Source organism: Trachemys scripta, chromosome 9 (assembly GCF_013100865.1).
Source record: "Trachemys scripta elegans isolate TJP31775 chromosome 9, CAS_Tse_1.0, whole genome shotgun sequence".
Taxonomy (NCBI): Eukaryota; Metazoa; Chordata; order Testudines; family Emydidae; genus Trachemys; species Trachemys scripta.
In genome coordinates this window covers 49,000,402-49,125,635 of record NC_048306.1, presented here as the reverse complement: position 1 = coordinate 49,125,635, position 125,234 = coordinate 49,000,402, and the positions used below count along the sequence as shown (strand labels likewise).

The window sequence follows — 125,234 nt, the reverse complement described above, 5'->3', positions numbered from 1 at the left end:
AACTGGGTGAACACTGGCTCGCCTTGTATCTGGCAGAGCGTAACCATGGAGAGTTTTTTGACTCATATGGGCACCCCCTGAACAGCGTGTTGTTTCCTAAAAGCATTATGAAATTTTTAAACAAAAATGCCACAGACATGGTGTTTCACAATAGATAATTACAAGACCCCCGCTCCGTCGCATGCGGCTATCACTGCGTGTTTTTCTTACATCATCGTAGTAAGGGTTTATCTTTAGACCGGATTTTAAAATTGTATTCTAACAACTTAGTGCAAAACGACTGGATGGTGATGAATTTTGTAAAAAATAAATTTAAATTCTTGGGCATGCCTAGCCTTGCTCAAACCATGTTTCAACAAGCCCAGACATGTGTATCTTGCAATGATTTTCATAGCCATGTTACCCAATAAAGCATCCCAGGTGAGGGTTTTAAAGACAATTGATGTTTGGTGTTTTTTTTTAAAAAAACAAACAAAAACAATGACCAATTGAGAAAAAGTACACTTTTTTTTTAAATTATAGAAATGTTTTATTTAAAGCAAAACATTACCAGTTTAAAAAAAAAATTAGAATGTGAAAAACATTACAACTGAGCCATTCGGCTCTTTTAGCCAATTTTCGTTTTTTAGATAGCAAAAAAGGGGTCACGGTTTCTCGATCCACCCCGGTGTCAGTAGTCGAGGCCTTGAGGCATTCCAAAAGATCTCTGTTGGCCACATTGCCCATGACGGAAGATGGTACATTCAGTTCCGCCATGGCATTCATAAACACATCCCATCCTTTAGGTACATGTCTGCTAGGAACAGAGCGAGTCTGGGTGACGGCCCTGACTAAGTCGAGCATGTTAGAACTATTAACCACAGAGCCTTTGTACACAAAAGACCCTTTATCGTTCCATGAAGAGAGATTTTTATCCTGGCCCAGCTTATTTAGCAATACTATTGCATTTTTCTTATAACGCTTATTCACGTTGTCCAACACCTCCTGAGCAACAGAGTCTGAGTTCTTTGTTGTTTCTGGGGGTTTGGCAGTCACACTTTGTTCCTGTTCTGGTAGAAACAGATTTATTTTCCCTTTATCCGCATCACTCTGCTTCACGTACATTAGGTACCTTTGAAGCACGGCGCTGTAAAGTTTAGCCTTTTCGTATTCAGCCAAGTCAGTTCTTTGAAGAACAGACTTTGTCACAAGCAGAGTTCATCAGATCGTCTATGATAATCATATTTACTTTATTAGTAGGAAACAAACTGTCATCGTCAAAAGCATCAGGGAGCCCCTCCACAAAATTGATAAAGGGATATTTACAAGACAGTTCTTTATACAGAGGTTGCCAACAACTGTAACACCACATGATATTCTCAGGCATAACAGACAGTGTGTGTTTGGCATTATCCAACACGTTTTTTATAAAGTAACTTTTCCCGCAGTTGCTAGGCCTCGCGAGAATTGCAGAAAAGGGGTGTTTCTACCTCTTATCCATTTTTTCAAAAGCCGTAGGGCAAGGTTTTAAAACCTTCTCCTAGGACCCTCTTGTTGTAAACCACTTTGTGTCTTTTTAAGGGTTTTTGTCTCTATTTGCCACTGTTTTTTGTTTCTTATGATAGAGGGCTGCTGCACCTCTATCTTTGAGGTGTTTTCTTGCAGACCCGTGCAATAGTCCAGGACTAGATCTTTCAAACTGTCGAAGTTAATCTTTTCACAGTTTGCTACGTTTAGGGTAATACCTTTGACTTTCATACAGGGCTTTCCAACCGACAGCTTATAGGTTTTCGGGTCTGCCGACACAAACTCAGTGATGTGTTGATCTGGCGGGATCTCGCTCGTGAGGTCCCCTAAATAATCCCCCAGAGGGGGATTCCAGTCACCCTTCCTTTTCACAAATATCACCGAGTCAGTGTCGTGGTATAGGCAAACCATCAAGGAGGCCGTATAATTCTAAGCGGGCATAAGCGGTGGTGAAACAGGCTATGAAAACATTGGTATTGCCAGAGACAGAGTACCGTTCTTTTGCGTGCTTCCACAACATGCACACTGTTTCATCATCGATAAACTCGCAGGATGAAACCTCATAATTGGGGGAGAACAGGTACTGCAAGAGTTCGTCAGGGTCTCTCACGATGTTGGTATTGGGTAGGTTGGATCTTTGGCCGAATTTACCCCACAGAGAATTTAAAAACAGTTTAGCGATTTGGCGTTTAGCAGGGTTTGATCTGATCTTGTGTTGGTGTAAATGCACGCCTTCTTTCTGGTAGAAATCGCTAACGTACTTATTTTGTTTTTCCTCGTCTGTGCACCAACTGGGATACCCTGAAGCCTCTTGTTTCTGGTGGAGGTGTAATTTTATGTACTCTGAAAAGAGTTTATCAGATTTTTCATTAAAATGCCTGATTTCATAGATCTTAGCCACCGCGTACCCCTTCGCTATGGCCGTGTTCAATTCCACCATGCACCAAGTCCCCAGAATGGCCCGCTCCTCATCAATATGGGTGCATGTCTCCCGCTGCTCAGTTTCTGCACAGGTTCGGCATAGCGGGAACATAAGCTTGCCACCCACTCTGACAGGTAACAATGGGAAAAAGAGGTCTCGCGGGGGGTACACTTTAACTTTTGCAATTCCAAAATAATTTGCAAGGGGTCCAAATTTGTCAGACTATATCGGGGTGTCCGATAGGGTATTCTTTGGTTTTGTTTACGAAAGGGTACAGGCTGGTAAAATCATAATAGTGGATTTCTTCCCCGGGGTTAGGCTTGTAATATAGGCAGATAGCGTTTGTCCTCCCCGCAAAAAGAGCATCCGTAAGCATGAGAGGATGGGGTAACTGAGCTCTGTTTAAAAAGTCTGCAAGCTCCCTGTCTGTTTCTTTCATCACCTCCCACTCGTGCTCCCAAAGAGTCCTCACTACAAAACCAAGTCGTTTCAGATAGTCGGTCTTGAGCTGTGTCTTGTAATAAAGAAACCCAAAAGATGTCACCTGTTATTGTGAAAAAGCACAAAATCCTATGACGGGGACACAGCCGTGGAAAAAACACCCGTTAAACTCAAAGGCTGTGCATACCCCATCAACATCGGCATAACCGTCTAAAAAGTAGGGGCCTACCTGTAGTTCCCCACCCTGTAAAGCATGCCGTATTTGTATATTTTCTTTGTGAGAGATATACACAACAGCCACTGAATAGATGGGGTTGAATATCTCTTTTTCTGCCTGTGACAGTTGTCTGGAGGGAAAAGAGCTACCGTGTTAGGCTCCAAAAACAAACCTGTACATAACACTGGCATCTGTCTGCATGGCTATGTACTGGAATGGATCTATACACAGTTTTATCTTGGCGAATTTACCAGGTTCTTTCTCTACTACTTGCATCTGAAGAAGTGAGGTTCTTACCCACGAAAGCTTATGCCCCAATACTTCTGTTAGTCTTAAAGGTGCCACAGGACCCTCTGTTGCTCTCTCTACTACATCTCCCTTCTCCGTCATTTTCATAATCTCTTTTCTGTATAGGATACAGGCCTGTCTCAGAATTTTTACATCCTGCTGACAGTTATACGCGAACTCTATCTGCAAGTCAAACGCCTCAGAGCTGTGGTCCTGATACTAGTCAAGAAACTCTGCTTTTTCTCTGGGCATCATGCTTTCTACACCATAGTGTTCCATACAGGGCATAGGCCCCATGTAATTTTGATTTTCTAACATGTTAAAGTGTGGAAAATACCCTTTGCACCCTTCAAACCCCATCGCCTGCGGTAGCTTGCTAAGCTTCATGGGCAAGTTTAAAGAGTCTATAAAACAAATGCCCAGGGCCTTAACTTCCATGCACATTAGTTTACTACCCTAAGGCTTGGTCTACACTAAACCCCCAAATCGAACTAAGGTACGCAACTTCAGCTACGTGAATAACATAGCTGAAGTCGATGTACCTTAGTTCGAACTTACCGCGGTCCAGACCCGGCAGACAGGCTCCCCCGTTGACTCCGCGTACTCCTCGCGGCGAGCAGGATTACCGGAGTCGACGGGGAGCACTTCTGAGTTCGATTTATCGCGTCCAGACAAGACGCGATAAATCGAACCCAGAAGTTCGATTGCCTGCCGCCGAACCAGCGCGTAAGTATAGACAAGCCCTAAGTGATCAGTTCTAGGCCCATCTTTTCCTTGAGTAACTGTCTAACAATGAAGTACGCATCATAACCTTTAGAATTGTGTGCTAGGAACGTGTAGTCCTGAAACTCTTTGCCAATAAAGGTCTTAAACACAGAAAGACACTCATCACCCTTAAATTCCCAGGATTTTTCTGGCTTTAGGGACGGAGCAAAAATGTAATTGGGAGAGTGCAACCCGGTCTCCTGCATGCATTCAAAATCATAAAAAAATATACCTTTCTGAAGATTCGGGCTTTCTAAGGCTGTCCATAAAACAGAGGTGATCGTCTACATCACCAACGATCAAATCCTGACACTGCTTACACCGCCTCCCTTTACACCTATGCCACTTATCCACGTAAGACTGACACTTATCACACAAAGTTTGTTTTTTTGATGCACAGTCGATATGTCTGTCTAAACACCCTTTGGACCGACAATACAGTCTACAGCTAGGACACCGCTGCTGCACGCCCACGCTGTCTGAGCACGTAACGCTCAAGCAGAGGCGGCAACGATACCTGCAAGAGTGGTCGTGGCTGTAAACCGTATGGCAAAACTCACAATTTTTCGCTCTGAACAACTTTTTTACATACAGAACCCCATAGTAATGCTCATCATGCAACAGGATAAAATAAGTCTTGGGGTACACTGTGCCCCCCGTTTTAAAAAAGCCCCAGCCGCTTTTCGCTGTACACAGCACCACCTGTATGTTAACTCCTAAATGCAGTTCAAACTTTGCTACATCACTGAGCATAACCTTTTTTTGATCTACCACCCCAGTTTCTCATGTAACTTTCTCACCTCCGCTAACAATTCCGCATCCGTAGGTTTACGATCGGACATGACGGCTAAGAGCCCACCCGCAAAACACAAGTTGGTACCGGTGTAAGTCAGGTCTACTAAACACGGTCTCTTTTTATGAATAATTTGACTACTCAGGATAGAATTTAAAACTCTACGAGCGCCCCCACTCCTGTTTTTTACAACTGTCACAACAAGGCGCAATGTCCCATTGACATGCAACTCTCTATTGCTCTGTAGCAGCTTTGAGGTCTGATTTAAGAAATCCTTAGCAGACACCTCATCCTAGTTCTTTTGACCGAAAACAAAGAGTTAGTTAAATTACGGCTCTCTAAAAGTAACTGAACATAATCATCAGGGCCTACCCTACCATTAATATCATCAAACACTAACTGTATTCCCTGGTGTATGGCTTCAACTACCTGCTGAGCTGAATTTGTTTGCTCAAGATTGACAAAACGAAATTCCTCACAATACACCGACCCCCCAAATCTAGATAATTCACGTTGCCAGCTTCTCACTCTCTCCATATACACCTCTGCATTTTCGGGGTTACTTGGGGGTTCCTCTATGGGATCATTAGCAGCATCTTCTACATCAGATGCTATTTGAGAGTCAGACTCTGAGGCGCCTCCATGAGGGTCATTGGGAGTAGAACGGGACCCCTCTAGAGAGCCCTCTGGGGAATTTGCTAAACCAGAGTCTGATTCCGCCTCCCCATTTTCAGACAAGCTAGTTTGAGAGCCTCCAGTAGGGGGCATCTCTGTTTTTTTCCCCTCATTACCTCTTTAGCCCTTTTTAACATTTTTACAACGACCCAGGCCTGGAACTTTTTGGCAGCCATCTGTTTATCTCTCAAGCGCTGTCCCCGCTTTTGTTTACACATGAGCTGATGTGTACCCTGGAGGGTGCCCCTTTTACCCAGACCCCTTTTCACGACTAGTCATGCCTGCTCAGAGCCACCCTTTCCAGCCCTCATGTCTTTCAGCATGGTTCTGAACAAAGCATCACATTTTTCCCATTTCTTTCTAGACTCCCGTTCTTTTAGACTCCCCGAGGATACAGTATCCATCACTTTTCTGAGGGAAGCATCAAACTCTTCCCAAATACTAGAATATGGGGGAGCTGTGACGAGCTTATGGTTTGGGAGAATGGTTTGTCAGTTCTTGGTTTTTTATTCACAACCCCTAGAGCGCATGCTCCGGATTTGTGAATGTGGGCATTTTCACTCACAGTTTCTTCAGGGCTTGGTGTGATGGTGGCCGCTGAGGAACTAGAGTGCTGGTTGTGTGATTGCAATACCTCAGCATCACAGAAGCTTTTAGTCCTTGGTTTTTTAAATGCAGCCCTTAGAGCGCATGCTCCGGGTTTGTGCACATTCAGAACCCCTAGAGTGCGTGCTCTGGGTTTGTGAATGTGGGTGTTTTCGCTCACAGTTTCCTCGGGACTTGGTGTGGTGGTGGCCGCTGAGGAACTGGAGTTGTGGTGGCATGGTTGTTTTTTTTACCAGAGTCTTTTGTTTTGTCCTTGGGTTTGACATATATGAGGTTTGGACTGCCCGGATGCTTCAGCTGCACTCTTGTGCTGTTTTGCGTTGTTAAAGGTCTCAAAGAAGATTCCTGGTTCGTTGGCAGTTCTGGAGGAGATGTCTTTGTAGCTCTGACTAAAGCATTGTCAGAGAAGTTGCCCAGGCCTATAAGGGGGAAAAAACAACAACATTTTATAAAACTGAACTTTACCATCTCTCTCACCCACACCTATGTATTTACTTAAAATACAAAACCTCATAGAACAACCAAACCAATAAGCAAAATATATTTACAGGGCTTCATCCATCCATCAGTCACTGATGCTGGTGAATTTTCCTTTTCAGGTGTCTCTTTCCTTTTCAGCTTGTTTTCCCTCTGGTCGAAGGATCTCTCATGTTTTGACTGTACTGTGGAGCAAACAATAACATTATTATAAAACACATGAAACCGTCTTGTAAACTTAAATATAAATATATATTTTACACATACACATACACACATTTCATTAGGGTGTTTTTCTATTTAAAAAGTCATAGCTTTACAACAAAATAATCCATTTCAGGCTGTACAACAAACACAGGTTTTTAAATACATCTCATTTTGCAGAATAAAAACCAAAACTGCTCTTAAAATCCATTTTGCACAGAAACCCTTGTTAGTTTGAAACACACATACCACCAGTTTAAAACCCACAGTTTGCAACCAAATACTTTTCAATAAACCCACATGCATTTAAAAGCCACATGGTTGTTCTGTCCCCCAGCCATGTGTGTTTGGGGCCTTTGGTTTAGTTAGTAGCATTCCCCCCTCCCCAAGTGCCTCAAACCCCATTTTTAAAAACCCAACACATTATGCACAGTAAAAAAGCCTGTTAGTTTGAAAACAAACCAAGTACTTTAAAAAAAAAAAAAAAAAAACTATGCCTTGCACAGGCCCCCCTCTCTCTCTCTCTCTCACACACACACACAACAGCAGCTTTATAAAACACACCAAACCAACTTTGCAGCCATATACTTTTCAAAAACCACATGCATTTAAAAACCAGTTGCAAAAAAAAAAAAAAAAAAAAAGTTACCTTTCACTATGGGATAAAGTGTTGCAGGCACATACTTGTTCTGTTCCCCCTCATGTGTGTTTGGGCCTTCAGGTTCAAGAACAAGCAAAAATGTTAGTTAGTATTACCATCAAATCCCTATACAGCCTATGTAATACTGTTGAATTAAAAAAAAAAAAAGTATTAAGCACAACTATAGTTAAAATGGTTTTTACCTTGGCCTGGTGGTGAAATGCAATTTAAAGTTACTGGTTCCATGCTAAACAGATCACACTGCAATAAACATAGGCACCATTATTTATTAAGACAGCATGGGCAAAGAGTGGCATTATATAATATATAGTTTCAGAGTTAAAGACAGCAAGTCTTACCTCTTTTTGCAGTCCAGCAGCTATCCAAGAAAGTTTTCTGTTGAAAAGGACAAGCTCCAGCATACCTGAGGTTTTTATACCATCTTAGTCCATTGTTTCAAACAGACTTCAACACAGTTGCTAACAGGTTAATTTAATCACGCCTCTTATAGCATTCCCTTTTGTGATCTGGGGTAGTGAAACCATGTTGTCTCCACAACAGGACTTTTTTTTTTCCTTTAAGTTAAAATACATTTGTGGCTTTCTTACAGTATTAAACAGTACCCATTTCCAAGTGGGGGGCCCTTTGCAGATATCAATGAATGTCTTGGGGCTTGGTTGTTTTTTAAAACATGTTTCTTTCATTCTTAAAGTTGTGGGGGGGGTTGTTTCCTAGAAAGAATGACCCCATAGCATTCAAGCAACTCCTGGGCCATATTTAAACTGTTCAATAGTGTTCCACCAACTCCTGAGTCCTTTACACTGTCCAATAGTGCTCTACCAACCCCAGGGGTTATATTTAAACTGTCCAATAGCATCTGTGAATTCCTGAGGTTTAATTTCATTTCATATTAAGCAGAACTCACCATCCACCCCCACCCACCCCTTACTATGGGTGCACTCCCATCAAATGTAACCCTATAGCAACAAGGGTAAGTAATTGCAGTCACCCTGGCTATTCAGTGAGGGGTGTGTGTGGTTAAACCCATTCAGTTCAACAGACTAAGGATAGCTCAGTGGTTTAAGCATTAGCCTGCTAAGCACAGGGTTGTGAGCTCAATCCTTGAGAGGGCCACTCAGGGATCTAGGGCAAAATCACTATTTGGTCCTGCTAGTAAAGGCCGCTCTATGAGATAGGTATATCTCCATATTAACTCTATTGTACTCAGACACGTGTCTGAACTAGCCCGGTTTGTTTTATTGTAAGCACATTTCTAGGATTCCCCCCCAACCCCAACATACATTTCAGCTTTTTGCTATAAATAGGTCTCTTTTACACACACAAAAACACAAGAGCTAATTCTCACAATTTTTTTTTATTTAAAAAAAAAACATACAGCTCCTTGAAAACAAACCAAGATGCTTCATTAAAACTTTTTAGCTCACTTAAAGGCCTTCTAACAAAACACAGATAGTCACAAACCCCCCTTTTAAAAAAAAAAAATGTACAGCTACCAAGTTTTATATCGCATGTTTGTCCCCTCACCATTCTCTACCTTAATCCTTTTAGATTTCTTACAAATAGTCTTTTTCTTAAGCAGGGTTCTGTAACTTTTTGTGCGGACTAGATGGTCAATATAACACTGTAAGCAGGTATCTTCCGGTTTGGTCATATTCTTTAAAACACGGTCAGGGTCTCCACTGAATTGCACAGCATTTATCAAGGTCACCCCTTGCGCTAAATGTTCTTGGGTTAGGCACAGACATTGCATAGCATAACCTATAGCAATAACAGTATTTAATAAGCTTTCCAAACACAGCTCAGCACACAGGCCCCGGAGCTTGCAGTTTATATCCACTGAAGTCCAAGTCACAGTCATGGTGCCTTTGGCCTGGCGCATCTATGACACAGCCCTCACAATCTTCAAAAAGCTTTTCCCTAAGGCAGTGGTTAAGGATAGCATAAACAGCAACGCGTACAATAGTCCGCATGACTTTTTTACGCTCACGACGTGGCACTGGCTCAGTTAGTTCTAGGCCAAGCCGCTCCTAAACTCCTCAGAGCCATCATCCTCAAAGTCCTCTTCAACAACTTGTATCGGCGTTGAGCAAAAACATGGTGGGCCCGGTTCATCTTCGCTGCTTGATGCAATGCTGTCCAGGGCCTCTGAGTCCTCTAGAAAGGCATTGTCGAGCTGTTGAGAGATTTTCAGAAAAGAAACCGTGTAAGCACCCCCACTGCTTGTTTTTTTAATTTATGCAGCCCCCGGTTCCTAACCCATTACCCACCCCTCCTCGACCTCCGCTTCTTAATCATTCATTTACTTGAGCACCGTCTTTTCCGTTCGCCTTGTCCGCCGGTGACTCCCCCAAGCCGCAATCGCCTTCCACCTCTGAGGGGGTGGACAAAGAGAGACCGCCATGCTCATCGGGGTGTCTTACGAGGGTTTCAGGGTCGGGTTCCGGTGTATCCAGCAATGGCTGGGCCAAAGGGCTCCCCTCGGTCGCTCCCTCCTCCTCCTCGGAACTGTCACTGATGTAGCACTTTCTCCGCGGATGGTCAAAGACCCTCAGGACTAAAAAAAAGTCCGACGTTCTCACGGGGGTGGTGAAGGAGTCCATGTTTCCTCTCAGCAGCCTTTCCGCAATTTCGAAAACACGTGTCATTGGTAAGAGACTTATGGGGTAATGGTGCTGCACTCTGATTGGTGGAGGGCCTTGGGAGGAGTTCTTAGTGGGATCACACGACTCACTTCTGGAGGGGTCACCCCAACCCAGAAGTCACCCCGATTGGTCAAAATCTACTTTCGGGGAGGTCCTGTTGGGACGAAACCCCTCCTGGTTGGTAGAGGGTGGTGGTGGGAGTTCTTAGAGGGGGTCACATGACACACCTTGCTTCCGGTCAGGTGGCACCTTGACCCCGGAAGTAATACCCTCATGGGGCAGGACTTCCGGTGACAGGTGGGAGGAACCAAGGGGTCAAGGGTTGGGGTTAGGGTTTGATTGACAGTAGGCCCCTTATACTACTTACATGGTGTGACTGAAACCCTATCATTGGCAGATAACTCTGAAACTATAGAAAATGGTGGTGATCTTGAAGGTGGATAGTCTTCAGAATCCTGTATGTTGACTATGGATTCTCCTAAACAAAATAAGTCAATGCAGTTATTTATTATTACCATACTGCTCATTTAGTATTACTTATTGCATTCACTAACACTCAGTACTACTTTAATGGTAAAATTGTAAAAGGAAGATCTGCTTATATCAGCTATTTTTTTTTAAATCACAACTGCATCTAAAATGATATTACCATAGAGTAACAACTATATTTTTTGCTCAAACATGAGAATTCAAGAATAGTTGAGAAGGAAGAAGACAGGCAGTCCATAAGAAAGAAGTATGAAATAAAAAAGTTGACCAACCTGAAGATCCTGCATGTTCAGATATGTTGTTTTCATCATCTTCAACGCAGCTTCCTCCTGAGAAGGAACACTTCTTGTGATGTTTCATTCGGGCAACCAGGCCTTGCATTTCTTTGTTGCACTGTTTGCATTTTGCATGCATGCCTGTCTTACCCACAGGTAGAGGAACTTCATTAAAATATTCCCAAACTGGGTCTCTTTTACGGCCTGCTGCCATTATAGGTTTTCCCTTCTAGTGAGAGAATGGTATGGTAGATCTCAAATCAATGAAAACTACACTCAGAAAGACCTCAAGACTTCTGGAATATGCTGCTCAAACAGTTTCACTTTTGTTTCTACTGCCCGTCCCTCCCTTCTCACATTTATCTCCAGACTTCTTCTCCTTGTCCAGATCTATTCCGCCCCCAACAATTTTCTATTCATTGAACTTTTTGAAACTTTGCACTTTTAGAGAGAGGTAAGGGATTGACTCTGCGTACACAAATTTGCAGAGGGACAATAGTGTTGAGGTCTGTTATTTCTCACCTCTGTTTATTTATTTTAAAACATTTTTGCTGTTAACAAGCATGTTATCTCTGGAGACACAAATCCACAGTTCGAGAACCGCAAAACTAAGCATCTCTGATGGTATCTTCTAGACTGAGCACTGAGTCCCATTGGATAGATAGAAAGATTAACCTAAATAATCTATACAGAAGCCCTTGGAACCTCATTTACAAAACTTCTTAATCATTACATTAATCTATTATCTCATACTATAGAATTAGAAATTATAATCCCTATTCCATGATGAAATATCTTTGAGCTATAATGTATCTATCTTTAGATCAGATTTTTCCTCAAAAAGTATTTTATAAAAAAATCCAATTTTTTTGGATTTAAGATGAAAAAATCATTGATTTTTATCCACCGAGGTATAACGGTTTCAGCCAGTGTATAATGGATATTTATAGCAGAAAAGCCATGTTCCCTACTTTATTTATCATCTGACTAAGATACAGAGTGAGCAAAAGAGAACTAGCAGATGCTCAGTCCAGAGAAGATGAGCATAACAACTGGCAGAAAGAAGGGATGGAGGAAGGTTTGTTTACATGTTGATACATGTCCATTTATTAAAACGGTTCCCAGTCTCAGTGTCTTACCGTATCCATTACTGTTCATGGATACGAGTAACAACATTGACTCGCAGTACCACCTCCTTCTCTACATCAAAAGACCTTTCCCCTCCAGGCCAAATATCCCAAAGTTAGTAATGCCATAGAAGCACTGTCATCTGGGGAATTTATTTTCCCTAACAGTCTACCTATCAGAGCACAAGTGTGAGTTCTCCATCCCACAGAGGGACAATATTGTCGTAGTTATATTAGTCCCAGGATATTAGAGAGATAAATTAAGTGAGGTAATAGCTTTTATTGGACCAACTTCCGTTGGTGAAAGAGAGAAGCTTTCGAGATTACACAGAGCTCTTCTTCAGGTCATTGTAGGTGAAGGCAGTTAGTGAGTTACAGAGGCAGAATTCAATGGAGTTAGCCTTGGGAGTAGCTTTTGTACTCATGCTTAGTTTAAGTGTCCAAATACCATAGTAACGAGGAAAAGAAGAAGATTATATTGTATAAAATTAGAGTTGTAGTAAATTAAGCCACCTTGGCCTAAACCCATTTTATCTTAGTCACTCAACCTATATTTGGCAACACTAGATTTCCCGAGAAGCTCTAGTCAAAACAGCCCAGCCAGCAAATGAAACATTTCAAGGGCTAGAAAATGTCTGGATAAAGCAGGGGTTCTCAAACTGGGGCTTGGGACCCCTCAGGAGGTCACGAGGTTATTACATGGGAGGTCACGAGCTGTCAGCCTCCAACCCAAACCCTGCTTTGCCTCCAGTATTTATAATGGTGTTAAATATATTTTAAAAGTGTTTTAAATGTATAAAGGGGGTGCACTCAGAGGTTTCCTATGTGAAAGGGGTCACCAATACAAAAGTTTCAGAACCACTGGGATAAAGTGACTTTGAATGACCTATGCTATTACATTAAGCATGACTTAATGTCACAGACAACGTCCGCTTGTCTGACAGAGCAACTTTCCAAAGACAATTTGCCAAGAGAAGTAGCAACAATCTTGATAGAAGTCAACTCTATTTTGAGGCCTTAATTAAAATGGTGAATAAATACAAAAGCAAACTAGTTATCAGAGATAACTAGGTACAAGTATGGAAACGATGTCTAATTTCTTTAAACTGTAATCACAATTTGTTATAAAAATGCCCATTTTATTGCCGTTATATCAGCAATGCTCAAACATTTTTACACTTTGAAATGACCACATCATCCTACAACTCCCACATGGTTATGTGCAGTCACTCACAGCTGCAAGGACGTTGCCATTTTCAGGTCTCTGCTATTCAAAACCTATTATTGCTTGTAGAAGACAAAAGTTATCTAGAACAGCATTTCTCAAATGCAGCCACCATAGCCGCACGAGGCCACCAGGGGCTTTTCTTGCAGCCACAGTCTCCTGGGCTGTGAATGGGGGGGAGGAGGCAAAGTAGCAGCCCCTTCCTTCTTCCTGTTGCTCCTGGATGCATCGCCTTGGTGTTGGTTGCTGGGGCTGCCAGCAGGGTTGGGTCCTGACCCTTCTGGAGACACCTGGATCACAACGCGGGAGGACCAGGCAGCCGGTGAGTTCCCCACCTTCCCAGGGGGGATGGGGCTCAGGCTTTGGGCTTCAGCCCTGGGGTGGCGGGGTGGCAGGCTCCAGCCAAGGGGCTTCAGGCTCCATCCCCAGGCTCCAGCTGTGTGGCGGCAGGCCCCAGACTCCGGATACAGGGCTTCGGGCTCTGGCCACGGGGTTTCAGGCTCCAGCCCCACACTGCCACCCCCTATGCTCCATCCAGGGCTTAATTAATCCCTACTAAGTAAGGCTGCTGTGAAAAGTGATACTTGTATGTTTGTTAATATCACTTTTCACAGCAGACTTACTAGCTAGCAATAAATAAATTACAATGATTTGGACACGTATATGTGCATATTTATTTGTTTTTCCTAAAGATAATTAAGTATTTTAAGAAAAAGTGTGAGAGTGACCACCAGTAAGGGTTGGTGGCCGCACTCTGATGCCACCAAAAAATTTGTCCTGAGAACCTTTGGTCTAGAACCAGTGTGTCTGCACTAATGTTCTACAATTAATAAATGCTCTAAAACCAGCTTTACTTCCTTTACAAAATATTTAATGTTGCATCTGCCTTGAAATGAGCACTCCAAACACTGAAATGTGAACCAAAAAGTCATCTAGTTTCATTGTAGCTCTTGTGTGTGTCCCCTCCCGTATGTCCGCTCGCCAACCCGGCTCTGGGGCTCTGTGCCACAGACACAGGCCAGGCGGCGGCTTGCCTGCCAGTGCGGTACCTGAGCACCCTTCCCTGGGCCTGGGACTTTGCTGGGAGAGCAGGGCCAGGGCCGCCCCCCGAAGGTTACAGAGAAACGGGGCATCCCCTCAACCGGGAGCCTCTGTGCCGGCGCCGATTCGCTGGGTGCAGCCTGCACCTCCAGGCAGAAGCCACTGCTGGCCCAGTCCGGTGCTGCCTGGAGCTGAACCACATCAGCGGGGCCCAGCCCGCCGGTGCTTCCCCTGCATAGCCGCCCGATACTGGGGCTACAAGACGAGCATAGCCTCCTTACAGACCGAGTGAGACAGGTACCCAGAAATCACCTACTACAGGACAGGCCCAACAAGGAAAATAACAGAACACCACTGGCCATCACATACAGCCCCCCAGCTAAAACCTCTCCAGCACATTATCAACAACCTATCCTGGAAAATGATCCCTCACTCTCACAGACCTTGGGAGGCAGGCCAGTCCTTGCTTACATACAGCCCCCCAACCTGAAGCAAATATTCACCAGCAACTACACACCACAGAAACACTAACCCAGGAACCAATCCCTGTAACAGATCTTGTTGCCTACTGTCCCCAAATCCACTCTAGCGACACCATCAGAGGATCCAACCACATCAGCCACACCATCAGGGACTCATTCACCTGCACATCTAGTACTGTGATATATGCCATCATGTGCCAGCAATGCCCCTTTTCCATTTACATTGGCCAAACTGGACAGTCTCTGCGTAAAAGAATAAATGGACACAAATCGGACATCAGGAATGGTAACACACAAAAGCCAGTAGGTGAACACTTCAATCTCCCTGGACATTCTATAACAGATTTAAAAGTAGCCATACTTGAACAAAAAAACTTCAAAAACAGACTTCAAAGAGGTGAACAGCCCTCTGTGAAGAAAGAAGTGGTTCAGGACTATTTAGAAAAGCTGGACGAGCACAAGTCCATGGGGCCGGATGCGCTGCATCCGAGGTGCTAAAGGAGTTGGTGGATGTGATTACAGAGCCATTATCTTTGAAAACTCATGGCGATCCGGGGAGGTCCTGGATGACTGGAAAAAGGCTAAAGTAGTGTCCATCTTTAAAAAAGGGAAGGAGGAGGATCCGGGGAACTACAGGCCAGTCAGCCTCACCTCAGACCCTGGAAAAATCATGGAGCAGGTCCTCAAGGAATCAATTATGAAACATTTAGAGGAGAGGAAAGTGATCAGAAACAGTCAGCATGGATTCACCAAGGGCAAGTCATGCCTGACTAACCTAATTGCCTTCTATGAGGAGATAACTGGGTCTATGCATGAGGGGAAAGCAGTGGATGTGTTATTCCTTGACTTTAGCAAAGCTTTTGATACGGACTCCCACAGTATTCTTGCCAGTAAGTTAAAGAAGTATGGGCTGGATGAATGGAGTACAAGGTGGATAGAAAGCTGGCTAGATTGTCGGGCTCAACGGATAGTGATCAATGGCTCCATGTCTAGTTGGCAGCCGGTATCAAGAGAAGTGCCCCAAGGGTCGGTCCTGAGGCCGGTTTTGTTCAAAAATCTTCATTAATGATCTAGAGGATGGCGTGGACTGCACCCTCAGCAAGTTTGCAGATGACACTAAACTGGGAGTGGTAGATATGATGGAGGGTAGGGATAGGATACAGAGGAACCTAGACAAATTAGAGGATTGGGCCAAAAGAAATCTGATGAGGTTCAACAAGGACGAGTGCAGAGTTCTGCACTTAGAACGGAAGAATCCCATGCACTGCTACAGACTGGGGACCGAGTAGCTAGGCAACAGTTCTGCAGAAAAGGACCTAGGGGTTACAGTGGATGAGAAGCTGGATATGAGTCAACAGTGTGCCCTTGTTGCCAAGAAGGCTAACAGCATTTTGGGCTGTATAAGTAGGAGCATTGCCAGCAAATGGAGGGACGTGATTATTCCCCTCTATTCGACATTGGTGAGGCCTCATTTGGAGTACTGTGTCCAGTTTTGGGACCCACACTACAAGGAGGATGTGGAAAAATTGGAAAGAGTCCAGTGGAGGGCAACAAAAATGATTAGGGGGCTGGAGCACATGATTTATGAGGAGAGGCTGAGGGAACTGGGATTGTTTAGTCTCCAGAAGAGAAGAATGAGGGGGGATTCCTAAAAGGATGGATCTAGACTGTTCTCAGTGGTACCGGATGACAGAACAAGGAGTAATGGTCTCAAGTTGCAGTGGGGGAGGTTTAGGTTGGATATTATGAAAAACTTTTTCTCTAGGAGGGTGGTGAAGCATTGGAATGGGTTATCTAGGGAGGTGGTGGAATCTCCTTCCTTAGAGGTTAAGGTCAGGCTTGACAAACCCCTGGCTGGGATGATTTAGTTGGGGATTGGTCCTGCTTTGAGCAGGAGGTTGGACTAGATTACCTCCTGAGGTCCCTTCCAACTCTGGTATTCTGTGATTCTATACTATGAAACTGCAGAACTAAAATTCATTTGCAAATTTAACACCATTAATTTGGGCTTGAATAGGGACTGGGAGTGGCTGGCTCACTACAAAAGCAGCTTTCCCTCTCCTGGTATTGACACCTCCTCATCAATTATTGGGAGTGGACTACATTCACCCTGATTGAATTGGCCCTGTCAACACTGGTTCTCCTTCTCTACATGTGTCAGTATAATCATGCCTGCATCTGTAATTTTCACTCCATGCATCTGAAGAAATGGGTTTTTTACCCACGAAAGCTTATGCCCAAATAAATCTGTTAGTCTTTAAAGTGTCACCGGACTCCTCGTTGTTTTTGTGATACTGACTAACATGGCTACCCCCTGATACTTGACACAATGTTTTCCTTGTTTATGAAAAGATTATTAGAATTCATACATCCAAGAAAGTAAAAGAGGGGAAAGAAATTATGAGATTCAATTAGAGCTAAAACATTAGAATTAAAATACACAGATTTGGGGGATCACATTCAAGATTAATTACAAACCAAATTAATCACTAATAGAAACAGGAAAGTTTTAGGACCAGCCAGCCCTGCCCCCTGCCAGACCAGAGAAGCAAATTTTGATTTTTTTTTTTTAAATCACAAAGCTGGGCTGCTGCTTGAGCAGAATAGGTCCCAAATCTGGGAAAGTAGCTCTTTTGTAAGTTTTTGAGCTCTTCTTGGCTTCTCCATACAAGATAAACAGACGGCCATCTGGTTTTTAAGGTCATGTATCACATAGTATCTTTCTAGGCACATTTACAATGAAAGATTTAAAAGCACAAATCTATTAATAAAATATTCATGATCCTGAAAGAAGTCTGTTCCTACTCCTCCAAAATAGAATGGAACTCCTTCCCCTCTAAACTGCTTCTTCAGGGAAAATCTGAGTAAACTGACAGGCTTTGCCCTAAAGACCTTCAAATTCTGGCCCTTTCAGACCAAGGAGGAACTCAAGAACTAAGAGGCCACTACCTATACAAAAATACATACCAAGTTAGATCACCTAAGTTGGATTTCAGTTGAGGAAGATTCCCTTGAGTCCAGCTCTCTGATCCTAACCAGGACCCCAAAAATGAAGAGCCTTGAGTCAAATACACCACCTTGAACTGCCTCTGCAAACAAACTGGAAGCAAGGGTGCCCCATGGAAACAATGTAATATGCACCACAAGTAAGACACCAGTAATAAACAAGGAGCTGCATTCTCTATTAGAAAATACTCAAAAGTGTCAGCAAGTGTAGCCCCAATTAGTGTAACCCAGGCTAGAGGTGCTACAGATGACTGTGGCAAGATCCACATCTAAAAGAAGCCACCAATACCCTAGCCAAAGAGGAAGGTGATCTCATAATTACTTACCAACTGTTAACCCAAATCACCCCTTTTGATTATAGATTTATTTTCAGATATTTTCAACTTTACAGTGCCTGACTATATTTCACTAATGTAATGAACCAAAGAGGATAAAACTTTTCATTTGAGACAAGTTTCCTCAAATTAAACCATTTTAAAAGCAGCATCTATAATAGAGAAAAGTTAATTTGGGGGTGACAGCATAGTTCCTTAAATCTTCCATTCCTAGTGATACTACCTAGTAAGTGTATCATTTTAAGAATGATGAGCAAAAAAATCAGAAAGCTACAAATAAATATGTTTGTATAATACTGAATAGCAAAATGCTTATCAGTCACAGGGTGAGAGAATGTATTACTCCTAAAATCTTTTTCTAATGAATGCACTTGCCATAAAGTCAATTGTCCAGGGTAAGATCTGAAAGGAAATGAGTGTCAGCTGCGTACTTTGCATAGGGACGGCCTCACTGTTGGCCGGGTGCCCAGCTCTGAAGGCAGCACCACTACCAGCAGTAGTGCAGAAGTAAGGATGGAAGGATATGGTATTGCTACCTTTACTTCTGTGTTGCTGTTGGCAGCAGTGCTGCCTTCAGAGTTGGGTGGCCAGAGAGCGGTGGCTGCTGTATCCAGCTCCCCAACCCCGTACCTCCAACAGCGTCCTCTATTTGGGAACTTAAAATATGGTAACTTTAGGGGGTGAAATATTTTCAAAGGAGGGCCCAGCAAAAAAAGTTTGAGAACCCCTGCTCTGGAGCCTCTTATTAAGAGGGGAAACATTTATTCACTCTCCTTAAAGGTACCCACGACCTTTAACTTTCACATCAAGAGCCACAGAGTGGCAGAAAGAACTCTCTGTGCAGCACTGCACACACTGCAATGAAGTCTCAGCAATAAATATCAACTCATCTCCTGGTATGAAACTTGAACCAACATTTTTCTGGCTTTTAGTTGGGAGCACTCTCCCTGAGTCAAAGTCACCTGTGAGATTTCCTGTGTGTCAGAGTACACAAGAACACATATATACACCATTGAGTTACAAACTCTTTACAATCATTGGCCAGGGGCTCTCTCTTTTTAAAATGCCCACACTACAAATCAAACAGCAGAAATCAATCACAATCGGCCTCACTTTTTTGGCAGTTGAACTTAATGACATTTCTCCAATTCAACACTCTCAAAATTGCTACTTCAACTCCCCCACCAACATGCCCTGAATGCTGTTATAACAATAAACAAACATTTCCTTGTATGTTGTAGCAGAGTTTATTTTAATATTTTGTACAACTAGCATTGGTCTCCAGTAATAAGTTATAACAAGTTTACATAAGCAAGATGTTCCTCATCGCCCACCCTCCAAGGAAAGGAATGTTCAGCTTCCACCACTTCTAATTTATAGGGAAAGAGGGCATGACATTACCTGAAAAAGAAAAGTGAAACCTAATTCATGAACAAAATTCTCTGGAACAGTTCTTGGGATTAGCTATATATACTTGGATTCCATAAACAAGTGTAGAGACCATGCCTTCCAAGACTCATTTAAAGAGCACATTAATCTAACTTAAGTTTTTCTTTCATTTTAGGACAGTTTTTAAATTGATGCCATAATGTTCTGCTGTATTGATATATAGTTTACAATCTAGTACAAATAGTAAATGTTTGTAACAATTAGATTTTTCTAAAAGTTATTCACATGTACAGGTCTCACTTCATTCAACTGTTCCATGTTTCAGTTCAATGTTTTAAAAGGTCTTTCATTTCTTGATGTGCATTTTGTTTTCAAAAACAAACAAGAGAAACTGACCTCAACAGATATTCCCTTTAAGTAACAGACTACACATAACACAAATAAATATTTTAGAACCCTTCAAGTAGCAACAACAGAGTCTGTTCCAGAGCAGAACCCTATTATATATTATGTAAAAAGCATTCCAAACCTAGTTCTTCAACAGCATCCCAATTATTCCAGACAGCTCCCTGTACCATTTCCCCGGCTTAATCAGATAACAGAAAAAAATTAAATCAATAATTTAAGAATTTCCTCTCATGCCCATACACAGAGAACTCAAAGATATGTCTGAGATTACATGATTCAGATTCTCTAGCACAGACAAATTAAGGGTTTGTACAAATGTTTCCCTTCCCCTTCCCTCAAATAATAATCCTGAAAAAAGTTAAGATAGCTCTGTGTAGCTTGGAGAAACATTAAAAAAAAAAAAGAAATAAAATTTTAGTACCAAGGGTTGGCTTCAGGGCTTAGAGGTTAAGATGTTACTGCCAGGTTGGAGGCTAACTTTGCATTTTTCATTGTGGAAGCTGGCAGTTTCCTAGACCACTGTTGAGCTTTCAGCCTCTGTGGAAAGCAGCTGCTACAGCACCTACATCTACTTCCTTAGGACACAACTGATTGAGAAGGCTGTGATACCAGATTCCATGAGTACCGTAATGCTGACAAGTTTGTGAAAAATAGTTTTTAGAAAAATGAAATGGGTGAAAACCCCACACAGTAGACCTGATCCAGAATTCCTGTCAGAGGGAGGTGAGAGTTTTACTACTCTTGGTTGTAGGCGGACAGAGCCCATACCTGGATATTTGGGGGTTTGTTTGTCTTTTAAACATCCAATTTAAGTCAAATAAAAGGAAACCTTGAATCCTTATTAAAACATTTTAACAGAAAAATAAAATCTAGACCCAGGAAGTTCAACATTGTTTTTCATATTACTTTGAAAGCCTCATTTTACAATATTATAAACTTTATGACTTCTTAAAGATGAATTCGTTTTTCTGCATCAAGAGGAAGATCAACCCAGTAAATCAGTTTGCATTCCCTTGTTAATAGGTATCAGGATTTGTGGCATAATAAAACTCATGGGGGGGGCTTCTTTTTGTCACAGAAAACAAACAAAAATTGCTTTAGCCATGGAAACTTTCTCCACATCCAAATGAGCCTATGTAGCACCTTCTTCCACAAAAGCATCCTAAGATGCTTTATAACACTTGCATGCATGTTGTCTATCTCTCAACAGAAGTTGTTCTGATGCCATGTAGTGGTTTTTCCTTTAAGAAATTATATCCCAGTTTAGAAAGAAGCCGACCTTTTAACAGGATTTTTTTTTTACATGTTCTGTATATACAACCTTTAAAATACACTTAAAAATAGCTGCACAAATTTTATATCTCATTGTATAAGAGAAGTGCAGTCCAGGCAGACCATGCTTCTCAATATGTTAAAAAATATAAATAAAACCCAACCAGACTCTCTCCCCTCTGGTAGCCACACTGGCCCAGAAGGAACAGTTTTAAAATGGGAGTCTTTCACAAAACACGCTACCTACAAATTCGCAGGTTAATTTCCTCAAGCACGTCTATCAAATCTTTCCTTACGTATTTGAGGTCACACACAGCCATCTTAGCAATGAAATATGTTGCAACATGCATGTGTGAACTGCCCATTCAACCAACTCCAACCCTGAGGATTTTTCTGGTTTGATAGAAAAAGGAAATGTAACAATTCCTGCAGTATGGCTGGTTCTCCAGATCACAATTCTTTGTTTTCCTGGAGGTTTCTTGCACACGGACCCACACTTTATTTCAAGTTCATCTTTCCCTCTAACCAACGTGCAGATTTCTTCTCCAGATCTTCCACATCTTGATGTCCCAATGAAACAATCAATGTTATCCATCTAGAGGTTTTCCCAGGTAGACCAAAGTCACCTCTGTGTTCCCATACACAGCAGACACTGCTGGATATAGGCAGGCCTTTGGCAATCCTCTGAATGCAACGCCCAAGAACTCATAGCCCCGCTCAAAGGCTAATGTCTTGTCTTCCATGTCCAAGATGACTCTAATCCTCTCACCTATCTGCAAACGGAGATAGGAAGAAGAGTCAGGCAATATTCAAAGGGAAACCAATTAAAAAGGAAATAAAACAAATATAGCACCTAGACAGTAGAACAGGAGACCTTAAGAGAAGGGCATTTTTCTGTTTCTCAATAAAAATGAATTAATTTTTCTGTAGGAGGGTCAGTTTCACTGATGCTCACAAGATTCTGTATAGCTGTACAGAAAATTTCAAGTTAACCATCACAATGCTAAATACCCCAAATGTGACCCCTCACATGTGACTGATCTGGCAATAAGAATTAATACACTGCATTACATCTACTTCAGTGTTCTGCAGTATATGGCTATTTTGTAATGGCCTCCACCCTGAATTTCCCATGACTTTGAATATAGCTTTTATTATGTTAAATAGGTAAAGCCTTTGCAGAGAGATTTTAAAGCCACAGAACTGGTTTTAAGAAAGTAGGTGCTGTATGCCAGGTGAAATAAAACACTTCTTTGGCCAAGCATGCACTCTGAACATTGGCATTACATTCTTATTTACCAATAGAGCAGGACATTTCAAAACTATGTGTAGATTTTTCCCATTTGTTTTTGCCAAAAGAAAAAAAAAAGATATGTGAGAATAATAAACATTGAATGCACCAGGAGAATCACAGATCAGCATATAAACATGAAATTGCGTGTCAGTTCATTTACCTAGAGCATGATTTGAAATTTAAATAAGTACACAGCTCCCAACAGCAAGCAGTAACATGATATTACACAAGCTTCTGTGTTGTGGAAGAGTTCAAGCCACCCTCAAATGTAATCTCTTTTAACCTCTAACTTATAAGAGGGCACTTAAGAATGTATACTTTTTAGTCTTTATTTTATGAAAAGAAAGATCATCTCACATGCTTTACTTAATTCAAGCATACTTTAAAGAGACATCAACTTGAAATCAAGTCAATTTAAAAACTAAGATCAAAACAGTTTTGTCTACACCATATCCTTGAGTCTCCATGACCATTGCTATAGTTTTAAGTTCTTCCCCACCCTCCTTTCCTATTAGGGTGTGAAAGACCCAAACAAAGGAAACTGAGCACACAAAGTAAATAGGCAGAGTGACTATACATAGTGCTATCAAAGGCACAAAATTAACTACAGAAAAAATAGTCTTTCTGATCTTTAAATTACAGTAATATGTTTTACTCATAAAAAATTATAGATACATGTTTCAGAGAAAAGTGCAATTTTTTAAATGTAAGTGCCATTACACAGATCATGTTTGCTATACCACTCAGACAGCTAACTTTATTTAGAGTGGGGACTTAGGAATATTATATATAAATATACATTAAACAATGTTCACCCACTAAAATGCAGCCACATCTGAAGTGGATCACATCACACAACAACACTACATAACAGTGTAAGTCAGGAAGTATAGTGTATTTAATTGAAGCTGTACTGTCAGAAAATCTAGTAAACAGAATGTAGTTATCCAAAAGTGGAATTTGGCCACAGCTAAATACCACTATTTTGGGGGGGGGAAAGTGCCACACATTCTTTAATTATGGCAAGTTATCTGAAAATCAATGTTATGTCTTATCCAAAAGATGTCACCTCGAAGAATATCAATTATTGAATAAACATCACTTTTGCATCACCCAGGACTTCCTTGGAGAATTCCTATCCAATTACCGACTAGAGTCAGCACACTTAACGTTGGGATGCGCCAAAAAGACAATGCTTATCAAACACAGCTCTGTTATTGGTTGACAAATCCCTGGTTAAAACATTTAGGATGCTCTAGTACCCCCCCCCCTTTTTTTTTTTTTAAACAAAAGAGGTTGCTGCCTTTCAATGAACTGTATGAATGCAGGATATTATCAGATAAGATTTGAGAAAAAAGAAAGGTACAAGATTAATTTCATTCTAACTGCAGGAGACAACGTAGGATCCAGAATCTGTACACTATACAGGAATGTAATCTAAAATAAACCAGTAAATTAGAAAAAAGATAATAAGGTAAATTTTTCCCCTCAAAAGGTAAACATATTGTATATATTGCCATGTCAGACCAGTTTAGGAGACAGACATTTTTATAATAGAAAAGGGACATATTAAAGAACAGTGTTAAGGCTTATTAGGCAATTAAGTCTTTTTCTTGCCTGACAATTCTTGAAAGACAGCTGTTCACAGATGTGTAGAGCCTCTCTAGCTGGTGCTTAGTCTCACTCACCTGGTATTTTGGTGCATTATTGCACTGTGGGAAACTGCCATTTACTTCTCCATTATGTAGCAAATTATTGTCCACCAGATTCCATCCCCAACTCTGGTCATCACTGCCCAGCAGTGCTACATAGCCCTGACACTGCATGGGAGCCCGTTTTGTGGCAATTCCAATTACTGCCACTGTGCCAAGAGGCCCCTCCCACCAAACTTCCCAAGCATGACGACCCTCGCTGAAACCAATCTTGGTCCTTGCCCCATCTGTGCTCTGAGCAATGGGGTTCCGGTGCAATGTAAATCCATTTTTCTTGATGTACACATTCCTGGAGCAGTCATTGGTACTGAAAGCATGTTGAAAGGCCCGTACCTAAAACCACAGAAAGAGAGATGGAATTTTTGAATGGAGGAAATAATAATAAAATGAATTAATTCATTAACATCTTACACCTCATTCCCAACAAATTTCGAACTTTAAAAAAAAAAAAACACAATGTAGAAGAGACACAAAAGCACGCAGGATCAGGTGCCAAGTTCCTGAGTTCCCGAGGGGTGCTTGACCTCCCCCTGCCTGTTCCTCCCCTAGGCTCCACCTCCACTTCACCCCTTCCCCCAAGCTCCCACCTCCAACACTTCCTGCCCTCCCCCCACTTCTTCCTGCCCCTGCTCCTCTCCCTCCCCCCAGTGCCTCCTGCACACCACTGAACAACTGATTGTGGCAGGCAGGAGGACCGTGGGGGAGGGGAGGGAGCTAATCCATGGGGCTGCCAGTGAGTGCTGAGCACCCACTATTTTTTTCTCGTCGGTGCTCCAGTCCCAGAGCACCCACAGAGTCAGCACCTATGCGCAGGATAGTGGGTTTACTGGTTGAAGACTCCAGAGAGTAGCGAACCAGAATACCTGAGCCTCTGACAGACAGCAATAGAGAGGACTTAGAGGAATGGTAGGAAGTGGAGGGCACCTGTAAAACAAGCAATTAAAAGCCTAGTCTATATTAGGGAAATTTTTCAAATAGCCAACCCGATTTCAGCTTCCCAGGCCACAGCAATGAAGGCAGCCTGCTGGCTGTGCAGAGTATTTTAAGTTCAGTTGACCAGACTTGCTTTGAACAGCTGGCAGGACCGATGGCGGCAGCTTAAGACAAGCCTTCCTTGCAAGAAGATGACAGTTCAGCAACACCAGATCTACTTGCCATTCTCCAACAGGGGGATGGAAAACATGGCAGTGGGTGTGGGGAGGCGCAGCCAGGGAAAACCTGCTCTCCATAGGCCAGTCCCATTGTCAAGGCGAAGGTGGAGAAGGGTCATTTCAGGGAGTAGATAACGGCTCTAGCAGCGCTGGGGCGCGGACGGCAGATGCGGCAGGAGGGTCCTCCCCGCAATGCCCGGGTGCGGGGACAGCGCCGGCCGGTGCCGCTCGGCCCTGCACAGTCGCTGTCGCCGCGCGGGGTGCCCTGGCCCTGCCGTGATCCCGGCGGCGCAGCAGGGACCGCCAGCCCTGCTCCCCGCGGCGCCGGTTCGGCAGCCCGGAGCTGTGGCGAGGCCCTGCTCACCTTGCCCTTGTAGGTGGGCACGTTGCAGAGGATGTCAGTGCGCAGCGCCTCCTCGGCCAGGCTACGGGCGGCCAGGCTGCGCCACACCTCGCTGTTCTCATCGCCGTGCAGGACGTGGTGCCACAGCCGGCAAACCAGCGCGCAGCTGCGCAGCTCCCGCAGCTCCAGGTAGGAGAACACCAGCTCCAGCACCCGCCCGGGCAGCCGCCAGCCCGCGCCCCCCACCGCACCCCCGCCGCCGCCCGCCGCCATCGCCTAGGGCGGCGCGCACCGGCCGCTCGCCCCTCCTGCCGGCCGGCAACAACCACCCCCTCCGCGAGACCCCGCGGCGGCGCGAGGCGCTGTACCAGCCCCTGAGGCGGCGCCAGCCACACTACCCAGCCTCGCGGGAACCGGCAGTATCGCGGGGGGCGGTGCGAGCTGTTTGCCCTCCCCCGACTGGGGACAAGTGCGGGCGGAAGTGAGCTCTGCGGTTGGGCGGGAGGGGCACAGCTGAGAGTCCAGAGTGCCGCAGTTTACCCCGGGAACATAGCCGTGAGCGACACCCAGACCATCCACCCCGCATTCTCCACAGTAGCTGTCACTACTACTTTGTACGAGGAGAGGTTGACAGCAGGAGCGCCATGTTGGTTACGGGTAGAGCTGGCATAGGATCTCGGAAGCGCATGCGCCCCAGCGTACGCTAGCTTGGCCGCAGAGGACGCACGGAAGTACTTTGAGATGATGTCATTATGCTGCGCCGGAACAGGCGGGTCGCGCGGGGAAGCTGGGTGCTTGGTGTGGTCAGAGGTAACGCGCCCTCCCCTCACCCCGCAGCACGGACGAGAGCGAGCGGCGCGGTGGGATCTACCTATCACCGGGGCCTTCCCTCCAGTCCCCCCCCCCGGGCTTTCCCTCCGCACACTCCCCGCCCATTCCCCTCCGGGCCTTCCCTCCAGACACCCTCCTGCGCTCAGTCCCTCGAGACCGCCGCCCCACATGTTCATCCCTCCAGCCACCCCCGACCCCCTGCTTTTCCCTCCCCGGCCTTCCCTCCAGCCCGCCGCCCACTCCCTCCAGGCCTTCCCTTCAGGCCCCCTGCCCGGACCTTCCCTATGAGCACCTAGTCCGCTCCTTCCCTATAGCTATTTCTCTTCCCCTACATGGGTCTTCCTGTTAGCTGTCCCCTCCAGCCACCCCAATCCCTCCCCATCCGCCCCACAGGCCTTATCTCTAGCCCTCTCCCCCTCACCTGAGCCTTCCCTTCAGCCACCCCACTCATCCCACCCATGCTTGGGCCTTCCCCCGAGCCATCTTCCCCCTGCTCCCCTCAGGGCCTTCCCTCCAGCCACCCTGCCCAGGCCTTCTCTCCAGCCACCCGTCCCCCTCCCCCGCTAATCCTTCTCCTGGGTCTTTCCTACCATCCCCCTGCTAACCTCCCCCATGCTGTCCTCCTCTCTCTCACCCCAGGCCATCCCTACAGCCACCCCCAAACACCCCCCCCCCCTTCCTGATCCTCTGTCCAGCCATACCTGCCTGGTCCTTTCATACAGCCACCCCTCTTTCTGCTTATTCCCTGGGCCTTTCCGACATCCCCCCCCGCCCCATCCCCAGTCACCACCACAGGCTTTTGTCTACAGCTACTTCCACACAAAGACACTCTCACCTATTCCATGGTGGGGAGGTGGGGGAGAGCTTTGCCTACAGCTGCCCCTCCTTCCTCTTGCTCATCCCTCCCCCCCCCACAACCAGGGGGCTTTACCTATGGCTGCCACCCTCAACTGTAAACCTGCACTACAGCCATTTCCTACCTCTGCATGCACATAAGGAGCTTTATTAGATGTGCTGTGTGCTGTACAATTTTTAAAAAATCCCTCCTGCCAAGAGTTTACAATTTAAAACCATTAATATATTTAACAGCATTGATCCTTGCCTCCACCACAAAATCTGAACAAATCATGTTTGGTTTAAAATAGAGGCAGTGCTTCTTACCACACTTTGGATTGGAATGCCAAATTGCTGAAATATTAAATATATTTGTGTTGTTTCAACCATAACATGTAAAGCTGTTTAAAAAGCCTCAACAATTTTAGGCCCCAGCCTACAATATGATTCTCATAGGTGCCAGAGTCCTTCTAGGTGGATCCAATTGTTGGAGCAGAGCCTTAGACATGCTTGCTGATGACTCCAACTAATAAGGGGAAACATGGTCATCAAGCACATTAGCTAACTTGAAATTTATTAAAGTTCAGGCCCTGAGAAGTCTGGACCAGCCACAGATCTCCAACTCCTGGTATGTGAATTGTCCATAAAAGCATTCTGCTAGCAGCGTCCCATGCACGTGTGTGCCACCTTGCAACCCCATAGTAAAGTAAATGCCACATATAAGGAATTCAGCATGGTTTTATAGTTCTCTTTATATCCTATTATACTAAAATGTAAAATATTTTACAGACCTACATTTTTTTAAAATGTGTGGGTTTATCCATACTAGCAAGGGGTTTTTTTAAAGAAACTATACACTTTTTCAAAGTGGCTTCCTTTGCCCCTATAGAGAGGATTATTTGGCAGTGAGGTTCCAGGACAGGTGTACCAGCAGACTGCAGGCAGTGGTGTCACACATAAGAAGCTGGGGACTGGTGGGAGCCATACTTTAGGACCTAATTCTCATCAGTAGGGTCAAACAAGCAAAAAGTTTTAGCTTACACAAGTGCTGAATTCCTCCTCTGTTGGGGCTTCCAGCAACTTTAGAAAAATGCTGAACACAGTTTTTTGCACATCACATTTTTATAGTTTTAGATGCTGGTCTCTTTTACCTGAAAATTCAATAGCAAGAGTCAAAGCACCAAAGAAAGTTCCTCAACCTTTTCTCTCTCAAATGCTCTGAACCACAGGTTACCTCCTCCCTTCTGATCTCATATTTAAACCTTGTTCACTTCATCCCTCAATTAACTCAGTTCCTCCCAACTCCACCAATTTACATCATTCTGCCTTCACCCCTGGTGGAGTCCTTTTGTACTTTTCATTTCAGTTTTTCCATATCTCATCTTTGTATGTTTCCTTTCTGCTTAAGTGGGTAGTGCTGTATATAGTTAAACTATTTTCATTGTTCTGCTTACAGTGATGATGTTACTTCATGCAAACCCCACCATTATCAAAATAAGCTTATTATTTAGGAAGAAAAGAACTTTGTCTTACAGAGCAGTTTTCTTACTCTAGGTATTGGTGTGATTTACAAAGCAGTTCAGTGACTGTGTAGTCAGAGGAAGTAGTCATGCTCTAAATTGTAGCTTTTCACACAGCTTGGAACATAAGAATTTGTTTTATGAAGAGGGACTGTTGTCTAGGATATTAAGACTTGGTCACACTAGGAACTTATGTCAATATAACACCACACCCCTGAATGACAGTTAACAGACCTAACCCCCAGTGTAGACTGCGCTATGTTGACGGGGGGGCTTCTCCCATCAACATAGCCACTGCCTCTCAGGGAGGTGGAGTACCTACACAGATGGGAGAAACTTTCCTGTCAGCGTAGGTAGCATCTTCACTAAGTGCTACAGTGGTTCAGCTGCACTGCTTCAGCTCTGAAAGTATAGACAAGCCCTGAAATTTCCCCCCTACTCTTTTCAGTAAGTGCAATAGAAAGTTTAACTTATGTGTTGTGATAGCACCTAGATACCCCAGTCAGAGACTGGGACCCCATTGTAATGAGCACCTAAATACCCCCATCACAGACTGGGACCTCATTGTGATGAGCACTGTATGCACATATTGAAAAGACAGTCCCTGCTGCAGTGGTTGCAGCTGAAGTAACTTCCACCTAGACAACTACTCAAGATTAGCAGAAGGTGATTTAGTTTAGTTCATGTACCGGACATAGCACTTCTCACAATAGAGCAGCAAGGGGATGATGCAAAATGTCAATACTGTTTGAGCCCAAGTCCCAGTTAATGTGCTTACTTATACAGGTGTCTGTCTTACCTTAGGGACACTAGCATCTCATCCACTGCATGTTACTGTGTCAGCCAAGCGTGCTTGCATTTTTAATTTTTTACTGTAGCAGGAAAAACCCTTCCCTAACATCAATTTGTTTTTCTTCACAGACTCCCTTGAAGTATCATGGCAGTCAAGTGGACTAGTGGACATTCCTCTTCTATACTGTGCTTGAATGTAAACAAAGAAGGGCTGGTAGCTTCCGGAGCAGAGAGAGGAGAACTCACAATCTGGAATGAAGAAGGGATTCATTTAGGACAGATACAGCTTCCAAGGGCAGATGATGTCACCAGTGTTGTGTTCTCTCCCACCTACCCCAGCAGGCTATACATCTCCCATGGTGAAACCATTAGCATATTGGATGTCAGATCCCTTAAGGGGCCAGTTGAATGCTTTCATCTGAATGAGGAAGAGATCAATTGCCTGTCAGTGAATGAGACAGATAGTGTCCTGGCTGCTGCAGATGACTCTGGGGCAATAAAAATTATGAACTTGGAAAACAAGAAAGTCAGCCGGTCCTTGAGGAGGCATTCAAACATCTGCTCTTCTGTAGCCTTTCGACCTCAGCGCCCTCAAAGCCTTGTGTCTTGTGGACTGGACATGAAGGTGATTTTTATAGTAGATGGTGGATGATGGCTAGAGAACTTAAATATCAACCAGATATGAGTAATTAGATATTTGCTGTACTTCTCTTCCATTCTAGGATAGTTAATGTGGCTCTCCAACACTCCTAATATGGCCCCAGCATAATAGCCAGCAGTGTCCTAAGGACGATAATGCTGTTTTCTGCACAGCAGTTACATTGTTTCTATTATTGCCTTCCTTTATAATAAAAGAGTTGGGAAAGCAGGAATTAGAGCAGTGATACTCAGACTGAGGCTCGCGAGCAGCAAGTGGCTCTTTAATGCGGCCCCTGCGGCTTTTTTCAGCACATATTAAAATACTATGATTTCATTATTAACCAATCAGGATGTGCTTTTACTATGTTATTAACCAATTCTAGTTGATAAAATAATAATTGGTCACTCATTTTGCTGTGATAATTATATATATATAAAAAACCCAAAATATTTCCCATCATGTTGTTTAAATATGACTATATAGTACTATAGTAAATGAAATAATGAATTCACACTACGTTACCCAAAAGAATCATAACTGATCACTAATTTGGCTCCTGAACCACTGGGGTCTGAATGTCACTGAATTAAAGTATTCTGTCAAAGGGGGTGGTGTGAGAAGTGACAGCAGAGCTAAAAGAAGCAACTAGCCTAAGACAGAGAGAGACAGCTCTTGGATAGTTGTGGCTGAGAACTTCAGTCTATCGTCAGCAAACAGACCACAGGTCAAATCACCCAAAGGCTAAATTAGCCAAGACTCAGAGATTCTGTCTGGTGTGGAGAAAGGGGATAAATCATGACAAGGTAGCTGTAGAAAGCTTGCACTACATCAACTATTATTGTTTTTCTTTATGCATTCTGACTTTTCCCAGGGGACCAATTAAATATTGCAAACAGAACGTTGTGAGTGGTTTGCAAAAAGTGCTAACTTTTGATATTACTGTTCTGACATTTAGTACAGATTAGTTAAAAGCACATTTATGACTGGTACGTACAATGATAAGGTTTGTTTAAAATTTCATATGTTATTCCTTTAATAACTTCTTGAAAGCTTAAATGAAATCAATTACTTCTGTTAATTTGTCCTTCCTCTACCTCACTTCAAATTCCAACTTTTATTTTAGGTTTACTATTTAGGACTAGATTTTTTTTTTTTTTTTAAATGAAAAATATTTAAATGTTACTGAATCACACTGACTTTGCAAAAAGATGGGGGAAAGTCAGTTTTGGGGAATACCCTAACTTTGACAATGTACCCTTTACTAATCCTCTAATGGTAAAACATGACTCAGGTTATTCTTTGAGCATAGAGATGCCGGGCTCTGTTTTTTTTCCTTGAAGGCATAATCCACTGGTGACTCATACAGACTTAATGCAAACAACATTCCAAACATTGCAATACCCAGGTTTTGATAGCTTATTAGGGTGTAGTCCTGCAAAGACTCACTCATGCAAGTAGGCCCTTGATGTTAAAGGACTACTTTTGTATGTAAGATAAGCTTTCGTGGGTGAATACCCACTTTGTCAGATGCATGTGGTGGAAATTTCCGGAGGCAGGTATAAATATGCAGGTAAGAATCAGTCTAGAGATAATGAGATTAGTTCAATCAGGAAGGATGAGGCCCTCTTCTAGCAGTTGACGTGTGAACACCAAGGGAGGAGAAACTGCTTTTGTAGTTGGCTAGCCATTCACAGTCTTTGTTTAATCCTGAGCTGATGGTGTCAAATTTGCAAATGAACTGAAGTTCAGCAGTTTCTCTTTGGAGTCTGGTCCTGAAGTTTTTTTGCTGCAGGATGGCTACCTTTAAATCTGCTATTGTGTGTCCAGGGAGGTTGAAGTGTGCTCCTACAGGTTTTTGTATATTGCCATTCCTAATATCTGACTTGTGTCTATTTAGCCTTTTACATAGGGATTGTCCAGTTTGGCCGATGTACATAGCAGAGGGGCATTGCTGGCATATGATGGCGTATATTACATTGGTGGACGTGCAAGTGAATGAGCCGGTGATGGTGTGCCTGATCTGGTTAGGTCCTGTGATGGTGTCGCTGATGTAAATATGTGGGCAGAGTTGGCATCGAGGTTTGTTGGATGGATTGGTTCCTGAGTTAGAGTTACTATGGTGCTGTGTGTGGTTGCTGGTGAGAATATGCTTAAGGTTGGTGGGTTGTCTGTGGGTGAGGACTGGCCTGCCTCCCAAGGCCTGTGAAAGCGAGGGATGGGTTGTAGATCACTGATGATGCGTTGGAGAGGTTTTAGCTGAGGACTGTAGGTGATAGCCAGTGGAGTTCAGTTGGTTTTTTTCTTGGACTTGTCTTGCAGCAGGAGGCTTGTGGGTACACGTCTGGCTCTGTTGATTTGTTTCCTTATTTCCTCATGTGGGTATCCTAGTTTTGAGAATGCTTGGTGAAGATCTTGTAGGTGTTGGTCTCTGTCTGAGGGGTTGGAGCAAATCCGGTTATACCTCAGCGCTTGGCTGTAGACGATGGATTGTGTGGTGTGTCTGGGATGGAAGCTGGAGGCATGAAGGTAGGCATAGCGGTTGGTGGGTTTTTGGTATAGAGTGGTGTTAATGTGACCATCACTTATTTGTACCGTGGTGTCTAGGAAGTGGACCTCCCGGGTCGATTGGTCCAGGCCGCGGTTGATGGTGGGGTGGAAGCTGTTGAAATCATGGTGGAATTCTTCCAGAGTCTCCTTCCCATGGGTCCAGATGATGGGGATGTCATCAATGTAGCGTAGGTAGAGAAGGGGCGTGAGTGGACGAGAGCTGAGGAAGTGTTGTTCCAGGTCAGTGTAATCGTCCGGTGCGGGGGTCGTGCCCTCTCAGGGGCCGTCGGGAGCCAGGCTGCCTCACTACACGGCCTGGATCGGGTCTCGGGTTTTGAGGGTCTTGGGGTTCCGCCCCTCCGGCAGGGGCTAAGCCAAAGGTATACGGCCTCTGCAATGGGCTACCGCCCTCCGTCAGGGCTAGGCAGCAACCCTGGTCCGGGCTCCGGTTCTCACCGCTGGAGCTGGGAATTACAAAGTCAGTCAAGCCCACGCGCTAGCTCAGGGCGGGCAACACACAAGGGTTCAAGGGGGGCTCAGAACCTTCCTGAAGGCTGAGCCCTAACAGAGTCAGTAGGCCCAGGCCCTTAGTCAGGGCGGGGCAACAAACAATAGTTCAGGGTACTCAGGTCCGTGGATCAGGCGCTGAGCACTAACGAACTCAGGACGCCCCAAGCCCTTAGTCAGGGCGGGGCAACCAACAATAGTTCAGGTATGAGGCCGGAGCGCTGGCTGGAGAGGGAGGCTGCCACCCGTAAGTGGGGTGGCAGGGGGGACACAGGCCCACCCACTCCACTGTGTCCCAGCCCGGGACCCTAAGAGCGGCAGTCAGTCTGCCGCTGTGTCGGTGGGGTCCTGACCGCAACACACCGACATGGGCTCGACCTCTGTTGTAGCCAGACTGGGGTCAGCTACCCCCGGGCTACTTTCCATCTCCCCCTCCATGGGTACCTGCTCATCGCTGGGCTCGGCAGCGGGGTCCCACACCATGGGTTCCTCAGCTCGTAGAGGGTCGTCTGGGTCAGGCTGCTCCTCCGGTCTCGGGTCAGGGGGGCGCTCGGGCCCCTCCTCGGGGTATCGTGCTCGGGGCAGGCTCGGCCAATCCACGTCGGGGTACCGTGCTCGGGGCAGGCTTGGCCAATCCCCCTTGGGGTACCTGGCTCTGGGGAGGTTCGGTCCGTCGACGTCCGGGTACCTGGCTCTGGGGAGGCTCGGTCTCGCAGGAGCTCGCACCAGCACGTCTGTCCTCTCCGGCCGCTGGGCTCCAACTGAGAGCTGGGGCCTGGCTTTTATACTTCCTGTCCCGCCCCTTAACTTCCGGGGGCAGGAACAGGTGGCGGTGGCTCCGCCCACTTGGGTGCCTGTTCTGGCTCCTCTCTCTCAGGGGCCGTCGGGAGCCAGCTGGAGCTCTCTGTGCTCCCTTCTCCCTCCGTTCCTTCCTGGCCCTCTCCTGCTGCTGCTGTTGCTGCTCTTGCTGCCGCTGCTGCTGAGTGAGTGAGGAGGGGGGGCCTTGCCGGCCTGCTCCCCCCCCTCGCCCTCGCCTCCGGAGGGAGAAGCACCGGCCCCCCAACACCAACACCGATAACATCTGGGGGCCCACCTGCCTGCTTGCTTGCCTGCCTGGCCGGTTGCCCGGCTGGCTGACTGCCGCTCGCTGCTGCTGATGTTCCTGTGTGGGAGCCGCTGCTTCCGTCGCGGAGTGCGAAGAGACTGCGTCCCTGGTTCGAGAGATTGTAGGGGGGGTTGTTTGAGGACTGTGTTTCGAGTGACTTTGCCATCTTTGCTCCTGGGGTGGTGGTGCCCCCAGTCGCGTTCGGAGTGTGGACGGTACTGAGCCTCTAGCTCGTAATTCCTCGGACTGGAAGCCGTCGCTTGCCAGGAAGCTCTGAGGTCGGCTTGGGAGCCTGCTGTCCCGTCCCCCGTAGCGGACTGTTGAAGGGGGCGCGGGGGTGGGTGCGGTGCCCCCCCCCTTCGTCCATCTGCTCCCCCTCTGCCACCACCCCCACCGCCGACAGCTGCCGACAACCCCTCCACCGCCCCGCGTGCCACCTGGACCTGCTTTTCGCCCCTCGGCGGGCTGTTTGCTCCCCCCGCCTCTTCCACCGTCCGGGACTGTTTATCTGCAGCATTGAACGGCAGAGCCTACGCTTCGCGAGCGCTGTGGGTGCACTGTTTCCCTCGCCCTGGACTTCTCCTGCCCCCCCAACTGCGTTTAGCTGGTGGGGTCCCCTCCCTGTACCCCCCCCTGTATTAGTTGGCCCTACCCCACCCCACCCCCTTTTTTAAGTCCCTTCGGTTTATTTATTTATTTATTTATTAAGTCCCTTCGGTTTATTTTTTTTTGGTGCCCATTCCCCCCCTCGGTTCCTAGCCTGCTGGCTGCGTTCCCGGCCCTGTCCTTGGGCTGCGGCTGGCTGGAGTTTTTTCTCCTACCCTCGTCCTTGGGCTGCAGCTGGCTGGACATTCCACTTTGTTCCTGAGCCGCTGCTCTGGTGCGCCCACCCCCTCCTCCCCCCGCGCGTGCTTGTGCCCCCGTTTTGTTGCCCCCCTTCGCACTGTTCACGTCCCCCCCCCCTTTTACTGTTGTTGGGGTTCCCCCCCCCCCCCCAGTGTAGCCGGAGGAGCCGGCTTTCTTTTTGGCACCTGTGCCCCCCCCTCCTTTTTCGCTCCTGTGTGCCCTCTCCATTGGCACCCTCCTCCCCAGCCTGCAGCCTAGCGGGGAGGAGTGGTTGCTTTTTCCTCATTCCCCCATTACCCACCCCGGGGGCGCCCTCCTCCCCTTCTTGTAGCCTTCTAGGAGGGAGTGGTTAGCCCCCTCCCCCTTCTTCCCCGCTTTCCCTGGCCCGTTTGCTGGACCCTCCTCCTCTGTCCCTTGCTTGGAGGGGAGGAGCAGCTGCAGGTTGTAATGGCAGGGGACTCTGCCCCTGTCCCTTCCCCTGCCCCTGAACCCCCGTCCGCCCCAGTGGCCGGCCCCTCGGCTGGCCCTGTCCTGGACACCGCCGCTGCCACGGCTGCCCCCTCCACCGGCAGGAAGGGCCAAGGGAGGAAGAAGGGCAAGGGCCCCGCCCGTGGAGCCAAGCCTCCTGCGGGCGGGGCTGTGACCCCCGCCGCGGCCCTGACACCGGCCGCGGCCCCTCCCTCTCCGGCCGTCCCTTCCACCAGCTCTGGTGGTGCTCCGTCTCGGGCCCCCAGAGCGTACGCCCAGGTGGCCGCCGCCTCTTTGCGTGCCGCCGCGCCGTCCGCCCCGACCACCGCCTCTGGTCCCGTCCCTGGTGACCACGGCCCCTTCCCCTCGCTGACTAGGAGGCATGGCGTCCGTTGCCATTTGGTGCCTGCCTCGCCCCACATTGAAACGTATGTGCGAGGGTGGTGGGGCCTACGGCCATCGTGGCGGCCTCTAAAATGTATGGGAAGGCCGTGTTCTTCCTGGCGTCGGAGGCCGCCGCGCAGGAGGCGGTGGAAAGAGGCCTGGCGGTGGGGGGCGTTTGTCCCCTTGGAACCCCTGGAGGACCTGGGCGTACGGGTGCTCTTGACCTCCGTCCCGCCCTACCTCCCCAACGCTGCCCTGTTGCCGGCCCTCTCCACCCTGGGGAAGCCCATTTCCATTCTGACCCCGCCCTTCGGCACATCCTGTCTTTCCTCCGGCAGGTCCAGCTCCAGCTGCCGCCGGCGGCGGGTGCCTGAGTGGCGCTCGAGGGATCCTTCCTGGTGCCCTACCGGGGGGCCCATTATCGGGTCCACTATTCGACGGGGGAGGCCCGGTGCTTCCTCTGCTGGGCGCCGGGGCATGTCCGGAGGGACTGGAGGGGTGTCCGAGACCCCCGGAGCCCGGGAGGGTGCCGGCCCTGTCATCGCCGGCAACCCTGGCAGTTCGGACACTGCTGCTGCCGCCGCCCCTCCTCCTTCTGCCGCGGTTCCCGCTCTGGCCGTGGAGACGGCCGAGCGGGCGGGCCTTGCCGTCGCCGACCCTGGATCGGCGGGGCATGTGGAGGAGGGGGCGGGGCGGCTTCCGCCGGCCGCGGGGAAGGGCCCGCCCCAGGGGGAGGTTTCCCTCCCCCCTGCTGTCCCTCCGCCCCTGCCGCCCCGAGCCCCGAAGCCATCGCCCTTGCCCTCTGGCCCTGCCCCTGCTGACCGGCCCTCCACCTCCTCTTCCACCTCGGGGGGCTGGGTGACCGCCCGGGGGAAGCGCGGCGCCCGCAGGTCGCGGGCTCTCTCCCTCCCCTCTGATGAGGAGGGAGAGCAGGCCCCCCGAAAGATGCCGCGAGGGGCTGACGTTGTTAGTTCTGTTTCCGCGCCCCCGGACGGTGCCCAGCAGGAGGTGCCGGCCATGGAGACCGTGGATGCCGTGGCAGCGGCTGGGGAAACTTCTGTCCCTTTTGTTGGGCCCACACCTGAGGAGGCTTCAGCAGCGGTTCTCCCGGCCCTTGCTCCGTCTGTGCCCCCCGCCGCCGCTGCCGATGCCGGGGCGGCCCTTGTCTCTGTGACTGGCAGGGAGGTGGCCGGGGCCGAGGGGACCGCTTTCGCCTCCATTTTCGATGAGATCAAGGCCCTGGGTCTGACCCCAGTTACCCAGGGGGAGGACGACCCTCCGCCAGCAGGCCCCGATCCGGGTGCTGGCTTGGTCCTGCCCCCCCCTCCTGCTCCCGGTTCCTCGCCCCGCTCTGCCGCCCCCGATTTAGTCCTGGGGGAACCCTTAGCCCTACCTGCCAGCCCGGCCGCGACTCCCATCTCGTGCACGGCCGCCGAGCCCCTTGGGGCGACGGCTGTTGCTGAGCGGCCGGTTCCTGCCCCCGATCCTGCCCCTTCCGCCGTCCCTGCCCCTGCGGCTTCCCCTGTCCCTGCTGCCCCCGTCCCCTCGAATGCAGACCCTGGCCGAGGGGAGCCGCGGTCTAGCGGCTTGGCAGCGGGAGATGGGGAGCCCGTTCCTGTTCCCGTCCCTGATCCTGTCCCCTCTCCTGCCCAAGTCCCTGTTCCCGCCTCGAGCCCCGCCCCTACTCCCGCCCTTGCCCCAGATCCTGTCCCCGAGGTGTCTCTTTCTGCCACCTCTGGGTTCACTGCCGCCCCCGGGGTTGTCGCATTTCCGTTGCCTGCAGACAACCCTCAAGGGGCGGTTTTCGTGTCTCCCCTTCCTGCCACTGTGGGGGCTGTGTTGTTCCCTCAGCCGCTCTCTCCTTTGCCGGGGATGGGGACGGGCTTCCCGGGGCAGCAGCGCCGGAGCTCGGCCCCTTGTTTGTCCATTACTGTGGGCCGCGAGGACCCTTCAGGGGCCCCGCCGGAGGATGGCGGCGGCTTGGCCGCTGCCTCCCCCTCCGCACTGCGGGATGAGCTGCGCCTCTTTCTATCGGATTCCCGTGGTTCCCAGGGTAAGGTGCAGCTCACCCTTCAGCGCTGGGGGGACTTCCATCTCGTCCTCCGGGCCGTGAAGGCGCTTTTGGGGGAGGGGCGGGGGTCCGGTCAGCGGGACATCGCGGCCTATCGGCGGGCCCGCAGATTCCGCGACTCCCTTTTGACCTTCGGAGTCGAGACCGGGATCTTGCGGGGCCCGCTGGGGGCCAATGGTCCCTCCGCCCGTGAGGATCTGCCCCAGCCCTCCGCATGACAGCTACCACCTTTGCATCGTTGAACACCCGGGGCTGTAGGGGGGGTCTCCGCAGGAGCCAGGTGCTCTCCTTCCTTCGGGAGGGGGGGTACTCTGTGATTTTCCTGCAGGAGACCCACACGGCTCCGGCCGTCGAGGCTAGCTGGCGGCTGGAGTGGGGAGACGGGGTTTATTTTAGCCACCTCAGCGCCCATTCGGCTGGGGTGGCCACCCTGTTCTCCCCGGGGCTGCGGCCTGAGGTACTGGAGGTCGCCGAGGTCGTGCCAGGCCGCCTGCTGCACATCCGGGCCCGTGTGGAGGGGCTGGTTCTGAACTTGGTCAACGTCTATGCCCCGACCACGGGCCTGGAACGAGTGCCTTTCTATCAGCGGGCGGCGGCCTTCCTCGGCACTCTGGATTCTCGCGAGTGCCTGGTCCTGGGCGGGGACTTTAACACCACCCTCAAGGACCGGGACCGCTCCGGGCTTGAGCATTCCCAGGCAGCCGCGGGCGTCCTCAGGGAGATCGTAGACCATCACTCCCTGGTGGACGTCTGGCGCGAACACCACCCGGACGACGACTCCACCTTCACCTATGTCCGGGTGGAGGACGACCGGTCGCGCCACTCCCGGTTGGACCGGATCTATCTGTCCCGCTTTCATCTGGCGCAGGCCCATGCCTCCAGTGTCCGGCCAGCCCCGTTCTCGGATCACCATCTGGTGACCGTGACGATCTCTCTCAGTTCCGAGCGGCCGGGGCCGGCCTATTGGCATTTTAATAATAGTTTGCTGGAGGACGTGGGCTTCGTGGCATCCTTCCGGGAGTTCTGGCTGGCCTGGCGGGGGCAGCGGCACGCCTTTCCCTCGGCGCGGCGGTGGTGGGACGTGGGGAAGGTCCGCGTGCGGCTCTTCTGCCGGAACTACGCCCAGGGCGCCAGCCGGCGGCGGGATGCGCTGATAGGGCAGCTGGAGCGGGAGGTCTTGGAGCTGGAGAAGCGTCTGGCCTCCGGCCCCGAGGATCCACCCCTCTGCGCGGCTACCGGGAGAAGCGGGAGGAGCTCCGGGACCTGGAAGATCACCGGGCCCGGGGCGCGTTTGTTCGATCCCGCATCCGTCTCCTTTGGGAGATGGATCGCGGCTCCCGCTTCTTCTACGCCCTGGAGAAACGGAGGGGGGCCAAAAAGCATGTCACCTGCCTCCTGGCGGAGGACGGCGTCCCCCTCACGGATCCGGAGGAGATGCGTGGCAGGGCCAGGGCCTTCTACGCCGCTCTTTTCTCCCCGGATCCGACCGACGCCGAGGCCCGCAGGGTGCTCTGGACCGGGCTCCCGACGGTCAGCGCGGGCGACCGAGACCGGCTGGAGCTGCCTCTTTCTCTGGCCGAGTTCTCGGCAGCCCTCCGGCTCATGCCCACTAACAAATCTCCGGGCATGGACGGGCTGACCGTGGAGTTCTACCGCGTGTTCTGGGACGTCCTCGGCCCAGACCTCGTCACCGTCTGGGCCGAGTCCTTGCAGGGCGGGGTCCTCCCTCTCTCGTGCAGGCGAGCCGTGCTCGCCCTGTTGCCGAAGAGGGGGGACCTCCGCGATTTACGAAATTGGCGTCCCGTCTCGCTCCTCAGCACGGACTATAAGGTCGTAGCGAAGGCCGTCTCGCTGCGGCTGGGGTCCGTGCTGGCGGACGTGGTCCACCCCGACCAGACCTACACCGTCCCGGGCCGGAGCATCTTTAACAACCTGTACTTGGTCCGTGACCTGTTGGAGCTGGGACGTAGGGATGGTCTGTCGTTCGCCCTCCTGTCTCTGGACCAGGAGAAGGCGTTCAACAGGATGGACCACGGGTACCTCCTGGGCACTCTGCGGGCGTTCGGCTTCGGGCCCCAGTTTGTGGGCTTTCTCCAGGTGCTGTACGCTGAGGCGGAGTGTCTGGTCAAGCTCAACTGGACCCTGACCGAGCCGGTCAGCTTCGGGCGGGGAATACGGCAGGGGTGCCCCCTCTCGGGCCAGCTGTATGCTCTGGCGATCGAGCCCTTCCTCTGCCTCCTCCGCCGGAGGTTGGCGGGGTTGGTGCTGCGGGAGCCGGAGCTGCGGCTGGTTCTGTCGGCGTACGCTGACGACGTGCTCCCCGTGGTCCAGGACCCAGAGGATCTGGTGCGGGTGGAGGCCTGCCAGGCCGTTTATTCGGCCGCCTCCTCTGCCCGGGTCAACTGGGTCAAGAGCTCTGGCCTGGTGGTCGGGGACGGTTGGCAGGCCAGCTCCCTCTCGCCCGCGCTTCAAGCCATCCGGTGGAGCGCGGGTCCGCTGCTCTATCTAGGCGTTTATCTTTCCGCCACGCATCCTTCTCCGCCGGAGAACTGGCTGGATTTGGAGGCCAGGGTGCGTGAGCGGTTGCGGAGATGGACGGGACTGCTCCGGTGTCTCTCCCTGCGGGGGAGGGCGCTGGTGCTGAACCAGCTCGTCCTGTCCATGCTCTGGCACCGGCTCAACACCCTGAGCCCAACCCCGGGACTCCTGGCCAGGCTCCAGAGGATGGCCCTGGAGTTCTTCTGGCCTGGGCTGCACTGGGTCTCTGCAGGGGTTCTGAGTCTTCCCCTGGAGGAGGGGGGACAGAGCCTGGTCTGCCTTCGTAGCCAGGTCCATGTCTTCCGCCTCCAGGCCCTGCAGCGGCTCCTTTATGGCGCAGGTAGTCCGGCATGGAGCACGTTAGCGCACGCCTTCCTCCGCCGTCTCCGAGGGCTCCGATACGACCGGCAGCTCCTTTTTCTTCACCCGAGAGGTCTTCCGCGAGACCTCTCGGAGCTGCCGGTCTTCTACCAGGACCTTCTCCGGACCTGGAAGCTTTTCTCGGCGACCAGGTCCACTGTGGCCACCGAGGGTGTGGATCTCCTCGCGGAGCCCCTGCTGCACAATCCCGATCTCCGTGTGCAGGTGGCGGAGTCACCCTCGGTGAGCCGGAGGTTGGTCCTGGCGGAAACCACCAGGGTCGGAGACCTCCTGGACTACACCAGAGGGGACTGGGTGGATCCCCGCGCACTTGGTCGGCGCATGGGGCTCTCCACCCTCGCGACCCCTCTGCGTGTACTCCAGGAGGTGGGCACTGCATCGTCACCTCCTGCTCTCGGCTTCCTGTGGCGGGCCCTGCGGGAGGGCGCTCCCCGCCCACCCCTCACCTCGGGCCCTCCGGACCTTCTTATCGGGCCCCTGTTCCGTGAGCCCCCCCGGCTCTCCCGCTCCCATAATCCGAGCCGGCTGCGCGCTCTGCAGCCGGTCCGGTTTCGAACCGCGCCCAGAGACCACCTGTACACGCTCGTGCTCCACACATTGCATCACCTCACCCTCGTGTCCCGCCCCGACACCAAGTGGAGGGACTATCTGCTACCTGTGGAGGGTGAGGAGCCCCGGTGGGCCAGCCTTTATTCCACCTTAGTTCCCAGGCCCGCCGGGGACATTGGTTGGCGGCTCCTTCATGGAGCCGTGAGCACAGGCGTGTACTTGGCGCGGTTCACCCCAATTCCCAAGGCCTGCCCATTCTGCGGCGTGAGGGAGACTCTGGCGCACGCCTACCTCGAGTGCGCCAGGCTGCAGCCCCTTTTCCGGCTCCTCCAGAACCTCTTGTTGAGGTTCTGGCTGCACTTTTCCCCTCACTTGTTTATTTATGCACACCCTATCCGTGGCCCCACTAAGTCGCGGGACCTCCTCGTCAACCTCTTCCTGGCCCTGGCCAAACTTACCATCTATAATACCAGGGAGAAGATGTTGGACGAGGGGGTGCTCTGCGACTGTGGGGCCTACTTCCGTACCTCTTTGGTCTCACGTCTCCGGGCGGAGTTCCACTGGGCAGCGTCCGCTGGCTCCCTTGCCACCTTCGAGGAGCAGTGGGCGCTGTCCGGGGTTCTCTGCTCGGTGTCCCCATCCGGTTCCCTGAATTTGAACCTTTGACCGTCACCTCGCTCCCTGTTTTTTTATTAGTTGTCCCAAGTAATCATTTGGTACTGGGTCCAGTGGTCCCTCCCGCTAGGCTGGGGGAGGGGCCTTTAGTAGTGGGCGGGTGAGCCCGCCCACTTCCCGGTTTGCCAATACGGCCTCACTACAGTCAGCCATAAAAATGTTGGCATATTGTGAGGCCATGCGGGTGCCCATAGCAGTGCCACTGGTCTGGAGGTATATATTGTCACCAAATTTGAAATAATTGTGCCGCTGCATATATACTAATTCCCACTAGCACTGTCCCATTTGTCATGTTCTAGTTAAGGTGATAGTGTTCATTATAAATCTCAATTTTAGAATTCATAATGTAGCTGTAATTCAGTAAGGGCTGACTTTTTTATACAATGGTTAAGATTTGGAAACCTGGTTGCCTAAAGTTCCTAAATCTATATTTAGGTACTTGGAGAGATAATTTTCAGAAGTGCTGAGTACCCAAAAATCAATTGAAGTTAATGGGAGGTGCAGGCACTCAGGACTTTTGAAAATCAGGCCACTTACTTTACACACCAAGAAAGAAAATTTTGGCCCAAGTCTTGTCCTTTTATGTGTCTTTTTCCTCACAGGCTGGGGGTGGAGTGGAGGAAGAGAATAGATGTTTTACAGTTTCTGAAGCTTCCTTGTGCTACTGTAGCTCAGTAACATTGTTTGTTTGAATTACCACCTAACACACACACTAACTCTGTTGGGTGACTCATCCATAATTGACTTTCAGTACTGGAAGTCAAATAATGCTCCATTTGGAAGCATATTTATTGCAATATGGGGATTCTGCAGGTGGTAGAGTCTTACTAAGTTTTATCATCCGGAGATGTGTTCTCACCAGATTATGATAATACAGGAAACTGTTCTAAGCATCTTGTATTGTCTCTTCAAATAAGTGAACTCAGATGTTCAATGAGGTGAGTATGGAATTTGAGTTGTGGTCCTCTCCCCCCAACTGATAATCGGAACCACGCAGGTAAATCCCTGTGTGCTGTTTTGGAAATTTAGGAGGTTACTGTTAAAGGGCCACTACCTGTTAAAATTGATATTTCGTTTTTATATTTTATTCAGCCTGGCTAGTGAAACTAGACTGGCCTGTTTCTAGTCAGTTTCACTTCTCATGCACTAGCGCAGTGCTACACTGAGGGTTGTAGATACTGTGGTGTGATAAATTGAGAATATATCTGTATAATTCATGGATTGTGTGTAAAATTACAAACCCTGTGTGTCTGTCAGGCTGCAAACTCCATTTTGAACATGCAGCCTTTTGACTTCTCTATGGTGTACTTGCTTCCATGTTGGGTTAAAAATTCCAAAGGTGGGAGCAGAATAACAGTACAGGGCAGTTGACTACTTAGGACTACCCAATAATAGGAAAACTATTCACTCTAGACAAAAGACTGGTCCTAGCCCAGAAGAGCTGTTTAGCAGAGGAAGTCACAGCAACAAAGTCACTTTACAGGGGTTTGCCCGGCAAGGGTGTCACCTAACGGGGGAGGCTGAAATTTTGAAAGGGGCAGAGGATGGTCTGCTCAGCTGGGGTTGGGGACCATTTACTGTAGTCTGTGAGGGAGAGAGCACTCACTCTGTAACACCCTGCCTTCCTGGACCCAGGTGGTACCCCAAGGAAAGGGCAAGATAGCAAGTGAGGGATCTTGCCATTTCATATATTTGTTTTCTATGATCTGTGGCTTCCTGTGCTTTATCTGTTAAAGAGCAATGGTGCTAGAATCAGTGCAAAGCCTGTCTACCAGTATGTGTTAAGTATTCACAATTTTGCCCCTGGAAGAGTTCAAATGTAATCAGAAACTTCACACTTTGGGTTGAGTTCTGGGAGAGGGGTGTGTTTAAGTATCAGGGGGTCTGAAGGGTCAGTGCTGCACCCAGAGGGGTTAGGCAGCTGGACAGTAGGTTCCAACACTTAGAAGGAGGTGACAGATAGAAGGTCTGCACCCTGAAGGTCAAGGGACTCAAAGATTTGGGGCAGTGGCTGGACTCCATTCAGGCTCCAGGAACTTGAAACGCCCTGGGGATCCAGAGCACAGAGGCTTGGATTCCCCTGAACTGTTAGTATGTTATTATGAAAATTGGTTAGTTCTTATATAATGTTTTAATGTTCAGCATTATCTATAAAAGTCATCAACCCCCGCTATGAAGTAGGCGTTCTACCCATTTACAGATAAGGAAATAAAATGGGTCACCAAAGGTGGCAGAGAAAGTGTCTGACTCAATGCTGTTCTCATTCCCCATTACACTGGTGTGTTCCTTTTTCAGTTACATAGTTAAAACTGTCAGTGTGTCATGGCTACTGCTGCTCAGATGCCTCCGAAAGCATTCAGAGTGGTTTCTTCACCACTTCCACCTTCTCAAGGGTCGAGTCTCAACTAACCATAGGAAGTCTGTTTCAGCAGCTATAATGCTAAGTCATTTTTTATGGTTTGATTTGAAGGTTATGCTGTGGAACCTGCAGAAAGCTCGCCCACTGTGGACCATGACCCTGCAGGAGAACGAAGCAGAAGGAGCGGAACAGCAATCAGCTGGCCAGTTCTTTAACCCTCCCCTAGCTCATTCTCTGTCTGTTGCAGCATGTGGCAACGTCTTTGGTTGTGGAGGTGAAGATGGTAAAATCCGGATCTTCAGGGTAACAGGTGTCAAGTTTGAACAGGAGCTGGGGTTTAAGGGTCACACTTTGGGGGTGTCACAGGTCCTCTTTCTGCCAGAAGAATATTGGCTGCTTTCGGGAGGAAATGATGGTAAGGTGTTACTGTGGGATGTCAGCAATGAAGTTGGGAAGCAACTGAAGAGTCCTGTGAAATCCATCCACAGGAGGAAGGCCAGAACACCAGCTTCCACCAAGAGAGATGGCGAGCCCAATGCAATGGTTACAAATGAACATGCCAGAGTTTTACCAAAACTAAGCATAGAACATGGAGAGAAGGTAAACTGGATTTCATGTGCAGAGATCAAAGGCTTCAGGAGGGTATTAGTTGCCGATCAGAGAAGCTGTATATCTGTATATCCTCTGATTGAAACCTAGACACATTGTTTAAGGAAATCTTGGCAAGTAGCTAGTTTTTTGGATTGTTGTGAGCTGGCCTACCTGGTTCCCTACAGAGCACTCTCCTCTTTGTTACCATCGAGAGTAAACTTCCTGTAGCTTAAATAATTCCCAGCTCTCATGCATGTTTAGAAGTGGCCAGGAATTTGTTATGGCACATTATGCACATAAGTAACAATGCTTTATCTTTTTCAATCATTGCACATAGACTCATAGACTTTAAGGTCAGAAGGGACCATTATGATCATCTGGTCTGACCCCCTGCATGCTGCAGGCAGCAATACCCTTCCCTGGACTCTGCCGTTGAAGTCCCCAATCCTGTGTTTTAGTGACTTCAATCGGCTGAGACCCTCCTGCTAGTGATCCCTGCCCCATGCTGCGGAGGAAGGCGAAAAACCTCCAGAGGCTCAGCCAATCTACCCTGGAGGAAAATTCCTTCCCGACCCCAAATATGGCGATCAGTAATACCCTGAGCATATAGGCAAGAGTCTCTAGCCTATCCCTTGTTGGCCATTATGCTGTTCATGTACCATTGCTTGGTTTTCCTCGGCTACTATGTTTTACCATTAAACCATTCCCTCCATAAACTTATCCAACTTAATCTTAAAACCAGACAGGTCCGTCGCCCCCACCGTTTCCCTCGGAAGGCCGTTCCAATATTTCACCCCTCTGACGGTCAGAAACCTTCGTCTAATTTCAAGCCTGAACTTCCCCCCGGCCAGTTTGTATCCATTCGTTCTCGTGTCCACATTAGTGCTAAGCTGGAATAATTCTTCTCCCTCCCTTATATTAACCCCTCTGATATATTTGAAGATAGCAATCATATCCCCCCTCAGCCTTCGCTTTGTCAGACTAAACAACCCAAGCTCCTCTAATCTCTTGTCATACGACAGGTTTTCCATTCCTCTGATCATCTTAGTCGCCCTTCTCTGCACCCGTTCCAGTTTGAGTTCATCTTTTTTAAACATTGGAGACCAGAACTGCACACAGTACTCCAAATGAGGTCTCACCAGCGCCTTATACAACGGAAGCAGGACCTCCCTATCCCTACTAGATATACCTCGCCTAATACATCCCAAGACCGCATTGGCTTTTTTCACCGCCACGTCACATTGTCGACTCATAGTCATCCTGCGGTCCACAAGGACCCCTAGGTCCTTCTCCTCTTCCGTTACTTCTAACCAATGCGTCCCCATCTTGTAACTAAAATTTTTATTAGTCATCCCCAAGTGCATCACCTTACACTTTTCACTATTAAATTTCATCCTATTTCTGACACTCCAATTCACAAGCTCATTCAAGTCTCCCTGCAGAATATCCCTATCCTCCTCCGAGTTTGCAACTCCTCCCACCTTCGTATCATCCGCAAACTTTATCAGCCCACTCTTGCAATCGGTCCCGAGGTCAGTTATAAATAGATTAAATAAAATGGGTCCCAAAACCGAACCCTGAGGCACTCCACTAGTAACCTCGCTCCAACCCGACAATTCACCCTTTAATACGACCCGCTGCATTCTCCCCATTAACCAATTCCTTATCCACCTCTGGATTTTCATATCGATCCCCATGTTTTTCATTTTAACCAATAATTCCTCATGGGGTACTGTATCAAACGCTTTACTGAAATCCAGGTATATTAGGTCCACCGCATTTCCTTTATCTAATAAGTCAGTTACTTTCTCAAAGAAGGAGATCAGATTCGTTTGGCACGATCTGCCCTTCGTAAAACCATGCTGTAATTTATCGCATTTGCCATTAGCCTCAAGGTCCTCAACTAGTTTCTCTTTCAGAATGTTCTCCAGCACCTTGCACACTACTGATGTTAAACTAACAGGCCTATAGTTACCCGGGTCACTTTTTTTCCCTTTCTTGAAAATAGGAATCACATTGGCTATTCTCCAGTCTAACGGGACCACCCCCGAGTTTACAGATTCATTAAATATAGTCGCTAACGGGCCTGCTATTTCCCGCGCCAATTCCTTCAATATTCTCGGATGAAGATCGTCCGGTCCACCCGACTTAGTCCCATTAAGGCGTACTAGTTTTGTTTCTACCTGGGATGCGGTAATCCCCCATCTTGTATGCCCCTCTGTAACAGTGCTAGTATCCCTAATACCTTCATTGGCCTCATTAAACACCGATGCAAAATATTCATTGAGATATTGCGCCATGCCTAGATTATCTTTAATCTCCTCTCCGGCTATAGTCTTCAGCGGTCCCACTTCTTCTTTCTTTGCTTTCTTCCTATTTATATGGCTGTAAAACTTCTTACTATTGCTTTTAATTCCCCTCGCTAAGTCCAACTCTTCCCAGCCTTTGGCCTTTCTCACTCTATTTCTACATTCTCTGACTTCACTAAGGTAAGTTTCCTTACTGATCCCTCCCCTCTTCCACTCTTTGTACGCTTTCTGTTTTTTCCTAATCGCCCCTTTCAGTCGGTCGCTCATCCAGCTCGGTCTAAATCTCTTGCTTAGTAATCTTTTTCCCTTTTTGGGGATACAGGCCTCCGACAGCTCATGCATCTTTAACTTAAAGTAATCCCAGGCTTCTTCTGCCTTTAGATCCCTTAATACGTTTGCCCAATCCACTTCCCTTACCAGTGCCCTTAATTTGTTAAAATTGGCCTTTTTAAAATTATAAACCCTAGTCTTTGACTTAATTCTGGTAGTCCTTCCATTTAGTTTAAACCGAATTAGCTCATGATCACTGGAGCCCAAGTTGTCCCCCACTACCACTTCCTCAACAAGGTCCTCACTACTTACCAGAATCAAATCTAAAATGGCCTCCCCCCTCGTCGGCTCAGCTACCACTGTAAATATTTTCTTGTGGGGTCGGAAGATGGTGCATCTTGAATACAGGTGTAAGTTTGTTTGAAATGGATTGAGAGGAATTGCAGGCTCAAAAATGAGCAGACACTGAGGCAGCCTCATGCTGCAGGTTGTAACATTTTATGTTTCAGTCTGCAAACATTATAAGAAGGTATTCAGTCTGGGAGAAAAATGGTGGCCTTTTCTGTAAAAACTAAATCAATGGGTGTGGTAAGCTTTGTTGAAGGTGTAATTGACTGGAGTCCTCCAAAACCCCTGCACAATAATAAAACTACTAATTTTCCTGCTAATTCCCCTTTTTAATTCTTTGCTTTCCTTATTTCAACATTTCTGGTAATTTAGGCCTGAATTAGACATATATTCTGATTATCTGATTATTAGGGGGGAGGGATAGCTCAGTGGTTTGAGCATTGGCCTGCTAAACCCAGAGTTGTGAGTTCAGTCCTTGAGGGGGCCACTTAGGGATCTGGGGCAAAATCAGTACTTGGTCCTGCTAGTGAAGGCAGGGGGCTGGACTCAATGACCTTTCAGGGTCCCTTCCAGTTCTAGGAGATGGGATATCTCCATTAATTAATTAAAAAAAAATCTGAGCTGCAACAACTGAAATGTGGGTTGCAAGCATGTTTGAACTATTTTTAATTTAATATAGTTAAGAATAATTACTGAAGGGGTTAAATAGCTAAATTGATTTAAAGTTCATCATTGAGTGGGATTTTCAGACTGGAAAAACATTAGGGGATGGGGGGAAATGTTAACAGCTATTAACTTGGCTTGTCCTCTGATTTCATGTGTCAGAGAAGAAAAAAATGTTTTAGAACTGTTTCAATAAAAGCTTTCTCCATCACTGTGCTACTTGTGCTCCTGCTAGCTCTTGTATGACTATCCTATGTAACCCTATATGCTGTGAAAAATGTAAAGTTGAGGATTTTATAACTTAAATGCAGAGAATAATAAAAACACAGAGGGCCAAATGCTGCTGTCTTCCTTACACACATAGAATTATTGATTTCAAGGGCTCCTTGCATGAATAGGGAAAGCAGGCTCTTGCCCTAGGTGGAGAGTTAGCTTACAAATGTGGGGGGAGGTGACCAAACGTGAATCCTGTGCCTCTGAAGTTATTTAATAAACTCTCGGCTTTTTATGGGATGTGCAAATAATTCAGAAAGTTTATTTTCCCAGGATGTCCTGTATCACTAATGTGCTAAAAGTGCACTACTATACAGTTTGGGAACTAATCTGATCAATTAAATTATTTCCTTCTCATTGTTTATACATGTAAAGGAGCGATCTTTGCCAAAAACACTGAACTTTGAAGTATTAAATCTGACATTACTAAAATAAAGTTAATTTGTGTTTGTCAATTAGAAGCTTTTTTGGTGGCAAGCAGTAAGATAATGGGAGAGATGGATTGTCCTTTTATCGTAAGAAAAGAGCCAAACTGTAACTAAAATACTTAGGAGACATTCCCCTCTGGCTGCCAAAACTATCCACTGTACATCGGTGATGTTGCATTCTATATGCTTTATGAAATTATGCTAATAAGTGAATATAATGTAACTGGAATATGCTCTTGTAAGGTATTATTACAAAGCTTATCTACTGCGTATGTTCATCTTATCTGTATGAATATATCATTTCTGTTTCGAGTTAGGAGAATAAGATGTAAACATGTTAAGTGGATGCCATTAAGGTGCTTCAGAATCAATCACCTGTAAATGGCTCTGTTTACTTGTAAGCCTTCCTGTGTTCGTGAGAGTCAGGTCCGAAAGAATGGAGGCTTGGGGTCTCACACGACATGTGACCATGTCACCTGGTACTGGAATCCATCTTAAACCTGGTGCTTTTCCATTTAGAAGGAGGGGTAGAGAGCCAGAGAGACAAATGATTCTCGCCTTGTGCCAAAGCCATGAAAGGGCTGCAGTCATGAGAAATCTCCTTTTTTACCACCTGAGCTGGAACTAACAAGAACTGTACCAGGGAAGGGATTGGGCCCAGATTAGGAAGGAGTCTAGTCTGTGAAAGAAGCTTATTGGAACATCTCTGAGGGTGAGATTTACCTATATTCAGTTTCTTAATGTATTAGGCTTAGACTTGCGTGTTTTGCTTTATTTTGCTTGGTAACTTACTTTGTTCTGTCTGTTATTGCTTGAAACCACTTAAAACCCATGTTTTATGCTTAATAAAATCACTTGTGTATGAGTAAGTGCTTAATACCTGGGGAAGCAAACAGCTGTGCATATTTCTCTATCAGTGTTATAGAGGGTGGACGATTTATGGGTTTACCCTGTATAAGCTTTATACAGAGTAAGACGGATTTATTTGGGGAGTTTGGATCCCGTTGGCTGCTGGACATAGGAAACCTGCTGAGCAGTTTTGATTAAAGTCTGCAGCGTTGGGGGCGTGGTTCAGACCCTGAGTCTGTGTTGCAGCTGAGTAGCGTGTGGCTCAACAAGACAGGTTTCTGGAATCCCAAGCTGGCAGGGAAAACAGGCTCAGAGGTAGGTGACAGTCTCAAGGGGGTCGCTGTGGCTGAACCCATCACAACATCTTATGCATCAGTAAAGATTAAAAGATTCCTTACAATTGTATATGCTTTATCTTGTTTGTTTTTTTATCCTCTGCTTTTGAATATTTAGCACTCAAACATTTCCATGGTGACAAAGTAATGCCTACTGTCAGATGTGCATTTCAAAGTATAAGGGTAACATCTCTATGGCGGTGGGAATCTTTGTGCTGCTCTCATCTTTGTGATCCTCATATCTTGAGCAAAAAGACAGTCAACACACTTCTGGAATTAACTTTTTAACAATTAGGAAGTGTCTCACCACTTCAAAAAATAGAGTTAAAGTCTCTCATGGCAACATAGGAAGCTATGGGAATAGGGGGAACAAGAAATAAGGTGGGGAGTAGGAAAGTGGTATGAGGAGAGACGAGGTAACCAAATAAAAGGGAGAAAAACTGAAAGGAAGTGACATTGCAATGAAAGTCAGGTAGGAGAAAAGGAAAAAGAGCAAGAAATGATGCACAATGTTAGGGCTAGCAATTTGTGTTCATTTCTGGCTCTTTACTCACCCAGCCCCATGCTGGCTCCTCCTGTCTCTCTGCACAACCACAGTTCATTGGCGGGACAGGTATGGTAGGGCCCAGCCTCCAGTTTGAGGACGAAAAGGAGAGCCAGAGATTAATCAAAAATTATTTTAAAAAAATCACATTTCTCTCTCTTTTTTTCAGATATAGTGATGCTAGTCTGCTAGCACATAAATGTTTGTAGTGTCCAGAGTAGCATGGACAAACATGTTAGCTAACAAGTTGATTGGCAATAACAAACCTTTGATTCTTGTGATGTCAAATTTCACTAGATATCCAGTCATCAGTTTTCCAAGCTAGATAGTATGTGCATTTTTGATATAAAGCCACACTGTTTTGTAAATACATTTCAGGCCTTCTTTATATCCCCACCCCCAGCTGGCCAATGATGCCAGCCTGTTGTCCACCTGTCTCATTTTCTAAAAAGCTCCTTTGTGTTTTCTCCTATGATATGCCTCACACTTGGGAGAAGCTCACTGTAAACATCCACAAAGCTCTCCTCCTCCTCCAAATCTGTGTCAGACTCCCTTTTGTCATGGAGCCTATAGAAAACGTGATAGCAGTTAGACCGCTGATATGCTGAGACTCCGCCTATTATGCTGACCTATACTGTCTCGTATTTCCCCATCTGTCTATCCATTGTTGTCTCTTGTCTGATACATAGCTTGTAAGCTCTTTGGGGCAGTGGGATCTAGTGGAATCAGCACTGGACTGTGACCCCAGGAACCTGAGTGCTATTCCTGGCACTGCTACTGGCCTGCTAGGTGACCTTGGGGACATTGTTCTGTGCCTCAGTTCCCCCATGTGTAATTGATGCTGATCACACTACCTTTGTAAAGCACTTACAGAGCTATATAGGAAAAGCACTATATAAAAGCAATTTGCAGTGTTGTTGTAGCTATGTTGGTCCCAGGATATTAGAGAGACAAGGTGGGCGAGGTAATATCTTTTATTGGATCAACTTCTATTGGCAAAAGACAAGCTTGTCTCTTCGCCAACAGAAGCTGGTCCAATAAAAGACATTACCTCACCCACCTTGTCTCTATATAAAAGCCAGGTATTTTTTTTCTGTTTGTACACCAGGTAGCACAATGGAGTTCTCGTCCATAAATGCTACAGTAATACAAATAATAATACATCAGGAAGAAGCTGAACAGGGCACAAGCCCCTTTTCAGATCACCTTTAAATAAGAGTAATTCATATACAAAGAAAGATAAGTGGGGTGTTCATGTTTGAGGAGCTGCACCAAATTCATAATTCATTAAGTAACATGTTTGTGGACATATGTTTGTGTGTTTCTGAACTATATTTGGATGTACTGGCTATAAAAAGCCCTCAGTGCAAAGTGACCTTTAGCAGAAGTCAGATCTCCTGTCCGTGCTGTTGCTGACTGCCCACGAGAGAAGATCCAAGCCTATTAAAATTGCATTTCTTCTCTTCTTGTTCCCCATGAGGATGACTAAAGAGGCCATATCTCTGCACTCCCTGAATGAGACATTAAACAGGTCACAAAGGATTGTATGTGTTAGTACTACAAGGAGGAACAAGTCAAGGCTCCATTGTGCTGGGAAGGGGCTATAGCAAGATTGGGCAAGGGAAGAAACTAACTACCAGAGTGACAGGTCTGTATATTAGATGAGCCTGTACTTGTTTCTTAATTCTTTATGGGAAATAGAGGGGGTATAAACATGAACTTGGAGGCTGATGGGTCTCAGATCACAAGGAGTCTCCTTGTTTCTCCTTTATCTCTGAAAACAACCAACCACCTGTTTTGTGAACAAGCCTTTGTATAGTTCGCAGGCATTTAGCCCTGTGGCCCTGAGTGCATGAGTGTTTTGCCATCAGCATGAATGCAACCACTTGATCCCCAATCATAAATGATCTCTTTTTTAAAAAGTTGCAATTTGATTATGGGCCAGCAGGAAATTCTAATGTTTCCATATTCAACCATATGCTAATGTTCTGATAAGGTCCAGTTCTGAACAAGTGTTTTTAGGTGAGCCCAGGCCCAGGATGGGTTAGAAGCAAAGAGCTTAGAACCCAGTGGATTCAAAAGACAAGAAAGGAAGGAAGGCAGCTCACAGAGGAAACTCTATTTCATATTGTGTCTCTCATCAATTGCCTGGTAACATATTACCACTTTCTTTAATTTGCAGACTATTTTTCTAATTTAAATAGTTAACAGTTCATATTAAAATTAAAGGGGAAGGAAAGCAAAAGATTTGAAAATGCTCCTATAGTTACTGGAGATGGGTAAAGTATAGTCCCTTTTTACTACAAAGTATATATACGGGAATCCCAGGTCTGACATTATTGTGCAAATGTTATCTAACAAGGGAGGCTTGAGTATGTGTAAAGCTGGTGTCTGCTTAAATAAATATTATTGTAGTAAAAGTGGCTGTTGTAAAACAAATATATTATTGCAGCTGGGATGCAGTATTTCAATTAACATTTCTAATATCCCAACATCTGCATATTTGTATGCACATTATTTATACTATGGAAATGCCCAGGAAAGGAACCCCAAAGATCAATGCCCCACTGTGCTAGACACTATAGAGACAATTAACAAAGAAGATTGTCAGATCTCTGGAGAAAAGACTGTCTACGTGTCAGGACACAAGTGTGTGAACACACACATGTAGGTGGAGTTGGGATGGGAGGAAGAGGTAACAAAAGGAACAGAACACAGTGGCCACTATTGGCAAAATTGGGTAATTCAGCATGAGATCTCCAGTTTCTCTGATTTAACTAGTGCTGTAACAAGTGCTTCAATCTTCCTGCTACACAAGATCACTGACTGTACTATTAAATCAGCTGTAACAAATTAGCAAAAAGGCAGCATTCACCTGTATATCTAAGAACAAGACTGAGGACAGTGTGTCTTAACATACATATTCTATACAGAGAAATATGCATGCTGAGAGAGACACCAGAGAATGATGTGGAAAGAGAAGAGCAAGTAACTTTTCAGTAGGAAGTGTAAGGAGCTGCTGTGAGTTGTGTGAATAAATCTTTACAAGGTTAGGAATTATTTACTTCATTTACATTTATATGGAGCTATGAACCCTCATGCTTCAGGGCATAAACCAGCCACCAGATAATGGGGTTGGTAAGAAACTTTTCTTTAGAGTGGGGTATTCTGCCACTGTTCATTATGGGGGATTTTGCCCTTCTTCTGAAACATGGTACCAATCACTACTGGAGACAAGACACTGGACTATAGGTCTGATTGGTATGGGAATTCTGATGTTCCATGGTTCTGTGAATAACATTACCCATTACAGTAAAAGTGACAGGTGATTAGAAGCCTGTGGAGAATTGAGGTCTTAAGTGAGGAGCAAGCAAAGGAAAGATATAAGTGTATGGTTGGTATCATGAAAATAGGATAAAGAGGTGGTGTGTGGGACATAGTGTTATACACGAGTTTGCGACAGTGATGACCTGGAATATGAACATTTATAGCTTAGCTCTAAAAGTAATAAAAATGAAGGTGTCTGATGTTCTGGAAAGGATCTAAACTCAGGGAAAGAAAAGCCATGAGCATTAAATAACTTATTTTTAAAAAGCCTCTTTTTTCCATATAGCGTTCAATAACCTTCATAAGAATGTGAGCTCTGATTTTACTGGATGTGTTATGAGTGCAGTGCTGTATATTTACAGGAAGAGCAGCAGGAAGATTTTAAACGCTTTCTTGTAAAGGATCAGGATTTGTTTTGTGCTTGTACAGAACAAGATTGACATGAGGTGCGTGACAAAGTTCCTCCTCTATCTTGGTAGGTCCTTCGCTTATTGGCGGATTTTCTTGCCTCAGAGATTCACCATGTGGGTTAGGGAACAGCCCAGAGACCTTCCCCTCTGGAAGAACCCACAGTCCAGGTCAACTGGGAGGTTTGGGGGGAACCCAGGCCCACCCTCTACTCCAGATTCCAGCCCAGGGCCCTGTGGACTGCAGCTGTCCATAGTTCCTCCTGTAACAGCTGCATGACAGCTACAACCTGGGCTACTTTTCCATGGCCTCCTCCAAACACCTTTCTTATTCTCACCACAGGACCTTCCTCCTGGTGTCTGATAATGCTTGTGCTCAGTCCTCCAGCAGCACACCCTCTCACTCTCAGCTCCTTGCACCTCTTGCGCCTCACACTCCCACCACAAACTGAAGTGAGCTCCTTTTTAAAAGCCAGGTGCCCTGATTAGCCTGTCTTAATTGATTCTAGCAGCTTCTTCTTAATTGGCTCCAGGTGTCCTAATTAGCCTGCCTGCCTTAACTGGTTCTAGCAAGTTCCTGATTACTCTAGTGCAGCCCCTGCTCTGGTCACTCAGGGAACAGAAAACTACTCATCCAGTGACCAGTATATTTGTCCTCTACCAGACTCCTGTACCCCACTGGTCTGGGTGTGTCACATATCCCTTCCCCCTGCTCAACGCCAAGGGGTTGGGCAGCTTGGGACACCAGACAGTGCACACGTGACAAGCCATCGGCGTTACCATGATGGCTCCCTACTCTGTGTTGCACATGGAACTGGAAAGGTTGGAGGGATAAGAACCATCTGGTCACCCTTGTGTTCTTCTCCTTGTTCCGCTGCATCCATTGAAGAGGGGCATGGTCGGTCACGAGGACAAATCTGCGCCCAAGCAGGTAGTAGCGCAATGTTTCCATGGCCCATTTTACAGCAAGGCATTCTTTCTCCACCACTGCATATTTTCGTTCCCTTGGAAGGAGTTTCCGACTGAGGTATAGAATTGAGTGTTCCTCCTCCCCGACCATCTGTGATAGAACGGCCCCCAACCCTACTTCCGATGCATCCGTCTGCAGGATAAACTCCTTCGTGAAATCAGGGGCTATCAGTACGGGGTTACTGCAGAGGGCAGTCCATAGGTCTGTGAATGCTTCCTCTGCTGCGTCAGACCATCTCACCAGATCAGGTCCACGGGCTTTCACTAGGTCTGTCAGGGGGCTTGCCCTTGTGGCAAAGTGGGGGATAAATCGTTGGTAATACCCCACCACACCTAGGAACGCCCGGACTTGTTTCTTGCGACTTGGTTGGGGCAATTTTGGATGGCCTCTAACTTGTTCACTTGGGGTTTTACCAAACCTTTTCCCACAATGTAGCCAAGATATTTGGCTTCTGTAAACCCTACAGCGCACTTGGCAGGGTTTGCTGTAAGGCCAGATCACCTGAAGGTATCAAGGACTGCCTCCACCTTCTCCAGGTGGGTTTCCCAGTCTGGGGTATGAATGACCACATTGTCCAAGTAGGCAGTAGCATAACTGTTATGCGGGCATAATAGCTTGTCCATGAGGCGCTGGAAGGTAGCTGGGGCCCCATGTAGTCCAAAAGGGAGGACAGTATATTGAAAAAGATCCTCTGGTGTAGAGAACGCAGTCTTTTCCTTTGCGTCTTCTGCAAGGGGAATCTGCCAGTACCCCTTTGTCGAGTCTAGGGTAGTCAAGTACTGGGCATTACCCAGATGGTCCATTAGCTCATCTATGCGAGGTATGGGGTACACGTCGAACTGGGATACTTCGTTTAGTCACCAGAAGTCATTGCAAAATCTTGTGGTGCCATCAGGTTTGGGCACCAGCACGATTGGGCTGGACCACTGACGGTGGGATTCTTCGATGATCCCCAACTCCAGCATTTTTTTTTACTTCTGCTTTTATTTCCTCCCTTTTTGCCGCTGGCACCCGATAGGGCCTCATTGTTACTCTGGCCCCAGGGTTCGTGACGATGTGGTGATAGGTCTCGGTTGTTCGACCCGGTTTTGTCGAGAACACATCTTGGTTCCGGAAGATCATCTCAGACACCTCATTCTTCTGGTCTGGTGTTAAATCGGGAGACACTCTCACCTGTTTGGAAGGCTTGTTTTCCTGGGTTAGGTCTTTTTGGACCATTGTGCATGCCTCTTGTGCATGCCAGGGTTTCAGAAGGTTAACGTGATAAATTTGTTCTTGTTTTCTGCGTCCTGGCTGCCACACCTTGTAGGTTACTTCCCCCACGGGTTCAACCACCTCACAGGGCCCCTGCCATTGGGCCAGAAGCTTGCTTTCTGCTGTGGGTACCAACACCATAACCCAATCCCCTGGTTGGAACTGTCACACTTTTGCCTGGCGATTGTAATGGGTTCGCTGGGCCTCCTGTGCCTTCTCCAAATGTTCCCGTACAATAGGAGTAACCCGGGCTATCCGGTCTCGCATCTGCATTACATGCTCTATTATATTTCTCCCCTCATTGGGGTCCTCTTCCCAGATCTCTTTGGCGATGTCTAGTATGCCACGGGGATGACGCCCGTATAATAACTCGAAGGGGGAAAACCCAGTTGAGGCCTGAGGTACCTCCCGGATAGCGAACATAAGGTAGGGTAGTAGGGTGTCCCAATCCTTCCCGTCCCAACTTACCACCTTCCTTATCATAGCCTTGAGGGTTCGGTTAAACCTTTCTACCAACCCATCAGTCTGCGGATGGTAGACCAAAGTTCTCAAGGTATGTATATGGAGCAGCGTACAGAGGTCCTTCATTAGCTTCGACATAAATGGGGTTTCTTGGTCGGTTAATATCTCCTTCGGTAGCCCCATTCGGGCAAAGATCCCCACCAGATCTTTGGCTATAGTTTTAGAGGTCGTGTTCCGCAGGGGGACGGCTTCTGGGTAGCGAGTAGCATAGTCCAAAACAAGTATATATTGGTGGCCCCAAGCCGTCTTCTCCAGGGGTCCCACTAGGTCCATGGCTATTCGCTCGAAGGGGACCTCTTTGATGGGAAGGGGTAGTAAAGGTGCCCTCAAGTGGGGACAGGGACTGTGCAGTTGACACTCCGGGCAGGAGGCACAGTACCTCCGCACTTCTTCATGTACTCCGGGCCAGAAGAACCATTGTAGGACTCATGCCAGGGTCTTCTCTACCCCCAAATGCCCCCCAAAAAGATGACTATGAGCAAGACTTAATACAGCATTCTGGTGTTTTTGAGGTACTAGGATCTGCTGTACCTTCTGCCCCTGTACTGGTGCAACCCGGTACAAGAGATCCTTCTTCATTACGAAGTAGGGTCCTGGTCCCTGGGTTTTCCTTTCCTCGGGGACCCCATCTATTTCAGTCACCTCCTTCCTAATGTTGTCATACCTTGGGTCTTCTGCCTGGTCCCGTCCAAAATTTCCTCTCCCGGGGCTAATCTGCCCAAGATCTAGGGGCCCAGTCTCTGTTGCCTCTACTGGTTCAGAAGCATTAGGGTGGGGGTCAGATTCAGGTGCTTCTCCCTCCTGCGTGGCCTCCTCTTCAGCTGCGCGGGTCCGCCTACCTACAAGAGCGACCCTCTGGCTTTGGATCAGTATTCGGGTTCCCAAGGCCTTAGCTGCCCTTCTTTCCCTTTTTGTCTTTCTACCCTGTCTGGGAGTGGAGAACAAATCTGGGGATATTTCAGAGAAGATTGGGGGTTGACAGTCTGCTGTGGATGCCTCACTAATTTTAAGCATCCCCATCTTTCTCCAATCCCCCTACTGGGAGTAAGTTTCCAAACCCTGGAAAGTCCCTCCCTATGAGCACCAGGTATGGGAGTTTAGGGACTACACCTGCTGCTACCTCAGTAGTGTTCCCTTGGATCTCGATTTTTACTAGGATGGTGGGGTAGTAACTAACTGTCCCATGGACACATGTTATCCCCGTATGTTTAGCCTGTAGCAGCTGACTACGCTTCACAAGCTTCCCTGAGATAAGCGTGATAGCACTCCCTGAATCAACCAGTGCCCTGGTCTCTACCCCCATTTAGTTTCACTGGTCTGGTATACATATGTGGGGTTAGTGAGACCCCCCCGACAAGGTGGATTAGGGAGCATGGATCTGCCCAGTTCCCCAGGTTACACTGCATAGGCTCCTCAGCATTGGGACACTATGCAGCTATCGGTCCCCACTCCCCACAGGCATAACATCTGTATGGAGCCCTACGCGTTCCCGGGCTCTCGGTTTGGGCAGTCTAACATCATGATCCTCTTCTCCCTCACTGCTCCGACTCTTTGTGGCCTCTGATGGGCCTTCAGCCTCTCTCTTTTTCCACCTGGGCCCTCCCGGTGGCCCAGTCACCCAAACTTTAGGGCTTGGTGCTGCTAGTTTAACCCGGGGTGCCTCTTCCTTAACTGGTCAGGTCAGCTCCCTCGCTGTCCTTCGCCTCTCTACCAGGGCCACAACCTCGTCATAGGTGGAGGGTTCGTTCTGGCTTACCCAGACACGAAGGTGGTAGTCCCCTCATGCATCGGTCGATGACCAGAACCGCTAATATCTCTTCCAGACTCCGGGACTCTGTTTGCAACCACTTTCGTGCTAGATGGATGAGGTCATACAATTGGGACCGCGGGGTTTTGTCTTCCTGGTACCTCCAACCGTGATACTGCTGGGCCCACACTGCTGTCGTTACCCCAGATCTGGCCAGGATCTCTGCTTTCAACTGGGGATAGTCTGCCGCACCCTCTTCAGGCAGATCATGGTAGGCCTTCTGGGCCTCCCCACACAGGAATGGGGCAAGGATGCCAGACCACTGATCTCAAGGCCAGGCCTCCCGTAGGGCTGTCCTCTCAAAGGCCAGAAGGTATGCCTCTACATCATCCTCCCGCGTCATTTTCTGCAGCCAATGGCTGGCCCGTATGAGCCGTGTCCCATCCTGGCCGCGATTCAGCTCTGTAAGGGACTTTACCTGGTTTACCAGTTCCCGCAACATAGCTCGGTCTTGAGCAGCCTGGTCCATCAACACGCGATTAGTCTCTTGCTGCAGCCTCACTGCCTCCTGTTGGGCAGCTGCCTGGATACGGGTAGCCTCCTGCTGGGCCGCCGTAGCTTGTATCAGTGCCCCTATTGTGGTGAAAAAAAATAAACCCTCTCCATTTTTGTTGCTGTTTTGTTTTTTTTAAAATCACTCTCCTTCTTCCACCGTGCTGTGCACCCCAAGATCCCACCCCTGACACCAGTGTGACAAAGTTCCTCCTCTATCTTGGTGGGTCCTGCGCTTATTGGCGGATTTTCTTGCCTCAGAGATTCACCATGTGGGTTGGGGAACAGCCCAGAGACCTTCCCCTCTGAAAGAACCTACAGTCCAGGTCAATTGGGAGGTTTGGGGGGAACCCAGGCCCGCCCTCTACTCTGGGTTCCAGGCCAGGGCCCTGTGGACTGCAGCTGTCTATAGTGCCTCCTGTAACTGCTGCATGAGAGCTACAACTCCCTGGGCTACTTCCCCATGGCCTCCTCCAAACACCTTCCTTATTCTCACCACAGGACCTTCCTCCTGGTGTCTGATAATGCTTGTGCTCCTCAGTCCTCCAGCAGCACACCCTCTCACTCAGCTCCTCTTACTCCCAGCTCCTCACACTCACACCACAAACTGAAGTGAGCTCCTTTTAAAACCCAAGTGCCCTGATTAGCCTGCCTTAATTGATTCTAGTAGCTTCTTCTTAATTGGCTCCAGGTGTCCTAATTAGCTTGCCTGCTTTAACTGGTTCTAGCAGGTTCCTGATTACTGTAGTTCAGCCCCTGCTCTGGTCACTCAGGGAACAGAAAACTACTCATCCAGTGACCAGTATATTTGCCTTCTACCAGACTCCTGTACCCCACTGGTCTGGGTGTGTCACAGGTGGTATTAATTTAGTAGTAACCTCATTGGTTACCACTTTTAAAAAGTAAAGAAACTCATTACTCTATGATCGGAGTGATTCACAATTATTAATAAATTATCATAAGACCCCAGTGAGATTAGGAAATATAACTACTCCCATTTTACATTAAAAACAGGCACAAAGTTAATTTATTTGCCCAAAAAGCGGCACAGCTGGTAACAAAAATCAAGTTTTCCTGACTGCCAGCCCTGTGTCTTAAACACAGGACCATCCTGCCCTACATTAAGAACAGAATAATGGCCATACTGGGTCAGACCAAAGGTCCACCCAGCCCAGTATCCTGTCTACCGACAGTGACCAATGCCAGGTGTCCCAGAGGGAGTGAACCTAACAGGTAATGATCAAGTGATCTCTCTCCTGCCATCCATCTCCACCCTCTGACAAACAGAATCTAGGGACACCATTCCTTACCCATTCTGGATAATAGCCACTAATGGACTTCTCTCCTGTTTGCTATATGTGGATGCCAACCTGATGTTTGCCTAAATTTGTAATTGCATCAGTTTGTGTAAGTGTAATAATTCTTATTTTTGAAATGGAACCCAAAGAAATGTGAGCTATTTAAAAAGTCAGATAACCTACCGTCATCCTTTGACGAGAGGGGAATACATTTTCATTGGCAAAGTGAATATTGGGGCAATGTGAGAGCTAATCTATTTCCCAAAGGCTCAAGATGCAAAATTTTCCTGGGGTTTGCTCCTATTAATGAAGGGTCATTTCCATGTATCATAATATTGTAAAACCACTTCATAATTTCAAGTGGTCACTGCAGTGTGAATTGGCATTTTCAGAGGGGACACTTGTGAATGTTTCAGTTTTGGCTTGAAAGTGGTTTAAAACATCTGCAAGTAGCTTAAAGGCGGAGAGCAGTTTCTCCCAAGAACAAAAATGGCTGGAAAAGCCAGGGAATATTAAAGCAACATTATTAAATATTAAAAGCAACAGAGAAAAATTATTGCATCAGTGGTGACCCATTTTCATCAATAATTAAATCTATTGGCCATTTTCACCATTTATGTAGAAGAAAGCTTGTGAAAACAGAAACCATGAATCTTCATTCACCTAGCTCGGTCAATGAGCCATTACAATCTGTAATGAATAATTCACTCAGCCTTTTATCTCTGACTTGTCCAAAAACTGACTCTTACAAATATGTTTGCTCATCTTTTCCAACAAATGTTACCTAAATAAGTTTCAGGCTGTAGATAGTTGACAAAGTGTGATGAAGTGGGGATTTTCCTTTGTTATGTTGTATATGAGCCTATGTGAGTCTTACTGTTTTGCATGAATGCTGTGTGTACAGGAGTGCTGCCAGCTTTTCTGTCGCCCTAGGTGGCGGAAGGTCCCGCCCCGAAATGCCAGCCACCACAGAGGCAGCGGAAGGTCCTGCCGCCGAAATACCACCGCAGTTGCCGCCCCCCAAATTGTAGTGCCCTAGGCAACCGCCTAGGTCGCCTAATGGATTGCGCCAGCCCTGTGTGTGTACCTCAGTTTCCCTGTGTATTGCACCAATGTCTAGGTGGTGGGAATAAGGGGGTGTGACTTGCGGAGGCTGCTCCAGCTGCTTGCACCGATGCTATAGCCGCCCCTTCGTAACCTGAGACCCAGAAGGGGGATGCGACCAGGTGACTCTTGGCCCGGGAAGCGAGACAAAGGCCGGAGGAGGAGCAACGGGCAGGGCAGAGGCCAGACAGCTGGAAACGAGTCAGTCTTGGCTGGCTTGGGATTCAGAGGGAGGACCAGAGCCCTAGCTCTGGGTTCCCTTCCCCCCAAGATGCACTTAGCTAAAAATCTCTGATTTCTGTTCTAACAAGTTTTGTCCTACGCTGTGTTCCTGTCGACTAATAAACCTTCTGTTTTACCGGCTGGCTGAGAGTAACATCTGACTGCGGAGTTGGGATGCGGGGCCCTCTGGCTTCCCCAGGAGCCCCGTCTGGGCAGACTCGCTGTGGGAAGCGCACAGTGTGGAAGGGGATGCTGAATGCTCCAAGGTCAGACCTAGGAAGATCTAAGCTGTGTAAGCTTCTTGTCCTGGAGACATTATGCTCCGAGAGAGGAGGCATGCTCCCCCAGAGTCCTGACTGGCTTCATATGCAGTAGTTCCAGAGCATTGAACCAGTGACTCCCACCGAGACACAAAGTGTTTGCTGACAGCTATTCCTTTGAGTATCTATCTGTGAGCTGTGTGATTAGTCACTAAATCATAGTATTGTTCCTGTTCTCTAACTGATACTTTCATATAAATAGTAGGGTTTGAACTCTTGAACCTTCACTGCTAATAGCATGAGTCTGTACTACTGGAGCTGATGTACTGACTATTACATTAAGAAATAAGTGTGATAACGAGCCACTAGAAGGAGACTTAGGGTATGACTACACTACGAAATTAGGTCGAATTTATAGAAGCCGCTTTTTTCGAAATCGTTTTTATACAGTCGATTGTGTGTGTCCCCACACAAAATGCTCTAAGTGCATTAAGTCGGCGGACTGCGTCCACAGTACCGAGGCTAGCGTCAACTTCCGGAGCATTGCACTGTGGGTAGCTATCCCACAGTTCCCGCAGTCTCCGCCACCCATTGGAATTCTGGGTTGAGATCCCAATGCCTGATGAGGCAAAAACAGTGTCACGGGGGATTCTGGGTACATGTCGTCAGGCCCCCCTCCCTCCGTGAGAGCAATGGCAGACAATCATTTCGCGCCTTTTTTCCTGGGTTACCTGTGCAGACGACATACCATGGCAAGCATGGAGCCCACTCAGCTCAGCTCACCGTCACCATATGTCATCTGGGTGCCGGCAGATGTGGGACTGCATTGCTATACAGCAGCAGCTCCTTGCCTTTTGGCAGCAGATGGTGCATTACGATTGGTAGCCATCGTCGTCATACTCCTCAGTGAGTTCGATCAGAGGTGCCTGGGCAGACATGTTTTGTCTCCTGGAGACTCAGTCCTGCTGGCAGTCCTATTGCACCATCTTGATGATGATGGCTAGCAATCGTAATGCAACTTCTTCTGCCAAGCACCCAGAAGATGCTGATGGCTATCAGTCATGCTGCACCCTCTGCTGCCAGCCTAAGATGTAAAAGGTAGATGGAGTGGATCAAAACAATAAATGGACCAGATTTGTTCTGTATTCATTTGCTTCCCCCTCCTTCCGTGAAATCAACGGCCTGCTAAACCCAGGGTTTTGAATTCAATCTTTGGGGGGGGCCATTCTGTGTGACAGTTGTTTGTGCTTCTCCCTGATGCACAGCCACCTTTGTTGATTTTAATTCCCTGTAAGCCATGTCGTCAGTCGCCCCTCCCTCCCTCCCTCCCTCCCTCCGTCAGACAATAGTTTTGTGCCTTTTTTCAGCCCAGACGCCATAGCACTGGGATCATGGAGCCTGCTCACATCACCACGGCAATTATGAGCACTATGAACACCACGCGCATTGTCCTGGAGTATATGCAGAGCCAGGACATGCCAAAGCAAAACCAGGACCCAGCCGATGAGGCGATTGTAGCGCGGCAATGAGAGTGATGAGGAAATTGACATGGACATAGACCTCACAGAAGGTACAGGCCCCAGCAATGTGCAAATCATGGCGTTACCGAGGCAGGTTCATGCCGTGGAACGCCGATTCTGGGCCCGGGAAACAAGCACAGACTGGTGGAACCGCATCATGTTGCAGATGTGGGACGATTCCCAGTGGCTGCAAAACTTTAGCATGTGTAAGGGCACTTTCATGGAACTTTGTGACTTGTTTTCCCCTGCCCTGAAGCGCCAGAATATCAGGATGAGAGCAGCCCTCACAGTTGAGAAGCGAGTGGCGATAGCTCTGTGGAAGCTTGCAACACCAGACAGCTACCGGTCAGTCGGGAATCAATTTGGAGTGGGCAAATCTACTGTGGGGGCTGCTGTGATCCAAGTTGCCAGGGCAATCAAAGACCTGGTGATATCAAGGGTAGTGACTCTGGTAGTGATGTGCAGGCCATAGTGGATGGCTTTGCTGCAATGGGATTCCCAAACTGTGGTGCGGCAATAGACAGAACCCATATCCCTATCTTGTCACCGGAGCACCAAGCCACCGAGTACATAAACCGCAAGGGGTACTTTTCAATGCTGCTGCAAGCCCTGGTGGATCACAAGGGACGTTTCACCAACATCAATGTGGGATGGCCGGGAAAGGTACATGATGCTCGCGTCTTCAGGCACTCTGGTCTGTTTCGAAAGCTGGAGGAAGGGACTTTCTTCCCGGACCAGAAAATAACTGTTGGGGATGTTGAAATGCCTATCGTGATCCTTGGGGACCCAGCCTACCCCTTAATGCCATGGCTCATGAAGCCGTACACAGGCAGCCTGGACAGTAGTCAGGGCCTGTTCAGCTACAGGCTGAGCAAGTGCGGAATGGTGGTGGAATGTGCATTTGGATGTTTAAAAGCGCGCTGGCGCAGTTTACTGACTGGGATAGACCACAGCGAAACCAATATTCCCATTGTTATTACTGCTTGCTATGCGCTCCACAATATCTGTGAGAGTAAGGTGAAGACATTTATGGTGGGGTGGGAGGCTGAGGCAAATCGCCTGGCCACTGATTACGCTCAGCCAGACACCAGGGCAGTTAGAAGAGTACAGCAGGGCATGGTGCAGATCAGAGAAGCTTTGAAAACCAGTTTTGTGACTGGCCAGGCTACGGTGTGAAACTTCTGTTTGTTTCTCCTTGATGAACTCCCTCTCCCTGTTCACTCTACTTCCCTGTAAGCTAACCACCCTCCCCTCCCCACTTCGATCACCACTTGCAGAGGCAATAAAGTCATTGTTACTTCACATTCATGCATTCTTTATTAATTCATCACACAACTAGGGGGATAACTGCCAAGGTAGCCCACGAGGGGTGGAGAAGGAGGGAAGCACCGGGTGGGGTGGGGGAAGAGGGAAGGACAAGGACACACTGCACTTTAAAACTTTAACACTTATTGAAGTCCAGCCTTCTGTTGCTTGGGCAATCCTCTAGGGTGGAGTGGCTGCGTGGCCGGAGGCCCCCCCACGGCGTTCTTGGGCGTCTGGCTGAGGAGGCTATGGAATTTGGGGAGGAGGGCTGGTGGTTACACAGGGGCTGTAGCGGCGGTCTCTGCTCCTGCTGCCTTTCCTGCAGCTCAACCATACGCTGGGGCATATCAGTTTGATGCTCCAGCAGCCGGAGCATCGACTCTTGCCTTCTGTCAGCAATCTGACACCACCTATCCTCTTCAGCCCGCCACTTGCTCTCTTCAGCTCGCCACCTCTCCTCTCGTTCATATTGTGCTTTTCTGCACTCTGACATTGTCTGCCTCCACGCATTCTGCTGTGCTCTGTCAGTATGGGAGGACATCTGGAGCTCTGTGAACATATCATCCCAAGTCCGCCTTTTTCTCCTTCTAATCTTCACTAGCCTCTGCAAAGGAGAAACATTTGCAGCTGGTGAAGGAAAAGGGAGAGGGGGTTAAAAAGACACATTTTAGAGAACAATGGGTACACTCTTTCACGTTAAATTTTGCTATTCACATTACACAGCACATGTGCTTCCATTACAAGGTCACATTTTTCCTCTTATATTGAGGGCCTCCCGGTTTGGTGTGAGAGATCACTCACGCAGTGCCAGGCAACAGAATTCGGCTTGCAGGCAGCCATGGTAAGCCACAGTCTTTTGGCTTTTTTAACCTTCATAACATGTGGGAATGGTTTCAAACAGCAGCGCCCTCATTTCCCATACCAAGCGGCCGTTGGGTTGGCCATTTAAAATGGGTTAGCAATATAAAAGGAGGGGCTGCGGTTTCCGGGTTAACATGCAGCAAAAACCCAACTAACCCCCCTTCCCCCTCACACCCAATTCTCTGGGATGATCATTTCACCCCTCCCCTCCACTGCGTGGCTAACAGCGGGGAATATTTCTGTTCAGTTGAGCAGGAACAGGCACCTCTGAATGTCCCCTTAATAAAATCACCCCATTTCAACCAGGTGACCGTGAATGATATCACTCTCCTGAGGATAACAAAGAGAGATAAGGAATAGATGTTGTCTGCATGCCAGGAAACACTGGGACCATACGCTGCCATACTTTGTTATGCAATGATTCCAGACTACGTGCTACTGGCCTGGAGTGGTAAAGTGTCCTACCATGGCGGACGGAATAAGGCAGCCCTCCCCAGAAACCTTTTGCAAAGGCTTTGGGAGTACACGAAGGAGAGCTTTCTGGAGATGTCCCTGGAGGATTTCCGCTCCATCCCCATATACTTTTCCATTAGCTGTACTGGCCGCGAATGCCAGGGCAAATTAATCATTAAACACGCTTGCTTTTAAACCATGTATAATATTTACAAAGGTACACTCACCAGAGGTGCCTTGTGTGCCCTCAGGGTCTGGGAGCACGCCTTGGGTGGGTTCGGGGGTTACAGGTTCCAGGTCCAGAGTGATAAACATATCCTGGCTGTTGGGGAAAGCAGTTTCTCTGCTTCCTTGCTGGGAGCTATCTTCATTGTTTTCATCATCATCTTCCTTGTACCCCAAAACCGCTTCCGTGTTGCGTGATTCTCCATTGATGGAATCAAAGCACAGGGTTGGGGTAGTGGTGGCTGCACCCCCTAGCATGGCATGCAGCTCAGCATAGAAGTGGCATGTCTGCGGCTCTGCCCCGGACCTTCTGTTTGCCTCTCTGGTTTTGTGGTAGGCTTGCCTTAGCTCCTTTATTTCCATGCAGCACTGCTGTTATGGCCTCTGTCCTTCATGCCCTTTGAGACTTTTTCTAATGTTTTGGCATTTCGGTTATTGCAACAGAGTTCAGCTAGCACTGATTCGTCTCCCCATATGACGAGCAGATCCCGTACCTCCCGTTCAGTCCATGCTGGAGCTCTTTTGCGATCCTGGGACTCCATCATGGTTATCTGTGCTGATGAGCTCCGCATGGTCACCTGTGCTCTCCACACTGGGCAAACAGGAAATGAAATTCAAAATTTCACAGGCCTTTTCCTGTCTACCTGGCCAGTGCATCTGAGTTGAGAGTGCTGTCCAGAGCGGTCACAATGAAGCACTCTGGGATAGCTCCCGGAGGCCAATACTATCGAATTCCGTCCACACTACCCTAAATCCGACCCGGAAAGGCCGATTTCAGCGCTAATCCCCTCGTCGGAGGTGAAGTAAAGAAATCGGTTTAAAGGGCCCTTTAAGTTGAAAAAAGGGCTTCGTTGTGTGGACGTGTCCAGGCTTAATTCGATTTAACGCTGCTAAATTCGACCTAAACTCGTAGTGTAGACCAGGCCAAAGATCCGCGGTACTGAAATGAGTTACACTGACCTTGGTAAGCTAATTCTATTTCTGCCCAACATAAATTTCATTTTCTAATTAAACAAATTTCCTTTGTGATTAAACAAATCTCTGTTACTGGCCTAAAATTCCCTTTTGGCAAACATTTATATGAAAGTGTTTACACTTTTATGAATATTCCCAAGGGGGTAAAATGAGATGTAAGCATGGTTAACGCAAAATGTTATTTGAAGTTAGTCACCAAAAAAATTCTCATTATATATTACAGCAAAAAAGGGGGTGGAAATCAGCTCTTAATAGGTTTGAGTATCCACTGTTCCTACGATCTAAAGTGAAAAGAGACAGAGATTATCCAATGACCTGAAAACTACTGGATATTTTGGCATTTCAAAAACATCAGACAAAGATGAAAAGATAGACCAGGAAATGTAATATTTGTAAGGCAAAAAATTATACTTTTAGTCTAGGAAGCTCACCAAATGCAACAGATCTCAAACTCTTTGGAGCAGGGCCAGGCTTTTCATTCTGTGTTTATAGTGCCTCGCATAATAGGGTCCTGGTCCCTGACTTGGGCTCCTCAGCACTATCACGAAACAAATAAAACAGTAGTAAGAATACCCAGGGACCACTCTGCTTGAAACAGAGTCTTGCAATTCAATAGCTGTTAGTTGCCAGAGACAGTTTTTCAAGATAGCCTGAAGTTCATTCCGTTAAAAAAAAAAAATCAAGGCTAACTGATCTTCTGATGAACATAAGAACGGCCGTACTGGGTCAGACCAAAGGTCCATCTAGCCCAGTATCCTGTCTACCGACAGTGACCAATGCCAGGTGTCCCAGAGGGAGTGAATCTAACAGGTAATGATCAAGTGATCTCTCTCCTGCCATTCGTCTCCACCCTCTGACAAACAGAGTCTAGGGACACCATTTCTTACCCATCCTGGCTAATAGCCATTAATGGACTTAACCACCATGAATTTATCCAGTTCTCTTTTAAACGCTGTTATAGTCAATACTTGGCCAATTCAGGGATCCCTTGTTATCTGTATGAAACCTAGGCAAAAAAACCTTTCAGTTTCTAAAGTGTTTCAACAGCTTCAAGATTCTAGAATTACCCAAAAGTTGCACCTCAGGGGAACAATTTAATTGGGATCTTAGTTAAGCTAAATTACCCTAAATTATTCCTGAGGAACACTATCAAAATGGACAGTGACCAGCATATTCCACTCCTTTACATCTACAGAACAGCAGTGAATGAGTATAAAGCATGCTCCCTGCCTCCTCATGTTTTGACATAAATTCAACAGAATAGCACCTCATAAAATTAGGGTTACCATACGTCCGGATTTTCCCAGACATGTCCGGCTTTTTGGTCCTCAAATCCCCGCCCAGGAGGAATTTCCAAAAAGCGGGACATGTCTGGGAAAATAGGGAGGCATGGTAAGGGAACCGCCTCCTCCCTGGGCTCCAACTTTCCCGGCTCCTGCTGCTCTCCCCAGTGCAGCAGCAGCCGGAGCCTGGGAGGAGGTGGCTGCGAGCTTGGATGCCGCCACCGGCCAGCACCGCTCAGCCGGAACCGGGGCCCGAGCCGAGCTGGGCCAGAGCCGCTGGGACTGGGGCTGAAGGTGCTCGGCCGCCGGCCGGCATCGCTTGGCCAGGACCGGGGCCGGTGCCCCGGGGCCGAGCCAAGCTGGAGTTGCTAGAGCCGGGGGTGCTCGGCCGGGGTCGGGTCGGAGCCGCTCGGCCGGAACCAGGGCCGGCGCCCCAGGGCCCGAGCCGAGCCGGGCCGGAGCTGCTGGGGCCAGAGCCTCTTGGCTGGCCGCCGGAGGGAGCCACTTGGCCGGGGGTGCCGGACTGGGCCGCACCTTCTTGCACTCCCCCCCGCTGCCCCAGCTTACCTGCTGCCTGCCTGCCTGTTTCAGGCTTCCCGCGAACATTTGATTCACGGGAAGCAGGGGAGGGGAAGGAGCAGGGGGGCGGAGCATTCAGGGGAGGGAAAGGAGTTGGGGCGGGGACTTTGGGGAAGGGGCGGAGTTGGGGCGGGGAAGAGGTGGAGTTGGGGTGGGGGCGGGGTCCCTTGGAGTGTCCTCTTTTTCCAGGACTGCAATATGGTAACCCTAATAAAATAAACTTTCTGATAGAGGTCACATGGAGAAACTTCAAAATCACGATACCTCATTTAGTTATATTATTCATAGGAAATATGAAAATATACTACTTTCTTAGAAATCAGAAGGAAAATCATAAGTACTTACTAGCTGGAAGAGAGACCAATACAGCTACCAATTACAAAATAGTCTTTTTTGTGCTGCAGCTACTTGGTTCTGCCATATTTAAAGAGCCGTCTCTAGAAAAGCTGGGAGAAAAAGTTCCTATAAAAGGAAAACATTGCAATAGGGAGACAGGAGTGCTGAGAGGCATAGAACCACCCTATAAATCATGTATATGATGGAAACCATTTTAAGCCAGGGGGTGTAGTAGCACTCCTAGTTCTAGCACCTATGTAGGAAGAGTTAGTAGGGACTAGGAAGTCACCAGCCATGGTACTGAGGGAGGCAAGAAAAAGGCTGGTTTTAAGTATAGTATTATGTAAGTATTAGCTATTATAATATTTTTGTGGTAGATTTTATACAGGGTTGATTTAAGTGTTATGTAGGATCAATTTGGGTCCTAAAATGAAACTCTCAATGAGATTAGACTGAGCTTGATAGGTCACTATTAGTAGACATTTAATCTCTTATGATAAGAATGAGGGTGTCTGATAAACTAATTCAGATAACCTTGACTGTCTTTGAAGAAGACTATGTGATGACTACTTCTAAAGGTACACAGACTACATCAAGCAACTGAAGCTCAACTGGCAAACACCTTCAAAAGGAGTCATAATGACTTCCAAGTAAAATGGAGGAATCTTAAACTGGATCTGAAGTTAGCTATAATGCAGCAGAAGTGGAGCCCTCTTTCAGTGCAGAAGTTCAGATATGCTGATTCTAATAATGACTCTGGTTCTTATATTCCACAGGGTGGAAAACAGGCTGCAGACAGTGGAGACTCAGTTCAAAGAGCTGAACTCTGCCATGGAGAAACTGACACAGAAACTGCAGTTTCAGGATAAAACCCTGGAGAAGCAGATGGGCGAGGATGAGTTGTGGATATCCTTGCTGGAGGGCAGGTGAGCCACGGAAGAAAAAAAACAGCTGTTTCCCCTCCATGTATCAGCTGGGAGACTAGAGAATTGAGAAACCTGTGTAACAATCTATATGTGCAGGTGAAGATGAATGGGTTTAGGCTACACTGAGTGAAAAGAATACAACTTTCTTTCTACATCCAGGAATGATGTAGGCTTTGAATTGCCTTTTACCACAAGAGAATACAGTTTGTTGATCTCAGCAAATGCAAGCCAAATTCCATTCCAAGTGCAAAAACTTCTAAAGAAATTTTAAATATGCACTAAATATTATTATATCTTAAAAAAAACCCACACCATTTCTAAGAATACCAGAGACACCGTATGCTCTTTCAAAATCTTTCAGATAACTGTGTCCCACTATAAGCAGTAAAAATCAGAATCTTATTAATGCCCTGGTTTTGTTTTGCTAGCAAATAAGGCCAAATCTTTCACATTTTGGTGCCTGAAGTTAGGCTCCCATAACCATATTTAGACATCTAAATAACAGGCTTTTTTTAAAGATCCCGAGCTACTCACAGTTCCCATGGAAAGCAACGACAGCTGCAAGAGCACAGTGCTTTGAAAAACAGGCTACTTAGGTGCCTCTTACAGCTGTGTAACTATGGGCACATAAGTAGTCTCACTGAACTCAATGGGACTACTTTCGAGTAAAAATACACACATGCTTAAGCCTCTGCAGAACTGGGGTCTAAATATGGATTTCAGAGCTCACATTTGGGCCCCCCCCCACTTTTGAAAATCTTGGCCTAAATAAATTAATCGCATTCAAAAATGAATGCAAATTGCTTAGTTGGAGGCCTATCACATTAATATCAATAACTGCAACAAAAATAAATAGCACTTCATAAAACACATACTTGAACCTAATGATTTTAGATGAAACAGGATAGATCTGGTGGAGAAAAATCAGGTAAAACAAAAAATATTAGCTTCTACATCCTTTTCAGAACTTTCTAGTCCCTTTAGGAGGGAGTGTTCCTTAAGCTTCTCTCCCTTAGTTGGTGCCTTTGGTTAGAACAGGAACTGGAGCTGAGTGAGAACATCGGACAGCCATTGGTTTGCTGTGTAACCTTGCCAAGTAATTTAACCTCTCTGTGCCTCAGTTTATCCATCAGTAAAATGGGTGTATGATTCTGATACTGCAGAAACCGAAATAAAACTATGTACTACTCTAGGAGCTGTACATCAACTAAAAACCCAAACAAAACCAGAATAGTCCCCCAAATACTGTTTTTTCTTTTCTTCTAGGTGTTGTGGTATTAAGTTTAATAGAACATATGTAGGACCCTACCAAATTCACGGCCCATTTTGGTCAGTTTTGCAGACAGAATTTTAAAATTGGTCAACTTCACAATTTCAGATTACATCTGAAATTTCACAGTGTGGTAATGTGGTGCAGATCCTGACCCAAAGTGGGGTTGTGGGGTCCGCAAAGCTGTTGTTGGGAGGTGGCGGGATTACCACTTTCACTTCTGCATTGCCTGCACAGCTGGGCTCTGAAGGCAGCAGCTGCGGAGCTTCCTGTAGTCAGAGGAGGCTCCCGGTGAGTGGAGATGAGTCTGATCTCCCCATGCTGCTAGGAGCACCTCAGCCAGGCGCTTCTAGCTGCTAGTCCTGGCCAGCTGGGGTGGAAGAGGACTTCTTCTTCCCTGCATGGCCCCTCTAGGGGGAGATCAGACCCACCTCCGGGTACCTCCCCAGTCTGTAGGAAGCTCCATGGCTGGGCAGCAGCCCCAGGACTTCCTGCACCTGGAGGAGGATCCCAGAGGTGGAGGTGGGTACGATCACCCCATGCTACTGGGAGCACCCTAGCCGGGGGCTGCTAGACCTGGCCAGTGGCGGGTTAATGCACAGGCTCTGTGAGGGGCCCCAACAAATTTCGGGAGGCACTGGAAAAATGGGTGCCTTGAGCACCAACAGGAGCAGGAGGGGCCATGCAGGGGAAGAGGAAATCCTGTCCCTCCCCAGCCAGATGGGACTAGCAGCTAGGAGCCCCTGGCTGGGGTGCTTCCAGCAGCACGGGAGATCGGATTTCATGGATTTCATTTTATATTATTTCACAGTCTGAGACATGTTTTTCACTGCCGTGAAATTGGTAGGGCCCTAAACATATGTAAACAAATGAGTCAACAGTGTAACACTGTTGCAAAAAAAGCGAACATCATTCTGGGATGTATTAGCAGGAGCAAGACACAAGATGTAATTCTTCCGCTCTACTCCATGCTGATTAGGCCTCAGCTGGAGTATTGTGTCCAGTTCTGGGTGCCACATTTCAGGAAAGATGTGGACAAATTGGAGGAAGTCCAGAGAAGAGCAATAAAAATGATTAAAGGTCAAGAAAACATGACCTATGAGGGAAGATTGAAAAAATTGGGTTTGTTTAGTCTGGAAAAGAGAAGACTGAGAGGGGACATGATATCAGTTTTCAAGTACATAAAAGGTTGTTACAAGGAGGAGGGAGAAAAATTGTTCTTCTTGTCCTATCCTCAGAGATTAAGAAGCAATGGGCTTAAATTGCATCAAGGGAGGTTTAGATTGGATATTAGGAAAAATCTCCTGTCTCTCAGGGTGGCTAAGCGCTGGAATAAATTGCCTAGGGAGGTTGTGGAATCTCCATCATTGGAGATTTTTCAGATCAGGTTAGACAAATACCTATCAGGGATGGTCTAGATAATACTTAGTCCTGCCATGAGTGCAGGGGACTGGACTAGATGACCTCTTGAGGTCCCTTCCATTCCTATGATTCTGTGAAAGCACTTATTCAGATAAGTGTTACTACACAAGTGCAAAACGATCTTTTCTTTCTTTTTTTATTCTTTTTCCTCCAGGAAGCCTTGAGGGAAATTGTCTAAGGTATACACTAGAAAAGGTACACTAATCATCTAAGGTATACACATTTATTGTGGTAACTGATCTGGTCAGAGCTCAGCTGCAGCAGCAATCAGTTAGTTTCAAAAGGCTGCCTCCATTCAACTAATTCTTAGACTCAGCTGAATAATTAAACGCAGGTCAGGAGTTTTAGATGCAATAGGATTCTTAGTCAAACTGTAAAAGGCTATAAAAAGTACATTGGGAAAAATGAACTAATGATCCCTGAAATTGACCTTAACAATGACTTCAGGGAAATGGAAATTCTACCCACTTTTTCATTCAAATTCAAGTTCACCTACACTATAAGAAACCTGACAACACCCCTTCAGACACTCTGTTTGCTTTTTAAGTAGAAGGCTTACTGTGATGTGATGGCTGCATTACCAGGGATTGCTGGGGTTACAGACCACCAGAATTCTCCACTTATTACCTAAATGGGTATGAACTGAAGTATACGGGAAGTATTTTTGTCTGAGAAATGGTTTCTGTCTCCATCTCTGTGGCAGGTTCACTTCAGTGGAGATAAATCTTTTCTACAGCTATGTCAGTGAAATGCTTTGCTGCTTGCATTCCTGTGTCAGAGTGAAGCTGCCAGATCTGGCGGGAAGCCTCCCCACATTAGCCTCTGTCATGAGGCGCAAAGGCAAGAACCAGAGAATTAGACTGGTGTGGGAAGCAGTGCTGGAGATGCTGGGGCTGCAAGAAGGAGATATCTTAGCTCTATGCACCTTTTTCATCATACATTGCTCTGAAGCACAGTATTACCCAGCTAACCAGAGGCGAAAGTACACCAGTGATATCAGCACGATGATAACCAAGGTGGTGAAGAACCAGATCCTTCGAGAGAGCCTGCTGTGTGCTGTCCAGGTGGTAGAGAATGGCAGAGCACAGAGGGATCCAAAAAAGATAATAACCCTTGTCCAAAAATAACTTATGTGGCAGATTTCTTAAACTCCCTTACCCACTTAGGACAAACAAGCTTACAACCTAAACAGCAAAAAGAAGAACAGGAGTACTTGTGGCACCTTAGAGACTAACAAATTTATTAGAGCATAAGCTTTCGTGGACTACAGCCCACTTCTTCAGATGCATATAGAATGGAACCATTCTATATGCATCCGAAGAAGTGGGCTGTAGTCCACGAAAGCTTATGCTCTAATAAATTTGTTAGTCTCTAAGGTGCCACAAGTACTCCTGTTCTTCTTTTTGCGGATACAGACTAACACGGCTGTTACTCTGAAACCTAAACAGGTTCCTATATAAAGACGCAATTACATACCTGTGCATGTGTATATCAACACACAGATCCATATGTACAAATGCTCTCAACCATGACACACTAAAATGTATCATGAGTCTGAAAAGCCAGGCAGATTCCCAGAATTAATACAGCAGTCATATAAGATTTTCATCACCATCATGTACACGCGTACATGCAAATGTGTAGCCAGAGGCTGCTGGGAGGGACACACAGATTCTTCTGTTTCTTAGCTAAAATATTTTGAAACTTGCATAATGCTAAAGAGTTACAATGCCAACATTTTCCAGCATAAAATCTGCTTTGCTGTACTTTGTATTCTCATTGCATGTCTATGAAAGCTGTAAACTGTAGTATGAAACTTAAACTAATTTCTTATAATAAAACTCCTTGGTTTATCATTTAATGTGTGTACTGCTCTGTGGAAAATCAGTATTTTCACAGAATCCTAGGAATATAGGACTGGAAGGGATATTATGATGTCATCAAGACCAGTCCACCATCCTGAGGCAGGACTAAGCATACTTTAGACCAGTGGTCTCCAAAGTGGGGTGCACGCACCCCAGGGGGTGTGCAAGAGGATCCTTGGGGGTGCGTGGCAGGAGGAGCGGTTTGTTTTGTTTTTTGCTTCGTCAGGAAGTGGCTTCTTTTTTTTTTTTTGCTTCGGCAGTTCGGGTGGGAGTCCGAGTGGCTTTTTTTTTTTTTTGCTTCAGCGCGGTAGGTGGTGCGTGCTCAAAAATTTTTTACGGACAGGGGCGCGCGATCAAAAAAGTTTGGAGACCACTGCTTTAGACCATCCCTGACAGATGTCTGTCCAACCTGTATTTAACATCCAATGATGGGGATTCCACAATCTCCCTTAAAAGCCTATTCCAGAATTGAACTACTCTAGAAAGTTTTTCCTAATATCTAATTTAAAATCTCCCTTGCTGCAGATTAAGCCTATTAGTTCTTGTCCTACCTTCAGCGGAGATGCAGAACAATTGATCACCATCCTCTTTACAACAGCACTTAATGTATTTAAAGATTTACCAGGTCCCCCGCAGTCTTTTTTCAAGACTACACTTGTGCAGTTCTTTTAACCTTTCCTCATAGGTCAGGTTTTCTAAACTTATTTCTGTTGCTCACCTCTGGACTTGAGCCAGTTTATCCCTATCTTTTATGAAGTGACACTCAGAATTGGATACACTACTCCAGCTGAGGCTTCACCAGTGCTGACTAGAATAGGACAATTACCTCCTGTGTTTCATATATGATAATCCTGTTAATAGACACCAGACTGATATTAGCCCTTTTTGCAACTTCTTCACACTTCTGACTCGTATTCAATTTATGATCCACTATAACCCTCAGATCCTCTTCAGCAGCACTAACCCTGGCCAGTTATTCCATTTTGTAGTTGTGCATTTGATTTTTCCTTCCTTAGGGTAGTACTTTACACTTGTCTTTACTGAATGTCATCTTGTTGATTTCATAAGAACTGCCATACTGGATCAGACCAATGGTCCATATAGCACAGTATCCTGACTCTGACTGGCAATTTTGGAGAGATGCACCCATGTCTTCACCTTCTGGCATTCAGAGGTTTAGGGTCACACTGAGTTTGGAGTTATATCCCTGACCCTCTTGGCTAATAGCCATTGCTAGTTGCTGGACATATCCTTCATGAGCTTATCTAGTTCTTTTTTGAACGCAGTTATACTTTTAGCCATCACAACATCCCATGGCAATGAGTTCTTCGGGCTGACTGTGTGTTGTGTAAAAAAGTACTTCCTTATGTTTGTATTAAACCTGCTGCCTATTAATTTCATTGCCTAACCCCTGGTTTTTGTAGTGTGGAAAACGGTAACATGTCTCTATTCACTTTTTCCACTCTGTTCATTATTTTATAGAGTTCTGTCACATGTCCCCTTAATCATCTCTTTTCTAATCTTAACAGCCCTAATCATTTTAGGCTCTACTGATATGGAAGCCATTCTATAGCTTTGATCATCTTTGTTGCCCTTCTCCAAACCTTTTCCAGTTCCACTATATCCCTTTTGAGATGTGGAGACAAGAACTGGATACAATATTCAAGGTGTAGGTGCACAATGGATTTAAATATTGGTGCTATGATATTGTGTCTTCTTTTCTATTCCTTTCCTAATAGTGCCTAACGTTCTGTAAGCCCTATTGACCACTGCTGCACACAGCTGAAGTTTTCAGAGAACTATCCACAGTAACTCCAAGATATCTTTCTGGAGTGGTAACAGCTAATTTAGAAGCCATCATTTTTATATAAAGAGAGATAGAGAGAGATTGAGATTATTTGCACTTGTCATTGTTGAAGCTCGCCTGCCACCCTGTTGCCCAGTCACTCAGTTTTGTTAGTTTCCCCATGTAACTACTTACAGTCAGCTTTGGACTTAAAAATGTTGAATACTTTTGTGTCATTTGAAATGGCCCTGGACAAGTGGCTCTCTCCGGCCCAGGCCGAGCAGCGCCCAGCGGCCCCAGTGGCTCCGGCCCCGGCGCGGCGACCCTGGTTCCGGCTGAGCACCCCCGTCCCAGCACCCCCGTCCCGACCCCCAACAGCGCTGGCCCGGCCCCGGCCCTTGGCCCGACTCCCAGCAGTGCCGGCCCCGGCTCCGGCCTGACTCCCAGCAGCGCTGGCCCCAGCTCCGGCCCGACTTGGGCCCCAGCAGTGCCAGCCCCAGCTCCTCGGGCCCCAGCAGCGCCGGCCCTGGTTCTAGCCAAGCGCGCCGGCCGAGCACCTCTGGCCCAGCCCCAAGCCCCGCAACCCCAGCCAGAATGCAGCCCGATTCCTGGGCTCTTTAAAGCCGGCCCTGGTCAGGGGACAGGGAGGGAGGGTTGGATGGGTTGGGATTTGGGGGGGTGGGGGGGCTGTCAGGGGAGCAGGGGCGTGGAGAGGGGTCGAGGCAGGCAGGTAGCAGAGGGGGTTGGATGGGTCAGGAATTCTGGGGGTCCTGTCAGGGGGCGGGGAGCAGTTGGATAGGGCATGGGAGTCCCCGGGGGTCTGTCAGGGGTGTGAATATGGGGTGGGGGTTCTCAGGAGGGGGCAGTCACAGGACAAGAAGCAGGGCGGCTTAGATAGGGGGTAGAGTCCAAGGGGGCAGTTAGTGGCAGGGGTCCCAGGAGGGGGCAGTCAGGGGGACAAGGAGCAGGGGGGGTTGGAGGTTCTGAGGGGGTCAATCAGGGGGGGGGAGGGAGTGGATGGGGGTGGGGCAGGAGCAGGGCTCCTCCCTCCCCCAGTGTCCTCTTTTTCGCTTGTGGAAATATGGTAACCCTAAGTTAGGGTTGCAGGGGCCGGTAGAGGACTTGTAGTACTTGTACTACAAGGGGGGTTGGGATACCAGTGATGACTATACTTATAATCTTTCAACCAGTTACACATCCATTTTATAGTAATTTCACCTAGCCCACGTTTCCCTGGTCGGTTTATTATATCATGAGAGATTGCGCCAAAAGCCTGACTAAAATCAAGCTATAGCCTGGCTTCCGCTCCCCCCGGCCAGCAGTGTCAGAGCAGGCTAAGGGCCCAGACTGGGTGTAGGAAGGGGAATTCCTGTCAAACAGCAGCCGCCACCTTCAGATGTGCCTCCCCAGCAGGTAGCTCCCAGCCGCGCCCAGGCCTCTCCCGGCAGCAGGCACGGCCGGCCGGGGGGCAGGCTTCCGACCCACGAGCGGCGCCTAACAGCCCCGCGTCGTCTCCCCGCGTTCCCTTTCCTGGGGCCCGCCCTGCCTGGAATGAGAGTCTCTGCTCGCCGCCAAGGCAAGACGAGGCGAGGGCAGGGCCAGCCAGGCCAGGCCCTGTCACGGGGCTGGGCGTCCGAAGCCAGGCAAGCAGAGGGCGGGGCCCGGCCCTCAACAGCCCTGGCCTCTTCTTCCTTCATCCCGCCCTTGCCGAGAGGCGGCCGCAGAGTGAGACGCTTCTGGAAGCCAGGCCGCGGCTCCCGCCCTCCGGCGCGCCAAGGGTGGGCGGGTAGCGGCGGGATCCGGAAGTGCGGATCGCGCGCGCCTGACGTGATGACGTCAGTTGGTTGACCCCCAGAGAGGGGTAAGAATCCGTTGCGGTCGTGCAGCTTCGGGCTGAGGCGGGCGGTGAGTATCAGGCTGTAGCTCTGGGGCGGCGGATAGTGGAGGCCTCTGACCCAGCTTATGCTGTTTCCTGGGGATAACAGGTCTCTGGGCCCCTGCACTGGGGACCTGGGGGAAGAGGGCTCTGGGCCCTGGAGCCGTTGCTAAGGTTGCCAGGTGCCCGGTTTTTGACCAGAAAGCCCAGTTGAGAAGAGACCCTGGTGGTTCTGGTCAGCAGAGCTGGCTTTAGGCCAATTCCCCGAAATTGGGCCCTGTGCCTTAGGTGCCTTTTTAAAGTATTTTTACTCACCTGGGTCTTCGGCGCCACTTTGGCAGTGGCGGTGGCGGGGGGGGGGGTCTGCTCTGGGTCTTTGGTAGCATTTTGGTGGCAGGGGTCCTTCAGGAAGACCTGGAGCGGACCCCCCCACAGCCGAAGTGCTCCTGGGTATTTGAATTGGGCCCCGCAGTTCATAAAGCTAGCCCTGGTGGTCAGCACTGCTGAGTGGACCATTAAAAGTCCAGTTGGTGCAGGGTTGGCAGCAGGGCCATCCCTAGGCATATGCACAATATTGCCCCAAATTTCATGGTGCCCTAGGCAGCTGCATGCTGCATACATGGCAGCAGCTCTGGCAGCCAGCCCTTATCCCCCTGCTGCCCCCCCCCCCGTTCTGCTCCTGGCCTGCCCCCATTCCACCTCTTCCCCCATTGACCCACACTCACCAGCAGGTGGGAAGCAGAGCAACCCGGCCCCAGCCCTCTCCACTCCACCAGCTCCCAGCTGCGTTGCTCCGCTTCTCGCCAGTGAGTGCGGGGGGGGGGGGGTTCGTCCCCCTCCCCCAAGCGGCTGGGGTGGGGGGAGCGGAGCGGACTGATGCCGGATTGTTCTGCTGCCCGCGCCAGGCCCCCTGCTAATCCTCTGGGCCATTCTGGGCCTGTGGAGCCCCCCAAAGTGGCCCCCCACAGCTCCTGTCTCCCTGTCCCCCAGGCCTTGAGCGCAGCCTCAGAGGGGAGGGGAGGGAAAGCAAGTGCTCGGACTGTGTAGGGCACCATAATTGGTAGAGATGGCCCTGGCTGGCAGGTTCCCTACCCGGTTCCACGCAGCTCCCGGAAGCGGCGACATGTCCGTCTGGTTCCTAGGTGGAGGGACAGGCATGTCCTGAGCACTGGCTTTACAACTCCCATTGGCTGGGAACTGTGGCCAAAGCTGCCTGCAGGTGGAGGCAGTGCGCACTGTGCAGCGCTCCCTGGCTGCCCCTATGCCTAGTAGCCAAGGAACATGTTACTGCTTCCGGGGAGCCTCCTAAGGTAAGTGCTGCCTGCCCGGAGCCTGAACCTTGAACCCTCTACTGCATCCCAACCCCTACCTCAGCTCTGAGCCTTCTCCTGCACCCAAACTCCTTCCCAGAGCCCGTACCCCACACCATCTCCTGCACCTCAGCCCAGAGCCACCTCTCGCACCCAAACTTCTTCCTGGAGCCTGTGCCCCCTTCCGCACCTTTGCCCTAGCCCTGAGTCCCCTCCTGGAGCCCGCACCCTCTCCTGTGCCCCAACACCCTGCCCCAGCCCTAAGCCCCCTCCAGCACTCTAAATCCCTCATTTCTGGCCCCACCCTGGAACACCCCCATAGCCCCCTCCCACACCCCAACCCCCTGCCTCAGCCCGGAGCCCCCTCCCACATTCCGAGCCCCTGGCCTCGGCGTGGAGCCCCCTTCTGCACCCCAAACCTCTCATCCCTGGTCCCACCATCCAGAGCCCCCTCCTGCACTTTGAACCCCTCATTTCTGGCCCTACCCTGGAGCCTGCACCCCTAGCTGGAGCCCTCGCCCCCTTCCACACCCCAGCCCCCTGCCCCAGCTCAGTGAAAATGAGCGAGTGAGTGAGGGTGGGGGAGAGTTGAGTGATGGGGGAGGAAGGAGGAGATGGAGTGAGTTGGGGGCAGGGCCTTGGAGAAGGGGTGGGGCTCAGGGGCAGGGCAAGGGTGTTCGAATTTGTGCTGTTAAAAAGTTGGCAACCCTACTTCACTTTGAGGTTGGGGGAAGGAGGCCCTGCATGGGGGGGGCCAAGAGGAGCAGTTGAGGGGGGAATGGGTAACTGCTGAAATCCCATTCTTATTCATGTGGGCAAAAATACAGGCAAGTGCTTGTTCTGAAAAATGCAAAGCGGACCCCCAGCTGCTGGTGAGATGCCAATGCAGCCCTCAGTGCTGTGGTATAAGTGCCCCTCTGTGCCTTACACCTGTAAATCTGAACATCATACCGGATACACAGCTGTGCTTTTTATAGAAAAATCCTTATAAATCCAAAACTAGATTGTCTTTTCTCTTGCTTTGACCATTTAAATATTAATGAAAAGAGAGTCCATTTATTCAGGTATCCTGGCACTGAATAGTTCAGTCACTGTAATGGCAACATGTGCATACACTCCTCTTAAAGCCTGTCTTCTGTAAATGAATCAACTGAATAGTTACCAACAACTCTGCTCAACTATTGAAGCGTGAACATAAAATACAGCTTGCACTTAAAAGATCAAATAAGTTATTTCTCCTGTTAAAAAAATGAACAGTCCCCAAAATATTTGTATTTGTATCCTTAAAGCTAAGCTCCTTTACAACATCTCTCAAATCTTTTAACACCTACATGCGTCTGATGAAGTGGTTATTCACCCATGAAAGCTTATGCTGCAATACTTCTGGTAGTCTATAAGATGCCACAGGACTCTTTGTCGCTTTCAACACCTACTGTTAGAGCCCTTGTCCGTGTGTTGGTTATCCCTTGCATCATCTGCTACAGTCTCCACACCAGACTTAACCTTGTTCACCTCCAGTCTGTATAAAATGCTGCTGTGAAAATTACACTTCTTTCATTGCTCTGATTGTGTCACTTCCCTGTTCACTGTCCTTTTCTCACATTCTGCATCAAGTTCAAGCTTATTTTCTTCAAGTCCCAGCACAGCAACTTTCCTTTCCTTGTATTCCCTCTCTTTTAAGCTTCCGTTTACTCAGAAAACTCTTCCTCTCTCCTTATGTGCCAAGCTACTACTTCCCTTTGTTTTCTGATTCTTCCTTAAAATGTCTTCTTTGAAGCCTTCTATTGGTTATTCTACTTTTGGATTTTTAATCAGTGCCACTGTGAGACTATGTATTGAGTCAAAGCTGAGTTATTTTTCTGATTTAGATTATAATCTATGGAGCCAGGGCTGCATTCTTTGTGCAGTGCCAAGTGCACTGGCATCACATCAGGGAAGGTTTTGCACAATCTTCCGACCTTATTTTTCCTTTCTTCTCATCATTTTTTGAGCATTCTATTACTCCTTTTGACCCGAGCAGTTAGTCAAAGACTTGGGGTCTTGCAGGTTATTACAGATAGGAGGAGAAATTGATGATGGAGCCAGGTAACTTGAATGCAGCCCTGTTTACTACAAAAAACATACAAAATCTGTTTCCTTTAACAAAGGGAGAATCAAATGATAGGAGACAGTGACCTTGCTCACTGGTATAAGCTTTTCACCAGCTTGAAGAGGCTTAAGCCAATTATAACAATTCACATTTAATATGATGTGAAGCTTTGAGGCTCACAATACATTGTTTCTGTCAGTGTGTACAAAAGTGAAATAGCTGAGAGTACCACAGAAAGACCTATGGACTGTCTAGGCCAGGGGTTCTCAAACTGGGGGTTGTGACCCCTCAGGGGGTCGCGAGCTGTCAGCCTCCACTCCCAAACCCCGCTTTGCCTCCAGCATTTATTATAATGTTTAAGATAAAAAAATTTTTTTAATTTATTCAGAGGCTTGCTGTGTGAAAGGGGTCACCAGTACAAAAGTTTGAGAACCACTGCCCTAGGGGCTTTCCAGTGCTGTTCTAATGGTAGTGTAGGGATTCTTCAGGTTCTTATATATTCTTATATTCTCCTTGTATATCATAGAATGAAAAGAGGCCCAGCAGATTTGGCAGATTATCTTTTGCACTTAAGAATGTAGGAACGGCCATACTGGATCAGACAAATGGTCCATCTAGCCCAGTATCCTGTCTTCCAACAGTGGCCAATGCCAGGTGCTTCAGAGGAAATGAACAGAACAGGTAATCATCAAGTAATTCATCCCCGTTGCCCATTCCCAGCGTGTGGCAAACAGAGGCTAGGGACACTTCAGAGCGTGGTTTGCATCCCTGGCTAATAGCCATTGATGCACCTGTTCTCTATGAATTCATCTAGTTCTTTTTTGAACCCTGTTATAGTCTTGGCCTTCACAACATCCTGTGGCAAAGAGTTCCACAGATTGACTGTGTTGTGTGAAGACATACTTCCTTTGTTTGTTTTAAACCTGCTGCCCATTAATTTCATTTGATGATGCCTAGTTCTTGTGTTATGAGGAGTAAATAACACTTCCTCGTTTACTTTCTCCACACCAGTCATGATTTTATAAACCTCTATTATATCCCTCTTAGTTGTTTCTTTTCCAAGCTGAAAAGTCCCAGTCTTAATCTGTATTCATATGGAAGCCGTTCCATACCCCTAATTTTTGTTGCCCTTTTCTGAGCCTTTTCCAATTCCAATATCTGTTTTGAGATGGGGGGGATGGGGGGGAGGACCAGATCTGCATGCGATATTCAAGATATGGGTGTGCCATGGATTTATGTAGAGGCAATATGATATTTTCTATCTTATTATCTATCCCTTTCCTAATGATTCCCAACTCTGTTAGCTTTCTTGGTTGCTGCTGCACATAGAGTGGATGTTTTCAGAGAACTACCCACAATGACTCCAACATCATAGAATCATAGAACATTAGGGTTGGAAGAGACCTCAGGAGGTCATCTAGTTCAATCCCCTGCTCAAAGCAGGACCAACCCCAACTAAATCACTCCAGCCAGGGCTTTGTCAAGCCAGGCCTTAAAAACCTCTAAGGATGGAGATAGCACCACCTCCCTAGGTAACCCATTCCAGTGCTTCACCACCCTCCTAGTGAAATAGTTGTTCCTAATATCCAACCTAGACCTCCCCCACCACAATTTGAGACCATTGCTCCTTGTTCTGTGATGTGTCACCACTAAGAACAGCCTAGTTCCATCCTCTTTGAAACCCCCCTTCAGGTAGTTGAAGGCTGCTATCAAATCCCCCTTCACTCTTCTCTTCTGCAGACTAAATAACCCCAGTTCCCTCAGCCTCTCCTCATAAGTCATGTGCCCCAGCCCACTAATAATTTTTGATGCCCTCCTCTGGACTCTTTCCAATTTGTCCACATCCTTTCTGTAGTGGGGGCCCCAAAACTGGACGCAGTAATCCAGATGATTTAGTTGGGGATTCGTCCTGCTTTGAGCAGGGGGATGGACTAGATGACCTCCTGAGGTCCCTTCCAACCCTGATATTCTATGATTGATTCTATGTGGCCTTACCAGTGCCGAATAGAGGGGAATAATCACTTCCCTCAATCTGCTGGCAACACTCTTGCTAATGCAGCCCAATATGCCGTTAGCCTTCCTGGCAACAGGGGCACACTGTTGACGCATATCCAGCTTCTCATACACTGTAATCCCCAGGTCCTTTTCTGCAGAATTGCTGCTTAGCCAGTTGGTCCCCAGACTGTAGCAGTTCATGGGATTCTTCCATCCTAAGTGCAGGACTCTGCACTTGTCCTTGCTGAACCTCATCAGATTTCTTTTGGCCCAATCCTCCAATTTGTCTAGATCATTCTGGACCCTATCTGCATCTCCCTCCAGCTTAGTGTCATCTGCAAACTTGCTGAGGGTGCAATCCATCCCATCATCCAGATCATTAATGAAGATGCTGATCCTTGGAGCTTTTCACTTGATACCGGCTGCCAACTAGACATCGAGCCGTTGATCACTACCCGATGATCTGGCCAGCTTTCTATCCACCTTATAGTCCATTCATCCAATCCATACTACTTTAACTTGCTGGCAAGAATACTTTTTTGATACATATCAATTTCTTGAATGGTAACAGCTAATTTAGACCCCATCATTTTATATGTATAGTTGGGATTATGTTTTCAATGTGCATTACTTTGCATTTATCAACATTGAATTTAGTTGACTTTCATCTGCCATTTTGTTGCCCAGTCGCCCAGCTTTGAGACATCCTTTTGTAGCTCTTTGCAGTCTGCTTTGGACTTAACTATTTTAAGTAGTTTTGTATCATCTGCAAATTTTGCCACCTCACTGTTTACCCCTTTTCCTAGATCATTTATGAATATGTTGAACAGTACTGGCCACATTACAGACCCCTGGGGGGCATCACTATTTGCCCCTCTCCATTCTGAAAACTGACAATTTATTCTTACCCTTTCTTTCCTATCTTTTAACCAGTTACTGATCCACGAAAGGACTTTCCCACTTATGCCATGACCGCTTACTTTCCTTAAGAGCCTTTGCTGAGGGACCTTGTCAAAGGCTTTCTGAAAATCTAAGTACGCTATATCCACTGCATCACCTTTGTCCACATGCTTGTTGACCCCCTCAAAGAATTCAGATTGGTGAGGCATTTTTTCCCTTTACAAAAAACATGTTGACTCTTCCCAAACAAATTATGTTCATCTATGTGTCTGACAAAGTGGGCTGTAGCCCACAAAAGCTTATGCTCAAATAAATTTGTTAGTCTCTAAGGTGCCACAAGTACTCATGTTCTTTTTGCGGATACAGACTAATATGGCTGCTACTCTGAAATCTGACAATTCTGTTCTTTAATATAGCTTCAGCCAATTTGCCTGGGACTAAAGTTAGCTTACTGGCCTGTAATAGCTGGGATCACCTCAGGAGCCTTTTAAAAAAACTGGTGTCACATCAGCTATCCTCCAGTCATCTGGTAGAAAAGCTCATTTAAATGATAGGTTACATACCACAGTTAGTAGTTCTGCAATTTCATATTTGAGTTCCTTCAGAATTCTTGGGTGAATACCATCTGGTCTTGGTGACTTCTTACTGTTAAATTAAACAGTTTGTTCCAAAACCTTGACTAATGACACCTCAATCTGGGACAGTTCCTCAGATTTGTCACCTAAAAAGAATGGCTCAGGTTTGGGAATCTCCCTCACATCCTCAGCCATGAAGACGAATGCAAAGATTTCATTTAGTTTCTCTGCAATGGCCTTATCTTCCGTGAGTGCTCCTTTAGCATCTTGATCGTCCAGTAGCCCCACTGATTGTTGAGCAGGCTTTCTGCTTCTGATATACTTAAAAAATGTTTTGTTCTTACTTTTTGAGTCTTTGGCTAGCTGTTCTTCAAATTATTTTTGGGCCTTCCTAATTACACCGCTACCTCGATATGATGCGACCTGATATAACATGAATTTGGATATAACAGGGTAAAGCAGTGCTCCGGGGGGGCGGGGCTGCGCACTCCGGTGGATTAAAGCAAGTTCAATATAACACTGTTTCACCTATAATGCGGTAAGATTTTTTTGGCTCCCGAGGACAGCGTTATATCGAGGTAGAGGTGTATATTTTTACACTTCACTTGCCACAGTTTATGCTCCTTTCTGTTTTCCTCAATAGGATTTAACTTCCACTTTTTAAAGGCTGCCTTTTTGCCTCTCACTGCTTCTTTTACTTTTTTTTTTTTTAAGCCCTGGTGGCACTTCTAGCCAAGCGGTTCAGATCCTGTGCTCCACTTAGGACTAAATCAAGAATTGCCTCTCATCCTGTGGGTTCCAGGACTAGCTGCTCCAAGAAAGGTGTCATTTTAGGTGTCAAGAAACTTTATCTCTGCATCCACTCCTGAGGTGACATATACCCAGTCAGTATGGGGATAGTTGAAATCCCCTATTATTGTTGAGTTTTTTATTTTTATAACCTCTCTAATCTCCCTGAGCATTTCGCAGTCACTATCACCATCCTGGTCAGGTGGTCGGTAGTCTCTTCCATCGTTGTCCATTCCATGTCTTTGAAATAATGTTTTCTGAAAGTGAGTGCTGCATTTCATAGCATGCATCCCAGAATGTCCAAAGCTTGGTTATTGGACTGCATACTCCAACAGTCTCTACCTGCTCCTTTTTAGTTGCCAGAGTGTCCTGGATCCAAGCTGAACGGGTTAACTATTACCTGTATAAATGTTCCCTGTATTTCTGAGGAGATCATTGGGAGAGCTTTCTTAAACTTAAGCTTTTGTAACTTGGAGCATTTACAAAATACGTATTCATTATTATATATTGTCACTTGTTCTGCTCTGATCTATATCAGTGATACTCCGACTTCAGTGGTTCAGGAGCCAAATTAGAAATCAGCATTACCCAAAAGAGCCACTGTAGTGTGAATTTTATTTACTATTTTTAATATATAGATATATTTTCTCACAACTAAATGTCTGACCAAGTTATTATTTTATCAACTGCAATTGGTTAATAACATAGTAAAAGTGCATCCTGATTGGTTAATAATTAAATCACATGGTGCTTTAATATCATGTGCTGCACAGAGGTGTAGGAGAGCTGCTTGTGCTCCTGAGCCTTAGTCTGAGTATCAGTTATCTATATGTTTTGTTTGTTTTAAATCAGGGCCTGTGAAATGTATTTCATGGTACTACTAGAGCAGACAGAAAATGCTATGAGGAAGGTATGGGATGGTCCATAAAAGTATCACAAAATCATATTGGACAACAAAAGATATGCAGCATATCATTTCACTTTTTTTCAGGCTTTTCAGTTTTGATTACTTCATTTCAGCTTTTTAGCCCTAGGTTAGTCAACCAGATGAATGCAAGTACACTATCTTTTTGAGCAAGAACCACTGTTGATCTACAGAACAATATTGAAGGTTAACTTCAGGTGATGATAAAACTGAGGTCCTGTACAGTAACTCCTCACTTAAAGTCGTCCAGCTTTCTTGAGCAAGGAGAGTTCCCTAAACTTTGCAAAATAAAGTATTCTCTATAGTTGTGAAAATGACATTCCAAACATGTCTTAGATATAGTGTTGCTTCCCTAAGTCTACCAATAATCCCATTGCCTATGCTTCTGTTCGGAGCTTTGCCAGATGAAATCAGTAAAATCTGACCAGACTATTGTCAGTTTTCTTTACTAGTGTTCAGAATCATGTCGGTAACAGTTAAACAGACAAGAATGGACTAATTTCATGATGCAGTTAATGGAGGTGTTGATTGAGAAAGAGGACCCCAACCCAGAGGCTGGAAAATATGTACAGTATTGGAAATGTTCCCCATCACCAACCTCATCAGCTAGAAACTTGGAAATACAGCAAGAGGGAGGAGAGAATGCTCATCTTTTCCAATAATGGTGTGGAATAGGTGGCTTCAAATATATAGTCCTACTAGTTCAGTGGTTCTCAGACTTTGGTATTGGTGACCCCTTTCACGCAGAAAGCCTCTGAGTGCAACACTCCCCCCGCCTTATAAATAAAAACACATTTTTTAATATTTAACATTTTTATAAATGCTGGAGGCAAAGTGTGGTTTGGGGTGGAGGCTGATAGCTTGCGACCCCCACGTAATAACCTTGTGACCCCCCCCCCCCCAATTTGAGAACCCTTGATGTATCATACACCCTCTTAGTCATCTCTTCCAAGCTGAATAGTCCCAGTCTTTTTAATATCTCCTTAGGTGAAAGTTGTTCTATACACTTAAGCATTTTTGTTGCAGTTTTCTGTGCCTTTTCTAAAATGTATTTTTTTGAGATGAGGCAACTAGAACTGTATGCAGTATTCAAGATGTGGGTGTACCATGGATTTATATAGTGGCTTTATGATAGTTACAGTCTTATTATTAGGGTTCTACCAAATTCAAGGTTCATTTTGGTCAATTTCAGAGCCTGTGTGTTTGTTTAAAATTAGTCAATTTCACATTTTCAGGTGTTTATACAGTAATTCCTCACTTAATGTCATCCCAGTTAACGTTGTTTCATTGTTACGTTGCTGATCAATTAGAGAACATGCTCGTTTAAAGTTGCGCAATGCTCCCTTATAACGTTGTTTGGCACCCGCCTGCTTTGTACACTGCTTGTAGGAAGAGCAGCCCGTTGGAGCTAGTTGATGGGGGCTTGGAACCAGGGTGGACTGGCAGCCCCCCATCAGCTCCCCATTCCCCTAAGTTCCTTGTGCAGTAGCCACCCAACAGGCTATCAATTGCCAGGCAGTTCAGCTGTCCCTCCCCCCCACTGCGGTGTGCTGCTCCTGCCTGCCCTCTGCCTTGGACCTGCTCCCGAGAGTCTCCTGCTTGTTGTGCAGGGGGAAGAGGGGTGCTAATGTCAGGGTGTCCCCCTCCACCCATCTCCTGCTCCTTTACCCCATCTCCACAGAGCAGGGGAGGGACACAACAGGGCTCAGGACAGAGGGCGCTTGCTGGCTGCAGCTGCTGTCTCAACTTGCTTATCTACTTAAAAAGGCAGTGTACTTAGAGTGGGGTCAGCATACTTAAAGGGGCAATGCGCCTCTCTCTCTCTCTCACTCACACACACACACACACACACACACACTGTGTGTGTCTCTGTCTCTCTCTGCCATGCTGTCTGCCCTCCCTCCATTCGTGCTGCCTTGTAGAGTGTGAGGCTACATTAACAACAGCGTGTTAACCCTTGAGGGCTCAGCCGAGTGCTAGTTCATCATTCAGCACTAAGGCATTCCCTGGGAAATATTCCACCCTCTGACTTCACCAGCTCAACCAAGCTTCACAATCATCATTGCTGTGTACAGTATTAAATTGTTTAAAAGTTATTGTGTGTGTGTGTGTGTGTGTAAATAAAAATCTTTTGTTTGTTGAAATTTTTTTTTCCTGGAACCTAATCCCCTCTGTTTACGTTAATTCTTATGGGGAAATTGGATTCGCTTAACATCATTTTGCTTAAAGTAGCATTTTTCAGGAACATTAAGCGAGGAGTTACTGTATTTGAAATTTCACGGTGTTGTAACCGTGGCGGTCCCAAACCAAAAGGCGGTTGGGGAGGGGGTGTCGCAAGGCTATTGTAGGGGGATCATGGGATTGCCACCCTTACTTCTGCCCTGCTGCTGGCAGGAGCACTGCCTTCAGAGCTGGGCAACCAGTGAAGAAGGCTGTTGCCTGGGCACCCATCTCTAAAGCCACCACCAGCAGCAGCAGCAAAGAAGTGAGGGTTGCACGGTATTGGGGGGTGAGTTTCCATTGGTCTGGTTCTGGCAGTTTGCCTCCCCCATGGCGGGCTGACAGCTGGAGCTGCAGCCTCTCCACACAGAGGAGTGACAGCTGGAGCCACAGCCTCCCTAGGCGGGGGATGGTGACAGCTGGAACTGCAGCCTCCCTGGGTGGTGTGTGGGTGTGTGTGTGACAGCTAGAACTGCAGCCTCTTGGGCAGGGAGGAGGGGTGTAACAGCTGGAGCTGTGGTGCTTCCTGCAGCTGGAGAGAATCCCAGAGGTGTGTCTGACCTTCCCTGGGAGCGGCCCTGCAGGGGAAGAAGTTGTTTCAATCCCTGGTGGGGGAACATCTGGAGCCCTGCACAGCCCTAGCTGCTGGCTAGGGTCCAGATTTCACAGGGGAGATCATATTTCACAGTCCGTTAATCATTTTTCATAGCTATAAATTTGGTTGGGCCCTAGTAATAGCTAATTTAGATCCCATCATTTTGTATGTGTAGTTGGGATTATGTTTTCCAATATGCATTACTTTGCAATTGTCGGAGAAAAACAGAGATCTCACTATTTGTTTAGGTATAGCAAGTCAGATGCTTTATCTTTCTCTGCTTCCACACATTTATCAACATTGAATTTCATCTGCCATTTAATTAAAAGAATCACCCTGGTAGAAATCCCAATACCTTCCCTGTTCCTGAACTGACGGGCTGGGGAAATAGGGCCAATGGGCTTGGCTTTTCACCTGCGTGTTAAGCATACTCCCCATCCCACAAGTGGCTTGCAAGGGGCATATCTTTGTAGGAGAAAAGGGGTGTGTTGGGAAAGGTATTTTTCACCCTAGCTAGTGAATGCATGTAAATTTTCAAGCCCTGCATACATTCCCCCCCCCCCCACACTTTGGAATTTTATAATAGAGCATTCAGGATTTTTTCAAAACTTTGCAGTTTGTTTCCAAGCATTTTGTGTAACATGGATTGCTGATGTAGTCTTAGTCATTTCAGGATAGTAAATGACTTTGAGAAGGATTTCTAATTTACTCTGCAAATCTGGAATCTTGGGGATGATGAACAGAAATAGCTGATTAAGCATACATTTTGATAGCTCAAGCCTTTTTATACATTATTCAGCAAACATTTCAAACTCTGTGTTAAATTGTATTCTTGATAGAACCAAGTAAGAAATGTGATTTTTGTTTTGGCTGCAGGTATTGATGCTGCATTAACCTCCTTCTTTTGCTTGGAATCAAAATGTCAAAGAAATCTGAGGCTCCTCTTTCCTTGACTGACTGTCTTTGCCAGATCTGCATGGACATTTTTGTGGAGCCAGTGACCCTGCCATGCAACCACACACTCTGTAACTCTTGTTTCCAGTTGACAGTAGAGAAGGCAAGTTTGTACTGCCCTTTTTGCCGCCGGTGGGTCTCTTCTTGGGCGCGATATAATGCCCGCAAAAATACTCTTATCAATTGGGAACTGTGGGAAAGGATTCAAAAGAATTACCCAGAAGAATGCCAGCGCAGAGTTAATGGACAGGATCTGGAAGAGGACAGTAAGTAAAATGACATTTCTCTTGTATCTGTTTGTGCTGTAGGAAAGTAATTGGTATTAGTGAGCTTGGATGTCATGAAGTGAGATCATAAAATAATTGCTGGCGCAGCTAAATTATTGAATCATCTGGTAAATTAAAGGTAATTTGCTACTACCTTTGTAAGGTAGTTGCTTACACACACTCCATGACTGTGGGTATTCTGGGCTTCCAGTTTAACTTCTTCAAAGACAACATGGCAGAAAACAAGCTTAGCAAAGGAATTCCTTAGCCACAGTAACTTTTAGTCTTAAAGCACTCCAGCATTACATATCTTTGAAAATAACAAAAGTATTGAGATGCACTCGCCCCTAGTCTGAGTTCACCCCTTGTGAGTCCATGGTTCATCAGCATTTCAGGCTGGGCAGAGTCCCTCCTGCCACCTCTCCTGTAAGTCCTCCATATGTGTTGTCAGCCCCTTCTTCAGAGCAGAACCCAGCTCTTAAATAAGGCCTCTGTGCCATGTGCTCAAATTCAGAAACTCCAGATCTGACTCTCAGGTTTGGGCCCCTCCCTTGCAGACCTTTGTGTAGAGACCATTGTTCCATAGTGTTTATTCTGAGTCAGTGGCCCCAGATTGGTTTTAGTGATGGTCTTTCAATAAGATATTATACACCTTTCCCAAATTAGGGCAGCTGTCTGGAATGCAGTACAACAGGATTCTATTACAACATAGAGTTTGTAATTTTGATATTGTCATAACCCACTCTGTCAGTGTCTTTTCTCTAGCTGAGCCAAAGGCTATGTCTACACTGTAGATCTTACAGCAGCACAGTAGTAAGGTCTCCTGTGTAGCCGCTGTATGCCAGCATAATTAAACCACCCCAAACAAGGAGCAGTAGGTGTCAGCAGGAGATGCTCTGCCACTGACACTTATGTTGGTCAGGGGTGTGCGTTTTTTTGTTTGTTTGTTTTTTGTTTTTTTTTTTTTCAAACCCCTGCCCGACAAAAGTTTTGCGACTAAAAGTATTAGTGTAGAGAGAGCCAAATTTGAAAATATATTGTGATGGTAGAGTATCCTTGAAATATTTGTATTTACCTTATGCAGTTGAAAGGGCCTGGTTTCTCTCTCTCTCTTTATTTAAAAAGATCAAATTGGTTTGTTTGAGCAGGAGCCTATAATTTTATCACTGTCTGATCTAGTGAGAATGTTTTATTAAATAGGACATCTCTTAAGCTACTTAATCAAGAGCGGTAGCTTTAAAAAATAATAATAATAATGGTATCTTTAAAAAAGGAAATTACAGGACTCTTACTTTTGGAAAGTAAGTAGCTCAAGAAATGTCCCATTTAATAAAAAGACTAACAATACACACTAGATCAAGCAGTGATAAAATTATAGGCACATGGTATGAACTTGCTCCACTGATAAAACCTGCACATTAGTGTTTGCAAAATAAGGACAGTTCTGAGTGCTCTGAGAACTTTCAGAGCCTGATATCCCAGAAATTTCAAACAAGTAATCTGGGCATCATATCCTTCATCAAGAAGGAGGGAGTCATGCTTAATTCTGCTTCTTTGAAAATAATAATCTTACAGGAATCTCACTTGTCCATTCACTGCCATCAGAGTTTGAGCAGCAAAGAGTCCTTTGGCACCTTATAGACTAACAGACGTATAGGAGCATGAGCTTTCATGGGTGAATACCCACTTCTTCGGATGCATGTAGTGGAAATTTCCAGGGGCAGGTATAAATATGCAAGCAAGAGTGAGTAAGGCTAGAGATAACGAAGTTAGTTCAATCAGGGAGGATGAGGTCCTCTTCTAGCAGTTGAGGTGTGAACACCAAGGGAGGAGAAACTGCTTTTGTAGTTGGCTAGCCATTCACAGTCTTTGTTTCAGCCTGAGCTGATGGTGTCAAATTTGCATATGAACTGAAGCTCAGCAGTTTCTCTTTGAAGTCTGGTCCTGAAGCTTTTTTCTGCAAGATGGCTACCTTTAAATCTGCTATTGTGTGTCCAGGGAGGTTGAAGTGTTCTCCTACAGGTTTTTGTATATTGCCATTCCTGATATCTGACTTGTGTCCATTTATCCTTTTACATAGGGACTGTCCAGTTTGGCCGATGTACATAGCAGAGGGGCATTGCTGGCATATGATGGCGTATATTACGTTGGTAGACGTGCAGGTGAATGAACCGGTGATGTTGTGGCTGATCTGGTTAGGTCCTGTGATGGTGTCACTGGTGTAGATATGTGGGCAGAGTCGGCATCGAGGTTTGTTGCATGGATTGGTTCCTGAGTTAGTTACTATGGTGCGGTGTGTGGTTGCTGGTGAGAATATGCTTCAGGTTGGCGGGTTATCTGTGGGCGAGGACTGGCCTGCCACCCAAGGCCTGTGAAAGTGAGGGATCGTTGTCCAGGATGGGTTGTAGATCACTGATGATACGTTGGAGAGGTTTTAGCTGGGGACTGTATGTGATGGCCAGTGGAGTTCTATTGGTTTCTTTCTTGGGCTTGTCTTGCAGTAGGAGGCTTCTGGGTACACGTCTGGTTCTGTTGATCTGTTTCCTTATTTCCTCATGCGGGTATCGTAGTTTTGAGAATGCTTGGTGAAGATCTTGTAGGTGTTGGTCTCTGTCTGAGGGATTGGAGCAGATATGGTTGAATCTCAGTGCTTGGCTGTAGACAATGGATCGTGTGGTGTGTCCGGGATGGAAGCTGGAGGCATGAAGGTCGGTGGGTTTTTGGTATAGGGTGGTGTTAACGTGACCATCACTTATTTGCACCGTGGTGTCTAGGAAGTGGACCTCCTGTGTAGATTGGTCCAGGCTGAGGTTGATGATGGGGTGGAAGCTGTTGAAATCATGGTGAAATTTTTCCAGAGTCTCTTTCCCATGGGTCCAGATGATGAAGATGTCATCAATGTAGCATAGGTAGAGAAGGGGTATGAGTGGACGAGAGCTGAGGAAGCGTTGTCCCAGGTCAGCCATAAAAATGTTGGCATATTGTGGGGCCATGCGGGCGCCCATAGCGGTGCCACTGGTCTGGAGGTATATATTGTCATCAGATTTGAAATAGTTGTGTGTGAAGATAAAGTCACAGAACTCAGCAACCAGTTGTGCTGTGGCATCATCAGAGTTTGAGTGGCTTTATTTGTACAGCTGTGAATTGATAAATTTCTTCCATTTGTTTGAAAAAGAAACTGACATCTGAGGACACCAGTGAACTGTGTCACTGCCAGTCCAGGATGGGAATGTTCCCTCTGTTGATATGTGGAGGTGAAGCCCTGCAACACATTAGCTTTGAGAGTTCTATCCTGTCAAGAATTTTTTACACCCAAGAGTGAGAATCCTGTTAAATAGCTTCAAAGCAACAGAGCAGCACACATTTCAGGCTGTTTATATACTATAAAGAACAAAAGAGAGTACAGACTTTTTTTTCCCCTCCTTTGAAGGTCAGCTTTTAAGATTTTTACATTTCATGCTGCACTATCCTACAGTGTAAGGAAGCCTGGTCATTTTCCTCATAGAGGGTGAGGGAAGCTGGAAGTGATTGAGAGATGCATTTGCTTTCTCAGTGAATTGGAACATACTGCATGTTCCCACTAGGTGGACACAATTGAGTTAAGGTGCAATCTTGGATATGGTTGTGTTCTGCATGTTTTAGGTTTAAGTTAAACTAGGATAATATGAAATTGTAATGGGCTGTGGTATGAAAAGAATCTATACAAATCTGAGCTATTTAAAGTGATCATTTTGTTTTCCCCACACTCCCCTTCTCTTTTTCTCTGGATTAGTTTGTATATCCCAACCACTGCATCAGCTAAGCAAGCCTGGGGAACTGAGACAGGAATATGAGGCAGAGATTAGCAAGGTAAGTCTAGAAAATCCTGTTTAAAGTAGTAACTGCCTTGAGTATGGATTTATTTGAATCTTGTATGTATAGAATGACTCCAGTATTTGACTATTTAATTAGAATAACTTTCCTCTTTCTTTCTTTTAAAATAGAAAGTAAGTTTAGTGCTGTAATGGAAAATTGAAGAGGAAAGAGCTACAAGAATGGTTTGAGGTTTGATAACACACCTTACAGTGAGAGAATTGAGTTCAGTTTTTCTTATTAAAGAGAAGATTAAGAGGTGACTTGATCATGATGTACAAGAAGCTACCCAGGGAGAGGGCATTTGATACTACTGGGCTCTTTAATATAGCACACAAGGGCATAACAATATCAAACGTCTGGAAGTCAAAGCTATAAAAATTCAAACAAGAAATAAGGTGTACAATTTTAAGTCAGTGTAGGTGACCATTGGAATAGTTTACCAAGGAATGTGACTAATTCTCACTCTTCATCTTTCAATAAATATTAGATGTTTCTCTAAAGACATGCTCTTGTTCAACCACAAATTGTCAGGATCAGTGCAGGAATTATTTGATCACTTGCTTCTTTTTTACTCTCTACTTTAGGACCCTTCTAAATGGAATTAAACATGGTACTAATAATGCTTATAGATTTTCAATTTGAACCAATGTCTGAATGCTTTTGTACTACCTTTTCCTGGTGGCTGCATTGTTTTTCATTACGGTAACAAGGAAGTTGAGTGATCATGTGTGACCTTCCTCTTACAGCACGTGTGGAAGGAGATTATAGGCATGTCAAGGCTGACATTGATGGAAGAATGGAAAAGGGTTGTAATGGCTGGCACTTGAAAGAGATGGCGCCTAGTGGTTAGAGGGTGGTAGGGGAGCCTGGGCCCTCCCACTCCACCGATCTTTGGCCCAGAGCCCTGCGAGGGTTTGCCAGGGTCAGACACTCATGAGCACCTTAAAACATTCCTCCCTCGGCCACTTCTACACCTCCACTCTATAGTTCAAGCTTTTCCAGTCTGTAGTCAAGGTAATGCAGAACAATCACAATGCCTTTAGTCTGACTGGGGTGGTTTCTGCTGGCTGATCTCCAAAGAAAGAAAGTCTGGAGAGGTAATTCCTAAAGGAAAAAAAGATTTTAACCTATAACTGGAGTTCTCAGTATATTGCATCAAGAGAGCCATACTCACCCACCCTACTATGTTAGTTTTTTTGATGCTCTAAAGGGTTAGAAAGGAATTGAAAGAGATGAGTGCTATTCCGTCTTCCATATCCCTGCATTAAATGATTAGCTGTATGAGAGAACGAACAGCTTCAGCAGTCATTGCAATATGGATGGTTTCCAGTCTGCTGTATCAAGGGCACATGTTTTTCTCAAGGTTCTCTGTAGATACACGTAGTTGGAGAATTCTAGCTACAGGTAAGTAACCTTTTCACACTCACTGGGAGACCCTTTGCAAGTCACTGAATCTTGCAGATTAGCAAGTTTACAAATGCAGTTTTCTAAGAATCAAAAGGTAGCTCATTAGTGTACTCGATTCTTTTGATTACTGAAGCTTTAATACTTAATAGTATACTAGATTGCATCCTGTATATATGCTAAATTTAGTGAAGTCTTACTAGTGAAGTTTCACAGCACTCTGCTATTAAATTTTTGCTGAGAAACATGAAGAGTGCCTTTTTGTGAATTATGGGATGTTCATATTAATGAAGTGTAAGATAGAGAGGTTCTAGTGTAATAATGTGTTGTCTGCAGGTTCACTTGAAATTTAATTTGAGATCTTTTAAAAACTTCTCTTATAGGCGAAGGCAGAGAGGTGGGCACACGAACAAGAGGAGAGCAAAGCAAGTGAGGAGTACATTCAAAGGCTATTAGCAGAGGAAGAAGAAGTGCACAGGCTGGCAGAAGAAAGGCAGAGAGAGATGGAGGAACAGCTTAAACAAGATGAAGAGCTGGCATGGGAGCTGAGTATCAATTTGGTGAGTTTAGCTCTAGGGGGCATTAGAGCAGTGTGTTTCTCGAAGTTAGTGATCTTTATATCTTCCAGAGCATATGCAAAAATCCTTATGAATTCTTCAAATTTTAGATTGGAACCCAACATTAAATATTCAATGCTTAAATAACTTATTGAGCATTATGTTTTAAAATCCAACAAAAGAGAGGAGAAAATAAAAATTTCCACTTTTAAAATACACTTGAAGTGTTTACCAGTAGTTGATTTAAAATCTCCTCCATAGTAACCACCTTTTTGGATATCAGGAGCTCCTCTCTTCTGCCATCATTTAAAAAATGTTTTTTTGGAGGAGGTTAATGTCTGTAGCCTGTGCTTGGGAGTGGAAAATGCAATGGCAATGTTTGAGGAAGAGTAACATAGAAGAATCCTAACCATTGAAATATATATAGATATGGGATGTATATAGCTCTGTTGTATTTGATATAACCTGCCATTTTGTGGTAATACTAATGAAAAACAATGAATTTATCACTAATGAAAAACTCTTCTCCTGATACCACTGCCTCCAGATAAATTTAATGCATGCTGAGTGCAGTTCCCTATCTATACTTATTGTTAGCTCCAAAGAATTCATGCAAATAACTAATTCTGTGTATAGAAGCACGCTTATTTTCAATTTTGTCTAATTTCTGTATGTTTCTGTATGTCATTAAAGAACAAGTCTACTGATGAACACATGTTCAGCACTCCTTTACGTGCAAACAGTCGCACGTCTGGCCCATCTCCAATTAGTTCATGCAAGACAAAAAACAAATCAAGCAACTCTGGAGACATCCAAAAGTAAGTAATCCACCTTTCTGTCCAAGATTTGTTGGTACACTTCCACAACATACACAGCATGTGAAAGGAGAAATATGGTTTTTAGTTTGGGAAGAACTAAGTGTGGCTAAAATTTGAAAAGTACCACATAAAAGAGCACACTGGCATTCTGTGTTGATTCTCTCAACTATTTTTTTATCAAACTTGCTCAGGTAACAGATAAAAAGATGGATTTTCTAATTGTCAGGAGAGCAAATTCAACCTGGAATCTGAAAGTCAAGCTGTGTTCTTCCTCTGAGATGACACAGCAATAGAGATTCTGCAGTTGGAGCTCAGTTAGTAATTCTGTTGATGTATGGCCAAGAATAGAATCATTCTTGTTCTCCTGTAGCTGCAAGGCAAATAGTGAAAATGTCAGTAAACAGATAAGATTTGACACATACAGGTAGATCTATTGAATAACGAGTGCTGCCTTTGCATAGTTGACTCTTTCGACTGTAACCTCACTTTAAGATCACTGTGTTCTGCCTCAATATCCTGTTGTTGTCCCATTGGCCTACTTAGGCTGAATTTATTCTATGTTGATATATTCTTTAAATTTAATCACTGTGGCCCCTCTTGTTACTCAACTTTAGTTCTGTTCCTGGCAGATCAGTTTCTGTTAACTTTTTTTTTCTTTTTTAAGTTCACTTTTTCAGAGAAGTGTTATTCAGTCCTTATAGACTTGTATACCATCCAGTCTTCCAGTTAGGATCAGAGAACTTGACCCTTTATGGTCCTCCAGCTGTGGCTGGTAGCCACACTGTGTAATCACTGTTGCCTTTTAAAGTAAATATGAACTATTTCTCCTGGCTTCAAGGAGGCTTGGAAAGTATAATACCAAGCATTTGTTTCTTGTTGATGCAACAAATCGCCTTCAAAATGACTATACGTAAATGATTTTTTCATTTGTAAAATAAGCTATCGTTTAATCTTTGGATTCAAGTGGCGAACTGCATTACTTTTTTGGCATACTTTTTTTTTCTTTTTTTTTTTTTTTTAGTAATCTATGGTAACGGGAAGCTACTGAATGTTACAGTATTTCAGCACAGGATAATGTGGAAGATAATAGTGGGACACTCATCTACACTGATCTGAAGGTTCAGAGAAATATGGAGGACTCTGACTTTAATTTGATGCTTAAAGTTTTGTCTTAATATGTGCTGCTTTTTTTTTTTTTTCCTCCTTAAGGTATCTATCTCCAAAGCCACCTTGTGCCTCGGTACCAATGTCGCTCTCTAAAAAAGCAGAGAAACGCAGGAATAACTCCTTTTCTATGGTAATCTACGTCTCCATATTGAAGTTATATATGGCACTATTTATTAGTAGCTGCATGTTCTTTTCTTTTTGTTGAGGGTATATAGACTGAAAGTACCTATATAACCATAAAAATGAACATACTGTCATCTTAAAAAGGTAAAGATTGTATTTAAATAGAATTTCAGAAATGGCCTTAGAAAGCATTTCATCCAATCTGTATCACTGACTAGGCAAAATATATTTTTGTTACTCTGTGAAAAATTGCAAGATCTGAATATGTATTCTGATTCTCTGATACCAAGTATTGGAGCCAGAAAATTCACTGTTAAGGTCTGCTAAGCAGGAGTAATTTCTCCTTATGTATGAGACCTCTACTTTTCTGACCAAAAAAAATATTCTAACTGCAAACTCAATATGGCATCTGGAAGGAAAGCTTGTTTACATTTTGACTTGTGCATCATCCCCAACAAGTATTATACAATGGTGACTTGGTTAATAGTACAGTTGGTGCACAGGTCAGAAAAGAATCCAGCTTAATACCCTCTAGCTTTCAGAGCTAATGCAGCCAACAGAAATGAAGCTTGCTTTTTATTTTATCAAATTTTCTATTTATATAAAAGCTCAGAGGACAATAAACATTTCTGAACAGAAGTAAAAGTTTATGGAAGATTAACTTTTCACCAAGCTGTATTTGATCGGTTTGTTTTCAGTTTTGCCTTATCTTTTCTGTAGGAAAATAATAACACTGAAGATGACATCTTAATGTGGCAAGAAAAGGATAGAGAGGAAATGCCAACACTGTCTCCACAAACTTTCTCCACTGTTCAAGACAGAAATGTTAAGGATTCATTTTTAGAATCCTGTCTGACTTATTTAAATACCTCTCCTGTAGTGGGGTCTCATCCCATTGAGTGGGAAGGTCTGTCAGGAGCAAACTATAAGGTAGATAAAATTACAAATGCACTTCACAATGTCACAAAACAGGAAAGGCCTGATACTGGACTTTCTTCTTCCAGTGGAGAGTTAGCCAGAAGTGCCTTTGAAAATGATAACTCTACATGTACAGAAAACATAGACTCTGAAAAATGTGCAGAAATTAGCTCTTCTCTTCAGGAAGCAGTTGATTCTGTGACATCTGGCAAATTAGAAAACAGGGATGCATCCCATAATCTCATGGAAGTGGCTGCAAACTGCTCAGTTGAAGGAAAGAAACAAAATGTGTTACAGAACAGTAAGGAGACACCAAAAAGAAAATCTCAAGAATCTCCAACTGAATCAGCAGTTGATGCATGCTTGATTGATAAAAGGAGGAAAACTTTTCCAGAAACTTATGAAGACCAAGAGGAGAAGGTAAATGATCTTAATGTGCAAATGCATATAGATTTGGAGAAGCAGCTTTATGAGAGGCGGAAGCAAGAGGAGCAAGACAGGCTCCTGGCTCTGCAACTTCAGAGAGAGATAAACAGGGAGCAAAAGACATTAAACCGAAAGAAAGGCTCTCCAGATGAGTACCTTCTGCGTCCTAAAGCATCTCCATGTCTGGAGGAATCTCCAACTGGGACAGGTAGTAATAAGATGGCAAGTGAGTCGACATCTCCCAAGAGCCAGACTGAAACGAGTCATCGGAAACCGCGAAGAAGCTCCCACAATGAGAACTGGCAGCCTCCCAGCAACCTCCAGATGAAATTGCCGAGTGTCAGAGGAGGAAAAGTGTTGAACTGTGTCAACAGCTGTGACTCAAAGGATATCCAATCACTGTTGACCAAGCATAAGCAAAAGACAATCCTTCAGATGTTTAAGAGGTCTGTTTCAAAGTAAAAGATCAGTAGAACTATGAAGGCACAGTGGGGTGGATGGGAAATAAAGCAGTATCCTTCCCTGTATCAGATAAAGCTTGTTGTAAACAGCTAGTTTTAAGTTGATTGTATTAAAGGAGGATCAATTTAGAGCATAAATGCACTCAGAATTATACAGTGCTATTGAACCAAGGAGCCTCTAATGCCTTTCTTTCCTCCAGACCTTATCAGTTTTAGTTAATTTCTTAACTAAATACAGAACGAGTCTGTATCTTCAATTATTTGCTCACTGCAGGGCTACAGCACTAGAGGCCTCCATCAGCACAGCTGCTGTGCGTTATGTTGAAGGATTGGACTCTAACCTCACCATGCTTGATTAGTGTTGGCTGGTGAAGATATGACCGTTAACCATGTCTATTGTACTCTTTTCCTCTCACAGTTCTGTAATATAGATTCCTATTGAAAATATTGGCTAAATTAGCATTACTTTTTCTACAACAATGTTGAATTTCATCAAAAGTATATAATCTACAAAATCACCAGACCGGAAAAGAGGTGGGGAGGGGGCGGGAAAAGTCAAGATAAACAGACTATAATTTGGAGTAAGTTATAATTAATGAATCAACAAGTGTGAATAAGGACTACGTTTATTCCCAGTTTTGAGTTAGTTTGTCTGGTTATAAGACTACCCTTTCTTTTTGTCATCCCTTTATGTCAGTAACCATTTTCCTCCTGCTTTGCTGTTTTGGTACATGTTAAATATTTTTGTTCAAATAAGCAAATAATATCAGAACTTTATAATTCATCTGAATTGCTGTTTGTCTAGAATGCGAGAAACCTCAGGCCTGTGAGAAGTTATTGCAGGCTACAAATGATAGATGAAGGGTTCTCATTTGCCCACATTGCTTCCTCCTCGTTACTTCTCTGAAACTCCCAGTTTACTATTTTGTTTGCATTGTGAGGAAACAAAAATCAACAATTTTATTTTATTTGGACTTGCCAAATATTAACCTAAATGTTAATCTACAGTAATACTGATGAAGCTGTTCTATGTATATTCACATTTTTAGTGGATGAGTATTACAATAAATGTTTGGATCCTATTTTGATCTGTACATTTGTTTGAACAACAGTTAGTTTGGGTGTATTTGGAATGAAAAATTCCAAAACAAAAACTAAAAACTGTGTTTTGGCTCTGAGTTTAATCTTTAAGGTCAAGCACTTTTCATGGTTTAAGTGCGAGACGTTCTCACGCCACAATACAGCTGCTGTTTCTTCTGACTTTCTATCAATTAAAATGGCTTTCATCACTATGTAACTTGAATTAATTATTTTGCCATTTTTTTCCTAGGGAAGACTAAAAATACTTGTGTTTAAATTTTGGGTGTAAACCAGGGGTTCTCAACCTTCTTTCTGAGGCCCCCCAACATGCTACAAAAACTCCATGGCCTGCCAGTGCCACAACTGTTTTTCTGCATATAAAAGCCAGGACCAGCATTAGGGTGTAGCAAGCAGGGCAGTTGCCTGGGGCCCCACACTGCAGGAGTCCCCACAAAGTTAAGTTGCTCACGCTTCAGCCCCAGGTGGCAGGGCTGGGAGTCCTGGGCTTCACCCCACACAGTGGGGCTTCAGCTTTCTGCTCTGGGTCCCAGCAAATCTAACACTGGCCCTGCCTGGTGGCCCCCTGAAACCTGATCACAGCCTCCCAGGGGGCCCTGGACCCCTGGTTGAGAAACAACCCCTGGTGTAAACAGCATTTTAAAATAATTTTTGGAAAGCATAAGCAGTGGGGCAAGCCAAAAACCTGTGCATGACTTTTTGTCTTCTGATGTTTATGACAATAACAATAGCAGCATGGTATGAGTATTACATGCATAAATGGTACTTTCCCAGAAGAGCTTTTCAGTCTAACAAAGACAATAAGTGAAATGATACATTTAAAAACAAAAAAACACCAGACCCAAAACAAAACCTTTCGCTCCTTTGCCCAGGTTATTGCTTTCTCAGCCCTTGTGCAGAAGCCTTCATAGAATCATAGAATCATAGAATATCAGAGTTGGAAGGGACCTCAAGAGGTCATCTAGTCCAACCCCCTGCTCAAAGCAGGACCAATTCCCAGCTAAATCATCCCAGCCAGGGCTTTGTCAAGCCGGGCCTTAAAAACCTCCAAGGAAGGAGACTCCACCACCTCCCTAGGTAACGCATTCCAGTGTTTCACCACCCTCCTAGTGAAATAGTTTTTCCTGATATCCAACCTGGACCTCCCCCACTGCAACTTGAGACCATTGCTCCTTGTTCTGTCATCTGCCACCACTGAGAACAGCCGAGCTCCATCCTCTTTGGAACCCCCCTTCAGGTAGTTGAAGGCTGCTATCAAATCCCCCCTCATTCTTCTGTTCTGGAGACTAAACAATCCCAGTTCTCTCAGCCTCTCCTCATAAGTCATGTGCTCCAGACCCCTAATCATTTTTGTTGCCCTCCGCTGGACTCTTTCCAATTTTTCCACATCCTTCTTGTAGTGTGGGGCCCAAAACTGGACACAGTATTCCAGATGAGGCCTCACCAATGTCGAATAAAGGGGAACGATCACGTTCCTCGATCTGCTGGCAATGCCCCTACTTATACAGCCCAAAATGCCGTTAGCCTTCTTGGCAACAAGAGCACACTGTTGACTCATATCCAGCTTCTCGTCCACTGTGACCCCTAGGTCCTTTTCAGCAGAACTGCTACCTAGCCATTCGGTCCCTAGTCTGTAGCAGTGCATGGGATTCTTCCGTCCTAAGTGCAGGACTCTGCACTTGTCCTTGTTGAACCTCATCAGGTTTTTTTCTGCCCAATCCTCTAATTTGTCTAGGTCCCTCTGTATCCGATCCCTACCCTCTAGTGTATCTACCACGCCTCCTAGTTTAGTGTCATCTGCAAACTTGCTGAGAGTGCAGTCCACACCATCCTCCAGATCATTAATAAAGATATTAAACAAAACCGGCCCCAGGACCGACCCTTGGGGCACTCCACTTGAAACCGGCTGCCAACTAGACATGGAGCCATTGATCACTACCCGTTGAGCCCGACGATCTAGCCAGCTTTCTATCCACCTTACAGTCCATTCATCCAGCCCATACTTCTTTAACTTGGTGGCAAGAATACTGTGGGAGACCGTATCAAAAGCTTTGCTAAAGTCAAGAAATAACACATCCACTGCTTTCCCCTCATCCACAGAGCCAGTTATCTCATCATAGAAGGCAATTAGGTTAGTCAGGCACGACTTCCCCTTCGTGAATCCATGCTGACTGTTCCTGATCACTTTCCTCTCCTCTAAATGTTTCATAATTGATTCCTTGAGGACCTGCTCCATAATTTTTCCAGGGACTGAGGTGAGGCTGACTGGCCTGTAGTTCCCCGGATCCTCCTTCTTCCCTTTTTTAAAGATGGGCACTACATTAGCCTTTTTCCAGTCATCTGGGACCTCCCCCGATCGCCATGAGTTTTCAAAAATAATGGCTAATGGCTCTGCAATCTCACCCGCCAACTCCTTTAGCACCCTCGGATGCAGCGCATCCGGCCCCATGGACTTGTGCACGTCCAGTTTTTCTAAATAGTCCCGAACCACTTCTTTCTCCACAGAGGGCTGGTCACCTTCTCCCCATGCTGTACTGCCCAGTGCAGCAATCTGGGAGCTGACCTTGTGCGTGAAGACAGAGGCAAAAAAATCATTGAGTACATTAGCTTTTTCCACATCGTCGGTCACTAGGTTGCCTCCCTCATTCAGTAAGGGGCCCACACTTTCCTTGATTTTCTTCTTGTTGCTAACATACCTGAAGAAACCTTTCTTGTTACTCTTAACATCTCTTGCTAACTGCAACTCCAAGTGTGATTTGGCCTTCCTGATTTCACTCCTGCACGCCTGAGCAATATTTTTATACTCCTCCCTGGTCATTTGTCCAATCTTCCACTTCTTATAAGCCTCTTTTTTGCATTTAAGATCAGCAAGGATTTCACTGTTTAGCCAAGCTGGTCGCCTGCCATATTTACTATTCTTTCTACACATCGGGATGGTTTGTTCCTGCAACCTCAATAAGGATTCTTTAAAATACAGCCAGCTCTCCTGGACCCCTTTGCCCTTCATGTTATTCTCCCAGGGGATCCTGCCCATCTGTTCCCTGAGGGAGTCAAAGTCTGCTTTTCTGAAGTCCAGGGTCCATATTCTGCTGCTCTCCTTTCTTCCTTGTGTCAGGATCCTGAACTCGACCATCTCATGGTCACTGCCTCCCAGGTTCCCATCCACTTTTGCTTCCCCTACTAGTTCTTCCCTGTTTGTGAGCAGCAGGTCAAGAAAAGCTTTGCCCCTAGTTGGTTCCTCCAGCACTTGCACCAGGAAATTGTCCCCTACGCTTTCCAAAAATTTCCTGGATTGCCTGTGCACCGCTGTATTGCTCTCCCAGCAGATATCAGGGTGATTAAAGTCTCCCATGAGAACCAGGGCCTGTGATCTAGCAACTTCTGCTAGTTGCCAGAAGAAAGCCTCGTCCACCTCATCCCCCTGGTCTGGTGGTCTATAGCAGACTCCAACCACGACATCACCCTTGTTGCTCACACTTCTCAACTTTATCCAGAGACTCTCAGGTTTTTCTGCAGTATCATACCGGAGCTCTGAGCAGTCATACTCCTCTCTTACATACAACGCAACTCCCCCACCTTTTCTGCCCTGCCTGTCCTTCCTGAACAGTTTATATCCATCCATGACAGTACTCCAGTCATGTGAGTTATCCCACCAAGTTTCTGTTATTCCAATCACATCATAGTTCCCTGACTGTGCCAGGACTTCCAGTTCTCCCTGCTTGTTTCCCAGGCTTCTTGCATTTGTGTATAGGCACTTAAGATAACTCAATGATCGTCCCTCTTTCTCAGCATGAGACAGGAGTCCTCCCCTGTTGCGCTCTCCTGCTTGTGCTTCCTCCCAGGATCCCATTTCCCCACTTACCTCAGGGCTTTGGTCTCCTTCCCCCGGTGAACCTAGTTTAAAGCCCTCCTCACTAGGTTAGCCAGCCTGCTGGCGAAGATGCTCTTCCCTCTCTTCGTTAGGTGGAGCCCGTCTCTGCCTAGCACTCCTTCTTCTTGGAACACCATCCCATGGTCGAAGAATCCAAAGCCTTCTCTCCGACACCACCTGCGTAGCCATTCGTTGACTTCCACGATTCGACGGTCTCTACCCCGGCCTTTTCCTTGCACAGGGAGGATGGACGAGAACACCACTTGCGCCTTAAACTCCTTTATCCTTCTTCCCAGAGCCACGTAGTCTGCAGTGATCCGCTCAAGGTCATTCTTGGCAGTATCATTGGTGCCCACGTGGAGAAGCAGGAAGGGGTAGCGATCCGAGGGCTTGATGAGTCTCGGCAGTCTCTCCGTCACATCGTGTATCCTAGCTCCTGGCAAGCAGCAGACCTCTCGGTTTTCACTCACTATATTTTTCTTTATCAGATACCATAACTTATATTCTGTCCCAGCCCAGCCCTTAATTTTTCCTTTCAATTTTTATACTTATTAGATATGTATTTACTCTATTACTAATCTTACCTTTGCTCAAAGCTGTTAACCCTTTCCTACATTAAAATATTTCTCTAAAAACAAAATGTTGACTGGATTCCTGCTCTTCCTAGCATGCACAAGCCGTAATTCCTCCAGCTTTCAAAAGACTTTTTTCTCTTTGAGGCACTGGTAGTTCAGCTCCATTTGAAGGCCAACTGCCTATGCCTTAATACCTTCTGCAGTGTTTTGTTTCAGTTCCTTCTGACTTTGTTCAGAAAAGAAGTTTCCTGTCTAGCTCTCTACTGCCTTGGCAAATTTTTTTATCCAGTTTTGATGGCGTTTCTGCAACTTTATTGTTCCCTTGTTCTCTTTTGGTTACAGCATTGTCTCTCCATTGGTGCTTTTAAGCTTTGCAGATGAAATAGGCCTGATCTACATTAAAAATGTACACCAGCATAGCTATATTGGTCAGGGATGTGAAAAAACCATACCCCCCAGTGACATAGCTATGCTGACGAAACAACCAGTGTGAGAGACAGCTATGGCAACAGAAGAGGGCTTCTGTCAGCATAGCTAACATTCAGGGAAGTGGTGTTGCTACATCAGCCAAAATGCTACTTTTGTTGGTATATGCTGCATCTAGGCTAAGGGGCTATGCCAATAGCCTCCGTAATCTAGACATAGCCATAGTCTGAGTTATCAGTGCTGCTTTGAGGCAAGGAGGGATTTTTAGCTATTGCCACTTGTAGGTAGATAAGTTTGGTTATGTCTACACTAGAATTTTTGTTGGTAAAACTTTTGTAAAACACCCCCTGACTGACATACTTTTCATCGACAAAAGTGCTGGTGTAGACAGCACTATTGCAGCGGGAGTGCTCTCCCACCGACATAGCTACTACTGCTCGTTGGAGGTGGTTTAATTATGCCAGCAGGAGAGCTTTCTCCTGCTGGCATAGAGCAGCCACACAGGAGACCTTACAGTGTCACAGCTGTAGCGGTACAGCTGTGCTGCTGTAAGGTTCATAGGGTAGACATAGCCTTTGGCACACTATGGGTCATTGGCCTTATTTCCCTCAGGTGTACTGTCATATAATTAAAGACCATCTCAAATGCATACATACAATGGGAGAGGATTAAAGTTACAAATGCAACTTTAATTTTGACATTTCCTAACTTTTGAGTGCTTCGCTGGTAACCTCAATGATCTTGTAATATTTTTTAGTGATTTCCTAGTTTAAAAATGAAAAAATTATATTGTGTGCAAGTTTAGCAGCCCCCCTGCCCACCCCAACTGCTGTGGATTATCAGCAGAGTTAAAACCTAGGACAGTTCAATGCTGTGGCAAACCTCTACTGCTTGAGCTAAAAAAGTAATTACATTACCTATTAGAGTCAGAAGGCTGTTATCCTTTCTGGACTTGCCACATAACATGCTAAGCAACTTTGTTCTTCTGAAACTCTCCCCTCTAAAGGGAGGGGTCCAAGAGGAGACCCTGTGCTAAGTACTGTTGCCCACACTAGATTATATTTTAAGTCTCACAATATCTGGTGTTTTCTTTTTTAAAGCCATAGCTTGTGGGCTCGTGATTGTGAGAATCTTACTTTTCATTAATTAAAAAAAAAAAAAAAAATCTGTTAACCCTTATGGTTGCAAAGGAAGGCTTGAAAATGTGACTCCTAAAAGCGCAAAAAGTTATTTTCAAGTCAGTTTCATGACTTTTGGGGTGCTTGACTCATGCTTTTTAAAAACTTGGTTGGCAGTCACATTAGCTTGCTGGATTAAACCCTGTATTGGAACAATTGTGCTGGTGAGGCTCTTATACCACCACCTATCAGATTATGTCCTACAAAGATTATTGTGACTTCCTGAGCCAGTGGCTACTGACTCACTTTCTTTACATACCTTCAACAGATACAAGATTGATACTTTGTTTCAGCTGATGCATTATTTAAGGAAGAGGGGCAAGATTTTTTTAAGAATGCCTACAGTTAGGCTCCTCAGTCTGTATGTAGACACCTAAATAAATGGCCTGATTTTTCAAAAGTGCTTTTCCCATTGAGGTTAATAGCAAATAAGAAAACCTACAGTTATAGCTGTGTTAAAAACAAACCTATCTGAATGGCAAAAATTGGACCTGGATCTGATTTCAAGTACTCCAAAGTTCAGGGGTATATGGAGCCAAGGTTCTTTGCCTATTTTACCTTGGCCTTTATGTCTATAAAGATAAGAACCGTCTTTAAAATTCCGGACTGGCTCTGCCTTTAGATATCACACACACACACACACACACACACCCAAAATCAGTGTGGGTCTGGTTTTATAACTAAATTCCCCCTCTACCTCCTCTGTTTTTAATTTAATTTCTTCTGTAGGGCTGCCATTTTTCATGCTTCCCAAACTACATATGTTGTAGGGGAAATTGGTTAAATCTGCTCAGCTGTTGCTGAATTATTGGATGATAGAAGTGCAAAAGTGTATTCTATTTTCAAGAATACTTTTTTCCTATCTTACAAATCAAAGATGGTAGAAAAAGACCCTCCAAACTTTATTTAAAAAAAAATTGTAGTATCTACTGCCATAGCACAGGGGTGGGCAAACGACAGCCCGTGGGCCAGATATGGCCCCTCAGGGCTTTGGATACGGCCCGCGGGATTGCCCCTCATGGCGCTGTGGGCCCCATTCCACTCTCATAAGCGGCCGGCACCACGTCCCTGCGACCCCCAGGCGGGGGGGCAGAGGGCTCCATGCACTGTCCTTGCCTCCAGGCACTGCCCCCCGCAGCTCCCATTGGCCGGGAACGGGGAACCGCGACCAATGGGAGCTTCGGGGGAGGTATCTGGAAACGCAGCAAAGGCAGCGCACGCGGAGATCTCCGCCTCCCCTCCCCCAGGGGCCGCAGCGCTTCCTGGAGCGGCGCGGGGCCAGGGACAGGGCAGGCATGCAGGGAGCCTGCCCTGGCCCTGGTGCGTGCTGCTGCCAGCCCGGAGCTGCTTTAGGTAAGCAGCACCGGGCGGGAGCCCAAACCCCACCTGCACCCCGCCCCCCAACTCCCTGCGCTAAGCCCCCTGCCTGCACCCCGCATCCCTCCTGCACCCCAACCCCTTGCCCTGAGAAACAATAGTGAAATATGTCCTATCCATTGAGATCCAAAGAAGGCAGTTCCCTTTGTCATGTAGCTTCCCTTAACAACTGGAGTTTTAAAACTTTTTAGTGAGAACTACATCTCACTATAGCAATTGTCTCATGGACACCTTCACTGCGGCCCCTGGGGGAGGGGAGAGAGAAGAGCATCTTTGCAGGCAGGATGGCTAACTTAGTGAGGGAGGGCTTTAAACTAGGTTCAGCAGGGGAAGGAGACCAAAGCCTGAGTAAGTGGGGAAGTGGGATGCCGGGAGGAAGCATGAGCAGGAGAGCGCAAGAGGGGAGGACTCCTGTTGCATACTGAGAAAGCAGGATGATCATTGAGTTATCTTAAGTGCCTATACACAAATGCAAGAAGCCTGGGAAACAAGCAGGGAGAACTGGAAGTCCTGGCACAGTCAAGAAATTATGATGTGATTGGAATAACAGAGACTTGGTGAGATAACTCACATGACTGGACTACTGTCATGGATGGATATAAACTGTTCAGGAAGGACAGGCAGGGCAGAAAAGGTGGAGGAGTTGCATTATATGTAAGAGAGGCATATGACTGCTCAGAGCTCCGGTATGAAACTGCAGAAAAACCTGAGAGTCTCTGGATTAAGTTGAGAAGTGTGAGCAACAAGGGTGATATTGTGGTGGGAGTCTGCTATAGACCACCAGACCAGGGGGATGAGGTGGACGAGGCTTTCTTCCGGCAACTAACAGAAGTTCTTCGAGTGCTTGCTCATATCGATTCCAATTAGGTGTGCGCACGCCTCGTGCACGATTGTCGGAGAATTTTCTACCCTAGCAACACCCGGTGGGTCGGCTGTGGAGCCCCCTGGAGTGGCGCCTTCATGGCGCTGGATATATACCCCAGCCGACCCAGCGCCCCCTTCTTACCGCCCCTGACGGTCGTTGGAACTGTGGAGCGCGGCATAGCTGTTCTTCACTCTCCCTAGCTTATCCTGTTATTTCTGTAGATAGTTGTAGTTATATTTGTTGTATAGTGTTAGATAGTTAGTTATTCATTTTACTTTTTAATAGTTGTAAATAGCGGGGGTTAAGGGGGTTGTTCTCCCCCCTTCCTCCCCCGGCGCATAGCCGGGCTCATGCCCAAGGCTCCTGGCTTTAAGCCGTGCGCGTCCTGCGCTAAGCCTATGCCCCCAAGTGATCCGCACGACTCGTGTCTGAAGTGTCTAGGAGAGTCCCATCAGACATAAGTGTAAAATCTGTAAGGCCTTCAGACCGAGAACCAAAAAGGAGTGGGACTTTAGGCTTAGGCAGCTCCTCATGGAGGCGGCACTTAGCCCGGACCCTCCATCGGTGCGTCCGGCCCTGGCACCGAGCGCCTTGGTGCGCAGTGCCCCTGCGGCACCGACCGGTACTGCACCACGGACAGAGTCGGACAAGGCCTCACGGCACCGGCCTCCTTTGGCACCGCGCCCGCCACAGGGGCCTCGGCGCCGATCCTTGTCTCCGGGACACAAGAAATCCTGCAAGGCGCAGGAGACTGCTGTCCTGAAGACGCCGGCTCCCCCGGTGCCGGGGGTAGAGCCACGTCCACCTTTGGACCACCAGAAGCAAGTGCCTGCTACGCTGTCGACTCCGGCTCCGCGGCCGTTGAGTCCGGTGCAGACAGGATCACCACCTCGGTCGGTGGTGGAGCCTTGTCTTCCGTCCACCCCAGAGACCTTCGCGACGGCGAGAGACCTTATTGCTCTCACGGAGCCGGAACCGCCCCAACCACCGGCACCGTTGGCTCCTCGCGCTGTGCAATCCAGGGGCAAGCCTGCCCTGGTGCGCCCGCCGTCTCAGGGCATGGACTCACGGCACCGCTCCAGGTCTCGGAGCAGGTCCTGACGCCGCTCGCAGTCCCGGCGCCGACTATCACCTCGGCACCGGTCGTACTCGCGGTCAAGATCCTCGTCGCGGCACCGCTCTATGTCTCGGCACCATCACAATCATCGGTACCGATCGGACTCCAGACATAGTTCCCGGCACTGGTACGAGCACCGCTCGAGTTCGTGGGGCGGCTCCCGGTACCATGTCTACTCACGGTCGTCCTCATTCAGGTCCAGATCCGGATCTCGGCACTGACATGGCCATCGGCACCAATCCCGGTACCGCGCAGGGACCGATCATCTCCGAACTGGCACCGATTGGCACCGTATCATCCGGAGCCGATTTCAACGCAATCGGCACTGCCTTGGCCCTCGAGATCAGCATCTCGCTCCTCCGATGGGGCCTTGAGATCGGCATACCCTCCTCAGGGGCAGGCTGCTGAGGCTGACTTGGGCCACTGGCAGGAGGTGGCGGAGGACCCTGCACAGGGACCTATGCACTGGTCGTTCTGGACCCCGTGGGCGTATCACCAGGTGCAGGGGGCTCCACCATCAGCCTCTCGCTCGGCACGCTCTGAGCCCAGGGCTCCGGAGGCCACCATCTCCCGCCCTCCCCCAGGGGGCATGGAGGCTCCCGTGCCTACACCACCTGAGGCCCTGGACCCAGGGGCAGGCGATGCTCCGCTTCAGGGACCCTTGGAGCAGGACCCGCCATTAGACCCCTTGCCACCTGAGGCATCCTCCTCATCTTCCCCAGATGAGGCGGTGGCGGGCACAACCGCCACAGGTCTACCCCTGATAGATCTTCTGGCACACCAGGACCTATTACATAGGGTGGCACGTAATATGGACCTCCAGGCGGAGGAGATAAGTAGAGGTACAGGACCCGGTGGTGAGCATCCTCTCCGCGGATGCCATCCAGGGTGGCATTGCCTTTGATTCGGACGATTCAGGCTAATGCCACTATAATATGGCAAACTCCTGCCTCTATTCCACCCACAGCCAGAGGGGTGGAAAGGAAGTACTTCGTCCCTTCCAAGGACTATATGAGTACCTATATACTCATGCCCAACCGTGTTCACTAGTGGTGTCATTGGTGAACGCAAGGGAGCGTCACGGCCAGCAGGCTGCAGCGCCCAAATCAAAGGACGCTAAGCGCTTCGATTTGTTTGGGCGTAAGGTATATTCAGCCGGAGGGCTGCAACTCAGAGCGGCTAACCAGCAGGTGCTCTTGAGCCGCTATAATTTTAATTCCTGGAACTCTATGGGGAAGTTTAAGGAGTTGGTTCCCCAAGACTCAAGAGAAGAGTTCGGGGCCTTAGTGGAGGAGGGTAAGAAGGTGGCACGGATCTCCTTACAGGCCTCCTTGGACATAGCGGACTCGGCTGCAAGGACGCTGGCCTCAGGTATCGCCATGCGGCGAGTCTCCTGGCTCCAGGTCTCGGGCTTGCCGCCGGAACTGCAGCAGACCCTGCAGGATTTACCCTTTGAGGGCCACAGGCTGTTCTCAGAGAAGACGGACTCTCGGCTGCAGAGCCTCAAGGACTCGAGAACGATCATGCGCTCCCTGGGGATGCATGTCCCAGGGCCCCAGTGCAGACCCTTTAGGCCCCAGCCTCAAAGATTCTACCCTCCCCCGCCTCGTCCAAGACAGGACTTCACCAGAAGGCTGGGATGAAGTGGTAGGTGAAGGTCGACCGACCCTCAACCCAGTCAGAACCAGGGGCCGCCTAGGCCACCTTCAGGCCCTAGGCAGAACTTTTGAAGGTGCGGTCGAGGACGGCGCCCCAGCCACTACCCAGGATCCAGCTCCCTCCTTTCAGGATCGCCTCTCCCGTTTCCACCGTGCTTGGTCCCTTATAACCTCGGACCGTTGGGTCCTTCGCACAGTGGAGAGGGGATACGCTCTCCAGTTTTCTTCATCCCCTCCCCCCCACTCCTCACCCATCTCTCTTCAGGGACCCTTCTCACGAGCATCTCCTTACACAGGAGGTTTTTGGGCTCCTCTCTATGGGGGCCATAGAGGAGGTTCCGCCAGAGTTAAGGGGCAGGGGGTTTTATTCCCGCTACTTCCTGATCCCCAAGTCAAAAGGGGGTCTGTGACCCATCTTAGACTTAGACGGACTCAACAAATTCATAGTAAAGTTGAAGTTCCGCATGGTATCATTGGGGACCATTATCCCTTCCCTGGATCCTGGAGACTGGTTCGCCGCCCTCAACATTAAGGACGCATATTTTCATATAGCGATCTACCCGCCTCACAGGCGCTTCCTGCGATTTGTGGTAAACAAGGTGCACTACCAATTTGCAGTCCTTCCCTTTGGCTTGTCCTCTGCCCCCAGAGTGTTCACAAAATGTATGGCTGTCGTGGCAGCATACCTTCGTCGACAAGGGATACAGGTGTTTCCGTACTTAGACGACTGGCTGGTACGCGGCCGCACCAGAGAGCAAGTTCAAGCTCACGTCCACATAATAGTACACACATTCCACGAGTTGGGCATTCTACTCAACAAAGAGAAGTCCACTCTAGAGCTAACCCAGAGGATAGAATTTTTTGGGGCAGTCCTAGACTCCAGACGTGCACGAGCTATTCTACCAGACAATCGCTTTCATACCGTCACAAGCGTCATTCGAGGGCTCAGGGCCTTTCCGATTACCACAATGAGGACGTGCCTCGCCCTGTTGGGTCACATGGCCTCTTGCACTTACGTAACCAGGCATGCCAGACTTCGGCTTCGCCCACTTCAGGCCTGGGTATCATCGGTATACCGTCCTTATTGGGACAACCTAAACATGGTGGTCACGGTTCCGAGCTCGGTCTTGACCTCCCTCACCTGGTGGCTGGATCACAAAGTGGTTTGCGCGGGAGTCCCGTTTCACGCCCCACAACCCTCCCTGCACCTGGTCACAGACGCTTCATCTCTAGGTTGGGGTGCCCACCTCGGGGAGCACCATACCCAGGGCCTGTGGACCGCACCCCAACTAGCCCTGCACATCAATGTTTGAGAGCTGATGGCGGTGCGCCTGGCTTGCCAGGCATTTCTCAATCTCCTACATGGCCGTTGTGTGTTAGTTCTCACCGACAACACCACGGCCATGTTTTACATCAACAAACAAGGAGGAGCCCGCTCGTCGCTTCTATGCCAAGAGGCCATTTGCCTGTGGGACTTCTGCATCGCCCACTCGATACATCTCACGGCATCGTTTCTTCCTGGAGTCCAGAATACGCTAGTGGACCGTCTCAGCAGGTCCTTCCAGACACACGAGTGGTCAATTCGCCCAGACATCATCTATTCTGTCTTCCAGAGGTGGGGATTTCCCCAGGTCGACCTGTTTGCATCTCGAGCCAACAGGAAGTGCCACGCATTCTGCTCCCTACAAGGGCGAGCTCTGGGCTCTGTCGGACGCGTTCCTTCTAACCTGGAAAGACCACCTGTTCTACGCTTTCCCTCCATTTCCTCTGGTCCACAGGGTACTGCTCAAGCTGCGCAGAGACCAGGCACGAGTAATTCTAGTCGCTCCAGCTTGGCCGAGGCAGCACTGGTACACCACATTGTTGGAGCTCTCGGTTCAAACACCGATCACACTTCCTTTGTGTCCAGATCTCATCTCTCAGGACCACGGCTGACTATGTCACCCCGACCTGCAATCGCTCCACCTCACGGCATGGATGCTCCATGGCTGAACCGGGCAGAGCGGCAATGCTCGCAGTCCGTCCAGCAGATTCTGCTGGGAAGTAGGAAGCCCTCGACACGGACCACTTACTTAGCCAAGTGGAAGCGGTTCTCCTGTTGGTGCGAGCAGCGAGTCACGTTCCCCTTACAGGTGCCTATTCCTCTCATACTTGAATATCTCCTATCCCTAAAACAGCAGGGCTTGGCGAATCAGGGTTCACCTCGCCGCTATTTTGGCCTTCTACCCAGGATAACTCGCTTCCTCGGTCTTCTCTAACCCGATGGTCGCTAGATTCCTCAAGGGCTTAGACCGGATATACCCACAGCAACGCCAGCCCGTTCCGACGTGGGATCTCAACCTGGTTCTCTCCAAGCTCACAGGGCCTCCGTTCGAGCCATTGGCTACCTGTTCACTCCTGTACCTATCCTGGAAGACAGCCTTCCTTGTAGCCATCACCTTAGCAAGGCGCGTTTCTGAACTCAGGGCGCTTATGTCCGAGCCCCCATACACTGTTTTCCATAAGGACAAGGTGCAGCTTCGCCCCCATCCTGCCTTTCTTCCCAAGGTAGTCTCACCGTTTCACGTGAACCAGGATATATTTCTCCCGGTCTTCCATCCTAAGCCACACGCTACTCGCCAAGACCAGCGTTTGCATTCTTTGGACGTACGCAGGGCCCTGGCTTTCTATATTGACCGTACAAAGCCGTTTAGGAAGACGACACAACTCTTCGTTGCAGTGGCCGACCGGATGAAAGGCTTACCGGTCTCCTCACAATGCCTGTCGTCTTGGATCACGTCCTGCATTCGTGCTTGCTACGACCTGGCCGGTGTCCCGATGCCGCGCCTCACCGCTCACTCCACGAGGGCGCAGGCCTCCTCGACTGCCTTCCTGGCTCAAGTCCCGATCCAGGACATTTGTAGAGCTGCAGTTTGGTCGTCAGTCCACACTTTCGCAGCTCACTATGCGCTGGTGCAGCAATCCAGAGACGATGCTGCATTTGGGTCAGCGGTTTTGCACACAGCAATGTCTCACTCCGACCCCACCACCTTAGGTAAGGCTTGGGAGTCACCTAATTGGAATCGATATGAGCAAGCACTTGAAGAAGAAAAGACGGTTACTCACCTTTGTAACTATTGTTCTTCGAGATGTGTTGCTCATATCCATTCCAAACCCGCCCCCCTTCCCCACTGTCGGAGTAGCCGGCAAGAAGGAACTGAGGGGGCGCTGGGTCGGCTGGGGTATATATCCAGCGCCATGAAGGTGCCACTCCAGGGGGCTCCACAGCCAACCCACCGGGTGTTTCTAGGGTAGAAAATTCTCCGACGATCGTGCACGCAGCGCGCGCACACCTAATTGGAATGGATATGAGCAACACATCTCGAAGAACAACAGTTATAATGGTGAGTAACTGTCTTTTACTAGATCACAGGCCCTGGTTCTCATGGGAGACTTTTATCACCCCAATATCTGCTGGGAGAGCAATACAGCGGTGCACAGAAAATCCAGGAAGTTTTTGTTAAGTGTAGGGGACAATTTCCTGGTGCAAGTGCTGGAGGAACCAATTAGTGGCAGAGCTCTTCTTGACCTGCTGCTCACAAACTGGGAAGAATTAGTAGGGGAAGCAAAAGTGGATGGGAACCTGGGAGGCAGTGACCATGAGATGGTAGAGTTCAGGATCCTGACACAAGGAAGAAAGAAGAGCAGCAGAATACAGCCCCTGGACTTCATAAAAGCAGATTTTGACTCCCTCAGGGAACTGATGGGGCAGGATCCCCTGGGAGAATAACATGAGGGGGAAAGGAGTCCAGGACAGCTGGCTGTATTTTAAAGAATTCTTATTAAGGTTGCAGGAACAAACCATCCTGATGTGTAGAAAGAATAGTAAATATGGCAGGCAACCAGCTTGGCTTAACAGTGAAATCCTTGCTGATCTTACACACAAAAAAGAAGCTTACAAGAAGTGGAAGATTGGACAAATGACCGGGGAGGAGTATACAAATATTGCTCAGGCATGCAGGAGTGAAATCAGGAAGGCCAAATCACACTTGGAGTTGCAGCTAGCAAGAGATATTAAAAGTAACAAGAAGGGTTTCTTCAGGTTTGTTAGCAACAAGAAGAAGGTCAAGGAAAGTGTGGGCCCCTTACTAAATGAGGGAGGCAACCTAGTGACAGAGGATGTGGAAAAAGCTAATGTACTCAATGCTTTTTTTGCCATTGTCCTCACGAACAAGGTCAGCTCCCAGACTACTGCACTGGGCAGCACAGCATGGGGAGGAGGTGACCAACCCTCTGTGGAGAAAGAAGTGGTTTGGGGCTATTTAGAAAAGCTGGACGAGCACAAATCCATGGGGCCGGATGCGCTGCATCCGAGGGTGCTAAAGGAGTTGGCGGATGTGACTGCAGAGTCATTGGCCATTATCTTTGAAAACTCATGGCGATCGGGGGAGGTCCCAGATGACTGGAAAAAGGCTAATGTAGTGCCCATCTTTTAAAAAGGGGAAGGAGGAGGATCCAGGGAACTACAGGCCAGTCAGCCTCATGTCAGTCCCTGGAAAAATCATGGAGCAGGTCCTCAAGGAATCAATTCTGAAGCATTTAGAGGAGAGGAAAGTGATCAGGAACAGTCAGCATGGATTCACCAAGGGCAAGTCATGCCTGTCTAACCTAATTGCCTTCTATGAGCAGATAACTGGCCCTGTGGATGAGGGTAAGCAGTGGACGTGTTATTCCTTGACTTTAGCAAAGCTTTTGGTACGGTCTCCCACAGTATTCTTGCCGGCAAGTTAAAGTAGTATGGGCTGGATGAATGGACTATAAGGTAGATAGAAAGCTGGCTAGATTGTCGGGCTCAAGGGTAGTGATCAATAGCTCCATGTCTAGTTGGCAACTGGTATGAAGCGGAGTGCCCCAAGGGTCAGTCCTGGGGCCGGTTATGTTCAACATCTTCATTAATGATCTGGAGGATGGCGTGGACTGCACCCTCAGCAAGTTTGCAGATGATACTAAACTGGGAGGAGTGGTAGATATGCTGGAGGGTAGGGATAGGATACAAAGGGACGTAGACAATTTTGAGGATTAGGCAAAAAGAAATCTGATGAGGTTCAACAAGGACAAGTGCAGTGTCTTGCACTTAGGATGGAAGAATCCCATGCACTGCTGCAGACTAGGGACCAAATGGCTAGGCAGCAGTTCTGTAGAAAAAGACCTAGGGGTTACAAGTGGATGAGAAGCTGGGTATGAGTTAAGTGTGCCCTTGTTGCCAAGAAGGCTAACAGCATTTTGGGCTGTATAAGTAGGAGCATTGCCAGCAGATCGAGGGACGTGATCATTCCCCTCTATTCGACATTAGTGAGGCCTCATCTGGAGTACTGTGTCCAGTTTTGGGCCCCACACTACAAGAAGGATGTGGAAAAATTGGGAAGATTCCAGCGGAGGTCATCGAAAATTATTAGGGGGCTGGAACACATGACTTATGAGGAGAGACTGAGGGAACTGGGATTGTTTTAGTCTGCAGAAGAGAAGAATGAGGGGGGATTTGATAGCTGCTTACAACTACCTGAAAAGGGGTTCCAAAGAGGATGGATCTAGACTGTTCTCAGTGGTACCAGATGACAGAACAAGGAGTAATGGTCTCAAGTTGCAGTGGGGGAAGTTTAGGTTGGATATTAGGAAAAACTTTTTCACTAGGTGGGTGGTGAAGCACTGGAATGGGTTACCTAGGGAGGTGGTGGAATCTCCATCCTTAGAGGTTTTTAATGTCAGTCTTGACAAAGCCCTGGCTGGGATGATTTAGTTGGGGATTGGTCCTGCTTTGAGTAGGGGGTTGGACCAGATGACCTTCTGAGGTCCCTTCCAACCCTGATAGTCTATGATTTTATGATTCTATGATTAATCCGGTGATGAATCTCAAGTTTAATTTAAAAAAAAAATCATAGGCCTGGAAGGGACCTCAGGAGGTCATTTAGTCCAGTCCCCTGCACTCACGGCAGGACTAAGTATTTTCTAGACCATTCCTGACAGGTGTTTGTCTAACCTTCTCTTAAAAATCTCCAATGATAGAGATTCCACAATGTCACTAGGCAATTTATTCCAGTGCTTCACTTAATAATAGGTTTAGATTTCATGGCTGTTTAAAAAAATATTTTAAAAAACACTTCAAACCATGACCTGGACATCCCATATGCAATGATGTGTGCCTGAGTCTACAGGCAGCCTTGAGCAACCGCTCTGAGGTGTGAACTGTTCTGAGATAAACCAACATAAGAATGGCCATACTGGGTCAGACCAATGGTTCATAAAGCCTAGTCTGCTGTCTTCCGACTATCATAGAATCATAGAATTGGAAGGGACCTCAAGAGGTCATAGACTCATAGACTTTAAGGTCAGAAGGGACCATTCTGGTCATCTGGTCTGACCCCCTGCATGCTGCAGGCCACAAAGCCGTCCCTACCCCTTCCCTTGACTCTGCTGATGAAGTCCCCAAATCCTGTGGCTTAGTGACTTCAATTGGCAGAGAACCCTCCTGCTAGTGATCCCTGCCCCATGCTGCGGAGGAAGCAAAAAACCTCCAGGGCCTCTGCCAATCTACCCTGGAGGAAAATTCCTTCCCGACCCCAAAATATGGCGATCAGTTAAACCCCGAGCACGTAGGCAAGAGTCTCCAGCCTGACTCTTGTTAGCCATTATACTATTTACCTGCCATGGCTCAGTATTCCTTGGTTAAAATCATGTTTTTCCATTAAACCATTCCCTCCATAAACTTATCTAACTTAATCTTAAAACAAGACAAGTCCTTCGCTCCCACCGTTTCCCTCGGAAGGCTGTTCCAATATTTCACCCCTCTGACGGTCAGAAACCTTCGTCTAATTTCAAGCCTAAACTTCCCCACGGCCAGTTTATATCCATTCGTTCTCGAGTCCACATTAGTACTAAGTTGGAATAATTCCTCTCCCTCCCTTGTATTTATCCCTCTGATATATTTAAAGAGAGCAATCATATCCCCCCTCAGCCTTCGTTTTGTCAGACTAAACAACCCGAGCTCCTCTAGTCTCCTTTCATACGACAGGTTATCCATTCCTCTGATCATCCTAGTGGCCCTTCTCTGTACCCGTTCCAGTTTGAGTACATCTTTTTTAAACATGGGAGACCAGAACTGCACACAGTACTCCAAATGAGGTCTCACCAGCGCCTTATACAACGGAAGCAGCACCTCCTTATCCCTACTAGATATACCTCGCCTAATGCATCCCAAGACCGCATTGGCTTTTTTCACCGCCACGTCACATTGTCGACTCATAGTCATCCTGCCGTCTACAAGGTCTAGTCCAGTCCCCTGCATTCAAGGCAGGACCAAGTATTATGGTTGGTGTCAGATGCTTCAGAGGGAATGGACAGAACACAGCAGCTATCAAGTGATCCATTCATTGTCATCCAGTCCCAGCTTCTGTCAATCAAAGATTTAGGGACATTCAAAGCATGGGGTTGCACCCCGACCATCATGGCTAATAGCCATTGATGGACCTATCCTCCATTAACTTACCTAACTCTTTTTTTGAACCCAGTTATACTTTATGCCTTCACAACATAGAATCCTAGAACTGAGAGGGACCTTGAGAGGTCATCTAGTCCAGTCCCCTGCACTCAAGGCAGGACTAAGTATTATCTAGACTGGGGTAGAAATTTTTTGGCCCAAGGGCCACATCGAGGTTGCGCAACTGTATGGCGGACTGGTTAGGGAAGGCTGTGCCTCCCCAAACAGCCTGGCCCCCATCCCCTATCCGCCCCCTCCCACTTCCCACCCCCTGACTGCCCCCCTCAGAACCTCCAACCCATCCAACCCCCTGTGCTCCTTGTCCACTGACCACCCCCTATCCAACTGCCTTGCTCCCTGTCCCCTGACTGCGCCGACCCCTATCCACATCACTGCCCCCTGACAGCCCCCACGGGACTCCCACCCCCATCCAACTGCCCTCTGCTCCTCATCCCCTGACCACCACCCCCCGGAACCCCCCGCCCCTAATTGCCGCTGGGGATCCCACCCCCTTATCCAACCCTCACTGTTCCTGACTGCCCTCCCGACCCCTATGCACATCCCCGCCTCCTGACAGGCCCCCTGGGACTCCCACGCCCAACCCTCCCTGTTCCCCATCCACTGATCGCCACACCAGAATCTCCGCCCCATCCAACAGCCCCCTCCTCCCTGACTGCCCACCAGGACCTCCGCTCCCTTACCCAACCCCCCCGCTCCCTACCCCCTTACCAGCAGGAGGAGTTCGCAGCCGCGACACCCAGCCAGAATCAACTGCGCTCCCCATGCTGCCCAGCGGGAGCGGCGAGCCAAAGTGCGGCCCGTGCAACGGCGTGACTGTGGGGGAGAGGAGACAGCGGGGGAGGAGCCGGGGACTATGCTCCCTGGCCGGGAGCTCAGGGGCCAGGCAAGATGGTCCCGCGGGCCGTAGTTTGCCCACGTCTGATCTAGACAATCCCTGACAGGTGTTTGTCTAACCTGCTCTTAAAAATCCCCAATGATGGAGATTCCACAAACTCCCTAGGCAATTTATTCCAGTGCTTAACCACTTTTTGACAGTTAGGAAGTTTTTCCCAATGTCCAACCTAAACCCTCCCTTGCTGCAATTTAAGCCCATTGTTTCTTATCCTATCCTCAGAGGTTAAGAAGAACAATTTTTCTCTTTCCTCCTTGTAACAACCTTTTATGTACTTGAAAACTGTTATGTCCCCTCTCAGTCTTCTCTTCTCCAGATTAAACAAACCCAATTTTTTTCAATCTTCCCTCATAGATCATATTTTCTGGACCTTTAATAATTTTTGTTGCTCTTCTCTGGACTTTCTCCAATTTGTCCACATCTTTCCTGAAATGTGACACCCAGAACTGGACACAATACTCCAGTTGAGGCCTAATTAGCGCGGAGTAGAGCAGAAGAATTACTTCTCGTGTCTTGCTTACAATACTCCTGCTAATACATCCCAAAATGTTTGCTTTTTTTGCAACAGCGTTACACTGTCGACTCATATTTAGCTTGTGATCCACGATGACCCCCACATCCCTTTCACCAATACTCCTTCCTAGGCAGTCATTTCCCATTTTGTATGTATGCAATTGATTGTTCCTTCCTAAGTGGAGTACTTTGCATTTGTCTTTATTGAATTTCATCCTATTTACTTCAGACCATTTCTCCAGTTTGTTCAGATCATTTTGAATTTTAATCCTATCTTCCAAAGCACTTTCAACCCCTCCCAGCTTGGTATCCTCTGCAAACTTTATAAGTGTACTCTCTATGCCATTATCTAAATCATTGATGAAGATATTGAACAGAACCGGACCCAGAACCGATCCCTGTGGGACCCACTTGTTATACCCTTCCAGCCTGACTGAGAACCACTGATAACTACTCTTTGGGAACGATTTCCCAGCCAGTTATGCACCCACCTTATAGTAGCTCCAGCTAGGTTGCATTTCCCTAGTTTGTCTATGAAAAGGTCATATGAGACAGTATCAAAAGCCTTACTAAAGTCAAGATATACCACATCTACTGCTTCCCCCCTATCCACAAGGCTTGTTACCCTGTCAAAGAAAGCTATCAGGTTGGTTAGACACAATTTGTTCTTGACAAATGCATGCTGACTGTTATTTATCACTTTATTATCTTCTAGGTGTTTGCAAATTGATTGCTTAATTATTTGCTCCATTATCTTTCCGGGTACAGAAGTTAAGCTGACTGGTCTGTAATTCCCCGGGTTGTCCTTATTTCCCTTTTTATAGATGGGCACTATATTTGCCCTTTTCCAATCTTCCCGTCCTCCATGACTTTTCAAAGATAAGTGCTAATGGCTCAGATATCTCCTCAGTCAGTTCCTTGAGTATTCTAGGATGCATTTCATCAGGCCCTGCTGATTTGAAGACATCTAACTTGTCTAAGTAATTTTTGACTTGTTCTTTCCCTATTTTAGACTCTGATCCTACCTCATTTTCACTGGCATTCACAATGTTAGATGTCCAATCGCCACCAACCTTCTTGGTGAAAACCGAAACAAAGAAGTTATTTAGCACCTTTGCCATTTCCACATTTTCTGTTATTGTTTTTCCCCCCTCACTGAGTAATGGGCCTACTATGTCCTTGGTCTTCCTCTTGCTTCTAATGTATTTGTAGAATGTTTTCTTGTTTCCTTTTATGTCCCTAGCTACTTTAATCTCATTTTGTGCCTTAGCTTTTCTAATTTTGTCCCTACATACTTGTGTTATTTATTTATATTCATCCTTTGTAATTTGACCGAGTTTCCACTTTTTGTAGGACTCTTTTTTGAGATTTAGATCCCTGAAGATCGCCTGGTTAAGCCACGGTGGTCTCTTGCCATGCTTCCTATCTTTCCAACGCAGTGGGAAGATATTTCCTATCTTTCCTATGCAGGTAGGCAGGCAGAACTTCAGAGTCTCAGTGCGTGGATGAGACGATGGTGTAGAGAGGAGGGGTTTAGATTTATTAGGAACTGGGGAAACTTTTGGGGTGGGGGAGCCTGTACAGGAAGTATGGGCTCCACCTAAACCAAAGTGGATCCAGACTGCTGGCACTTAACATTAAAAAGGTTGCAGAGCAATTTTTAAACTAAGAGATGGGGGAAAGCCGATTGCTGCAGAGGAGCACATGGATCGGACAGAGACTTCTCTTAGAGGAGAGTCTATTGATAGAGATTCTCTAGGTTTTAATCAGGAGGAGAGGATAAAGTATGGGCCAGATCAGACAAGAAACATTCACATAAAAAGAATCTGACACATCAGAAAAGGGCAGACAAATAAACAGTGACAAGTTTTGAAAGTGATTGTACTCAATGCTAGAAGTCTATATAATAAGATGGGTGAACTAGAGTGCCTCGTGTTAAAGGAGAATATTGATATAATAGACATCACAGAAACCTGGTGGAGTGGGGACAATCAATGGGACACAATCATTCCGGGGTACAAAATATCTCGGAAGG

At 47.0% G+C, this 125,234-nt stretch overlaps 4 protein-coding genes and 1 long non-coding RNA gene across 11 annotated transcripts; 3 read left to right on the top strand and 2 right to left on the bottom strand.

Moving 5' to 3' along the window:
• Positions 1 to 6,074: 6,074 nt before the first annotated feature.
• On the bottom strand, positions 6,075 to 7,669 carry LOC117882999. Its single transcript, XR_004647155.1, has 3 exons — positions 7,544 to 7,669; positions 6,762 to 6,875; positions 6,075 to 6,632 (listed from the first exon to the last, which is right to left on the bottom strand). It is a non-coding gene; the product is annotated as an uncharacterized LOC117882999 (long non-coding RNA).
• Positions 7,670 to 19,404: 11,735 nt separating this feature from the next.
• Positions 19,405 to 26,191, bottom strand: FBXO45 (F-box protein 45). 2 transcript variants are annotated; one of them, XM_034781479.1, is made up of 3 exons: positions 25,768 to 26,191; positions 24,229 to 24,585; positions 19,405 to 22,019 (listed from the first exon to the last, which is right to left on the bottom strand). In XM_034781479.1, exons 1-3 carry the CDS (start codon positions 26,017 to 26,019, stop codon positions 21,834 to 21,836), a joined length of 795 nt encoding a protein of 264 aa, XP_034637370.1. In that variant the 5' UTR covers positions 26,020 to 26,191; the 3' UTR covers positions 19,405 to 21,833. The 2 variants fall into 2 exon arrangements, with proteins under 2 accessions (XP_034637370.1, XP_034637371.1); XM_034781480.1 differs by having other exon boundaries at positions 21,938 to 22,019; positions 24,158 to 24,585.
• On the top strand, positions 25,807 to 45,713 carry WDR53 (WD repeat domain 53). 3 transcript variants are annotated; one of them, XM_034781476.1, is made up of 4 exons: positions 26,448 to 26,556; positions 27,994 to 28,039; positions 29,853 to 30,348; positions 44,905 to 45,713. In XM_034781476.1, the coding sequence occupies exons 3-4, from the start codon at positions 29,869 to 29,871 to the stop codon at positions 45,490 to 45,492; spliced, it is 1,068 nt and encodes a 355-aa protein (XP_034637367.1). In that variant the 5' UTR covers positions 26,448 to 26,556; positions 27,994 to 28,039; positions 29,853 to 29,868; the 3' UTR covers positions 45,493 to 45,713. The 3 variants fall into 3 exon arrangements, with proteins under 3 accessions (XP_034637368.1, XP_034637366.1, XP_034637367.1); XM_034781477.1 differs by lacking the exons at positions 26,448 to 26,556; positions 27,994 to 28,039 and adding an exon at positions 25,807 to 25,935; XM_034781475.1 differs by lacking the exon at positions 27,994 to 28,039 and having other exon boundaries at positions 26,435 to 26,556.
• Positions 45,714 to 52,465: 6,752 nt separating this feature from the next.
• Positions 52,466 to 75,742, top strand: SMCO1 (single-pass membrane protein with coiled-coil domains 1). Its single transcript, XM_034782723.1, has 4 exons — positions 52,466 to 52,934; positions 71,380 to 71,529; positions 74,925 to 75,402; positions 75,659 to 75,742. The coding sequence occupies exons 1-3, from the start codon at positions 52,879 to 52,881 to the stop codon at positions 75,346 to 75,348; spliced, it is 630 nt and encodes a 209-aa protein (XP_034638614.1). The 5' UTR covers positions 52,466 to 52,878; the 3' UTR covers positions 75,349 to 75,402; positions 75,659 to 75,742.
• A 3,882-nt stretch (positions 75,743 to 79,624) lies between these two features.
• On the top strand, positions 79,625 to 102,781 carry RNF168 (ring finger protein 168). 4 transcript variants are annotated; one of them, XM_034781804.1, is made up of 9 exons: positions 79,648 to 79,777; positions 83,674 to 83,828; positions 88,259 to 88,366; positions 92,023 to 92,366; positions 96,139 to 96,215; positions 98,009 to 98,185; positions 98,876 to 99,000; positions 100,210 to 100,297; positions 101,011 to 102,781. In XM_034781804.1, exons 4-9 carry the CDS (start codon positions 92,066 to 92,068, stop codon positions 102,094 to 102,096), a joined length of 1,854 nt encoding a protein of 617 aa, XP_034637695.1. In that variant the 5' UTR covers positions 79,648 to 79,777; positions 83,674 to 83,828; positions 88,259 to 88,366; positions 92,023 to 92,065; the 3' UTR covers positions 102,097 to 102,781. The 4 variants fall into 4 exon arrangements, with proteins under 4 accessions (XP_034637696.1, XP_034637692.1, XP_034637695.1 ...); XM_034781803.1 differs by lacking the exon at positions 83,674 to 83,828 and adding an exon at positions 80,891 to 81,058; XM_034781801.1 differs by lacking the exon at positions 83,674 to 83,828 and having other exon boundaries at positions 79,643 to 79,777.
• The last annotated feature ends 22,453 nt before the right edge of the window (positions 102,782 to 125,234 follow it).

Coding starts and splice junctions, on each gene's coding strand:
- FBXO45 (XM_034781479.1), bottom strand. CDS start 26,019: ATGGCGGCGGGCGGCGGCGGGGGTGCGGTGGGGGGCGCGGGCTGGCGG. Junction 24,586..25,767: donor TGCCCACCTACAAGGGCAAG/GTGAGCAGGGCC, acceptor CTGTGGTTTTAG/GTACGGGCCTTTCAACATGC. Junction 22,020..24,228: donor ATAATGCACCAAAATACCAG/GTGAGTGAGACT, acceptor CTCCGTTTGCAG/ATAGGTGAGAGGATTAGAGT.
- WDR53 (XM_034781477.1), top strand. CDS start 29,869: ATGGCAGTCAAGTGGACTAGTGGACATTCCTCTTCTATACTGTGCTTG. Junction 30,349..44,904: donor CTTGTGGACTGGACATGAAG/GTGATTTTTATA, acceptor TTTGATTTGAAG/GTTATGCTGTGGAACCTGCA.
- SMCO1 (XM_034782723.1), top strand. CDS start 52,879: ATGAGGATGACTAAAGAGGCCATATCTCTGCACTCCCTGAATGAGACA. Junction 52,935..71,379: donor CTGAATGAGACATTAAACAG/GTCACAAAGGAT, acceptor TATATTCCACAG/GGTGGAAAACAGGCTGCAGA. Junction 71,530..74,924: donor ATATCCTTGCTGGAGGGCAG/GTGAGCCACGGA, acceptor TCTCTGTGGCAG/GTTCACTTCAGTGGAGATAA.
- RNF168 (XM_034781805.1), top strand. CDS start 92,066: ATGTCAAAGAAATCTGAGGCTCCTCTTTCCTTGACTGACTGTCTTTGC. Junction 92,367..96,138: donor ACAGGATCTGGAAGAGGACA/GTAAGTAAAATG, acceptor TCTCTGGATTAG/TTTGTATATCCCAACCACTG. Junction 98,186..98,875: donor GGGAGCTGAGTATCAATTTG/GTGAGTTTAGCT, acceptor ATGTCATTAAAG/AACAAGTCTACTGATGAACA.